This window comes from Gouania willdenowi, chromosome 17 (assembly GCF_900634775.1).
Source record: "Gouania willdenowi chromosome 17, fGouWil2.1, whole genome shotgun sequence".
In the NCBI taxonomy this organism is placed as follows: Eukaryota; Metazoa; Chordata; class Actinopteri; order Blenniiformes; family Gobiesocidae; genus Gouania; species Gouania willdenowi.
Genome location: NC_041060.1, coordinates 27,251,578 through 27,356,515, shown reverse-complemented (window position 1 = coordinate 27,356,515; position 104,938 = coordinate 27,251,578). Strand labels below are relative to the sequence as shown.

General features: G+C 38.7%; 2 protein-coding genes and 1 long non-coding RNA gene across 7 annotated transcripts; 1 reads left to right on the top strand and 2 right to left on the bottom strand.

Annotated features, from left to right (window-relative positions):
• Nucleotides 1-10,320: 10,320 nt before the first annotated feature.
• On the bottom strand, nucleotides 10,321-49,458 carry LOC114478903 (collagen alpha-5(IV) chain-like). Its single transcript, XM_028472250.1, has 54 exons — nucleotides 49,429-49,458; nucleotides 46,083-46,159; nucleotides 44,096-44,149; nucleotides 40,743-40,832; nucleotides 40,506-40,550; nucleotides 40,353-40,397; nucleotides 40,057-40,119; nucleotides 39,930-39,983; nucleotides 39,790-39,816; nucleotides 39,353-39,400; nucleotides 39,206-39,268; nucleotides 39,079-39,114; nucleotides 38,743-38,787; nucleotides 38,544-38,621; nucleotides 27,988-28,041; nucleotides 27,831-27,893; nucleotides 27,338-27,382; nucleotides 27,214-27,267; nucleotides 27,043-27,084; nucleotides 26,822-26,906; nucleotides 26,701-26,736; nucleotides 26,455-26,610; nucleotides 26,188-26,199; nucleotides 22,964-23,053; nucleotides 22,785-22,868; nucleotides 22,561-22,631; nucleotides 22,285-22,473; nucleotides 21,988-22,159; nucleotides 21,800-21,889; nucleotides 21,619-21,726; nucleotides 21,374-21,468; nucleotides 19,244-19,394; nucleotides 19,005-19,115; nucleotides 18,663-18,827; nucleotides 18,448-18,534; nucleotides 18,124-18,261; nucleotides 17,825-17,923; nucleotides 17,315-17,413; nucleotides 17,067-17,206; nucleotides 16,821-16,947; nucleotides 16,648-16,728; nucleotides 16,446-16,544; nucleotides 16,232-16,279; nucleotides 15,771-15,950; nucleotides 15,467-15,597; nucleotides 15,179-15,251; nucleotides 14,833-14,907; nucleotides 14,603-14,728; nucleotides 13,888-13,983; nucleotides 13,133-13,342; nucleotides 12,436-12,613; nucleotides 12,220-12,334; nucleotides 11,958-12,130; nucleotides 10,321-10,540 (listed from the first exon to the last, which is right to left on the bottom strand). Exons 2-54 carry the CDS (start codon nucleotides 46,149-46,151, stop codon nucleotides 10,426-10,428), a joined length of 4,980 nt encoding a protein of 1,659 aa, XP_028328051.1. The 5' UTR covers nucleotides 46,152-46,159; nucleotides 49,429-49,458; the 3' UTR covers nucleotides 10,321-10,425.
• LOC114478901 (collagen alpha-4(IV) chain-like) lies at nucleotides 46,330-79,049 on the top strand. Of its 3 annotated transcripts, none has more exons than XM_028472248.1 (47): nucleotides 46,330-46,558; nucleotides 46,716-46,808; nucleotides 47,346-47,388; nucleotides 54,211-54,282; nucleotides 57,087-57,221; nucleotides 57,476-57,520; nucleotides 58,110-58,226; nucleotides 58,656-58,718; nucleotides 61,011-61,073; nucleotides 61,151-61,186; nucleotides 61,493-61,534; nucleotides 61,654-61,737; nucleotides 61,878-61,922; nucleotides 61,988-62,068; nucleotides 62,141-62,185; nucleotides 62,370-62,423; nucleotides 62,618-62,681; nucleotides 63,445-63,543; nucleotides 63,756-63,911; nucleotides 64,075-64,083; nucleotides 64,172-64,261; nucleotides 64,978-65,129; nucleotides 65,212-65,278; nucleotides 65,403-65,509; nucleotides 65,602-65,785; nucleotides 65,870-65,941; nucleotides 66,090-66,194; nucleotides 66,466-66,693; nucleotides 66,868-67,032; nucleotides 67,397-67,564; nucleotides 67,722-67,865; nucleotides 67,969-68,079; nucleotides 68,179-68,357; nucleotides 68,637-68,700; nucleotides 68,814-68,888; nucleotides 68,971-69,078; nucleotides 69,312-69,419; nucleotides 69,545-69,616; nucleotides 69,732-69,860; nucleotides 70,015-70,122; nucleotides 70,219-70,374; nucleotides 70,475-70,582; nucleotides 70,662-70,799; nucleotides 77,680-77,796; nucleotides 77,911-78,099; nucleotides 78,216-78,499; nucleotides 78,587-79,049. In XM_028472248.1, the coding sequence occupies exons 2-47, from the start codon at nucleotides 46,768-46,770 to the stop codon at nucleotides 78,845-78,847; spliced, it is 4,983 nt and encodes a 1,660-aa protein (XP_028328049.1). In that variant the 5' UTR covers nucleotides 46,330-46,558; nucleotides 46,716-46,767; the 3' UTR covers nucleotides 78,848-79,049. The 3 variants fall into 3 exon arrangements, with proteins under 3 accessions (XP_028328049.1, XP_028328048.1, XP_028328050.1); XM_028472247.1 differs by having other exon boundaries at nucleotides 65,212-65,284; XM_028472249.1 differs by lacking the exons at nucleotides 46,330-46,558; nucleotides 46,716-46,808; nucleotides 47,346-47,388 and adding an exon at nucleotides 52,288-52,346 and having other exon boundaries at nucleotides 65,212-65,284.
• A 7,185-nt stretch (nucleotides 79,050-86,234) lies between these two features.
• Nucleotides 86,235-97,225, bottom strand: LOC114478948 (uncharacterized). Of its 3 annotated transcripts, none has more exons than XR_003675931.1 (3): nucleotides 97,179-97,225; nucleotides 86,863-86,945; nucleotides 86,235-86,755 (listed from the first exon to the last, which is right to left on the bottom strand). It is a non-coding gene; the product is annotated as an uncharacterized LOC114478948 (long non-coding RNA). The 3 variants fall into 3 exon arrangements; XR_003675930.1 differs by lacking the exon at nucleotides 97,179-97,225 and adding an exon at nucleotides 87,442-87,469; XR_003675932.1 differs by lacking the exon at nucleotides 97,179-97,225 and adding an exon at nucleotides 87,442-87,467 and having other exon boundaries at nucleotides 86,863-86,941.
• Between the last annotated feature and the right edge of the window lie 7,713 nt (nucleotides 97,226-104,938).

Sequence of the window (104,938 nt, the reverse complement as noted above, 5' to 3'; positions counted from 1 at the left end):
AAGCAGGATGCTGGTGGGAATGACTGAGAATTTAACCACATACAAATTTCTTATCAAGCACTTTAGTGAATCGGGATTAGTAGAAAATCTTCATTTACAGTATAGTGTATGTGTGTACCTTTGAGTACAGAATCAAGTGAATCATGATAAACAGTCAATATGTAGTTTAGGCAACCAGATATACTGCATGTGTGTTATCAGTTTGCGGTTTCATTTATGATAAAATAATCCATTGGTGGATTAACCCCGACATGTGTGGTGTGCAAACAGGTGAAGATTAGAATAATATTCAATAGTTTTCTACATTTCTGCCACATTGCAAGTGTAAATCAATTCTCAGGTATTTTTAGGTGGTGTTTGAATCTTTTGTGGGTGACTGCTGGACTTTTCCTTAGATCTTCAGTGTGCTCCTAAGTTCCAAAATAAATAAATAAATAAATAAATAAAAAACATTAAAAAAATTGGCAAAGCAGATTTAGTTCACTATTGCCTTGCAATGTGTTGGTCCTGTGACCAACATGTGCTGGGTTTCCCTTGCTTTGCGTGGTGAGCAAACAGAAAGAGACTGGAGACTCCTGTAATCCTTGATAAATGATCACAGAATGCGATATTGCAGTCCATTGACTAGAAAATTAACTTTACATTTTGGTTGCTTGTTAACATTGTGAAAAATAATACTACTCTTCATCATTTATATTTTCCCATTCGTTGTGTTATTAAATTGAGTATCGACTATCAATTATTTTGACGATTGATGTGATTTAAAATAAATAAATAAAAATTAGCAATGGGAATATTTCTTGTTAAGTGAGGGGAAGGCATCGCCGACTTGAGTGTCAAGACAATGACATTCTTGTATGTAAAGCACCTTTCCTACTGTTTCTACCTCTTTTTGTCTTGTTATTTCATGTGCCTGTGCCTCTGGGACTCCACTAGTAGTTCCCAAGCCTGGGAGGGATTGGGGAAGTCCTACTCAGAAGTGGGACATTCAGTTCTGCTCATTAAAAATAATTGGTCTGTGTTCAATATACTTATGTGATGGTCCTTTGATCTTGCTGGCTCTGTGTTTTTTATCTGACACAAGAGATGAAGAATAAGTCAACTTTAAGGAGTAAAAAACAAGTGCTCTGTTCAAGTTTTTGCTGCTGCTCCTTGTGTAAAGGCACACTGTCCTGGGATTATGCAACACATAAATCCCAGTAAACAACCACGCTTTCCTTTTCTCGCTCCTCTGTGATCAACTGCTTCCTGCCCATCTATTGTTTGTGAATACTGCAATAGATGGCTGAATTAAACATGCACGGACCATAAATGTTCAGGCAGCAGTACACGTTCACTCCCACACAATGCATAACCCACCCATTCACTCACCCACACACACTTTTTTTCTGTCTCTCACATTATTAAGGAAGCACTGCAGCATGAGCATTAGTTCTTATTCTGTTGGATCACAATAGCCTTGGGACAGAGGATACTAAGCCAAGCTTAGACTGCAGTTATTATTCAACGCTGTTACTATAATAATTTTTCTTTTTTATCTTTTTGCTCATTCACTTTTTTCTCAAAATCCAGTTTAACAATTTACTCAATCCGGGCTTTTTTTTTGTATTATTATTACTGCATTCACCTTTCTCTTTCACCTTTTGTTGCACATATAAACTTTGCCTCTATGATGATTAGCAACAATTTCACCAAAGTTGACTGCTTTTCATGCATTTGTTACTACTAAGGCACACAGGAGATTAATGCATTTTTCAACAGAAGTTGAAAAATTACACATTTATGCTGAGCTACACCCAAAGCATGATCTACACCATAATTATGATAGTCATTTATGCATACCAGCATACATTAAGCTGGATGAAAAGATCTGCTAATTATTTCCAAGCTTATGCAGAGGCATGACAGAACATCATAATTCATTATTTTGATGCAATTTTATGCAAACAGGAATTTTTCCCACTTTGAAAACAAGTTGTGATTATTTCGATACGCTGCAGCATCCCCAAAGAAGCGAAATGTTGAAAAACAATTAAGAATTGTAAAATGTAAAAACATTGTCACTTTGCAAAAAACAAACAAAACAAGTTCTTATGAACTACGGAGCGTCTCCGCGCCGAATAGCACATACCACGTTCCTGAGAATTCAGTGAAATGACTTGGTAAAACAAATGAAATTGTGCGACATAAAATGGTAATCTACATTGAATTGCCTTTAAAATGACTATGTTCGGAAAAGGGGGTGCCAGCTGCTGGGTGTCAATGATTCTGTATCACCAACATTTGACTCAGAAATGAATGACAAAATTACTTTAATTGAAATTGCCTTAAAAAGGGGGGTGGGCCCTAATCAAATTATGCGACGCATAATCATAATCTACGTTGAATTACCTTTGAAACGATATATCACACTACTATGTTCCCATAAATTTGGAAATGACCGGAATTGGGGGGTGGGCCCCATTTCAAAAAAAGGGCTTCGAGCATCTCATCAATTTCATTCATAGAGTATTCATACCAAACTGCATTCCAATCTAACAAGAACTAACGGAGGAGTAGTCATTTGAAAAATGGGGCCCCCGGGCGGCCCCGTGACACAGAGGAGTAGCAATTTTAACAAAACAAAACAAAACATGAATATTGACATTCTTTTAGCTTATATTTACTGAGACTATAACAGTAAACCATAAATGAATCAGACAGATGGCAGAAAAGCCTATACCTGAGAGAAAAGATCAGGTTTAATATTTTCTGTTTGAAAAAACAAAACAATAAAAAGCTTTAGAAAAATGGAACTTGGAGGTAGTACATGCTTAGAATACAATCTTATATTCTGCAGTTCACTTAGGCTGAAATATAGCTACTGTGTCCTGAAAGCAACATGAATATTAATGTGTTTTTTATCTGATGTGCTTTATGTGCTCACATAAAGATTACAAACACATAAATCTATAACCTGAGCACAGAGAGCCTTTGTACATCAACACGTTAATGTTTTAGGCGTATAAAAGAAATCATGCATGCATACTCAAGTATGTAAATGTTCATTAATACGTATTTTACCATCTAAAAAAATAAAATCATAAATGTACACACTTGTTTAATACATTTTATTAACAAAAACAAAAATGTCCTTTTAGTGACTACATTATATTGAAAAATGCGGGTGCAAAAAGTGTTTAATTCCTCTGCAGGTCTTATTTACCTATGCTATGAGTAGAGCAAACATTCTAGTCGCTTTGTAAGATACAGACATCAGGATTTTTCACACACTACTATGTTCAGTGGCACTTTTGCACTTTTTAAAGTAGTTTCTTTTAAAGCCTTTTCTGACTAATTAGCACCGAATGCTGTCATGCATGCAACGTCATTTGAAACACCTTGCACCAAATGCCATAGAAAAATGTTTTAACTATGCCAAGAGACTATGGAGGAAAGTTCTAAGCCCAAGGGAGGGAAACAAATATTGCTCTCCATGCAGCTTTAAAGTGGAGCAAAGAAAATCTCAGGATCAGGAGTGGGCGATGACGGAGAACCCAAATGCAAACATGGAGGAAGCAAGCTGGAGTGGCTTTTCATGGTTTATTTCTTAACTCAAAATCCCAACAAAGTAGAAAACAAACTCTAAAAAATTCTATAAAAGTTCAAATCAAGATTATCAAACAAAGGTAGTCCCAGAAAAATTAAGATAAAGATTCAAAGCTTGGCTGAATTTGGGAAACAAACTGCGGTACAAACATAGGAACACAATGCACCGACAAACACTCGAGTAGTGCAGTGATGGTAATCAGAAAGTGAGGCACGAGGGAGATGTCTACACACTATCCAATGCATAAGACATGTACTACAAAGCTGGATTAGTATATCCAGGATATCTCTTTGTTAACGGGCTTCATCTAACCAAACATTCTCCATCACAGAGCAGCGGTACTACAAAGAAGGTTATCAACACGTGCGCTCCGGTGAAAGGGGTGGAGAATGCAGCATCAAAATAATCACAATCACAAACACAGAGAAACCAAGCAGACTTAATTCACAATTGAGGAATATTTTTTTTTAAATATGAATAATTAAAATTCATAATTACAGACAAAAAACCATAGGCGGAGTTTGAGATTCTTGCCAGGGTGGCAGCAAAAAAAACAAATTAAGTATATAGAACGTCTCGAGTTTCCCATCACAAATAAGTAATGAAAACAAATGTACAAATCTAACTGTTTTCATTATTATCAATTCTCATTTAAGTATAATGAGCTGTATAATGGACCTGCCAAAATAAATCCAAAATGCAGCTTGAAATGTTCAGCACCTTCTGTAAATTAAAGTTGCTCAAATTAAGCAGTTTTATTATTTATGATGATCTACATGATATGAGTTTCTGTCAGTTGTAAATCACTAAATTAGACAACAGGTAACGTAGATTATGGCATTAAAAGTCTCTAACGTTACCTCACCTTCGTTGAATGCTGAATACATGCACACTCCCAGCGGCCAGTGGATGCTTATTTTGTCCGGGAGGAGGCAAGTAGATTAGAACAGCACCACTCAATCCACCGCTTTATATCCAGACAGGCGCGCACTGATCACGGTGTTTGATCGTTTTCTGTTCCAGTTGCTGTCCACACCCACCCCTCCCCCTCTAACTCCACGTATGCAAAAAACAACACTGTTGCTGCAGCAAAAGCAGGAAGGAAAGAACGTTGACAGAGAATTGATGACTGTTAATGCTTAAAGCTGTGAGATTGTACATTATTATGGCTCTGATGCCGCATTCATACAGCTCAGCCTACATCATAAGGTGGACAAGATTTGTACTTTTTACAGCCTGTATAATCTTAGACTGAGGCTCTCTGCGTCGCCACAATACATGAATGACTGAATGAATGAATGAATGTATTTTCAGAAAACGCACACAGGCTTTATCAGGTGACTAGCGTAGGTCAGTCCATAAGATAAAAATCCACATCTTTCCTATATTGTCACAGAGTAAATGAAAGGATTGCATTAATCCATGAATCATGTCCCTCTCCTGTTAGCTGTCATATCAGATTCACGCAGCAGCGTGTTCACAGAATGATGCACTTCTTTCTTTGGCATGTTGTTTTCTAAGAGGACTGATTGGTCAGGAGGCGGGCCTTTATACTGACTTGAATCTTATTGAGCACATAACCTACCAGGTTCGCTGTTCAGCCTAAATTGCCATAGAGATTTAACCCAGTAGAAGATATCCAGCGTCATAGTACAGGACACACTGAATAAATCCTGGAAGTTAGCGCCATAAGAGGAAAATACAGCTTCGTAGTACATACTGACAAGTTGGGGTGTGTTAAAACAGAAAGGCATCCATGACCTAGAGAGAGAGACATGAAATAAACTAAACACAATTAACAAATAATGACAAAATATAGTAAGACCCACATGAGACTAACTAAAGCAAATAAGTCCAGGTGAAAAAGACGCCACTTTGGCTTGAAACCATGGCCATCAAAAGACCAAAGGAATAAACAGACTCTCAACAGGGTTCACCAACAAACAACAAACTAACCCAACAAATCTAAATGCAACATTAAACAACAAAGCTCTGATCTTGACAGAGAGAGCAAAGTTGCAGCATCCCATGACAGATAGGTTTCAACTAACGGTTGTGACCAAAAACTTGGCTGCTGGCAATTGCCTTGTCAAAAAAGCAAGATGGGATCAGTTTTTGAGAAGAGGTTTTTGAGAGAAGTTGTCACAGCTTCTATAATGGATGCATTGATGACTATTCCCAGAAGAGGCTGTAAGAACAACGGGAAAGCAAATAGTATGTGACACAATAAAAAAAAAAAAAACTTTTTATTTCTCTACATTCGGATATAGGTTGACCTTAATTCATGGAATGAATGTTAAAGTAACATTTTATTTATTCATCCATCTTCTCTAACCCTTTAATCCAATGTAGTCTCTCTTTGGCTTTTGCCAAACCCAGCTGACCTTGACTTCAAGGTTACACCTTCCATCTATCGAGGCAGATCAATACAATCACACACTTGCATAAGATGATGCTTCAGACATTATCACAAAAAAAATGTTTTCCACTACTATGACAAGAAAACAATAAGAAAGCCACCAGGAACAACATTAGCCCGGAAGAAAGAAATATTTTTTAATAGTTTGGAAAATTTGACAATAAAGATTTAAGTTAACACGAAGCCCAGGATTTCCAGTAAAACACTCTGCAGCTGGTTTTAGGACGCTTTGTTGTGAAGCCACTTCCTAGAGCACGTCGAGCCTTTTGTTTTTCAGGGTTTACTGATCCTCGGTGCTGATCCCCATCATTTGATTTAAAGAGTTTGTTGAGAAGATCCAAATCACTGTTAAAAGTTTCCTGTTGATAACAAAAGAAAAAAAAGTATTATTTAAGGCAATAACTCTTGGAGTGAGACGTGAAAAAGACAACAGGTTATGCTTGTTTTGTGACTTGTGTGAAAGCAGGAAAATGTGAATGTGATTTAAAGGCTAATCTTTGATTTGTAATTCAATGGACATGCAGCACTGATGAAAGTAGCAGCATCCTGAAGGGTTGCAAATTCTTGCAGAGTAAGTGAAGCTGTGATTCAAGGCCTCGAAATCCTAAATCTTCTCACCACTCAAAGCTAAGATCATATTTTATTCTGCATTAAGCAGCGGGAGCACATAGAAGGAAAGATAATGAGTAAAGTACCTGTTTGTCTTGTAATCTGTCAAGCCATGTCCATGAATCTGGTTGAAGTTGCACATTTTTAGATCCTTGCTCAATGATGGCATTTTCCACCACAGACAGTACCAAACAAACATGTACCAGAATATAAAGGATGTAGGCCATCTTAAGGTTCTTTCTCTTAGAAAGTCGTCTGCTGTTGTGTGTCTTGCATGTCAAACACTGGATGATGTCTCTTTTATGGGTATTGTTTGAGCCCAAAAAAGAGGAGTGTGCAGATAATCTACGTCAAGACCATCCTCAGTTTGTGTTTACATGTGTGCGATGGAGCAAGGTCTGTGTAATTTACAGCAGTCATTAGTTTTGACAACCAAGCCCTAAATAAAGACATTTTGGCCAGCCTGACCTTATATAGGGTCATTTAAAACCTGACTTTACTTTTATCTGGTGTAAGCTGAACATTTGTGATATATGGTATAGTTTATTTGACAAATAATGTCTTAAATTCAATTTGACTGGGTTCAAATAATGCACACTGGTGTATAATAAACATTAATGACACTGGTTTGAAGAAAACATGGGTATGATTAACCTTGCAGGGCAATAAAGGTAAATCAGTGGCACGACGGAAACACTGACACATCCTGAGGTTGTAAAAGGTCAACTTAACATTTGTTCCAAGCTGATGACTTCATTCCCTGAATCTCTTTTATGAGATTTCTGCTTGGTTTGATCTTACACTTTTATAGCATCTGATGTTGAACAAATTATTATAGTTTCCATTACTGCATACGTTCCTGGACAACGATAAACAATAAGACATTAAATGTCCTTATTTAAATTGCATGTCTCTCAGGGTGGGCAGCACAGTGATGTAGTATCTAAAGCACATTTGCTTCACAGCAAGAAGTTCCTCGGTTCAAACCCTGGGGTGGACGTTTGGATCCTCTCTGTGTGGAGTTTGCATGTTTTCCCTGAGCTTGCTTGTCTTTTCTCCAGGTACTCGGAGAGTAGTACATAGAGGTCTGATTATGAAGGTATAGGCCCGGCCCTGGTGCAGTTTTAAAGAATGGTGTTGCTAAAAGACAAGTAACAGTGAAGATGCAGTTGTCCTTTTTAAATGAGAGACAACCTTGAAGTAAATCAATGTTTGAACATATCCTGATTCTAAGCAGATTATAGTGATGTAGAAGCCTTATATAGCAGCTTAAACAATTAGTAAGTGCACTGTTGGGAGCAGAGTGATCCGGTTAGGGATGTTACAGCAAGTCCGTTCACAGCGTGAGTGTTTCTGTCAGTGCTGACAGCTGTCTCCAACATTCTAGAATAATCTGCTCATGGCAAAATTTTCAGTTATCTTAGACCTAAAAAGTACATTTTATTCTAGTCTTTCCCAGCATTATTTTTCTTTCACTGTTACATGTGTTATCTGGGGTTCTTATGGAACCATGAGAAGCTGTTTGATATTTCTAATTTTGAAAATATCATAAAATATTTGCATGTCGAAAACAACAGCAGTTCAAACAGCATGCGATTTGAGGACATGACTTTGTATCAATATATATGAGGTCCCAGACATGACATGTCTCACCTGACTTACACACATTTTATGCATCAGGTGGTAAAATAAATGCAGTGGCGCACCGTGCATTCCACACGGGGTCCTTCGTTAGTTCCTACACCAGGGATCAGAGCTGTCAAACCTGTCACCCTGCTACCTTGTGTGACGCGTTAGAAACAGCTGATCAGGCCGCGACCGTGAGCACCACCATTAACAGGGACAAGGAAGGGGGCATACATGCTCCCACACACCTGGGACACCATTCTTCCCCGGCTGCATAGGAATGGAGAATGGAGAACTGACATGGCCTGGTTGGGAACTTTCATTTTAAAAATCAGTTGTTAGTAGGTTTTATACTGTTTCCAAAAGGGGTGCGTTCTGTCTCCAGCGGGCTCATTCAGACTCTACCGCCACAAGAGACAATTTCTGGCTCGGGAGGACCAGACCTATCCACTGATACCAGGCACGGCTCAATCCCAGCTCTGAATATGAACTCATTACGTGTCAGAAACAGGCAGCCTAAGTAGAGTCCATCCCATGACGTCACACTGCGGAAAAAGCCAAAACTGATTTCAAAGGCTAACAGTATTCACCAAAAAGACGTACATATACTGCGCCTGCTTGCTGGCTCCAGTGTTACACTGATTCACAGCAGGTCAGGCGTACAATAGCCAACTCGTAAACTGATTGGTTAAAGCCAGAGTTTCATTTCCATTCACTTTAATCTTCTGCCCATATTTATGATATTTCATTGAAATCTCTGATTTATTTTACCTCCCTCCATTGCGTTGCTTTTTTGCATACGTAGTAATTCTTGTTCTATTTTATACAATTTTATTGTGTTGTTTGCACATTGTGTTATTTGGTTTTAAGACTTTTGTTACTGACTAGTAACAAAAATCTCCTTGTACTGACACTTTTATATTTTATTTTAACTTTTGATTCACTGTTTCACATTGCTTTTGCATCATTGTTGTTGTTGTTGTTCCCTCAGAGCATTTGCTGTGTTATATTGTATAATAGTGTATTATTCACATATTTAAATTAGGTTGTATTTTTTTCAATGGTTAGTTTTAGCAGGGTTGTTTTTTGCAACATAATAATAGCCTGTTAAGGCTACCTCTTACTGTAATACATTTTTTCCCTGTGGTTCAGAGGTCAACCATAGATACTCGCCTGCCAGAATTTTTGATGGAATGCAAACTTGAAGATGCGTTCTAGAGACTTGAAGATGAAAATATTATTGTTTATTAGTATTTTGTGGGCACAATTTCTTTCTTTCTATTTCTTTGTTTGTAGATTGACAGACATAGGTGAGCAGGTTTAAATGACTGTTCTCATGGGTCGTAATGATGTGGTGAATAGAGTGGGGAAAACATAGGGTGTTGAAGTGCGAACATTTTAATGGGAAATATATAACCTATTATTGCTTGGAACACATGAACCACACATTGAATAATTAGGAAGTACATGATCAAAATAAAGGGGATTGTGCTTGAATGAAAACTCTCAGAGATGGAAAGCTTTCAAACTGTTGTCGTGACACTGTTGCCATAGAAGAACATGAATGAGTACCAGAGTATTTAAGGTAATGAAGCAGAGAGAACTGCAGGCTGTATGAGTCAGAAATAAAAACATTTCCATGCAGCATACCTCAAAGAAATTAGAAGAAAGGTCGAACAAACTCTGTATTTGATGGTGGCAACGTAGTTATTCTGCGGTACTCTCATCACATTAGCAAACAATCTTCATGTCATCGCAACATGAGCGTCATTTAATGTGAACTCATGCTTTTAAGTGGAACAGTGGAATTGACAGGATGAATTGAATTAATTTAATGTACTTAATTATTATTCAATCCAGGTAGTAGGATTTTTTTTGGAACTTTATAATATTTATACCATCAAAAAGCAAGAAGAAGAGCATGTATGTAGTAATAATGTTTATTTGAAAGCTTTGTAAAAAATAAAAAAAAACATACATGTTCATAAAAATACTCTACAAAACATGAATAATTACACACTTGTGCCATACATATAGACTTTCACTAATTACCAGTCATTACAGTGTTCGAGGCGATGTGGTTGAGACCCATATGCATCATGCTTTGTTGCTTAACACATGAAATTCAAAACAGAAGAAGCACAAAATGAACACATGAAATGATCTAAATGAAGAAAGGATATTAATGACTGTCACTTTTTCCTTCATCAGAAACATATGTTAGTTTTCTGCACACTCGACACCGGCTGATGATGCTCTGTTGATAAGGGCCCTTCACCGTCTGAGGAACTGGTTTACTGTAAGGGATAGAAGACCAAAAAATGTCATTAGAAGAAAGTAAAGCTTCATGCACAAAATTACACACACAAAAAAATGTTGATTGTTTTTTTTAAAAAAATTGTGAATACCCATTTATTACAGTGGTGCTCAAAAATTCAACAATACTTTCTACTTATGAGGGGATTAGCGAAGCCAAACATCACAGCCCAGGAGGACCTTTTCAGAGATTTAAAACAGAATTGACCAACTATTTGCTGATATTTTAAAGAAAATGTTATGATTGATAACTAAAACTGGGGTTGAAAATTATCTTATTCATCATTTGACCTCAGTTTAGTTTGAGCTATTAAAACTGTTAAGCCTTATTTCATAGAATCAGCCAATCAGGCCTTATACAAATACAGATTTCTTGTATTGAATATCACACATATCTTCACTGAAGAATTGTTCCTTGTCTTTGTGCAGACTAAAGCACAAGAGTATTTTCATTTGACTCACATTGGCCACGTTTACATAGGAACTTTAATTACCCTTTAATTCAGAATAAAAGGAAAATCCTCTTTAAACTGACCCTATAAACACGTAATTCCTAATGCAAGTGTAATTCCAAATTAAACCTAAATCCAAATTAGGTGGCTGGTTTATTCTGATTTTAATTCGGAATTATTTAATTTCTCAATCATGTAAACAGATAATTCCGCTTTAAGGTAATTCTGATCATTCTGCACATTCGCGACATGCTCCAATGACGCACTGGTGACGACATCATGTATTTAATAAGAGCCTTAAAGGACATGAATATAATGAAGAGTGGATGGACTGAAGCATCAACATGCAGACATTCACAGACTTATTACACACGCAGAAGTTGGCAAACAGAATAGACTTCATTGGGGCATTAAGCACCAGAGCTTCATTATAAAGTTCATGTTTCACTCATCATCCTGTATAGTGGAGGTAGAACAGCTGTTGCATTAATCGCTGGCTTTGATTGACGGTCTTCTGCCTCTGTTCTTCATTACTCTATCTCCCTTCTCCTGCTCAGCGGACCACAGTGAAACAGTATGTTATTGTCGAGCTGCTGCTTCAAAACTACAATCAAAATCAAAGTGAAAACAGTTCTTGTTATGTGGTCTTTTATGTTGTAGCCGGAAAAAAAAAAACGGTTTGTTGTGTGTTTTAACCCCATGGACGTGATACGTCATGTTCGGTCCCTGTCCAATCAGAACCTTTCCCAACCCCCAGACCTAAAACTGAATAGAGCCGAATAAACCTGTTTGTAAACTCCAATTCGGATTCACTATTTACGTGCAAACTAGAAGCAGAACACTTTAATTCCGAATAATTTAATTTGGAATAACATAAATATAACCATTGGGAAGTGGTTGAATGTCGATATTGAAGAATAAACTAAATAAACACAAACTTGCATACTCAAACATGTTATTAGGGTCAAGAGGGGCTAGCCAGTAGCTGTACGAGTCAGGGTAGTAGTTGCATGTCCCCTTGTCGTGACACTCGATAAAGGGTACTCTGCGGAATTTTTCCAGACATGAGCCGGGAGACACCAGAGGCTGGGAGGATCCTTGAGCTCCAACACCTGATTGCTAAAGCAAACATAAAAGAACGTACGTTTGTGGCTTGAGGCAGATGATATGCATATGGCAGTTGGGAGAACATATACTCGTCTGTTTACCATGACAAAGGAGAAACCAGTCCACAAAGATTCCCAGCTTCTTGGACAATCTGGTATTAGCGTTGTCTGGCTGTGGACAGCTATAACATTTGTTGTGGTTTCACACACTGAACACCTAAACCATAGTCCATAAAACATACATATAAGAGATTTTCTGGATCGTCTGGTGCACATTCAGGAATATTCTGAGGCTAAATATGTGAGCCCTTGTCCAACCTGCTGATGTAGGAGGCCAGGTGGTCTCCTTGGATCGCACTCATGTTAGAGGGCGCCGGCTTGTCAGTGGACAACCAGTATGAAAAGTCATTACGAGATGCAAAGCGGCAAGTGTTTTCTGTATCACAGAAAAGGAATGGGACGGTGGAGAAACGAGGAAGACAGCTCCCAGAGGTACCTGAAACACAGAGTATAGTCACACCAAGGAAGTGGGGAGGAACTCTTTCACTGACATCAGAAACCTTGGATTTAAAACATATAATGCACATGTGAGTGATGTTGGTGATGGAATGATGCTTCACTCAAAGAATCAAGATATTATACTTCTGCTTTCAAAAATCGATACTGTCGATTCGCCTGCTTCAAGCACATCATCTCTAAATACACTCAACAAAAATATAAATGCAACGCAATTGTTTTTTCTCCCATTTTTCACGAGCTGAACTCAAAGATCTAAAACATTTTCTATATACAAAAGACGTATTTCTCACAAATATTGTTCAAAAATGTATAATAGTGTATAATTGTAAATCTGAATCTTAAAAAGTCAGTGTCTCACTACCCATGGACTTCACTTTATTACACAATAATGTGATGTGAGCAAAACACATGTTAAGATGTTAGATTTCCTTTACATACAAGCATCTGCTGAACACCCATGCACAGCTGGTAAATGGCAGATATATCTTTTGCTTACCGAGGTCCTGACCATGAGCTTTTTTATTTCCATTAATGTAGAGAAATGAGTAACCAGAATAGATGAGGTTGGTGCCATGAGGGCAGCCAGGAGCACAGATGCTCTGACTGTGTCGGGCTATCAGGAAACTCTCCACAGAAGATGAAGAAACTCCACCGGGTAAGCCAAGTAGACCCTTGCGGCCTGGGTTTCCAGGGTTACCATCTAAACCTGAAAAGTAACCAGTAAATAAGAAAGAATTTACTTTTCATGAGTTTGATCCCAAAAGTTTTGTTTGTTTTAAATGTAAGAAAAACACACACACACAAAAGTGAGATGGTTATCAATCAAACCTTAATCAGGAAAAATAAGTGTTCAACTTAGGACAAGCCATTCTACCTGAGCTAAGACAAATTATATATATATATATATATATATATATATATATATATATATATATATTAAATAAATATCACAATTCAATTCAACCTCAAGGGATTATTAAACTTAATCAGTTAAGAACAAAAACAATAACAAGAACAAGCTACAGCTTTGACTTCTGAATACAAAACCCCTATATATGAAAAAGGCAGGAGGTGTGTTGTAGAAAAGGAAAACAATATTTTTAATTGCAAAGGATTTCTATTCGAACAAATAAAAACCCTGAGAAAATTCCTTTTGGGTTATCAACCCACTGAGCTAAAGTGTTCAAATCAAATCTGCAAAATAACAATGACATGAATCAATTAATATAAATGTTACATACACAAACTCACCTGGAATTCCTGCTCGTCCTTTCTCTCCTTTATACCCAGTAAAACCTGGAAGACCCAGTGGACTGAAGCCACGCAGTCCTTTGACACCTAGTGGACCTGAGAGGATAAAATGCTTAGAATCTCTTTGGTGCATCTCAGGGGAACAACTAAATAATTAAACAAAAAGAAATGGATTTCAGCCTCTAAAAAAGAAATCGGGGGGCAAAGCTCTCAATTTACCGATCGATCTACGTTCCTACTCTCACCTATTGTCATGAAATCTGGGTAATGACCGAAAGGACAAGATCGCGGATACAGGCGGCCAAAATGAGTTTCCTTCGCAGGGTGGCTGGGCGCACCCTTCGAGATGGGGTGAGAAGCTCAGTCACTCGGGAGGAGCTCGGAGTAGAGTCGCTGCTCCTTCACGTCGAAAGGAGCCAGCTGAGGTGGCTCGGGCATCTGTTTCGGATGCCTCCTGGTCGCCTCCCTCGGGAGGTGTTTCAGGCATGTCCTATTGGGAAGAGGTCTCATGGAAGGCCCAGGACACGCTGGAAGGACTATGTCTCTGAGCTGGCCTGGTGTCGCCTTGAGGTTCCCCCAGAACAGCTGGAGGAGGTGTGCGTGGATCGGGAGGTCTGGGCATCTCTGCTGAGACTGCTGCCTCCGAGACCCAGCCCCGGATAAAGCGGAAGAAAATGGATGGATGGATAAAAAAGAAGAAAGACAAAAATCACACCTTGGGGGCCCGGCTGTCCAGGCGGACCTGTACTTCCTTTAGGTCCTCGATTGCCAAAGGGACCAATTAAGCCGCGCAGTCCTGGTTCATAAATTACTCTCCCGATTCCTGGCTCCCCTGAACGGCCTATGGGTAAAGAACCATGAGTACATTGTTACTGCAGATAAATGTAGTTATGAATTCTTCATATTAAGTCTTTCTGGAAGAAAACATAACGATCTATGTCTCACCTGGTGGTCCTGGGAACCCCCTGTCACCTGGCGCTCCCAGTGGGCCGGGAATGTATCCAGGTTCTCCTGTCTCACCTAAAACACAAATAAATTAATTTATTTCTGAGCATTTTCTGTGTCCTCAACACATTTTTATGTAGATTTCAGGACTGCTGAAAGTACTTAAATAGATCTTGATACATCTGGTTTCTAAGACTCTTTTATTCCCTGTGCTCTTAGTATCTCATCTGTGTGGAGGAAGCATAAATCATCTATGGGCTATTGTTTTTTTCAGTGACAGATCACACTGCACAGAAATTTGAAAGGTCTACCAGATTAATAGACTGTCAATAAAATGCTAATTTACCAGGGGGCCCTTGGTTTCCAGTAGAACCAGGATCACCTCTTGGTCCTTGGCCTCCAGGTGCACTGTTGGGGCCCTGGAGAGATAAAAGAAAACAATAAAAAAATGATTTCATAGAATGAAACTATATGCAATATGGATAATTGCTGATATTGTAAATATGCTGGTTATTCTTTGTACAAGCTACACATTTACACATTTGCCTTTTACTGCAGCAGTGTTTCAATACACTGTCTGAAGAAGAACAAACATGGTTACTTACTAATGTAAGTAAAGAACTGCAGGACTTACAGGTGGTCCATGAGGGCCTTGATCCCCAGGCGGTCCAGGAGAACCTGGAATTCCTAAAACCCCGGGATCACCTCTGTCTCCCTTAAACCCAGCAACTGAAGGTCCAGGAGGCCCAGGTGGTCCAGGATATCCTACAGAGACATTCAACAGACTAAATTGATGTCAAAGATACAAATAACTTTTGACAGTGTTTGTCTTTTTTTTTTTTTTTAGCAAAACCAGCCTTGAAACAAGTATGTAAATACGTGTTTCAAATATTTGGGGCCTTTAAGCAATTGTGGCTCTTCCAGTATTGTATCCTCACCTGTGTTTCCAGAATTCCCAGGGTAACCACGGTCACCCTTAGCTCCAGGAATGCATTGCTCTACTCCTGTTGGTCCTTGTGACCCAGTGGGACCACGAGGACCAGGATGTCCTCTGTCTCCCGTTGGTCCAGGATTTGCTGAACCAATTAAACCAGAAGGACCAGGGTCTCCAGGAGGACCTTAATGTGCAAAAAGAAGTGTATGATTCTAAAGGACAGTATATACAACCATATTTATTCAATTCTACACTTTCCACCTTTTTCCATCGTTTTACTAATAGCTTTAAAAGTTGATGAACAGTTTTTTTTTTTTTTAAGACTATTGACTTTACAAGTATAAGGGACTTTAATAAACATTTATTTGATTATTTTAAGGCACTAAAATTCATAGTCAGAACATCTCCAAGTACGGTATTAGGAAACCTTCTCCTTTCTGCTCATATCTTCGGTATAGGACTCACCGGCTCTACCAGGGTCTCCACGCCTCCCTGGTGGCCCTGAAGTTACATCTGTAGAGTATGGAAGGGAAGATTAAGGCCTGTAATCCAAGGTATAAACGTAATTTTTTATATAGACCACAGGTGAACCATGCAATGAAAGCAAGTAATTAAATCTTCCACATGTTCAATATAATCATTGACTTGTCAAAGGCATTTAAAAAAGAATGTGTCCCACCAGTTTCTCCTTTCTGTCCTGGTGGACCAGGGATCCCATCCCGGCCCTGGTTGCCCTTAACACCTAGAGAACCACTCAAACCTGGCAAACCTGGGTTACCTGACGTCAAGCAATAAAAACATATTTGAATATTGAAAACAAAACATCCTGCAGGACTGATTCACCACAGTCACCCAATTAAGACATAAACCAAAAGACATGCCTGGAAAGCCATTAGGGCCAATGAAACCAATGCTTCCCAGAGCACCATCAGAGCCCTTTAGCCCTTCTACTCCAGGGAGACCTAGAACAACATGGTTTCATTAAAGGTTTAATGGGTACAATATAATATGCATAAACACATTATTTTCACAAATGTTTAACTGTTTTATTCACCATCTTCTCCAAAATGTCCTGTAACCCCTTTTGGTCCAAGGTTTCCATCTGGACCTACAGGACCTTCTATTCCACGTTCACCTTTCTGGCCTTTCATCATATAAGTATTGGTTATTCCTTGTTCCCCCTAAAAACAAATGGAGAATAACAAAAGGAAAACCATTTGTTATTTTTCCCTACATTTTGTTATTGTGCCAGCTATGACTCTTTTTTTTAAAAAAAAAGAATTCAATTACTAACTTTTACCTTTTGACCAACTGGTCCAGGTGGACCATATCCAGAGTAGTTTGGTTCTCCAGCTCCTCCTTTGCATCCAGTTAGACCTGGTGCACCATCTGGGCCTGGACTTCCAGCAATACCTAGATCTCCTTTTATTCCTTTGATCCCTGGAAAAAGCAAAAAAAAATTAAAGATAATTAAAAACAGATAGTGATTAGAACATATAAGAAATAGTTTGTAACTATGTAAGTTATATTTTATTTCTGGTAATACACCTGGAAGACCTCTAGGTCCCATGTCTCCTTGTGCTCCTGGGGCCCCTTGTATTCCATCCAAGTGGCTTGAGCCATTAATTCCAGGATCACCTGGGGGACCTGAGCAGGTAGGACATAATGAGCAGAAAGGCAACCATTGGTTACAATAAACGTACTGCAGGAACATGATTCATTCATGATTGTTAGTGTTTAGGGTTTGCTGGTACCAATCTCCAGCACTCAAAGGGCACTAGGCGGGGGTACACTCTGAACAGACAACCAACCACTCACACTCTCATTCACTCCTAAAGGCAATTTAGAAATTCCAATTAACCTAATATACACACTTTTGGATGGTGGGAAGAGACTAGAGTACCTGGAAGAAAACCAGAAAAGTACAAGGGGAACATGCAAATTCCATTGCAGGAAGGACCCAAACGTCCACCCCAGGGCTTGAACACAGGACCTTCTTGTTGTGAGGCAGATGTGCTGAAGGAACGTTAACTGGTAAAAACCAGACTATATTCAAACCTCTTGGTCCGGAATCTCCTGGTGCTCCTGCATTTCCTCTTTGCCCTTTCGGTCCAACATTCCCAGGCTCTCCACTGGGGCCACCAGGGCCAGGGTGACCTTTAAAATTTTTGAACATAATTGCTTTATAATACACAATCGGCCACAAAATCAGTAATAAGCAAAAATAAAGCATTAACTTCACAATAACTAAAGGTGTGCTATTATATAAGTACGGATTGTTTGATTCACACAAGCTAGCATCATCTCTGAGGCTACAATGGGTTGTGACCATTCATGGCCAATTTGAAGAGTGGTACCTGGAACACCAGGTTCCCCTGTGGGCCCAATAGTTTCCACTGGTGGTGCAGGAAGCCCAGGGGGCCCCCTGGGTCCAGGGTCACCACTCAAGCCTGGTGGACCGTCGCGTCCTCTGGCTCCATCAGCTCCAGGATCACCTATAAAGGGTGATTTGTTTTGTATGTAGTGTTTCAATATCAACAAAAATGCAGAAACATATACAGGGTTTCATATACGGTAGAAAGCTTAATGGCATGTTACAGTTTGTTTGGTAAATATAACAGTATTCAGGTGAATGTCAGTATGGAAAGACAACTGTGTGATAGCTTAGGTCACTGTCCAACCTATTATCCCTGGCAATCCAACAATTCCAGGCAAACCCTTTGGTCCAGTGCCTGATACCCCATCTGGTCCAGGTTCGCCTCTTGGTCCTGATAAAAACCCAAGGGGTGACATAATTTAAATGGGCATATAGTACACCTAAAACATACATTTTACAATGTGTACAATCAAATAAGATTAAAGGTGTTTTGCTATTTTCTGAGGAAGAGTGCCTCACCTTGTAGGCCGGGAAAGCCATTTTGTCCTTTGACTCCGTTTGGGCCTGGAGGCCCAGGAGAACCTTCAATTGATGGTCCTTGCAAACCTGGATTCCCAGGAATTCCGGGGGTTCCAAATCCAGGCAAACCTATATTTCCCACATCTCCAGGCCGACCATTATGACCTTAGAAAAAGAGGATATAATTAAAACAATTGTGGGAATCAAAAGAAGAAAGAAAGAAAGAAAAAAATGTAAAAAAGTTCACATTACTTTATTAAAATTTCAAAAATATAGGAAGGAGATTGGATCACATTTGTATTAATTTGTTCTGTGTATCAAAATAAATAATTCAACCCTAACCTGGATGCCCAGGATAGCCATCAATTCCTGGAGGACCAACTGGTCCTGGTATACCCTTACATGCATCTTTGTTGCCTGGAATTCCAGGTGGGCCTACAGAACCTTTGATCCCTGAAAAAAACAAAATATGCAAAGAAACCATAATCATTTATGATTATGTAATTTGATACCATGACACTATCTTATGATGTATCTCAATGAGAAAAGTACAGTTTTATATTGATCATTGTCATCATTACCTTTTTCTCCTGGAAAACCAGGACGGCCAGTTACTCCTGGAATTCCAGGTAGGCCAGGATTTCCAGGATCACCTAATGCTCCCAGGGCTCCGTTTTCACCTTGAGGTCCTGAAGGGCCAGGAGGGCCAGGATTTCCAGAACCTCCATCACCCTAACGCAGTGAGAATTCAAACTTAAACACATTATACACTTGGTGGTCATTCATATACATTAATGTATATAAGTCCCGCCTTCATCCTATATACAAATGCAAGAAATGCAAGAAAGCACCAACTTAGCCCAGCATCCACCATCACAAAAGCAACCAGGTATCACTGAACAGCATAGCGTCATGGAGGAGCACTCCAAACCTCCAGTTACCCATTCCACATTCCACTGCCAACGTATAAAGCTTATACTAAAAAAGAAAAGAAAAGTCCGGGTACAAAGCTTGTGGATAAACGTCTTTGTGAGGATCGATTTCGGATTCTGGACGGACCAGGATTTGGCAACATTTCTCATGGACAGGTAATACAAATGTTGTAATCAAAAGTTATGGCACTCTAACAATAAATGTGTAGTTTTTGTTATGTTTTGCAATGCGCGTGTACAAATCAAGAGGCGTGGCACTTCGAGATGATTATTGTTGTAATTTGCACTATATAAATAAAGTAAAATTTAATTTAATTGAACATAGAACATGGTTTGTCACTGATCAATAGAGTTGGGAACTGAAACCTAGTTCGAGTAAGTCACCAGTTCCAATGTAAACAGTAGTAACTGGACCAAATGAGAACAAAAATGTTGGTGTCTTATTTCTGTGTCTCACATAAGAGGTGCTGAATATGATGTAGGTTAGAACTTTAATCTGGCCAAAAAAAGAAGACTACAGAGTAGTAACCGGTATTGGAAAAAACCCAGCCAGTACTCAACACTACTCATCAAGATATTGAAGGGAGTTATTCCAAAGATGAGTCTAATATTCTGAATCTGGCTGCTTAAACAGCAGGTAGCTGAGCTCTGATCAAATGCTGCAGAAGTCTCAAACCATTGGGTGGGTGCTTACTGAACCAATGAACAGTTCTCATAGACCCACAGAAAAACAAGGGAAACATTAGAAGAAAAAAAGAAAGGCATAGTAAGTAAGTAAGAAATATTTATTTGTATAGCACCTTTCGTAGACAAAAAAGCCACAAAGTGCTTCACAACACAGCTTAAAATAAAACATACACTAAAATACACAGTTTAGAATCAAAACAGTGCACACATTATAAAAAGGCCTGGACAATATAAAATTATAGCAGCCCAAAAATAGCTAGTTAAAAGCTTGTATAAATAAATGAGTCTTAAGTTGGCTTTTGAAAGTGTCAACAGAGACAATCAAACGCAGAGAGAGCGGAATTTCGTTCTAAAGCCTGGGAACAACAGCCTAGACGTCTCCCCTGGTCCGGAAACGAGTGCGAGGAACCATCGGCAGATTGTGATCCATGGACCTCAGAGCCCGAGCAGGGGTGTAAGGCTGGATCAGATCACTGACATACTGTAAGAAGGAGCCTGTCCCTGCAAGGCTCTGAAATCTAGAACCATAATTTTAAAATGTATCCTAAAAGACAATGGCAGCCAATGGAGTTCTTTTAAAATAGGGGATATGTGAGTCCTCTCATTTGTATGGGTCAAGATTCTCACTGCAGAGTTTTGTACTAGTTGCACACGAGACAGCTCATTCTTATTCAGACATGTGAATAAGCTGTTACAATAGCCTAAACGAGAAGACACAAAGGCATGGATCATTTTGAGACATCATTTTCCTCAGTTTAGAGATGTTCCTTAGTTGTGCTGCACTATTTGATGCCTTTCATCCATGTGAAGACATCTTTCCCTCAACGCCAACTTGCAATTTAGACTGCTCTATAATGTTTCCAGTTCACAGGAGTTTTGTTGTGTTATGTGTGTATTACATAGCTGCAGTTTTTGTTCGTGCACCACCTAAAGTTTATAAAGGATGTTTAATGTTACATTTCCTAATCTATGTGAGACTTCTCACTGCAGAATAGTTCCTCAAATATTCACATTTAGGCACTACAAATATTGTGAAAATAATTACAAGTGAGTTAATCAGAAATATGTGTTTGCAGGTTGAAAGCTATTTACCTTTGGTCCAGGAGCACCTGGATATCCTTGTGGACCTCGCTGACCAGGAAAACCTACACCTGGAGTTCCAGGAAGACCTTGCTGCCCCTTATTGCCTGAATGAAACAAAGATGAAAATCTATTAGTTGTCCGTAATATTTGAAGTTCAAGCATTCATAGGCCATATAAATGAACCAAAAAAGACATTTAGGTATCCATACAATACAATACCCAATACAAGTAGTATAATTAATTTATTGGATCACCTTTATCTCCTGGAGGTCCTGGGATTTTGGGTGATGATACTTGGCCTCTCTCTCCTTTTTCTCCTTGATAACCTGGTCTTCCAAGGGTTCCTGGATGTCCTTGAAAACCTGAATTTTATAATCGTCATGAGGATAATTACTTTTCATTTTTCCAGTCTGTTGATCAGTTTGCTTGGTTTACCAGGGCTTCCCTTAGAACCAGGTTGACCTTTAAAGCCTGGAGGTCCAGGAGGTCCTACATTATAGAAGGAGTTTGGTTCTCCTTTTTGGCCTATGAGAAAGAAGCAGGAGAAGGGAATTGTATGTTATTAGGTGTTAAGTCAATAGTTTTGTGTAATTACTAGTTCTCAGAAGGCATGGCTTCCTCACCTGGAATTCCAGGCTGTCCTGGTAAACCAGGTACTCCCATATCTCCTTTTAGTCCTGGCAGCCCAGCAGGCCCATATCCAATAGGCCCAGGGAAGCCAGCAGGTCCTGTTCTGCCCAAAGGCCCTGGACGACCAAGAACACCTCGATCTCCTTCCCCACCAAGAAATGGATACTGGGGTTTAAAAAGATATCTTATTTTAGACTTACTTAAACCTCTTACTGAGGTACCTTTTACAGAAAATGTGATCAGTTGATTAAAAACTATTAGTTAGGTTCACATCAATAAAAACTTCTTGCCTCATCCCCTGGAAGACCTGGAAGACCTTTGCGACCTGGTAATCCAGGAGATCCAGGGACACCGTATGCACCAGGCCCACCAGGTGTTCCCGGGTCTCCTTGAAAGCCTTTTAGCCCTGAGAGGTTATAGGCATGGGATTCTCCCTTCTGTCCCAGGGGACCAGGAAATCCTGCCTTGCCAGTGGGACCCTTTTGAGAGAAAAAATGTAAAATGAATAAATCATAAAAAAAAATTCATAAACAAATTTACAAAAAACAGAAGACATAGTCTCTTACTTCTAATCCAGGTATACCTTTTGGTCCTGGAAGGCCTGAGTCACCCTTTATACCTGGTCCTTTATTGCGACCTGAATGTTAGAACGTCCAGTAAACCCATTTCTTTAATACTTAAATAGCAATTTACATTATCAAAAAAAAAAAAAAAAAGATAATAATCCCAGTATTATGACTGGCACAAAAATATCAGTGTGTTTTTATATATTGAGTTAAAAGAATGCTACCTGGAATGCCAGGTGAACCACGGGGCCCTGGTGCCCCTGGGTGTCCTAATCCAGCACACTCATAGCATGGTTCCCCCTTCTCCCCTGAGCAATGCAAATATATATATATATTATTTCATATTTTTTTAAAAGCATGTCTAAAAAGGGTAAATTTAATGTGAATTGTACCAAAATCATACCCTTTTTTCCAAACATTCCATCATATCCCATTGGTCCAGGCCAACCTTTTACTCCCTTCATTCCTGGTAGACCTTTAGTGATCCTTTTATCTGTCAGCAAGACACAACAAAGTCAGAAGTAAAGCTCTTTTCAAGTATTTTTGTCAACATTGTTAACTTGTTTATTGAAATAGAGTAGAATATAGTCAAGAATGGGTAATATAGACAGTGGTGGACAATAACAAAGTCAATTTAAAGTACTTAAGTAGCATTTTAAAATATCTTTACTTGAGAATTATTTTTGGGGAATACTTCTTACTTTCGCTCCACTACATTTAAAATACAAATATTGTACATTGTACAGCACTACATTTCTATGGATGCCCTGTTACTAATTACGTCATATTAGCTATTTTTTATTGCTTCAGTTCTAATACTGTTACCACTAATTCTAAAAAGGTGTCAGAAAGATTATAAAAAGGCAGGTCATGTGCATTGTTGTTGTTTGGCCAATCGCTTTGGCAGAGATTGACCCTGAGAAGGACAAAGATACTGTGCCTGAGCACCCATGGCTGTATTTTAGGCCCACTTTTATGGTTTTTGAAACCAAAAGCAGCAATTTAATGCTGACAATGCAATGATTGGTTTGCTAAACAAAAGACATTCTAAACATTGCATTTTTTTAATTATTTAGTATTTGTTAAATGCGCCTCAATACAAATGTTAATACAAGTAACGGAAATGTTGTTGATAATACAGTTGTTGGTTAGGTTTGTTTTTGTCAAATTAAACAGTTGCATTTATGCCCCTCAGCATTTGGTGCTTCTTCCCTTTTTAGTATTTGTGTAATTGTGTCACTGCCTTTTTTTTGTTTTCCATGAATATTAGGAACAGGCTGACACATGCACTGGAAGAGTCCAGTCCACTGAGAATAGTGTGTAAACTAGGATATATCTGTAAAGATGAACTATCACACCTCTAGGTGAAGACGCAGGTCCATGCCTTTACTTGAAGAGTTGAACCATTTCTGTGTATAAACGGTTCAGACAGTTCATGTCAATCCAGTGTTTCTTTAACTTTTTACTGCCGTCACTTTGTTTATGAACGCCATGAGTTGGTTAACTTAGCCTTATTTGTTAGATGTTGTTTTAATAAACGCAAACCTCAATGTAACAGTAGCTAATGAATGTTAACTTAAAAATATGAATGAACATTAATATCCAGTTGTGCTACACTGTATTATAAACACGTAACAGTGTTTTCTTAATTTCAATTATGAAGATAAAAATTATGTTGAAAATGATTAATTGCTTCCAATACTTAAGTTATTTGTTATGCAAATACTTACATACTGTACTTTCACTAAGTGATATTTTGACTGAGCTACTTTTACTTGGAATGCAGTAGTTTCTTTGACAAGGAGTGTCAACACTTTCACTCAAGTAATAAAGGTGAATATTTTTCCACATCTCGATATAAATAATAAAAATAAAACTTTGAACAATAATTGTCAAACAAACTCTGATCCTCAATCCTACTATGCCAACACTAACCATTTACTAACAGCTGAGAGGAAATACTCAATACCCTACATAGAATGGTTGCTGGTCTCCATCCAGGAGGCAGACACAGGGTCTGCATACTGTGAGGCAGACATGCTGAACATTACCCTAATGCGCTGTGATTAAACCAAATGATTTATATTAACTGTTACCCTACAAAGACATAAACAGTATATGATCAACATGTGGATACGCACATGGCCATTAACAAACATTTAATACATATCATGTTAAACAACTGTTCCAATATTCCTAATCGCGTGGGACAAAATTCTTAACCTATGATTTTTAAGATAGGATTCAAAGTCACAGAGAGAGTCAGAGTTTGAAATGTCAGAGGGCAGAGAATACCAGATAGTGGACTAGTGGGGTCGCCAACTGTAGTTAGAAAAAAATATAGGCGACTGTAATCAGAGGTCTGAAAGGGTGATATTGTGAAAGCCGTTATAATTAAAGTTAAATATTAAAGGCAGTGGCTCTCTTTGCCGTATCAATATACCGACATTCTATCCGTACGCAGCGCCCCTCATATGCCAGTATAGGTCACGTGATAAGGTCAGTCATTGGCCAGTTTATGTCATGTGACTGAGACTAAACCTTACCCAAAACCTAACCCTAACCCTTAAAATTGTTGCGATATAGGATTATAACCTAACCCTAAGACGCTACGTATGTGTACTTCGGTAAACGTACCAATTGCACCGGGGGTTGTCCGTACGGCAATCGTGCGAATAGACACTTTCAAAATTAAATGTGTTAAGTGGGTGGTGGCTCAGTGGTTAGCACATCCGCCTTCAAAAAACATGACAGTTAAGTTGATTGGAGTCTCTAAATTGCCCATGGAGTGAATGTGAGTATGAGTGGTTGTCTGTCTGTGTGTTGCCCTGTGATGGACTGGCGTCCTGTCCAGGGTGTACCCCTGCCTAACGTCCATTGAGAGCTGGAGAGAGGCACCAGCAGACCCCCATGACCCTGAAAAAAGGAGCAAGCGAGTCAAAAAATGGATGGTTTTAAGTGGGGAGCCTATGAAGCAGACGTATGTGGTGAGTTTTCTTAGGGATACCAGACTTATGGGAGTTGCAATTTTCAACCAAAAGGCAACAAGAACAGTGGAAAACATGGCAGCAGTGCAAAGTGTGACGAAAGGGTGAGTCCGATTGATGCTGTGAAGTAGGGATTGCGAAGTCCTGGTCACGCTATTACTATGAGATGATCAGGAGAGCATGCAGGCAAGGATGAAAAATATTAAACTGCTTGTTTAGGAAGTTTGTGTCTAAACCAGAAGGTATAGTCTGCAGTCCTGTTCAGAAACGCCTTATGTTATACTGAGTGAAATGATCCTTCCATCCTGAGAGTAGTCAATAAGTTATTGATTCAGAAAAAAGAACGAAAACAATCAGACCTTTGTAAAAGCTGGAATCCTGTAAAAATGTTGACCTATACCGGCCCTTTGATCCGAGTAAAGAACTAATCAGATGCCTTCCTACCCACAACCCCCTCTGTTCCTCCATTTCCCATGGCTGAAATGGATGAGTCAGCTCTCCTTTGCCCTGTCAGATGTGCGTTCAAGTTTGTGGGGGTGTGGCTTTGAACGGAGCACTGGTAGGAGGGAGAGGAGTGGGTGGAGCTTAGAGGAGGTGCAACTTTCAAATCTTGCTAACTCTCCATCATTGTAGAGTATACCTTTAATGGTGCCTGTTAGTAGGGGAAAAGTAGAAAGGAGAAGTCTGGTTTAGTGAGATTTAGAATTTAGTGGCATCTGAGCTGAAATGAGAGTAAATATGTTATTTATGGAAGATGTGACCAAGATGTAAATAATATAGAGAAGGTGTAGGACAGAACCTTGAGAGACAACTCAGCTGGGAAGGTGTGATTTAATGGTTTTAGTTAAATAAAGAACACACACACGTCAGAATGACAGACTTGAACTAAAGTAGAAGTTTTGCATACTTTTGTCTTCCGGTGGTCCGGGCAAACCTTGATCTCCAACATCTCCTGGATCACCAGGATCTCCATCTGGACCAAATAATCCTACATATACATTGCCAGGCTCTCCAGGGTCTCCTTTGGGGCCTGTAAATCCTTTGGGGCCAGGTATAAAATTTCCTTTGTAAGAAAGTAATGTTAAATTCATTATACATTTGTGTCGGTAACACACAAATATACATTGATTAGATTTGTTTCCTCTTAGCACACCTGGAGGTCCCTGAGGTCCTGGGAATCCAAGAGGTCCTGAGCACAGAAAGTAAATTGTGTAACTATTTTGAGGATATATTTACATCCACAGGTGTTACAAATTAATAATTTTATACCCAACCTTGAATTCCGGGATTTCCAGCTGGGCCTGGGGGACCTGGGTCTCCTTTGTAACCTTTAGGTGATTCAGTAGCAGGCCCAAAAATCTTGCATGAAAATTTCAAAACCATGAAGAAAGGGAAAAGAAAAATATCAGTTATTCTTAAAAATGTCCTTTGATTAAAAAACAAAAAAAAAAAACACATAGATCTTGTCCGAAAAGTATAAAAAACACAAACTCACATCTCCAGGTGGTCCAGGAGCACCTCTTGATCCCTTTTCTCCCTAAAGTTTGAATTTACAAACACAAAATCATACTAAACATCATCAGAAAAATAGAAAATTATTATTATTTTTTGTAATTGTACATTTCTAGACGGATTGAGAGCGCGCTTGTGTATATAAGTAACTGACCATTCCTCCTTGTGGACCTGCAAAACCTGGATCCCCCTTGAGGCCAGGTATTCCCTAGGTAGAAATATACTGTAATAATAGGCCACACACACACTCATGCACGCAGACAATGGTTATGTAATACCTCAAATCCACGTTTTCCAGGATCCCCATCTTTTCCTGGCTTTCCCTTGCAAGAAAAAATTTAGGTCACTTTAAGTGTCTTTGTAAATGAACATGAGTCAAAATGATTTAATCTTAAATAGCACCATTAGAAATTAAAGTGTAAAAACCAGTGGAGGACCATGTATTAGCCGTCAGTGGTGTCCAGGCTAAATCATTATTTGCAGTAAACTGTAAAGCACTAATAGCCTACCTTAATGCTCTGCAGAATGTTATTCAATTGGAGCATGTGTACAAAAATGGGTCCAAAACAGAGCCTTGAGAAATCATATAGGACATTATTAATCTAAGGTTTGGTAATATCAGCAGAGTTGAGTCGAGAAAAACTTTTAAAAGGCTAAGATATTTGATTACTGCACTCTGCTAATCAGAAAATTCACATTTGTAGCAGAAAATTATGTAATTTATATAAAAAAAATAATAATAAGAAACTCTAATAGTTATCATAAACCTACTTCTGGACCAGGTTGTCCTTTGTCTCCCTTTGAGCCTTTTGTGTAGCTATAACCAGGATCTCCCTGCCGGCAAGATAAAAAACCCATGAAACTCCCCTCAGATAATTAACTTTGAATTCTTTACATTATTAATGAAACTGTCACTGGAGTGACTTACTGTTGTACCCTTGCAGCCTTTTTCTCCAAAGTCTCCATTTTCTCCTTTTACACCCTGAAATAGATTAAACAAAACCCTTTCAGGATTACTACAGCGTAATAAAAGTGATACTAATGCATTTAAATTCCGTTTTGATTGATGAATATACAAAAACAAATCGTTTGCTAACGAAGTGCTGCCATGGAGCAAATGTATATTTAGGCACATTGTGTGGAGTTCTCCTATTTTTCACATGTTGGTGTATAATTTATTTGTTTTGATTTATCGCCAACCAAACACTCTGTATTATGTTATAGAATTATCGCATTTTTCTGTATTTTATTTGGGGCGGATTAATCTAAGAAAATATAGGGCGTGATGTGTGTTACCCGCGTATGTGTTTACCTGCCGGATTTCATTTGTACGGATGTCGCTGTTTTGACTGGTGAAGCTGAGCTGGTGAGTTAACGTGTTGATGTTAAACCTGTAACTACTTAAATGTTCATGTGTGCAGTTCATACAGTCGATAATATGTCCGTGTTGTTAATGTTGTGGGTGTGTATGTTTATGTCGTTACAGTTGATTACCTGGCTGGCAAACGACACGGTTACTGTGCTAGTAATAGTTAGCGGTGAATTGAAATAAAACTGTTAAAAGACAGCAATCCGATGTCCGAGCTTGAGTGACACACTTTTCACCAGTGAAACACACCCTTTACGGTGGGAGTTAGTGGATTAAAGTTAATTAGTCCATTAAAACCGTACAGTAATCAACACTAAGCCGGCCCCGCGACGGAGAAGCGGAGGTGGGACAGTGTGAACTACAGCGAGCCAGCGATTAGACGGAGCCCGGCCGCGGAGCGTTCCGGCCGATCGACAACGCTGCAGACTCGAATCAAGCCATCAACGAGGTCATCGTGTGGCCAGCTGCTGGGCTGTGAGTGACTTTGATTGTGACTGTTTAGTGCGACGGCATAGGATAAGCCGTTCGCCGCAGAGAGACAGTGTTAGCTTGCTAACTAGCCACCAAACAACCGGAAGTAGGTCGCCGCCATTTTGTTGGTGCGCACCGGAAGTGTACGTCAACAAAAAAGTCCGCAGGGAAGTGCGCTAAAAAAGACAGAATGGCAGACTGTGAACAATTAAAGAAAAAGCGATCTTCTGCACAAGGTGTTTTTAACAGGAAGGTCAATGCTATTGTGTTTAACATGGACCTTTTAACTGAATATGACCTCACATCTGAAATGAGGGCACTCAAGATCAGTTATGAAGAGATGTGTAATAGCAGTTTTGATTACATCGCTGTTATGGAAGAGGAGGATGCAAGTGGATTTACAGCTGAAATAGCTGGTGTGCAGAAAAAACTACACGATTGCCGCACAAAATATCAGGACACTGAACTGAAGTTGAAAGAAGCATCATGGTCCCGCTGTGCATCAGGTCAGTTTGAAAGCCTAACGGCTGACCTTCAGGACATTTTGGATCAAGCTAAAGCACTCCAGTCACGTCGCATAACCCATGAGCAGTATGATTCGGTGCTCATTGCATTGGGTGGCAGAGTCGAAGAGCTGGAGCAGTTCGTGCGGGACTGGAATCGCTACGTCCCGGAGAAGGAGGTGAATGTCATGCGGGCCTGCCTCAAAGACTTCAAGGAGAAGAGGAGAATGGCTTCTGTTGCACTAGAGAGTTCCATGCGTGAAAGCAGGAAGTCGGCGCATGGCGATCGCAGTAGCCGGGCTAGTAGTGAAGACGAGGGCGACAGTAAAGGCAGCGTGGAAGGAGGAGCAACAACCACCGCTGGTAAACCCTCCACCGATGGTGCACATACTGCAGACGCGGACCCAGCAACCAACCAAGTCGCTGCAGTGAGAAGCAGCGAGCTGAGTGGTAATGTGGACAGTCCTGGTGGAGCTCAAGATGCGGGTGCTCCTTTAGGATCTCCCCCAGCTCCAACAGAGAGACAACCATCACATAGGCTCATGAGCCCAACGTTTGATCCTAGTTTCTCCAGCACACCGCAGCAGCAGCGAGGAGAACACGCTGTGCTACGAGAAAGCATCGGAGCAGGTCGGAGCACATCTGTCATCTCTCAAGGGTCAGTCGGACCTAGGATTGCACTCGCACCCCTAAGTCTGCCTAAGTTCTCTGGGGACAGGAGGAGCTATTGGCGTTGGAAGAGTAATTGGGGGACACTTCAGACATTAGCAGAACCCACAGGCTCCCCAGAGTGCAGGCTCTTCCACCTGCTGAACAGCATCACAGACTCAGTGAAAAGTGAGCTCAGACTGTCTCATTGCCGTACTGCAGACGAAGTCTTCCGGGTTTTGGAGGACTGTTATGGGGACATGTCACAAATCGCCGATGACATTGTGTTGGAGCTTCAGGAATTACCAGGTGTGCGCAACAACCAACCAAGGGAGGCGCTGCAGTTGATCCAAGCAGTAGAAAGGGCACTATTGGACCTTATAGACCTGGGTTGTGAGGACGCCATAAAAAACCAGTTGGTGATCCGATCACTTGAGAGCAAGCTACCAGACAGTATGAAGGAAAGATGGCTTTTGTACCGGTGTGAAGCAGTCAATGACGTTAACCCCCGTAACCGGTTTGATAAACTATGGCAATTCCTGAGAGATCAGAAAACTGTTCTGGTGCAATTGGAGCAGTTACAGACCACCAGATGGTCAAACTCTGCCAGAGTAGGTGAATTGAGCCCCCGCAAGAGGCCAAAGGAGAGGACGGGGGATCGGAAGCCAGAGAGACGTTCGTTCACCAAGGCTACGGCGAGAGCAGAGTCTTCACAAAATACTTGCAGCATATGTGGCGAAGAGGGACATACTGGTCGCTTATATCGCTGTAAGACCTTCAAGAAGGCCAACCCATCAGAGAGAAGGACTTACGTGAAAAAGACCAAAGCATGCCCTAAATGCCTGGACCTTCATGGGAGTGGTGGTCCGTGCAATAATAACTTTCTGTGCCGTGGTGATGAATGCAAGAAGGGTGACACCCCCCCAGATCACCATTTCTTCCTGTGCCTTAAGCCCCAGCCAAGAGAGACACTTTCAGACAGGAGGTCAAGGGAGATAAGAGGAGAGAACCCCGTGGTCCAACCGAAGAACAAGAGGCTTTGTTCGCAGGTCTAGGCCTGACCCCGGAGCAGCTGGAGGCTGTTCGAAAGGCATGCACAAATAAAGTGTCATCAACGGTGTGTGCTGGCAAAGGTTTGGTGGGTGAGAATGGTCTGAAGGAGCACCCAGTCCTCATGATGTTGGTGGACGTCACGACTAAGAGGGGAGACTGGGTCGGAGCGCTAATCGACCTAGCCTCCGACACTAACTATATCACCCACCAAGCAGCAGAGAGACTGGGACTATCGGGTGAGCCAATCACACTGGTTGTGTATGGTGTGGGTGGTATGGAAGCAAAAGTAGACACAAAAAGGTACTTGGTGAACATAAAAGTTGCCACAAAGAAGGGGACTTGGCGACTCCATGAGATGGTCTGCTATGGTTTGGAGGAGATCGCAAAAATGGACAATGCAGTGGACTCTGGGTGCTTGGAAAAGTTCTTCCCGGGTTATGTGAAACCAGGGGAGCTGATTCGCCCAAAAAAGATCGAGCTACTTATCAGCACACGGGAGGGTCGACTGGCCCCCCAAAGGATGATGAGGTGTGGCGACCTAGTGTTGTGGGACGGCCCACTCGGAAAGACTGTTAGTGGCGTGCACCCGGACTTATTCGAGAACATTGAGGTGACTGTACGCCGCTCATCAACCCACTTTGCGTGTTCCATGAGGACAGAGTCCAGGAGGGTCAAGGTCCATAACCACTGCCCAAAGCTAGAGCGCAGTGGGAAAGCTGCGACCACGGCTACGTGCAATGCTGAGATTGTTAAGTGGCTGCAGTGGGACAGTATTGGCGCTGCCTGCGACCCTGTGTGTGGCGGGTGTCGTTGTGGAAAGTGCGCTCCTGGGGGAAAGGAGATGTCTCTCGCTGATGAGAGAGAGCTGGAGATCATCAGGGGTGGACTAACCTTCAAGCTGAGCGACGATCACAGTGACAAACCCCACTGGGACGCCAGATATCCATGGAAAGAAAACCCTGCTACCCTGCCTAATAATCGCAAGGCCGTTGAGGCAACGTTCCTGAAGTCAGAGAAACGCCTCGAGAGGGATCCGGTGTGGAAAGAAGCCTACGCCAGGCAGGTGCATGATATGGTTGCCAGGGGGGCTGCAGTCCAGCTTTCCAAGACTGTGATGGACAAGTGGAACGGAGCCGTGTGGTGGGTGAACCACCTGACAGCACCCAACCCGCACTCTGTCTCCACTCCAGTGAGGCTTGTCTGGGACAGTAGTCAGGAATTTAGGGGTGTCAGCCTGAATTCTATCCTGCTTAAGGGCCCAGACATCTTAAACCCCATCCGGGCAGTGCTGCTTCGTTTCCGTGAGGGAGAGCACGCAGCGATTGGAGACGTGTCCAAGATGTACAACTCGGTGTGGTTGGAGGATCAGGAGGTGCACGTACACCGCTTTCTGTGGAGGGACTCACCAGCAGACGACATCAAGGACTACGCTGTGGTACGGGTGAATATGGGCGATAAGCCGGCTGGTTGCATCGCACAGGTGGCCATGCGGGAAACTGCCAACCTCCCGCAGTTTGCTGACAAAGTAGAAGAGAGACATGTTATCTTAGACAATGCCTACGTAGATGACATACTGGTGTCCCACAATGACCCCCAAAGACTGAGCGAGATCCTTGTGGGAGTTGAGACCATCCTCGCAACTGGGGGTTTTTGCCTTAAACCTTGGGTGCGGTCTGGTCAAAGTGGGAGGCAAGGCGGTGTTCCCACCAAGCCAGAGACCATCGTATTGCCCAACCAGTTGAGGGATGAGGACAATAAAGCTCTTGGGGTTGGTTATCACGTAAGCGAAGATAAGCTCTTCCTTATGGTTGCTGTTAATTTCTCCACAAGAAAGAAAAAGATGCGCACTGGGCTTGATCTTACCGTGAAGGACATAGAGGAGAAGACGCCAGTTCCTCTTACCCGTCGTATGCTACTGAGCCAGGTAGCTGGTCTTTATGATCCCCTTGGTCTGGTGACGCCCCTGAAACAGAAGGGTGTCATTCTAGTCAGGAGGGCCTTTCAGGAGGCTGGGTCATTGACCAAGGACACATGGGACAAACCATTGTCTAAGGAGCTACGCGGGAAGGCAATTGAGCTTTTCAAAGAGTATGCCCGGTTGAATACCATCACTTTCCCGAGAAGTATTACACCTTCTGGCTGGATGGGTAAACCCTGGGGGGTCTCGTTCTCCGACGGGAGCTGTGACTCTTATGGGGCGGTCCTCTACCTGCGTTGGGAGACGACAGAGGGTGTTGTGATCCGGCTCGTGGAATCAAAGGCTAAATTGACTCCACTCGACCAGAAGGGCGACGCCGTCAAAGCAGAGATCTGCGGAGCTGTCTTTGCTGCGCGCCTGAAGGGATATGTACTGAAACATGGGCGGTTGAACGTGGACAGGTGGTACCACTTTGTCGACAGTCGGACTGTGTTGGGCGCCATCCAGCGGGAGAGCTATGGGTTCCAGACCTTCTTCGCCAATCGTGTGGGTGAGATACAGAAGGCCGGGCCTGTGACTGACTGGTGGTGGATCCCGGGGCAGTGCAACGTGGCCGATCTAGTCACAAGAGGGTGTTCCCCTGAACAGCTTGACAGTGATTCCCTATGGCAGAGAGGTCCGGAGTTTCTAACCAGGCCGGTAAAGGAGTGGCCTATGAAGTCTGCTGCAGAGGTGGCCTCCAGTACCAGGGAGGTCGTGAGTAAGCTCCAGAGAAAAGCTTTCTCCGCCGTCATGACGAGAGTCCAAGCAAAAAGGTTGTCTACTCTGGACAATTCTAGTGGGAATGCTACGGGATTGGCGTCGGTAGCATCTAACACCCACAGTACGAAGAGGTTTTGGGGTTCGGCGCTCATAAGTCAAATGGATCTGTCAAGGTTCGATACACTAACCAAACTCTGTGGGACTGTGGGATATGTTCGCAGAGCCGTACACTTCTGGTTGCTCAGCAGGGGTCGAACCAGCGAGCGAGGACAGTGGGAGGCAGTGCTCACAGTCCAGGAGCGTGCTGAAGCGTTCCAGGACTTATGCCTCGCTGCCCAGTCAGGCGTGACATTCCCCACAACGACCATCAACCGCCTGGTTGTGAACAAGGACAATGAGACAGGCCTCTTGTTGTGCTATGGCCGGGTTCAGTCTGTTAGTGAGGAGAGACCTGGGGTTCCGCTGATCCCCTACAAAGAGCGGATCAGTACCCTCCTTGCCGAAGAAGGCCACCGTGCTAACCATGAAGGTGTTGCTGGCACCCTCCTTCGAATGAGAAAAAGGGCCTGGGTAGTGCAAGGTCCTAGGGTTGCACGCAAAGTAATCGACTTATGTGTACATTGTCGGAAGTGCAGAGCTAAACTATGCACTCAAGTAATGAGTGATCTTCCCGCTGTACGCACGAAACCAGCAGCCCCTTTTGAGTATACAACGTTGGATTTGTTTGGTCCGTACACAGTCAGGGACTCAGTGAGGCGGCGAACAAAGAAGAAGGTTTGGGGCGTAGTCTTTAGTTGTATGGCCTCGAGAGCGGTTCATGCAGATGTAGTTGAAGACCTGTCAACTGAGGGTTTTCTCAAGACGTATCAGCGGTTGACCGCTCTGAGGGGCCACCCCAGGAAGCTCTGGTCCGACCAGGGGACCAATTTCGTGGGGGCCAGACCTGCGCTAGAGGATCTCTACAGTTTTCTGGCGTGTATCGACAAAGAAGGAGTCCAAAAGAGAGCGGCTGTGGCTGGGACTGACTGGTTGTGGGAGTTTAGCCCAGCGGACTCACCGCATCGAAATGGGGCAGCGGAGGCAGCTGTCCGTGTGCTAAAAAGGTCATTGAGCAGCGTTGGTGAAGAAGGAAACCTGACTACGCTGGAGTTCCAAACCCTCCTTTACCTGGCTGCTAACCTCTCGAATGAGAGGCCCATCAGTGCCAGAGCACAGGTTCAGGACGAGACTGTGGACATTGTGACACCGAACTCATTGCTGTTGGGTCGGGCGGGGCCCAGAGGTGACAATCACGGTTTTGACTTTCCTGCCTACCCCTTCAGTCGTCTGCGTGCAGTCCAAGTGGAAGTGGATAAGTTCTGGAAACGTTGGAGCCAGTTGGCAGGGCCTCACCTGTTTGTTCGACAAAAGTGGCACGCTCCTGCTAGAAATGTCTCAGTTGGAGACGTGGTCTGGGTGGCGGACCAAAACGCTCTCCGGGGTCGATTCAAACTGGGCCGTGTTGAGGAGGCGTATCCAGATGATAAGGGAGTTGTCCGGGACGTGAAAGTGAAGACTTGTCATAGTCGTCCCATCAATCTGTCCCAGGCAAGGATGGATAAGGAGTCATGTCCTACCACCATACTCCACAGGGATGTAAGGAGGCTGGTAGTGTTACTGCCAGTAGAGGAGCAAGGGAGCTTTCGTTTGCTCCCCTAAGTACCTGAGAGGTGCTTACGGACTGTGGTCATCTTCATGTGGGAATTCTGACCAAACTGTTTCAGTGTACAGTTAAATGCTGTCTCTTTAATTTTGTTGACTGAGGGGTTTTTGCATGTTCTGTGCATTAATTGTACTGTTAGTGGTTATTGTGGCCTACTCGGTCAATGACAAGTAGCCCAAGTGGGAGGTGTGTGGAGTTCTCCTATTTTTCACATGTTGGTGTATAATTTATTTGTTTTGATTTATCGCCAACCAAACACTCTGTATTATGTTATAGAATTATCGCATTTTTCTGTATTTTATTTGGGGCGGATTAATCTAAGAAAATATAGGGCGTGATGTGTGTTACCCGCGTATGTGTTTACCTGCCGGATTTCATTTGTACGGATGTCGCTGTTTTGACTGGTGAAGCTGAGCTGGTGAGTTAACGTGTTGATGTTAAACCTGTAACTACTTAAATGTTCATGTGTGCAGTTCATACAGTCGATAATATGTCCGTGTTGTTAATGTTGTGGGTGTGTATGTTTATGTCGTTACAGTTGATTACCTGGCTGGCAAACGACACGGTTACTGTGCTAGTAATAGTTAGCGGTGAATTGAAATAAAACTGTTAAAAGACAGCAATCCGATGTCCGAGCTTGAGTGACACACTTTTCACCAGTGAAACACACCCTTTACGGTGGGAGTTAGTGGATTAAAGTTAATTAGTCCATTAAAACCGTACACACATCATGAAACCAAAAACCTTAAAAGCAAATGAATGCAACTTCATTTGCAATTTCTTCTAACACTGTAGCCAGGCTCACATAAAGTCACAGCTCTGCAGAGCCATCATTCCTGTTGACCTGAGCAATTACAAGTCTACCACTTTATGAATGTCTTTTCAAATAAGATTTGAACAATTAGAGACAAAGCTGTTCTCCCAGTGATTTATGGTATTTTAAACACATCAACTCCAGAAAAATGTCAACCTGCAGCTTATATATAGTTTCATTGTTTTTGGTCCAACTGAGCTGACCAACAGTAAATTATTCTAAACCAACAACCAGGCTTTTAGACCCAATCCCAACTCCACTGTTTCAGGATGTTTTTCCCCTGATCAGCAGCGATATGTTGAATATAATCAATACATCTAGGTTTTGTGCCACAGGCTTTTAAGTAGGGGTGTCCCGATCTGATATCGATATCGGATATCGGTCCCATATTGGCCTGAAAACGAATATCGGATTCAAATTTCCAGGTTTTCTGATTTTTTTTTTCAATTCATTTTTTATTTATTTTAATTAATTGTAGAATGTTGTAGATATTGTTGAAGGTTAAAAATGTATGTAACCAATTGGTTAAAAAATAAATGGGTCAGTTTTTCTCATCCCTACTGTTGCTGACTATTGTTCTCTGTTTGAGTAACATCACTTGATCAAGCCTTTTCTAAGATTCCACACTACAAAATAAGTAATTATTATTATTATTATTATTATTATTAAAGAAAAGAGAGAAAAAAAAGCATGTATTATTCATGCTGATATCGGATCAATATCGGTATCGGAAGATACGCAAGGCTGCAATATCGATATCATATCGGAAATAAAATAGTTGCATTGAGACTCCCTATTTTTAAGAGCTGTAATCAAACCTCTTTTTTAAATAAAAAAAACCTACTCTTGATCAAAGGGATTTATGCAACTACAGACCAATACAAAATTTACCTTCTCAAAATTCCTGAAATTTTAAATGCCTTGAGATGACATATACATAAAGCTGCCATATACATAAAGTTGATTAGAATCAATTGTTTTTGTATTTTTTTGTTTTCCTATTCAGTTGTTATTTTTCCTACTGCATTTTTTGTCTTTTTTCTTTTCAAAAATATTGTATTGTGTTGTTATAATGTGCTCATTATTGTCTACCATATCATCCAACCTTTAATAAATACTAAGAATATGACAAGATATTGCAATATTAAATCGCCACAAGATATATTGTCGTGGTATCGCAATATTTTTAAAATATTGCGATACCCTTTCTATAATGAGCGTGTCTTTCCAACTGCAGGGAACGTCAATGTATAAGGTTTCAATTGCTGCCTGAAAATGTAGACATGCTAATGTTGCAAAAGAACATGTTCACGTAGTAAATCTGGGCTGTATAGACTGTTCTAGGTTGATGTTTAAAAAAAACGTATCATGCAAAGTTCATGCACAGATTGAAATATATTTTTAAAGAATGTCATGATGACATGATTCGGTTTTTTATTTAGACTGACAGGAATTGTCGGTCTGTGTTAATGTGTTCTATTTGTAGAGTGGCACTTTTTGCACTTTAAAAAGGAATAATTGGTCTTGTTATCCTTTGGGTATGACATTTTCAAAATAAAACAGAGTATATGCAAGTTTGCGCAGAGTTAGTCAAAAAGAAATGTGGTTATTTTTTCCAAATGCAATATTTCTGGGTCTTTTTTCCTCTTTACAAAAATATCATCTATTGTGATCCCAGTATCGTATAACGTCCCATCCCAAGAACTGTAGATATCGTCCCAAACCCTACCGATACCGATTGGCTTCACAATATGTAGATCACAATGTTAAAAAAGATTAAAGTCAAAAAGCTTGTACGTTAATACAAACTTCGTTATTACAAATTTTAACCATTTATCCTCAACATGCTCCTCACATATTCCAGATTGTGGACAATTTAGGTGAATACGCACTACTGCAGGCAATTTAGTTTAGTTTATTTTTTTTCTATTTTGTCTCCCAGTACAGAACAATGTAATAATGTTATCTATTTCCATTCTCAACAGCCCCACACATTTAACATCTGCCAAACTCAAGGACTTTTGGGAATTCTTGTTTTATACAATTGTAGATTAGTTGATCTTGGTCAGTGAGTAGGTGTAGTCCCTTTTTCAATCTAAAAAAACCCCCGTTTTTTTTGTAAATTGCATGGTTTATTAAAATCATGCTGTCCACATCAATGAATCCATGTTAATTGACAGTTAGATTTGTACATTGGTTGGCTGAATAGTTTCTAGGTATTATCCAAACACTCAATAACTGTACCTTTACCAGGAGACTCTCCAGAACAAACTCACTGATACGACCTGGTGGACCGGGTTGCCCTGTTGGTCCTGGTCTTCCCTATGTTAAAGATAAAACCATCCTCATCATAAGAATTACATACATTTGATATTGTAAAACAAGTTTTCACTTGAAAGTTAATTTATTATTATGTTTTACAGCTGACTACAAAATAAATCACCTTTGGTCCACGTAGTGTTGGGGTACCACTAATCCCCTCCTGACCCTGCAGGAAACAAGCAGAAGTTAGGTTTATCCTACTCCAGGTGGGTTGATTTTACATTTTCTTGACAATAGACGCAAGCTAAAATAAAATCATGTAGACACTATAATCATAGACAAAGATAATGGCACCAGCCAATTCTATAGTAAGAATGTAAAGAAAAGACTTTAGCAAAGTGATATTGAAACTTAAAAGCAGAAAATCACACCCTGCTGAAGTTTGACAGCAACGTCACTGTTTTAGTGGCTATTCAAAAAGGATTATACATTTCCAAATACAAATGATATGTCTTACTTTAGATCCTGGAGGCCCTGGAACTCCAGGAATTCCCTGTTATAATAATTCCACATAGAGAAAATTATTTAACATCCCACATTAGTTTTTTTTTTCCAGAATGTTGTAGTCAAAAACCTTGACTTACGACCGACCCCCTTGGTCCAGGGTCTCCTGGTTGTCCAGGAACTCCCATGAAACATTTTTGGCCCTGGACTCAAAATTTAAATTAATTAATACCATTTTTATACGCTCATAATTCTAACATTTATAATGATGAAGAGTAAAACGTTACCGGCCGGCCATCACATTCCCTTTGTCCATGTAGCCCTGGAGAATCCCCCTGTTTAACACAATAAACAAGAATTATGAAACACTGGATAGATGCAGACTTTAGTTTCTTACCCAGCTTTTCATAATTTCTAGTTATGAATGCTTGAGCAACAGCACGTGTTGAACATAGAAAGACTTTTTTTTCATTCTATTTTTTAAATTTGCATTAAAGCCCCCCAGGTCTGTTTATGTTGTTTTCTGATGATTTGGAGTCTGCTGGATTCTCATTGTGTTGGTTCATTTGTAATGTGAGGAAAAACAGAAGTGAAATGATAATTACAGTCCTATTTAAAAAATAAGATTAAAAAATAATAATACAACAGGGCATTGTTATGAGTCTTATTAAAATAACAATTTTAGAATGACTGGCAGTCCAGTAATATATTTTATTGTTTTCACCTTCGGTCCAGGCAGGCCAGGTGGACCCTGTAAGGAAAAAAAAAAAATCATTATTTTAAGTACAGTAAAACAAATTCAAAAAGGAATGTCAAAGTAAAGCAGGAAATAACTTCAATGCCCAAATTATGTTGAGCGTTTACCGGATGCCCATTAATGCCATTGATTCCTGGAACACCAGATGGTCCATCATCTCCCTATGGGATTAAAAAGCATCATTTCTTAGTTTGATTCCAAATCCGTTTATTTTTTATTGAAGACGTTTCTTACATCTGTTCCATTGCAGCCGGGGAATCCTGGAGGCCCAGCGGGACCCGATAGGCCTGGGATACCCTGTAGGACAGTATCCATTAATAATAATAATAATAATAACCATAGATTACCAAATAATTTGGTCATCCGTTTTTCAACCGGATGTGTTCCTTTCAGAATCATTTCTTTGGTACCTTGATACAAACTTGACCTTTTTGTTACAACCTTTTCAAGTCACGTCAATGTCTATTGCATTTATGACAAATGCAATAGACATTGGTAGATTGGTATTCCACATGAGAAGTAGAACTTACTGGTAAACCATGAGTCCCTGCAAGCCCCTCTTTACCTTGAGGCCCCTGCAAATTATTTCAAACACAATATTTAGGTGCAACAAGATGTAAAAGACTGAAAATCCAACAATACACTTTGTGAAGCTCAGGCAGTATTAGAGAAAGAAGTGTTACCACATCTCCCTTTGGTCCCTCAGGTCCATCAGCCCCAGTCCGACCCTGTCAGGAAACGCAGGCTATGATTAATTTTGGTGATCTAAAGAAACGTGTGAAAGCAAACACGCCAAAATTCTAAAGGCACAGAAGATCACATAATTTATCATTGTTATAACAGCATTTAATATCAGGGGAGTGAGATTACCAATAGAGGTACAGAGAGAAACAAAAGAGAAGTGAGGCTGTATTTGATACCTTTGGTCCCTTTGGTCCAAAGGAGCCATGAGGTCCTGGATGCCCCTGAAGCCCAGGGGAACCTGAAGGTCCTGGGACACCTTTGTCACCCTGCGTGCGTATGTGTGTGTAATACGTGAAAAATGTGACAAAACAGTAAAAAAAATTTTAACAAATCACAAAGTAAGTAATCTAAGTATAAAAAGAAGAAATGTCCCTTTTTATTTGCAAACATTGTGACTATGGTAGGATGAACGGCAGCGTAGTGGACAGCAGAATTCAGTTTAAAATTTTATTTATTTTTCTTCTTTGGCTGGTGTAACATATTTACAGTGAACTGGGCATTGGGATGCCAGGCTACATTTAACAATTCCTGAACATCTACTTTACCCTCCCTCAGTTTGTTTCACTGTCAGTTTTATCAGTTCCACTCAGGGCTCCTCCCACCAACTGAGGCTGGGCTTCAATTTATAGTCTGTACCTGTAACTCCTCCCACAGGCAAACCAAACCCCAATCTAAAATCAATTAACTCAATAACAAAATCAATTCTCATAAACAACAAAACATAAATTAACCAAGCATCCATAATAAATTAATGTTAATTCATTCACCTCCAATGTTTTTAAAAATCCCTAACAAACAAAAATGACACAAACACCCCTGTACAAATGGTTTGTCCCAACACCAGCCCAGCAAACACCCCTATTTACATGACTTGGTTTAGTTTGTCTGGTTTCCTGCCAACCTGGAAATTCTGCTGTCAAAATGGTGGTGAGTTAGCTGCTAACAAACAAACAAACAAACACAAATGATGGTAGGCCTTTCCCTGCACAGTGGACGTTGTTTGACCTGTAACACGGTTATTGAAGAGGGTGCACAAGCATAATGAAACCAGTAACAAGAACAATGTTAACAGACAGATAAATGGAATGATGATGGCAGTAGCAACAAGTCAACAGATGTTAAGCTGCTGGTGTAGTGAAAAATAGACCTACGCGTGAAAGCTTCCTACATGTGCACTATTAGTAAATATTGACACGTATACATACAATATTTTGCCCTCTGAATTTTTCCTACTATGATAAACCCTAATTCTAACCTGAACCCTAACCCTAAAAATTAAAGGAAAGATTACTTTTTTTTCAAAATGATGGATGCGCATGTGCAGTTCGCCAGGTGCGCATGCCCACTGTCTACCGTAGGAAACTTTCACGGTAGATTTATTCTACACTACACCGGCATTAGCTGACCGTGCTCACTACCTATAGAGTGAGCGTCATGGCTCACTTCGTGACATTGAATTGTAAAGTTCTTCTTCTTCTGTTGCGTACTTTTACGGCGGTTGGCAACCAAGGCAAGGAGCATTACCGAATTTACCTCCCAGACTGTTAAAGGTGAAATTGAGTATGACTTATATTGAGAATGCCTTTTTTTTTAGAAAGTGGAATGTTCAGAACGTAGACTGAGATTCTAAAGGTTGGATTTTTTTTTTTTTTTTTAATGAAATTGTTCGTGTGTTTATTTATTTATTTAAGTATTTATTTAATAGCCTGAACACAGAACATTCTGCATTGGTCTCACCCAGCTCCAATGTATTCATGCTGGAAGACGCCACAAAAGCACGTCCTGTAATACATTAATGTTTCCACTAAATGACACTGCAAGAGGGGATTTGAAAGTCTGCAAATGTTCACCCATTATGAATGTACTGTAAATCGTCACAGAAAAGACGGATTGTTTTCCCTCATATTAAATTACCCATCACATATTTGAACAAGTCATTTTAATTTGGGCCTCTTTCATCATTAGAGGTGAGTCATGTGTAGACGTCGAAAGGAAAAGATTTGTGCTATATGGCCTTTTAATGACAAAAGCACACCATGTTCTACGGTTGCAGTTCATTTCATGCCATTCTCAGATTGGTAGAAGTTCTTTGTGTTTTTGGGTCAAAGTAATAACTATTTGTGCAAATCAATAATAAACTATAATGTTAAACAATGATAGATGCTCACACGTGACAAGAACAGAAAAATAAAGAAATTCAAGTCAACTAAAATTTTAGGTAGGTACATAGGTAAAGGCCATAATTACACAATAATGATTTTATACAAATTTGTTTCAAAGAGAAGTCAGTAACTGGCACATTGTATCCTTAATGTGCTACTTACCTCCACCTTTTGAAGTGGAGAAGTGATCTTTTTTATCTATAATGTAAGAAAGGTCTTCGTGCGTGCGTGCGTGCGTTTGGAGTGAATTTTCTCCCCAACGCTGTGTTCGTTCGACCAGCCTGTGGTGATCAAACAGTAAAATGCATCACTGTAACCTCACAGCTTGATTGTTGTAAATATCTGTATCATATTTGTATAATTTTTTTGTAAATATCTGTATATATTTGTAAATAATTTGTATATTTGTATTATTATTATTAGTATTCTCTATCCTACTTTATTTTTTACGACTGTAATGTGTGTGTATCTGACTTTTACTTCATTATACACTTTATGAACAGCTTGCACATAGCCCGAGTGTGTGCAGTCGTCATTTTGGACTTATTTGGTGATTTCAAAACATTTATTTTCATGTTTGTTTGACTGTTCGCTGTTTAGACCGGATGGACGGGACCCGGAAGTTATGACCGAACCAAAAATGCACCAAAATATACAAAAAGGCTCCAAAAACACAGAAAATGGCTCCAAAAAACTAACATTACAAAGAAATACACCAAACAACAAAAATATAAAAATCACTAAAAATACACAAACTAAATATTTCTACAAAAAATGCACAAAATGAAAACAGAAATGCACAAAACTACACTAAAAAAGATATAAAAAATACACAAAACGACTTCAGAATCACACTATAAAGGCAACAAAAAAACAATGCACAAAGAGACAACAGAAAGATACACATAATGACTCCAAAAAACATACATTACAGAAAAATACACCAAACAAAAACACATTTATCATGCGCATGTCCCATATAATTAAACCAGGGAAATCGCACACGCTATTTTACTTTGCACCCAGAAATAAACCCCTTTATAACACGACAGAGTACAGAGTATGTACACCTCTTTGTACATCCAACCTTCAAACACAAACTCATGCGGCCATAATTGACAACTCTACGTAAGCTCCCACTATATGAATACGTATGTCCGACGGGCACTGTACATCTTTGCTTCAACTATAGAACCCTGGGACAGTTTTATGTGGCACAAAATGAGGGTCTCCTAGTGCACAAATTTGGACTTCAGTAAAAATATACAGTAAAGTTTAGAATTTTTTACATTTCTTTAGCAAAACACATTGTTTTTCCAAGATGCTATTCCTCAATATTATATACAAACAAACAAATGTCAACTTACCCTGCTGCCTTTCACTCCATCACAGTTACATTTAGATTTCCTTGAGCACACACACTGAGGAAATATACATAAAAGTATCATTTTTAAAGAGAAAAAACAATCCATGGATTTGTCAGTTTTCGCACTCGCCTTTTTCATTCTTAACATTTATTTAAAAAAAAATCTATATGCAGTAGCCTTCTATCATTATCAAATACAACGAATTAAACGTTGTAGCTTCCAATGAGCCCCAGCTTCTCAATCATCAATAATACTTTGTTCGTAACAGAGCCAAGATTATTATCTTCAGGGTAAGCAAGTAAAGAATTATCCAAGCAAATGAAGCATAACTTGTTCCTGTGTCCAATACAGCAACTTTTATTATGAAAGTTTTTAGAGTTGCTGCAGAGAGGAAACATATTAGTATAGCATGTATTAAATTGTGTTTTTTAACAGATTTTTTGCACAAATAATAATAATGCTCAAACTAACATATATTTCAAATATACCTGACGTAACTATATGCCAAGGGGTAATCCTATACACCTACACCTAAAAAAGAAAAAAAAAGAACATAATCTGCACCATGATTTGGCTGGAGGGTAAATATAATTTCCACTTTAGGTAAAACCCTGTTATTTCATAATTACAGTATTTCATATGCAATCATTTCTATCTATATTAGAATGGTGGGGCGATGTGGTAAATGGGGAACACTGGGTCATTTACCTCATTACCGCCTCATTTACGACAGTGGCTTTTTAACCCTAACAAATTTAATTCCTTGTGCTGGGATTAATAATTAGGCATAACATGCATTGAGCATGGTAATATATGTGATTGCTTTCACTGTAAAAGCAGCTAAGATACAGTGCATGCAGAGATATTTTGATACATATACATAAACAGTGTTTGATAGATAGCGTAACAAGCTTTTTCTCTTTGATTTTTACATCAAGGAATAGAATGTAAACATGCATTATTATGAATTAGACCACAAAAAAGTGTACCTTTAAACGTGAATGAAAAATACTTACATTATCCAGTGAATGTACAAACAGTAATGAAATGGGTGATTTTTTTTTTTTTTTTTTCCTTTGGTTACATTCCTTCACCCTTGTGCACTTCATTTACATACACTTGTACACTTCCTGTACACAAACAGTCTGTCTCATAAAAGGGCAAAAGAAATGTACTACATTATTATTATTATTTTTACTTTTCTTTTTTTTACTTTCACTGCATCAGATAATTTATACTACTTCAGACCTATCAATAGATTAGATTATAATTTTCAAAACCCTTTTTTGTTTGTATGGACTTTTTATCATGAGAACCTCTATTTTTATTTTTCAGCAGGAACAACATAATAACATAATGCAGTATTTCCAAAAATTAGTGCCAAAGTGAAACATTTTTGATGAAAATATTACAGGCTCAACCGTGTCATTACTTGATAGCAGAAATGAATTCAAGGCATGATTATTTTTGGCACATGGATATAAAGTTTTAAAGAAAAAAAATTACACTTGCATATTTTACAAGATAAAAAATCCAGGCCTTCATTGAAATTTTCCTAAAACTTTATGCAATGGTCTCTGGTTGGTAGGGGGTCATTGCATCTAAAACTTATTTGACATTCATTTTGAAGGTAGAGGCTTTGATCTATTGGGTATGAATTGAAAAAACATTATGATGTGTCATGACTACAGTGTATGCAAAACATGTGGTTACAATAGGAGTCAATTGGGCAAATTTGGTCACAAGGTTTGTAAGTGTTAGAATGATGCATAGCTCATTTTCTATACACTTCCAATACACAGGACTTTGGAATTAAGCAAAATAAATAAATAAATAAATCAAATTTAAAAACAAAAGTGGCAAAATTTCACACGACTTGCCTTAAAAATGATCGGTATATTGAGAGCTGAACAGAAAAAAACAATCAAAATGTCACTTTTGGTCACAAAGATGCTCCGAGGGTTAAGAAAACAATGAGACCTCTTACTTTTGTCTCCACATTCACCAGTATCCCAGTCAGCAGCAGCAGACAGACCACATATCCCAGCTTTTCCATGGCTCTCCCTGCAGCATTTACACCAGGAATAAAAAAAAGTTATTAAATGGATAATTCTCCTTCTAACCACTCTTCTTACCCACTTATCTTCACATCCTACTCGTCTCAATGCTGTGCTTTGGGTTGATGTCAGGTCACAACTCTAGTAAAAATCTGAGGTTTTTTCTTTCCCGTAAGTTGAAAACAGAAACAACTCAGAGAGAATGTTTAATTTGACCTTGAGGAGAGAGGCGGGCAGTGATGTGATAGTGGTAAGCCTAAACAATTTACTACTCAACATCTCAATGTCTGAGCTCTAAAAGAGAGACAAGTTTTAATGCACGACATGAAAGGAGGAGGAAGAAGGTTACTTTAAATTCCTGTCCGAGATTTGCTGATGAAAACACCTCTGATCTGCTGATTCTGGGGTGAGTATTTGTATATATATATATATATATTGTAAATATACTTGTTAAAAACTATAACGTAAATTAATTCCCAGAGGATGCTTTTGTTTCTCTTGACGTGAGGCTAGCATAGGGTAATGCTAAAAGGTGTCTTTTTGCTTTCTTTTTTCAACCACAGGTGGCAGCACTGAGGCAAACGCTCATTGTTTTACTTCTGCGTAAAATGAACGATGAAGGCCTCCGTTACAAAGGCGACTCTGTGCTCTCTAGGGTGAGTAAACACAATGCAATATATTCAAATGCATCTAATAACATGTAAGTGTAATATGAATATTATAAATGCAATGTTCATGTATTCCACTTCCAATAAAAAAGAAATCACCTTACTCTGTCATCATGCTTCATTGAAAGGAAGATAAACATTTAGTTACAATGTAGCTATTTGTCACATTTTGTGCGAGAATTTACATTCCTTCTTTGTATAGTTGTATTTACCACAACCCGTCTGTGTTTATTCAGGCATACAACACATCTGCATGCTTGCGCACCAAATAAACTGACCTATAAATTCCTTTAACCATTGCAGAGATGATTACTGCACTATACGGTGTTCTACTAAGACCAATACATTATTATGGATTTACAGCAATCCCTCTGGAGATTTTCACACAATCCATTTACATCAGGAGTTGCTTTGCATTGCTCTGTGTTTATTGATTTTATTCCACCCTCCTATAGAAACACAGGAGCTAAGTTATTGCTATGATTGAATACAACTGTTGATTTAATATCATTGTTGCGTTGACAGGTGGATCCCTTTTCTGGTCATCTTTGTGCAGCAGCTGAGTGCAGTAAGACTTTGCCATTTATTTATGAAGTTGTTTTTCTAATATTTTGCTCCACCTACTGTAAAATACAGTCATGTGACAAACATACATTTAACTAAAAGCCAAGAACTACTTATTGTGACATGTTAATACAAAAGATTAGTGGTATTCTAGTTGCAGTCTATCATAAGGCTAACACAAACACTATAGAGAAAGTTATCTACACACATTTAACCCTGCAGACACATTTGTATGAGAATTAACAGGAAGTAAACCAACATATGATCATAAGGACATGCAAACTCCCAAAAAAGTTACCTTTGCACTTGGATATCATCATTATTATTATTATTATTATTATTATTATGACTAGTACAATGCCCGTCGGAAGTATGTATTCATATAGTGAGAGGAGCTTAAGTAGAGTTGTCAATTATGGTCAAATTAGTATGTGTTTGAAGGTTGAATGTACAAAGAGGTGAACATACTCTGTACTCTGTAGTGTTATAAATGGGTTTATTTGTGGGTGCAAAGTAAAATAGCGTGTAATTTTCCTGGTTTATTTGTATGGGACATGCGCATGACATATAGATAAAGGTTGCACCAATGTTTGCTGGACTTAGGTAAATAAATAATAAATGTACCAGAGCATCCCCTGACTTTAGACCCTACCTCGGCAAGGAAAAACACAAAATGAATTACAGGTAAACACGTCATGTACGTCCAACACACGACCATAAATAAGAGACACAGAAAAGTGGTGGGTTTTACACTAAAGGTGCCCCTCTCCATTTATCCTAGGCTTGGGACTGGCATACAGGAACTCACTGAGTGAGTTCTTTTGCAGCTGGATTCCCACCACCACACCATGTTAGCGGTTAGTTTATCAGTGGGTTATTTCTTAGTCGTAATAGTACGTAGTATCAGTGTGCATGCTGCTCAGACTTTCCTCCCTCTCATGTCTCGTTGGTCCAATTTATGTTGATTTCAAAATCAAAATAAACGTTTTGAAACGTAATTTCTAAAGAAGTTCAAAATAAGAATCTAGTAACTATAATATGATAAAAAAAAACTATTATTAATAAACAATATTAAATAGTGATAAAGTAATATAACGATAATATAGCAATACTAATAATACAATGAGAATACCATTAACGAAAATATAAAATCATAAAAAAGAATATGAGAATATAGTGATAATTATAGCAATAACATACAGTAATACAGTAGTAGTACAATTAAACAATAATAATGATAATATTAGCAATAACAAAACATAATGACAATCCAGTAACTATAATACAATAATAAACAACGTATTTTTGTGCATTTTTTGTATAATTATAGTTTTTTGTTGCCATTGTAGTGTGATTCTGGAGTCATTTTGTGTATTTTTGTGTCTTTTTTAGTGTAGTTTTGTGCATTTCTGTTGTCTTTTTTGTATAAATATTTAGTTTAGTGTATTTTGAGTCAGCTTCATATTTTTGTTGTCGTTTAGTGTATTTTTCTGTAATAAATGTCATTTTGTGTGTTTTTGGAGCCTTTTTGTATATTTTTATGCATTTCTGTGATCGTTTTGTGTACTTCCTGTATAAATATTGTTTAGTTTTTTTGTTTTACGTCATTTGTGAATTTTTTGTATAATTATTGTTTTTTGTTGCATTTCTAGTGTGATTCTGGAGTCATTTTGTATCTTTTTTTTTTGTGTAGTTTTTTGCATTTCTGTTGTCTTTTGTGTCTTTTTTGTGTAAAAATTTAGTTTTGTGTATTTTGACTCATTTTAATATTTTTGTTGTCGTGTTTGTTGTTTGTTGTGTGTGTGTGTGTGTGTGTGTGTGTGGGGGGGGGGGGTCCATTCTATGTAGCACCGTCTATGTAACATGTCACTACCACCCAACGGACAGATGTCGTGACAAAGACTGTAACCGGACTAAATGGTGGTCTGTTATACACTCAACACTCACATACCTGCACGCATGTCACGTAGACAGTGATCAATAGTGAAGCGCACCTGATCGTGTGTGTGTGTGCGTGTGTGTGAGTGTGTGTGAGACTCTGTACCTGGGACTCTAATCTCCTCCGTTGGTTCTCTTTCACACACGCGCTGCAGAGAAATGTGCAGCTTTCAACACAGCAGCCATTGCCGTCAATCACTTCCGGGTGAGGTCCGTCCGTCCGGTCTAAATAGTGAACGGTCAAACGGGAATAATATTAAATAACCATGAAATATTAACTTAAATGACTTTTAGCGGTACAAAAACGTTTTTAATATTGACTGCGACACGGTGACGTCATGAACCCGGAACCGGAAGTGGCGCGCTCAATACCGCGCTCTTACCTAGGGATCCGTAACTATAAAATTAACGTTTTGACCGTTTTGCTTCACCAAATTACTCCAAAATAACAGATGCACACACTTGGGGTATTTTGAACCCGTTGACTAAGTTTCAGGTCGAACTCATACCGCGTCGGGGAGATATTTGCTACACACACACACATGCGCACAGACATTCCTTGCTTTTATAGGTAGATTATTATTATTTATTCATTTATTTTATTTTTTATTTATTTTTTAACAATAGTAGACAGTAATTTAAATTCATAACAGAAGTGTTTGTTCAAAGTATTATGTCATTCGTATTAGCTTCATTTTTGGTCAAACTGCTTCTCCTAAGACAGTGGTTCCCAAACTGGGGTACGTGTACCCTAGAGGTACAGTACATGAGCACATTGCAGGGGGTACTTGGACCAATTTAACAAATGATTTAAAAAAAAACTGTTGGAAAATGTTGCTATTTCTCTTTTAGGCTTTTTTTTTTTTTTTTTCAATTTTTTATAGCAATATTGCTCAATAATTTACTATATTTTCTTGTAATTTATTTAAACAGAATTAATTCATGCTTTAGAGGCCATTTTATCACACTTCTGGCAATAGGAGACAATAATTAGCTACATTTTACAAAGGATACTGTATTTATTTATTATTGAAGAAATCACATATAAGTTGCATGATGTATTCATTTACACTTTGCGCACAGTGTTTTGAATTTGTAGATGAAGACTTAGGAAACCAATGTTTGAGACACATTTAGGGGTTCATGAGAGCCCACTGTTCCACATGTAAAAAAGCATATGAAATTATGGAGACGGTACTTATGATATGAAGAGGGGGTACACATGATTTGACGAAAATGCAAAGGGGGTACATGGGACAAAAAAGATTGGGAACCACTGTCCTAAGAGATTTAACATTACCTAAATGTTACCAACATGCTGCATTTTTTTTTTAAACCTAAGTGTACATTTTAATGTTAACATTTCAGTAACACTTTACTTGAAGTTGTATGGTTGACATAACGCGCTGTCATTATGTGATTAGCATGAATAAGGTGTCATAAAGGCTGTTAATAGGTGTCGTTGTTACCCTAACTCCTAACCCCTAACCCCACCAAAGGTGTCCTAACAAACAACACTTAATGACAGCATTCGTGACACCTTACTCATGCCAATGACAGATACTGTAATGAGAGCGTAATGTCAGCCTTATATATAAAACTTCAAGTAAAGTGTTATCAACATTTCTACATCATATCTTGAAACATTACATGCTGTGATTATGTCTCCATTGTTTGAATACCTGCATTAATAAAGGGCATAGATTTAATGTTAATATATATTGCAATGTTATGACTAAAGTTCAGTCAAAATAATATTTAATGACAAATTTCTCCTGAAATGAAAAAGCGCAGTATTTGTACTGCACACTGCAGAATGGGTCTTTATGCACACAAAACAACAATGACGACAACCTAATGCAGATCACATTAAACAGAGTGATGTAGTCTATTTTCCTGGTTTTATTAAGGACAATAAAAGCATCTTCCTCGATTAGAAGATTCGATTAACCAATAATTAGTTGCTTATTAACATGCAAATTAGCAACATATTGACTCTTATTTAGTCATTATTAAGTACTTATTCTGCATGGCCTTATTATACAACCAGTAAGCCATTAACTAAGAGTTTTCCCTCAATAACCTCAGAATGATTACTTATTAGTAGTAAATAAGGAAGAATTACGATCTCAACATGCTTGGGTTAGGATTAGAATTAGGGTTAACATTATTCCTAATCCTAACCCTCACCCTGTTTGCCATTAAGTGTATAATAAGGCATTAATAAGTACCTAATGATGCCAATATGTTACTAAGCAATAAATTAATGGTATTAGGTGTTCCCGAAACTAAAGTGTTACCAGGGTGGTTTTTGGGCAGGTGTGACAATATTGTTACAGTAATCCAGTTTTTCCCAACCTTGACTTATTTAGTACCAACTTGTTTGATTAACATGTTGTGTACATGTTTATGTGCCTCTGAATTCTCTTCTGAAAGTGTGCATTTATACATATTATGAACCCAGGAACATATTTGTTGAAGTATTTGCTAGTTTATTGACCTAAAACACACAAAGGATTTTGTAGAGTAATAAGGGCACACAATTGATATTGCTATTGAAATGATATTTTTTACATTTAATGCCATTTAAAGGAGACATATGATGCCTTTAAATCATTCCTTTTTATATAGAAATTATACAGTTGTGGTGCAACTGCAATGCTTGGGTCTGAATTCCTCATTATTATAGCTCCACAGGCCCCTTTTCTACCCATTTTCTAATGTGCTTCTGAGAGCAACTCGTTTTGGTGCGGTCTCTTTAAATGCAAATGAGACACTCCATACCCCGCCCCCTCTTCAGGTTGCAGAGGTGACACTCGGTTCAACTCCACCCTGTTCGGCCATTTTTGTAGTTTGATAGAAGAGATACGGCTATGTAGCGGCGCATAAACTTTTTATTCAGAGGTTATTTACAAAATGTCAACAACGGAAGACTTGTCCATCCAGCCTTACATGTTCGAGCCAGAGTCGGACCCGGCGGAGCGAGATGAAAATGAAGATGATGAACCTGCAGAACCCTAACAAGTGAGCTAACACAAGCACCGAGCTAATGCTAGCACCAAGCTAACGTCACGAAATGCATTTTAATACAGTCTTTTCGGAGACAAAAACGGAAAAATGAAATGACTAATGAAAACTTTAAACTTAAATTAATTCACGTAGGCCATATCATCAAGGATCTAAAACGAGCACACAGCACTAACATATGAAGTCTGAAGACGGTGCAACTGCTAATGCTAACAAAACAATGACAGGGACGTCTTTGGGTTAGGGTTATTGACATCATTGTTCAAAAAAACGTAATAGAGAATCGAAAAATCAAAACAGATTGAAAAATATGACCAAAACAGAATATAAAGATATCAACGGAGCACCTGAAGAGACTAATTTGAACTTTTCTGTACTTCTAAACACTCTAAATATACATCAAAACGCATTTAAGGGCTAAAAAAGTGGATTTAGCATGATATGTCCCCTTTAACAATAATCAATCCATCAGTCAATCAAACTTTATTTATATAGCAAATTTCTTGTAAATTCAATTGGAGTGCAAAAGTGATTGACAAAAGTAAAAAGTAAAATAATAAAAGAAGCTGATGCACACATTAATTTAAATATTTAAAACAATCACAAAAAAGATAGACAGAGAGAGAAAAAACAAAGCAGAGAAGGAAATAATTTATAAAATATAAAACATTAAAATTAGCATAAAAACTGTAAAAGTTAAAAACAATAATAAAAGATTTAACATATCAAATAAGTCACAGAATATTTCAATATCAGTCGGGGAAAACTTTCTTGTGGACACATATCGTGTCTGAATTGAGGTGTGAGTAACCCCAAAACTAAACTGAGTTTGACACTAACATATAGGATGACGAGTGGGATTTTTTTCTGAAAATTTACAATGAAAACAAATGTCTCCATCCACCGTTCTGTGATTGATAAAACCAGATATATATATATATATATATATATATATATATATATATATATATATATATATAAACATGACAAAAATTGAAACGGAAAGGAATAAATAAATAAAAGGGGATACCAGTCAGTTTGTACATAAATGGCTCAGCGATTACTTTCCAAGGTTGCATACACAATCCATTTTTAGCAATTAACATAAAATGTACCCATCTTCTGGTTCAATGCAAAAGTAATTCTCTTCATATTGTCAATATTAGCCATAATATTTTCCCAGTAATTTTTGCTGGTAAACATTAACATCTCAGCCATGAGTTACATTAGAAATGCAGTTAAACCTTTATTAAAGAAAAAACAAACATCCTATACATACTGCCACGTTTCCCTGTGTTACCATATATGTATATATATATATATATATATATATATATGTATACGATAGTCTCTCAATAGTTCCAATGTGCAAAGCTGACTGTGAGAACTCAGATGCACCTGTATAAACACCAAGTATTTATCAGGCCTTGAGTAATGTTAAAAACATTGCCAAATGAGGTCTGAGGACTCCCAAAACACACACACACACACACACACACACACACACACACACACACACACACACACACTCACACACACACACACACACACACACACACACACACACACACACACACACAGAGATGAGAACATTTAAGATCAGCAGGTGTAGACTCAGATTCTTGGTGTTCAGACAGAGTACACGGTCAAGGTCGGAGCTCTTGTTGCTGACGTGTGTTAATCATTGTTTATTATCGGATGGTAATGTCACAGTTCTCAGCACTCATTCCCATAACTGTTATTACTTCAGGGTTAGAAAACCAACTCAAACAGAAACTTTCAGAGACCAAACTGGAGATAATGTTGCAGAGCTCACAGCCTCCTGCCCTCCTGCCCTTTGTTTTATGTTTTTATGTTTCAGGGAGGAATGGAGAGTCCATGTCAAGGTAGAAACTGCTCTGTATGTCGCTGTCTCCCTGCTAAAGGTGCTCGGGTATGCCTGCTTTTTACTTATTCACCAGATATCAGCACATGTACCTGTTAAAGTAGCACTTCTGCTGCTTAATATACCAAAAGTGTTCAAATTCACAGTCCCTGAAAAAGGTTCCATGATTCTTCAGAAATCAATGTAAATGTGCCAAATTAGACGAAAATATTCCAAGACCTGATTACGAAACATTTCTTGTTAAATACGTTTTGTTTTTCTTTTCTTCTGTACATTCTTACATCGACTACAGCGGTGAAAGATCTACTGTAACTTTTAATATAACTCACATCAAACACAACCCAGAGTACACGCCAGGATAATCTGGGGTCAATTAGATGTTTCAGTTACAATTACGTTTTCAATTACAATTCAATTACGATTACAGTGACCAGCATTTTTTCCAATTACAATTAAAGTCCTATTTTTTTTTTTTATTTTGAGAAAGTCAATTGCAGTTACATTCTCAAATACTAAAGTTCAATCACAATTACTGAGCCTAAAATAAATAACCTAAAAAAAATAACCTTCTCCTGTGTTAGCTTTCTGTTAGAATCTCTTATGATAATGGCTCCTCAGTCAGCTGTAAAATACACTAAAAACAAATATCTAACATCTAATTTCTACTCTATCTATGAGTTTCCTCATTAGGCTTCCTAATCAACCAAAATATAAGTTTTAATATTTTTGGTGTGGACATCTGAGGCTTTTTTGTGTCAGTATACCTCTGGATTTAAATATTTTTTTAATTGTAAAATGTGAGAAAACTTCATACGAAACATATTCTAATAATTAACTACATGTTCTGTACTTGTTCCCCAGTGTAACATTACATTTTAATTGACCATTTCTGTAGAGTTTTCATGGCAATTACAATGACAAAGTCAATTATCTAAACTCAATTACAATTTAATTATGATTACAACAGCAACTTTTTTAAAAAAAAATAACAATTACAATTATAATTTTGCCATAATTGTAATTAAATAAAAATTACACGATTACAATTATAATTGACTTTATAATAGATTTTATAGCAAAGAGACCAGACACCAAATTCACACTTATGGTCACATAAATTTTTTGGACATTAGGAGGAAAACCTGATTACACGAAGGAAACCCACGGAGAAACAGACTCAAATCTGCCTAAATTAACGTATTATTTCAGACAGTTTCCTGAAATTGACCAGTTGATTAGTTCATTTCTGATCAGATCAATTTCAGTTGTTCTGAAGAGAACCCATGGGTTTAATTCTTAGGGTGTGCATGTCAGGACTCGAGTGTACAATGCATACCTTTTGTGAATCTAATAACTTGTTATTAAGTTATTGTCAGCAACAAAGAAAACAACTTTTTTTTACGGAAATATTTCCAAATTATTTTTCTTTTGACAGCCGAAAGAAACTAAATCAAATTTCCTGCTGCAATGTAAAAGCTCTGCATATACTGTAGTATATTAAGAGAGACAAGACCAACCATCACTTATTTGAGGTGTTGTTGCGTTCATTAGACTGACATTGGCAACGTTTACATTCGAGCTTTAATTCCCCTTTGATTCAGAACAAAAATGAAATCCTCTTAATTCCTAACACGAGTGTAATTCCGAATTAAACTTAAATCTGAATTGGGGGCTGATTTATATATAATATATATATTCTCTCCTAACACCTTTCCATAACCCCGTGGATTAAGGAAAGGTGTTAGGAGAGGAGTTAAAAAAAAGGTGATCAGGTTTTTTTTTTTGTTTTTCTACAGAAATATATTCAATGTACAAACAATATTTACAAATTAAATACACATGGAAATGAGTCTGATTGTCATCACGTTTGTTTTGACAATCAGACGCACTTCAACTAGGTGACGTAATAATCCGACGGCCGCGTCTTTTTTCCTCAGCTTAAAGAAAATTTGAACGCTCTTTTATCATGGCCACCACTTAAACACTTACATGGATTATAGAACAGTGGATAGGAAAGGAGATAGGAGGGACTATTCGAATGCAGCCTATTTATCAGAGTTGGGGTCAAGTATAATTGTAATCATGTTACAATTATGGTGTAATTATAATTGTAATTGTTATTTAAAAGGTCTGTTGCTGCCGTAATCGTAATTGAATTGTAATTGAGTTTAAATAATTGACTTTGTATTTGTATTTGCCATTAAAATTCTATAAAAATTGTCAAATATGATTTAACGCAAACCTGGGGAACCATGTTACAGTTTTACACATATGTAGTTAACAGTTATTGAAATATGTTTGATATCAAGCTTTCCCACATTTTACCATTTAAAAAAACTAAAACCGAGGCGTATACTGACACAAAAAAGGCTCCGATGTCCACACCAAAAATATTAAAATCTATATTTTCATTGATTAGGAAGCCTAACAATGTAGCCATAGACAGGATAGAAATTAGATGACATTTGTTTATAGTGTGTTTTACAGCTGATTTAGGGCCTGTTATCATAAGAGATGCTAACAGAAAGCTAACACAAGAGGAAGGTTAACTTTTTTAGGTTATCTATTTTAGGCTTAGTAATTGTGATTAATTGTAATTGAACTTTAGTAATTGAGAATGTAATTGTAAATGACTTTTTCAGAATAAAACAATATAGTAATTTAATTGTAATTGGAAAAAATGCTGGTCACTGTAATCCTAACTGAATTCTAAATGACCATGGATAATTGAAAATGGAATTGTAACTGAAAAATGTAATTGACCCCAACCCTAGATAGCCTACTTGCATTATTTTGACTTGCCTATCGACTGACAGTTTTTCCTACGAAGTATTTTCCGTTTTTCATTGCAGGGGATTCCAGGAGACATTGGCCTTCAAGGGCCTCAGGGGTCAACGGGACCTGTTGGATGGGAAGGATTTCCTGGAGATAAAGGCAGCAGGGGGGCAGCTGGCTCATCTGGGCCCCAGGGCCCCAAAGGAGACCTTGTTAGTGCTCAAACTTGTGTTCATGTTGTGTCTACAAAAAGACCATGAAGAAATGTTGACCCCAGCGAAGTCAAAATATAACAAATCACTGTTATTTTTTATTAGCATTAAAGCTTAGACAAAATAATGAGCTGCCAAGGTGAATTTAGAAAAACTTAACTATTGTCAATTTAATGTAATGGCAGGGAAAATGTCTTAAGGCAACAGACTTCTCTGAGCTTTTTTGAATCTTTTTGGTATTTTTTTTATTTTAGGGCACTTGTGGTGTTCCTGGTTTTCCTGGAAATGATGGCACCCCAGTAAGTGTTGCACTTTCTGTCAATTCATCAACATATCACCTGATTAACAGAAGGAGACGAAACACCCTCTGATGGATTTAATATATAATGTACTGAATACATCATGTACACATGTACTAAAATACCTGTTCTGTCCTCATGGAATATGGACTATGACGTAAAGCTCACACTGTTCATTTTATTAAAAAAATGTTTTGTTATAGATTTTGTCGACTACATTTTCTTAAGTGACAATAACTAGTTTATGACTAAATAATAAAAAAGGAGCAAAAACCAAATAAAAATGGATTGAAATGTTTGTTGACGAAGAAAAACTAAACTATTATTTTGTCACATGGGACAAAATCCAATCAGAAGTTGACTAAAACTAGACAATAGATAGATAATATGAAGTAGTCCTGATGACTAAATTTTGACTCAAACTAAATCAAAATTGGTTTCAAGCACATGATGTCTCTGCCCTCTAGTGGACAAATATTCCTGCGCATCATACACTGGATATCATTGCTGAATGTATCAATTGAGAACTGATGCTAAAGATGAATTCATAACTTTATGAGATATTCAACTGTACCATCGACTTTTCTAGGGTCACCCCGGTGCTGGTGGTGAACCTGGTATAGCAGGAGCAGATGGTTGTAATGGGACACGAGGACGCCCAGGACTGCCTGGCCTTCCTGGCTTGGATGGCCTTCAGGGACCACAGGTTAGTAGAAGCTAGGTTCAGTTTTGATAGAATTGTTCATTTTAGCTTGGGAAGTTGTAACTAATAGGAGTTTTAAATATAAAAATGAAAAAAAATAATTCATGGCAGTTTTCTCAAATTGTTTAACACACACAAAAGCCTGTTAAACTGTAGAGCTGTAGAAATCCGCCCACAATCAGCATCATCATTTCCATTCCCAGGCTGTCTACAATCCATCCAAATGGCTTCAACATGTTACAGTTGTCTCTTTCACATAATTATTTGTTTCATTGCAACAAATGGGAGGTTTCCTGTTTGTTAAAAGAGCAAATATAGGCCCGGCCTCACCTTGATCAACTCTTCACTCTCACATTTTTGCCATCGGTGTAATGTTACACTGTTGTTTGTGATACAGATCTTTATGCAATCTTTACTTGGACCTTTTGTTAGGGATCACCTGGACCGAAAGGAGCTAAAGGAGAGCCGGTGTATGGGGTCCTTCCAGGACTTCCAGTAAGTTCTCTTCCACAAAAAAAGCTTAGAATGATAGACAGAATATAAATAACAAAGGCCAACATTGCTTACTATTTAGTCAATTCTTTCAACTCCGGTTGCACTTTTATTGTCTCCATGTTACCAGGGGGATCTAGGGAGCAGAGGTGGCAAGTAACAAAGTACAAATACTTTGTTACTTACTTAAGTAGAATTTTCAGGTACTTTGTACTTTTAGAAGTATTTATTTCTCTGCTGTCGACTTTTACTCCGTTACATTTTCAACATTATCGGAACTTTCTACTCCTTACATTTCCCAAAAAGGCTCGTTACTTTATATATATAGCCTATATTTTTAATTTTTTGGTGCCGCAACACCAATGCGCTGAAAGTAAGGGGAGGGGGAGGTTCTTACACGGACATACAAGTAATGATGATTGGCTAAAGGTAGAGTGAAATTCCATGGTAAGCTAATCAGCGTTGCTACCAAGGTTGTGCTGACAGTGATAGGACAAGAAGCAACAATGTGAAGCCTGGAGCAGTCTGTTGATTTAAAACTGGTGTTTACAGCATGGAAGTGCAATCATTACTTCAACCTGCGTGCTGTAAAAAGAAACAAATACATGTCGAGTGTCCTCTTCATACGTAAATTAATCTAATCTAATGAAACATATCTTTTAGCGGTGCACACTGCTACCAAGCTAGTGGCCAGGTGATGTCAGAGAAGGACATGAAGCGTTCATGAGCAGTGTTGGGAACGTTACTTTAAAAATGTAATTAGTTTTAGTTACTCACTACTCATTCCAAAAAGTAACTGCGTTAGTAACTGAATTACTCTATAATAAAAGTAACTAATTACCAAGGAAAGTAACTATTTGCGTTACTGTTAAAAAAAGAAAAAGTTGCTATATGTCAAATAATTCAGATTTTCGTTGTGAGGTGCTTCATAAAACGGATGTCAACAAAGTCTTCACTCCTGGATATAATGTACACTTCACATGCACTTTCTTGCCTTTAACCACAATTAATTTAAAGTCACCTTAAAAATGACAACTTTTCAACAGACTGCTCCACACTCACCATCTCTGCTGCTTCATCCAATCTGCAGTGTGTGTGTGCGTGTGTGTGTGTGTGTGTCGCATGTGCTGGCACAGTGTAAAAACACTGGCTCTGATTGGCTACCATGAAACATGACGCCGCCTTAGCCAATCATCACCTTGTTTTTAACCCACCTCCTCACTACAGCTGAGTAATAAGCCAGGGATGCTTTCAGATCACAGTTTATTCAATCAATGCATGTAATGCACCGCATTTAACGTTCAGTAACGATAACGGCGTTGTAACGGTGTAAAAAGTAGTTAGATTACCCCGTTACTGAAAAACAAACGCCGTTACATAACACCGTTATTTTAAACGCCGTTATGCCAAACACTGCTCATGAGTGCTGAAAAAATTAAAATGAGCACCACATCTAAGTGTGTTAGTGCTCATTTGAGTACTACTGTTAAGATTATCAAAAAAGGTAACCAATACTGTTAACAGCAGTAATATTATAGTGAAACTTGTGGGGTTTTTTTTTCTTTTTCATTTTGTGAAGTTAGATGTTATCTGTAGGTTTTATTCAACTACCAATTTTGTATTTGATCTTATTTTATCAGAAAAAATGTCTGACCCATGACTCAGACATTAAAAAAATGAGCGTCACCAAGAAACAACCTCTGGTGCTCCTTGAGAACCAGATCAAAATTGTTGTGTGCACCCCTGGTTATGACATATGGCTCTTATGTCATAACCAGGGGTGCACACAACAATATTAATGTTCAGAAGTGTGACTTGTTAACCTTAAGTGTACAATACAAATGCCTACATGACTATATAGTGAAGTACATTAGGATACTAGACAGGTAGTGTTTGTTCAAACAATAACATTGGTAATGCAGATTCCATATAAATTATCCTGTTTAATAGCTTTGCAACCAGTGAATTGTGCAACAGAAATACTTTTTACTTTTAAAAGTACTTTTGAGTACATTTTAGAGCCTGTACTTTTACTTGAGTAGATATTTGGATCAGTACGTTTTACTTTTGCTTGAGTCGTTTCTTTACATAGGTATTTTACTTCTACACAAGTAAGGAATCTGGGTGCTCTAGCCATCCTGCTAGAGAGTGACAGATGATATGGTCAGCTTGTAAGATTTTCTTTTTTAGACTGACAATGATCCATCATCTTGGTACTTCTTTGACTCTATTTTGTTCACAAGTTTGTCCTTTATATGCCTACTAATTCATTTTCCACACTGATGTCATAACCAGGGACAACCAAGAGAGATTGGGTCAAAGGGCCTCATTGGGTTTCGAGGACTCTTAGGTCCTGAGGTAAATGTTTAATTGTAAAATGCCTATTTCTAATATCTGTTAACACAATTTACTTGAGTACTTTTAATCTCTTTCAGGGCATAAAAGGAGCCAAAGGTTCAAAAGGTGCACCGGTGAGTCCCCATAATGAGGGTTGGGGGGCACAAGAACAGAATTTTGAGCATGAAAAGCAGCAAAATGTTTTTTTTTTTGCACTCAAAGGAGTTTATTTATACTGTATGATTGTACATGTTATGTTATTGCAATGGGTTTTGAAGATATATAGTCAGAATTTATACTTTTTAAGAAAAGGTTAAATGTTTTACACATTTTGTCAAAATTTGGTTGCAATGAGGACCCTTAAAATTTTTCATTTTTCAAAGGGGGGTGCAACAGAAAAATTGTGGGAACCACTGATTAAAGTTGTGGTTATTTTTCAGGGTGATGCTGGAAGATCACTGCCAGGTGATAAAGGCGACAATGTAAGAGATCTTTTAATCTCTAAATAATTCAACATTAAGGTGTGAAGTGTGCTAGGACTGTACATATGTGGAAAAATAAAGTCTTTAAAAAATGATGATAATTCTAATTTCTGATTCAGGGCGAACAGGGCCCACCTGGTCCTCAGGGACCAGCAGAAGTTGTAGAATTCCCTCCTGACTTTCTGCCACCCAAAGGTTACAAGGTGAAAAAGTTTTCCTCACCTCCTTCCATATATACTCATGAACATGACTTAATTAAAAAAGTTCCTTTTTAATTATTTATTTTAAATGACTCTATAGAGGGATAAAAATGTTTATTATTATTTTCTTTAATATATTTCAGGGAGACAAAGGACTTCCTGGACCATGTGGTCCAAAGGGCAAAAGTGTAAGTTTTATTTCACCTCGTAATCTTTTTTTGAGATAAATAATTAAAGTAAAATCTTTTCTCAGGGTGGTAGGGGAGACCACTGGTGGGCTACTAGTGATGTTACCAAAGGCGAGCAAGGAATTGTTGGATTGCCTGGTCCAAGGGTAGGAAACCTAAATTTAAGTTGACAAAGCATGTGGAAATATGCTGACATCTTACATCTCTCCCATGTCTAGGGTTTCCCTGGACTTCCTGGTGTGGATGGACCTAAAGGACCACAGGTAGCTCAGTCTCAAAACCTGTTATGTTATGCTTTAATAACTTCACAGTTTTATTCCCTGTTCCATGGTAAAAATTGTGAAATATTCATAGCTATAGTAAAACTATTTATGTGGTTGGTTTGTTATTTTTTATTTAAAAAAAAGTGTATCCATCCATCCATCCATTCATTCATACATTTTTCAGGGAACCCAAGGATTCGAAGGACTTCCTGGTCCAACTGGAAGAACGGGACTAAAGGTTAGTTTTTAATACCAAGAGAAAACTTACAAAACATGGTTCTTAGTTTAACTGGAAATGATTGGTAATTCTTTATTCATGTATTTATTTATTCATTTATTGATATATATAAAAAAAAAAAAAAAAGGTAAAAATGCTTTCTTGATTCAGTGCCATTTCTTTTTTTGAATTGTCCGCTTTTATGCATTTAACAGGGTTACACAGGGGAGCCAGGTCTGCCTGGTCCTGTGTACTTTTCTAATGGAAGTGATGCAAGAGGTGAGACTACTGTACATCGCAACCACGCTTGTCATGTGTTCTGTCATTCTTGTGATTGCTGTGTCTTTACCATAACTAAATTTATAAACACATTAACGCTTCATCAATCAAAACTCTGATTTTGCCAAACTTTACTGCATCTTTTTAAATAAGCCAAATCAGCATTATCAGTACGCATGCGCGATTCCCGGGTCAATATATCCGGGTCAGAGTTCCCGACTGCCCAGCGTGTCAACAAAGCCCCTGTCTAGCGGAACAACCGGCTACTTATACGGACTTTTAGGCCCAGCAGGTTTCGGGAACTCGTTCTCCCAACCTTCTCTCAGCTGCAAGGGATCTGGAATTGTCATCTGACAACTGTCAACATCGATCTCGAGCAGAGATTTATAATCAAGGTTGACAGCCTCTCGTTCCTGCTGTTTTGTCAAAACTATAGGCGCTTTTTGAAATGACAATGCCCAAGCGAGGGCCACCAGTTCTTTCTTCCTCTTCCCAGTAACAACGTGTCCACATCTCTTACAATATTCTTTTAAAACATTCACTTTACAACGCTCAAAATATTCAGTATCTTAGTCAGACTCGGCCATGTTTACGTTTTATGATGCGAGCTAGGCGGGAGCTGGGTAGTCCTGACCTTTGACCCGGACCAGCATGCTTTGCGCGCAGCGAGATGCCGAATCCGCTTATTGACTTCACATTTTTTTATGTTATGAATGTAAACAACCACAGATGATAAGAATGACAAACATCACTGTTTTTGCAGGTGCCAAAGGTGACCTTGGGTACCCAGGAGCACAGGGAGTCCCAGGGGACCCTGGGCTTATGGGCAAGCCTGGACCTGCTGGTCCTCCAGGCTTTACAGGTCTGCATCCAGCCCTTATTCACACCTTCCAGTCAACCAAATATAGATCACTTTTTTAGTGAAGACAGCAGTCTAACAGTTATTCAGGCAGGGAGCTAATATCATGCTTTAAATCCAGTTCTTAATTATTTGATCTTCTCAGTAGTATTTTTTGGACAGCTATATAATGCAACAATATATAATGAATCACACCAACTCACACTTTCAAAAAGGGAACTTGGCAGGTACACAGGGTTCTACTGGTCCAAAAGGCTTTAAAGGAGAACCCGGTATATATAATGGCTATGAAGTCAATCCGCTGCCTGGACCTCAAGGAATTAAAGGAGTCCCAGGACCCAAAGGTGTGAGAGGACCCCCAGGTCGTCCAGGTACATCTCTACTCGTTGTGTACAAAATCCACACTATTATTTGTGAATATCATTATGTCTATTACTGTTTTACGTAATGGCTGGTTTGTCTTGACTTCTTAAACATGCTGATTGGAATGGGAACCAACCTTCTTTTTGGTTTCCTATGTTGGGACTGGATTAGGGTGTGGAGGTAAATTACTTACTATAAATTTCTACAATATGTGATTGCTTGTAGACTTTTGTTTTTCAGCCACTATTCTGCCTGGTTAATCTTACAGATTATCACTGTGAGCCAGGGTATCCAGGGGATCCTGGAGATGATGGACACTTTGGAGCTCCAGGAAACAAAGGCCTCAAAGGATATAAAGGTGTTATGTGATTATGTGTTTCGCAACCTTTGATATAACTGTATAGATGTGTGTCAAAATGGTTTATGGGTCATGAATTGCCATGATATTTTAAAACAACCATATTATACACTTTATAACACATTAACAACAAACTGGACTGGTCGAGCAACACAAGACCATCTTCAAAGGGACATAGCATGCAGTTTTTAATGAGGATGCTGTAGTGTGCTGTGTGCAAACTCAATAAACTGCTGGCTGTGTGGTTGGACTAGACCTGGACTCCCTGAAGACAGTTACTGAGAGAATGATGAGGGATAAAATCCTTGCGATTTTGGACAATTCCTCTCACCCTTTCTATTAAAAGATGTGGTCCATGGCCAGCTTGTTCAGTTATCGCATCATACCACCATGATGCAGGACGGAGTGCTTCAGGCAATCCTTTGTTCCCATTGCCATCGGACTATTTAAATCCACAGTATAACACAATAACTGTCACCACACTGACACACACCAGTCCCCAACCCAATTCCTCAGTTGTCTTTGGCACATTGTTCTTTTCTTTCTGCTGTTGTTTTTCTTATTTATGTATGTCCTACATTTTGCACTATTATCCTATGATTGTATTTATTTTTGTTCTTACTCTGCTCTTATATTGTGTTGCTGCAAATGTGAATCCCACCCCCCCCGGGGATCAATAAATGTGTGTTCTATTTCATTCTATATACACATAACAGGTTGTCCTGGCGAATGTGAATGTACCTCTGGTATGGGGACCCCAGGGCCCCCAGGACCATTAGGTTTTCCAGGCCCTCCAGGAATACCTGGTGACCAAGGTATTCACGGGGACCCTGGACAAAAAGGAGATGAGGGTGCAACAGGACCACAAGTAAGGACAGCTGGATGCCACACAATGTGTAATGTTTTCAAAATCATGCCTGAAAGACATTTTTTTTTTTTTTAAATCAAAGGGTTTCCAAGGGATTCCTGGTTTGAAAGGACACAAGGGTGAAAAGGGTGAATCTTCTGCAGTTGGAGGTAAAGGTAAGTTCTTAAAATGACATTTTCAGAGTGAGTAGTTGTGTTTCAAGGTCTCAATTACTTGGAAATGAATTATAAAGCTTTACAATTTTGCCTTCTAATTGTCATTTGTAACTGGAAGGAGCCAAGGGTGACCAAGGAGTCCCTGGACTTTTGGGTCCTCCTGGAGGAAAAGGAAAACCAGGGCAGGATGGCTTTATTGGGCCTGTAGGAGACCCTGGACCCCCTGTGAGTGTATTGATGTATTTTGATTGGTGAATCAACTATAACCAGGTTTAAGTAACATTTTCTTGCTGTGACATCCTGTAATGTTGGTGCAGGGTACTGGGTTTGCAGGACTGCAAGGCCCCAAGGGTTACCCAGGTGTTAGTGGACCTAAAGGATTTTCTGGGCCACAAGGTCCACCTGGTCCTGGTTTACCAGGTCCTAAGGGATCACCTGGTTCTGAAGGGAATCAAGGACTTCCTGGTGTACCAGGAAATCCTGGGAGACCAGGCCCTCTGGGTGAGGAACTGCTAGTAATTTGCACGTCTTTATAAAGTGAAGTCACAGGAAATCACAAATTATGCTGTGTTTGGATGTAACCAGGTGAAATTGAGGAATGCTGCATTAAAGGAAAAATTGGTCCACCTGGTCCAAAGGGTGAGCCGGGTTCAACTGGTAAGCTTTTTCAGTTTACAAAGGATGCTGAATATCTTTTGTTCTGAGAATTGATCAGAAATGTAACTGGGTACAGCAAACCCCTCATTAAGGATAAAACTGTAGTACTGCCATTCAAATTGTTATCATTTTGGAAAATTGCTTATAGGTCAGCCGGGAGAGCCTGGTAGGCTTGGGTTCATAGGCATGCAAGGGTTCCCTGGACCTAAAGGCATCAAAGGAGATGATGGTGGTGATTTTATTGGGGTTCCAGGTAAATGCTTCATAGTTTTTTGCCAAACTTTACATTTATAATAACCAACGGGCAAGAATCTGAACCTAAAATGGCTCTTACGAGATCGAGAGCTTTTTGCATGGTACCTCCATTGTTATTGGTGTGTTAATGCAAATACATTTGAAACTATTCAGTGTTAAAAAAGTACTACCTAAGGGAAGTTAATTCTGTATTTGAGTATAGTTATACAATTAAATGAGTATTTGAAAGTGTTGTTTTATTTGAACATCTTGTTCTTTGTTTATTAAAGGTATTCAAGGCATGGCTGGTGATCCAGGGGATCCTGGGCCACATGGAATTAGTCTGGATGGCCCTCAAGGTCCCCCAGGTTTTCCAGGAAACACAGGCAGGAAGGGTGAGCCAGGGGACACATTTTCTTCCAGCCCAGGTGCCATTGGCCCACCTGGTCCACCTGGAATTCCCGGGTTCCCAGGAGAGCAAGGACTTTATGGAATCCCTGGAAACCATGGACCGCCTGGTAAGATTACTTCACATCAACTACAAAAATATTTATCTTAACCTGATTTGGCCAGTATCACAGAATAGCATGCAATAATATCATCCTCCTAAAATTGGGTTGTACTTTGTGTTGTACTTGTACAAGTTGGATCTGATCTAATCCATTCCAAACATTATTGTCTGGGACTTTCAGGCATACCAGGCCTGCCTGGAACTCAAGGACAGAAAGGAGAGCCTGGATTTACTGGTGATACTGGGGTTACTGGTTCTCCAGGCCTTCCATGCTCCCCCTGTGAACTAGTAGGTCCTCCTGGATCTCCAGGACGTGCAGGAAACCCTGGTCGAAGAGGGGTATCAGGTGAAGTTGACTGTTTGAAATTGTTACACCCGATCAAAATGTGGCAATCTGTGACATTTCATCACAATATATATCATCTTGTAAGAACATGATAAATAAATAAGTATTACACTTTATTTATAGAGCACTTTTCAAAACGCTTGTTACTAAGTGCTTTACAAAGGCAGCTACTTTATACATTAGAAAATAAAATATATAGAGTCTTGGCCAGATTTGAAAACAGCTTAAGAAACAGAAATATAAAAACAAGTTAGAAGTTACCGAAAATCAGGGAAGGTTCTCCAATAAAAGTATGTTTTAAGAAGTGATTTGAATATTGTCACATGATGATTACTGTGTCCTTATGTTACAAAATGCCACATAGGCTCCTTTGGTCCGAAGGGCTTAAGGGGACCTGCAGGGCCACCTGGACATGGACTGAAGGGTCCACATGGATATCCTGGTCCTCCAGGTGTACCTGGACCAGCAGGAGCAAGAGGCATCCATGGTCCCCAAGGAGACCCCGGAAAAGATGGTTTGCCAGGAGCAAAAGGTGGCTTGTTTCATTCAAAAAATGTTGTTGTTCTCTAAGTCTTTTCAGTATGATGTAAGAATGAACTAAATTTACACATTTCAGATATGTATCAGAATGAAGCTAATTTTTGTCTTTTACACAGACAAACTCTTCATTTTTTTGTAATTCAATACAGGTGAAAAGGGATATACTGGTCGTGCTGGGGTCAGAAGTTTACCAGGTCCTCCCGGACCTCCAGGCCTAAGAGGTAAACCAGGAGAGAGAGGTTTTAATGGTAGTCCAGGTGAACCAGCAGCCCCAGGAAGGGCGGGTATCAAAGGTTAGTCTGGCAAACAGAATCACCATTTAGCTAGTAAATGGTGGAAATGGAATAAAGGGAATGTTCTATTAAACTTTATCTACCTATACTTATCTGATTTTAGGGTTGCAGGGCCCCCCAGGATTACCAGGAATACCAAGTAATGTAAATGTGACAAAAGGACCATCGGGATTTCCAGGCCTAAGGGGGCTGTATGGACCCTCAGGATCACCGGGTAAAACATCAATTTTAAATTGTGTTTGTCACAGAAAAACATATTATTATTTTACCATGCTTGTGCAACCTCATTTCTAAATTGTTTTTCCCCCTAAAGGTCTAAAGGGCAATAGGGGATTCCCAGGTGTTTCAGGGCCTAAAGGATTTAATGGTTGGCCAGGACTAAAAGGTTTCCCTGGAGCTCCAGGCATCGGAGGAATATCAGGACCTCCTGGATACCCTGGAATAAAAGGATTTCTTGGTCCAAGAGGATATTATGGCCCTGTTGGAGATCCGGTATACATACAAATCTTTCTACATTGTCAATATTGCACAGAAGAAGCTGCCAGCATTCAATTTGTTATTGTCTTTTATCCAGATCAGAAAATTCAGCTGCAGTGTTTATTCAATCTACTGTGTTTAGCCTCATATGGTAATTAAAGTGAACAATAACTAAACAGTGTAGAACATATAATGGCATAGTGTCTTCTGTCTTCACAAGTGTCCCAACTTTTTAGTTTTGATTACAGTTTTAACTTAATATCTGAAAGGTTCTTGTTGATATTTATCAAATAGGGGGATGAGGGGCTTCATGGACAAGTGGGTATACCAGGGCTACAAGGATCTCCTGGCACCAAAGGTAAGTCAAAAAATGAAGTAATTTCTTTATTTTGCATGACATCACCTACTTACATTTTGGTCAGGTATAACAACTGGAAAATGCATTATTTAATTTTGCAAACCTATTTCCAGGTGATCAAGGAGCATCATATGGACAACCTGGAGTACCTGGACCCAAAGGCTTGCCAGGGGATTATGGTCCCAATGGTGGGGGATGACTAAAATAAATATTTCTTATTACATTTATATTGCATTACAAGTGCACAATTCATTAAGTGTTTCTTTGCAGCTGAAAGAGGAAGTCCAGGAGATCCGGGTGACCCAGGACCAAGAGGAAGGCCAGGGCTATCAGGATACCGAGGTCGTCCTGGAGAACTTGGAAGAACAGGAGGACCAGGTAATTTCCCAAGAAAAGAATGAAGACAATGTACCACACCAGTCTGTAATAATAATTAGGTGCAGTGGATAAAACAGGATGCTATCTTCAAATGACACCAGGCTGTATTTATTTACCATTATTTTTATTAATTGACTTTTTTGTCTTCCAGGTAAATTCAATAATCTGTTCAAACTAATACTACTGGTAAATGCATCTGGGCCTGTGTTCTTTTTTGCACATCATGTTAATAGGTTGGCCTGGGCCTCGTGGAAAACCAGGTCTTCAAGGGGCTCCAGGTCCAACAGGTGTTATCGGATTTGTGGGACCACCAGGTCCACCCGGTCCTCATGGACCCCCAGGTACTAATAAGTACATTAAAAATAGATTGTTATCAAAGTCTAAGAATCAATTAAGGTAATTATATAGATACCATCACCAATAATAAATGATAATGAATTGTCCATGTTTTATGGTTATGTAACAGGATTTCCTGGACCACCAGGTCTAGATGGACTTAATGGGCTAAGAGGTCCAAAGGGTCAAAAAGGAGCCAGTGGTAGGATGAATGAAACTTCATGATGCCAGATCTATTTAAATTTTTCCGATTGTCTGTATGACTTATGTAAAATTACTATATACATCTGTTAATACAACTAAATGCTGTTTTAAAGGTAAAGATATTCTTGGACCTCGAGGACCAAATGGTTTTCCTGGGCTCAAAGGTGTTAGGGGGCAAAACGGACCTCAAGCTATCACTTGTCCTGGACCCAAAGGCTTAAGAGGTCCACCTGGCACCATAGGTCTCTGACTTTACATGACAGCATGTAATAAATGTATACAAATACAATTTAAATGACTGATTAAATCTGAGCTTATCAAATGTAGATTTTTGCTTTACCTAGTTTTCTTTTGAATATTTGAATATTTTTAAAGAATTTTCTTTTTTTTTTCAAGGGCCTGCTGGTTACCCCGGAAAACCTGGTTACCCTGGTAGAAACTGCACATTACCTCTACCAGGGGCATTTGGTGAAAGAGGGGAAGAAGGACCTCAAGGGCCCCCAGGTCTCCTTAAGCTTGTTAAATATCATATTTATTTTTTATCACTGTCTCCCAATAATTTCAAAAGATCTTGATTCCTGGTCTTCAAAAATTTCTTAGGTCCTCCTGGACCACCTGGTGCACCAGGTGTTAGCATTTCATTTTTGGGAGACCAAGGTCCCGTTGGATTCCCTGGGTTACCTGGCCATAAGGGAATTAAGGGCCAGCAGGGACCTCCTGGACCTAAGAGCCACCAGTGCCATACTGGACCAAAGGGTGTGTAACTATGATGGATTTTGTAGGACCAGACCGGCATCATGTTGCCATCTTCATTAAAATAGTTTTTGCCACTATAAGTGCTGTTTTTCTTTCACAGGAGAACAAGGCCATTATGGGTTAATGGGTCCTCTGGGACCCAAAGGTCAGAGAGGTGCTTCTGGGCCCCCAGGTCGTAAGGGTGAAATTGGCCCCGCTGGGTTTAAGGGTGAATGACAGCGCAACCTAGAACAAAACTTTTAATATTTAATAGCCAGGTTGCTTACTTTACATTGCGTTGGATACAGGTGCCAAAGGTGTCCGTGGTGGTTCTATCGCTGTTGGCTCAATCCTTGCTCCTCCTGGCCCCCAAGGACCCCCTGGTATCCCAGGACCTGTGGGTTTTACAGGTGATCAGGGCCAACCTGGAACACCAGGGCATAAAGGTGGGACAAATCAATACATATTACATATCAAAGTTGGTTGGTTCAGTATTGTGTACATGCACTGGTGTCGCACCAATGATTGATGCTCTCACAGCCAGGCAATTTCATCCTTTGTGTTCTCTGACAAGTGGCTCCAGAAAAAATGTTTTTACATTTTAGTTTTTTGGTCCTTAGCTGTGAGAAACTCAATAATAATTTTTGTAGTGAGGTTCAGGATCCAACAAATATATTTATTAACAATAGGCTGTAAAAAGACTAAAAACAGAAATATATGTCAATTAAATTGGACAATTAAGATGGACAGTGGCTTGCATGGACCAACAGCAGAAGAATATTGTGTAAAACATAAAAAATTATGAATAGAAGTGAGCACCTTTGTCTTTTCTCGATTGACCTAATTGCTACCTGTCTCTGTGCTGGGGTGGATGGTTTGGGGCGCATGGTCCCTTCAGTCGGTCTTAAGGGCTCTAGGGTAGGATTCTTTTTTTTATTGATTTGATTTGATTTGTTTATTTTTATTTTTACTGTAATGTGTGCACTTGTTAATTTAATGAACAGGTTTTTTTTTTTACTTAATTATGTACTGCATGTTTTCTTTCTTTCTTTCTTTGTTTAGTGTCCTTACAGAGGATAACCACTTACTACAATATAATTCTGTTACTAGGCAAATTTAGGTAAATGTCGAGTACTTTACAAGTATGCCAAGGATGGGCCAAGGTCACCCTAGCTAACTTATCTCTTCTCTTCTTTAATGTTTACTGTTTCAAATTTTCCATCCTGACACAATGTTGTAGCATTGCTCTCCCTGGCTCTTAATAAAGGTAATCATAGGGTGTACTCATACTGCCAGCTCGGGCGGTTCCAAGCTCACAGCAGGAATCCCCCCTCCCCCGACTCTGGATTTGTTGTTGACAGTGCATGCTGTTAATTTCATATCTTCTATTGCGTAGGGTAACTATACGTCAAGATTTACCCAGACACGTGCTCTTTTCATGGCTGGAAGGGACTGGGTTTCCCAGGGCCCCTGAATGCAACATGTTCATTTAAATGACCTAAACTTGCTCATACTGTATTTGCCCTATCGGAGAAATTCTACCAGTTTATGAAAGACAAGAAGTTGCTCTTTACAGCCAGTGTCGGTAAATTGCGGTAATTTGACGCACACGTTACGGAAACATTAAAGATGCTGCTTTGTTTTGACGAAATGGACATGAGGAACCGAAAGAGAACCAAGTGCGTGAGAAAGAAAGAGAGAGATTAAAACAGACCAAATAGCAGTGGATTTATTGAAAATGAATGATTCTCTTGATAAAAACCACAATGAATGGAGGTTCAAAGGGATTTGAAAACAAAGGAGGAAACTGAGCCTATAAAGGTAAGATCAGTTTGATTTCTGGATCAATAAATGTCGTTCTGCTTTTGTGGAGCTAGTCTTTGTGTACATTAATGTAAGTGTAAATAGATGCCTTTAATGTATGAGAGAGCATATTTATCTCCATCACTTTCAGTTTTCCTTTTGATGAACATGACAATATTTAACTATTCTTTTATTTCTTCTTCTTCTTTAGGTCCATGCAGAGTGGACACGCCCCTCCCTGGACATTAAAACCATGAGCTGACCCTAGTTTCCATCATCAAAGGGGTATTCCATAAAGCGGGTTATGTTCAAACTCTGAGTATGTTGGGGCTCAAATGAGAGTATGCCATTCCTAAACACGAGGTATATTCTTCTCTGATTATGTCACCATGGCAACATTGTCCGTGAACTAAACCTGGTCGCTGGCAGGTTTTATCAAAGAATCCCTGGGTTTCTACCTGGCTCCGCCCAACTGAACACCGCTTCTGAACACTTTAATGTACCTTGACACTCTTCTCTGAAACACATTAGTAACATCACAAACCACAGACGTGCTCACATCATTATTAATGTTGTGTTGCTTTACGTTTATAGCCAGTGTAATGGGAGGGCTCTCTATGCAGCCATTCTATGCTGCTGCCACATCTTCTCAGACACATTTTATTCACAATATTCCTCGCTCGTCATGTCACTGAAGCAATAAATTGATGAAACGACCAAAAAGCGCGACTAATCACAGGTGATTTAAGCCACTATAGTCACTGAAGTGGCGTTCAAGTGTGAATGCACCTTTTGAACAGGCTCATATTCCAAACGCCGGCTTATTTCACCCATCAGGGTGATTGCCATGGCAGCTCGAGTAATCTCTGATCCATTGATGATGGCTTTTTATCGTGCCAGTGCATGAAATTAACCCAAGGTTTACATACTCAGGGTTGATTGACCCACTTCACACCAGCTGTAATGGAATCCAATACCCAGAGTTTCCCATCGCGGGGTATGTTGACCCAGAGTTTATGGATAGACTCAGAGTTTGTTAACCCTCCTTTATGGAATAGCCATCTGGTCTAGACCCCATCACTTCCACAGACAACAGACAGAATAAAGCTCAGAGTCAATATGGGACCATGGGATGCACATATTTATTGAAATGTATATTCAATTATTATTTAATGTTCTGTCATTTTATTTTACAGAAGATGTTTTTCATTATTTCAATAATTTAGAGACTTAAGGAAGGTTTATATAATATGTTTCCAGGACAGATTGTTATAATGCATAATAACGGTGATTTACTTGATTTTTAGTTTTTAAGTCTTTGTATAAAGACTGGAGGAGCCATACAGGGTTTGGTTGTTCCTCACCCGTTTATAAATGAGATTCATGTGTGTGAATGGGTATCGTGCACGCACTCAGAGTACTCACCCTTCTGCACCACGGTGATTGGGTGTGGCATTGTGGGAGTAGTTTATATTAGAATGTGTGCTCGCCTGGAGGTTTTTAGTTTTGGCTTGAATCATGCTGGTGGGGTGAGCTTGGGAGAGCAACTTTCTGTTGACCGCATCATCCTGTGATCCATCGACAATCTGCACTGTCATGGGGTATCTGTAAGGCAACCAATGCATGTGACTAAAGTAAGTGCCGATGTCCGGCAATGCGATCTGGAACAATAAACCTCACAACTCTGTGGAATTGTTTGGCGTGCATGTCATCACTGTTATATCCCTCCTTGCTTAGCCTACCGTGGTGTGGAAAACCTAGCTATTAGTCCATATGCCACAACAAAGACAACAATGATGTGCAGGGCTGCAGTAATGTTGGCTTCATACAATAATAATAAATACAACATCAACCACTGCACACTCCACCAGAGAAGCTTCCAGTGAATAATTTACAAATAAAAAAATTGTTACTGATGGTGACTGTCATGGGCCTAACCCAATACTAGGGTAATGTATGCTGCACCCAGCTTCTTCTCACAGCTTCAGACATTATTTCTATTATTTTTAACATCATGCCGGCAGAAAGAATGGTGTTCTTTTTACTGAGTTCAGTCTGTGTTGCCATACTTGTTTTTTGAACGGTTTCTTCTCTGTGAATGAGTGTAAAGTGACACTTAGCATTAGCAACATAGCTGCTAACAAGTTAAACCAGCAGGTGTTTTAATTACAGTACATGGGTGCACAGAGCTCATGTGATAAACTCTACTACACTTAGAAACAACTGACATTGTGTAGTTATGAGAGTTTTATTGGGACAGTGATAATTTATCTGTGCACTTCACCTCTCTGTGTTACCTGTTGTGTGTAGCTGCTGCTGACCAAACCTGAGTGGGAGGGTTCCATTACTCAAGTAGAGATGGGGACATTGGATCGTACCATTGATAAACTGGAACCAGGGGTATTGTGGGTTAAATGTTTATGTTTAGTGGAAGCCTTAAATAAATTAACAGTTTTAATCCATAAATGCCTTCAGGGGTTATATGTATAAATATAGTTGATATTAACATATTTTCAAAATAAGATAATTATTAAAACTGTTAGTTATTTTGGTTACAGACTAACATTTGGTTTGTCTTGTAGGAGGAGCTTCCAGTATATAAAGAGTGGCTGAAGCTCCTCTGGCAGTGCCTGGAGTGAGCATTTTAGCAGAGGCCTGTAAAATGCCTCATTTTTGTTATTCAACTTTATCTAAGTTTGGGTTATTTTTTGATAGTTTGTCCAATTCTACATTAGTTTTGGCTTATTTTTGTATTTTGCGTATATCTTTGATTTTTTTTCTGCATCTACCAGCACTTTGTGGTTCATTGGAAAATAAAAGAGTTAAATTAGAAGACTGAGTCTGCTTCCTGCCTTCACCACAAGCCTCCAAATCTTACAGTGACATTGAGATCTCAATGTCACCATCAGTGAACTTTTTTTTATTTATTTGTAAATTATTCACTGGAAGCTTAGATATTGTGTGACAAAGATATCAAATGTTATGTGTTCACAGCTAATTTTGCTGATTATTGTTACGCATCGTCCTGCATATGCATTATATACAGTATAAATGTGTAGATTTAACCAACTGTTAGGGAAACTGTTTTATTAAATACAAAGCAAACGACATGCAAACAGAAAAACAAAAGTAGAAATAGTGTATTTAAATTGTGAAATTAGTGAGTTGTTGAAAAGTGCTGAGGTGCAGCGGAGGGCCTCCTTCTACAGAGACATGATGATGAGGGGTTCGAGTAAAACTCAGAATTCCAAGGTACTTTTGAGGGTATCAGAATCAGTTTTATTGACCAGGTACAGTTTAGAACAATACGAGGAATTTGACTAGGTAGTTGCAGTGAGAGGAGACACATCAACACACCGGAGCAGCCATTTGCGGCGCCCACATATTTAGGTGAAAAAAGGGATCAATAACAGGAGGAGAGGAGGGGTGAGGGGAAAAAAACTGCCAGTTTGAAACTGATTTCCCTAAACAGAGAAAGCAGTGTGAAACCAGGAAAAAAACCGCCTCTGCAAACATAAATGTAAGCATGACACAGTCAAACAACTCGAGACAAGGCGTGTAGGAAGGGTTGGGTGGGAGGTTGGCTGGGGGAGGGGGTCAGGTGGGAAGAACAACAGGAGTCCAGCCGTTTGGGGACATGGGCGTGCTGCCAGTCGGCGCTGCAACCACGCCTCCATGCAGCTGCGGTTGGGGGATGGGGAAAGATGGCCGACGAGGCATTTGAAGTTGAAGACCTGTAGCTGCGTTACTGACAACCAGATGACGTGTGGAAAAGTTCAGCATCAACAGTTCCAGGAGGAATGTAGGGAAGGAGCGGGGGGAGGGAGTGGGGGGTAAGAGCCGCCGTCTGCAGAAACTTCCTGGTGATAAGAGTTGAGACAACCTTGGCTGGCTGGGGAGCCGAAAGGGAGATAAGCAATGTGATTTGATACAGGCTATGTTAATTTCCAATAGCCTTCTGTCCTGGGTCTCTCTGCTGTAATCCAATGAGTGGCCTAGTTTCCACTTCCAAGTCAGGTCTCCAACTTCTCCCAGTTGTTATCCATAACGCGTAGACGATCCAAAAGCAGCTCTTGCTTGCTTTTGATATCGATCAACACATGAGTCTGAGTGTTCAGAGCCCTGCTACATCCTTCAGAAATCACTGGCAGCTTTTCCATAAACATGCATATAAACACATTACTGGTATATTAACCCATATAAACCAAAAAATATGAAAATGGGACATTTTACTGCTGCAAATGTATAACATATTACTGGTATTTTGAGAAAAGGACACATGTAGATTTACGAGCAATTCATTATAGTTGTGCAGAACTCCCAGGAACTCCACATACTCAAAATTGGTATTGCCACAAGTGCACTAACATGACACAACCTAAAGAGAACTAAAATCAGATTTTAAAAATATAAATAGTTGCAACATTTTGCAGTCTTGTTCCAGGTTCTGCTGTCATAATATTCCCATTCTTGTACTCCCAATGTTTAAATGTTTTGTTATTAAGGTTCATGTTAAGTTTTGCAAATGGTTGCACTTTATTTCTGGCTTATTGATTTTTGTTTGGAAAATTATCACCCTTTCTTTCAGACATTTAATTTATTTGGGCTTGTATTTGTGATGTTCTGTTTTTGGTTACATTTGGATAAACAAAATACACTACACTTTGTTTGTTGTGATTCTACAGAGTTTGTGAGTATGTGTCCCAGAGCACTATAACACCATATAGATATACCTACTGTATATATATATATATATATATATATATACACATTATTTATACATTAGCAGCAGTACAATGTCCAGTTTGCATATTTTTCTGGGTTATCTAATAGCCAACCACATGTGTCCTGTCCACAAAATACCAGTAATATGTTATACATTTGCAGCAGTAAAATGTTCCATTTCCATATTTTTTTATTTATATGGGTTAATATACCATTATTATGCGTTTATATGTATATTTATACCCTCGGAAATACCCGGACCCGATGATGAGCTGCTACACTCCATTACTGTCCCGCTGTCGGCTGAGCAAAGAGAACCAGTCTGGCACGGTGTTTGGCCCACCTCTTCCAGCGGGACCATCGGGCCGTCCCCCCCCGGCTGTGCAGTTCACACCTAAGGAAGCCACACAATAATGGTCCCCCATGGTTTCACACATGCACAGAGCTGGTTAGGTACGGCCCTGGTTGCCAGTGTGAGTACACCCTTAAAATAAAATTAATAACAGGAACTAAATGGGTTAACAGGGAGAGAAATTAAAGGCCACCTGCAAGCACAAGAACACACAACAAACTGTTTCTACGCTTGATTAAAAGTGCATGTACTACCCTAGAATTTTTACTCTATACATGGGGAAAAATGATGGGAGAAAAAAAAAAAGGTCAAACCCTGGGATACTGTGTGTTTGTATCAGTGACATGCAAATAAAAACAATAGTGTCAGCTTTCTATAAAATAACACATTCTAAATAAGAAATACAAATGATGCCTGCACAATGTTTGATTTTCTGTATGCTTCAGGACTCAAAGGTCCCACAGGCTCCCCTGGCCTACCTGGTGAACCAGGTCCTAAAGGTAAATCTGGTCAAGTTGGACACCCAGGAGACGTTGGTGAGGCAGGATTCATTGGACCTCAAGGTGAAATCAACAAACACTTGTTGGATCAAGTTGTTTTAAGGATCAGAATTCTGAAAAATCCTGAAATATTTCATTCTCCTCCCTTGTCTTTTATTTGCTGCTTTTTTGGTCTAGGTAGCCCAGGCCCTCCTGGAGATCCAGGTGATCCAGGTCACAGAAGGTCACTGTGGTCTGGCTTCCTTCTGGTTATCCATAGCCAGTCAGTTCAGGTACCAACATGTCCTGGAGGCAGCAGTCAGCTTTGGGTGGGTTACAGTTTAGTTTACCTGGAGGGACAAGAGAAGGCTCACATTCAAGATCTAGGTAAGTACCTGAAGTGATCTGATACCTGAATAGGTTAAAATGATAATAATAATAATAATATATATAGCATATTATAATTAGTGGATTATGGACATGAATGGTCTTCCTCTCTGCAGGACAGCCTGGCTCATGCATTCCTGTTTTCTCCACCATGCCCTTTTCCTACTGTAACACTGCGGCCTGTCACTATTCAAGTCGCAATGACAAATCCTGCTGGCTTTCCACCACTGCACCAATACCCATGATGCCTCTCTTGGGCTCGGAGATCAATTTTCACATTAGCCGTTGTGTAGTGTGTGAGATGAATTCCCCTGTGACAGCTTTTCACAGCCAGGATTACACAATCCCAGCATGCCCACCTGGTTGGAGGAGTTTGTGGACAGGGTACTCCTTCCTCCTGGTGAGTGAAATTATCATCTCTATTGCATTTACAATACTGAGATCATGTCATTGCTTCATTGTTGTACTAAGACTTTCCTGTCTTTAGCAAACAGGAGCAGGTAACCACGGTGGTGGTCAGTCACTGACTTCTTCTGGAAGCTGCCTTAAGGATTTTCGAACCCATCCGTTCATTGAATGCCAGGGAGCAAGGGGTTCTTGTCATTACTTTTCCAATCTTCACAGTTATTGGTTGACGACTATTAGTGAGAAAGATCAGTTTATCGCCAAAAGGCCTCACACCATTAAAGCAGCTGAGCAACAGCGACGCAAGACCAGCCAGTGCAACGTTTGTCTCAGAGACTTTTGAGCTCACTTTGAGTTTTAAAATCTGTTTAAAAAGCAAACTTAAAAATACAACACATATTACACTCGAGACAATATTGATGTGTCTTTGATAATGTTTTACAACGAAGCCATTACTGTGTAAATGTTGAGCTATTAAATAAGTTGTGCAATACAATTAGGAATAAATGATGTTGGGCATTTTTATTCATATATATATATAAACTTGCTGGTGAAGATTGCCCAGTAGATTTTCCTATTGTCAATATATCAAACCATGTTTAAAAGCTTTAATTTCTCTATCACGAGTCTGCATATGAATGATTTGTGTCAACTTCTTATATTGTTGCATGCTGTTTTATATACCTGCATTACCTCAACTGGTGCAATACTTAAATGCACCAGTTGATCAAACCTATTAGATTTATGTTAAAAGTGAAATATGTAGAAATATTGTGAAATTTCAACTTTTAAATCTGAAATACCTAAACTAAATATTTGAGTGTTAAGAAACATGTCCTTAGCTGTCATGCCATATGTGTAACATAGTTATATATACATTAATTATTATTGCCGGCCCGGCCAACCTGTAGTACCTGTTTTCCACCGGTTGGGTGAGTATAAGCCTATTTACAGCAGAGCAGTCCCTGCACTAGGCCATCTCTGCTAACAAACATCCATCAAACAGATAAACCATGAGGTTTACAACTAACAACTGCTTAAACATCTTCACTAATGAACGCATCACACATGTAAAGCTGACGATATACATTGGCCCGCATGGGTTCACCGAAAACATTTGAAAAGTAAACCAGACCTTATCCAAAGGAAACAAAGGTTACACCTGCGTGATGGGGGTCCTGGTATATACAAGGGAAAAGGAGTTTGGGTGGACAACAAAAAGAAAAAGAGCGAAGCAATTTTTGGTTTGCATCGTTGGTATAACGTGATGCTAATATTGTTTAGAGGAGTTAAAACTGCTGTGCCAGGAGAGAGTATTAGGGTGCTTTCACACCGAAGAATCCTAGAGCAGTTAAAACGCTCTAGTTTTCATTTACTCAGATAGTCCACCTCATTAGGCCAGCGCGGATCAAACAGACAAATTCTAGAGTGATTGTTTTGGTCAGTGTCACTGTATTTCTTTTTTTTTCTCTTCACTTTGTCTGCACATGCTGTCAAAGGTCAACACTACAAGAAGTGTCTTTGCATTTCTAATCAAAGCCTACAGAGTCTCAGCTGTGTCGTAAACACAAATATAAATATACTTGGCTCGAACCAAAAACAGGAAATATCAGAAAAGAGAGCATGCACAGCATTGTGGGTGGGAAGGATAACAGACCGCTGTGCAAAACCAAACATTACAACCACCAAAATCACACACTACACACATGAACAAGTGCATTTATTTATATAAACCATTACATGTGTGCAGATGTCCACGTCACACCTACTGGGAAAGCACTGGGAACCATTAGATTGTAAATGATCAATAAATCAACACGAACCGTGACAAAAACCTGGTGTAAAATAATAAAAGTATTAGTCAATAATAATAATACATTAGCAATTTATTGATAGAAATTGGCTCAAGTTAAGCTAAAAAATACTTGACATTTGGGTTGGGATGTATGCATCATACTGTTGAGAAAAGGAAAAGTCTAAATGTCATATTCCATAAATCATCTTCTCCATGTGTGAGCTGTGTCAGTCTGTACGAATCATCCTCCTCCATCAGTGGCCTGTCATAAAGAAACAAAAAATAAAATCCTTACCATTTAAAAAAGTCCCGGTACCAGTCGTTGCCTGGGACATCAGTCGTCCCGCAAGACGCAAAGGCCAACTTACCTGAAACAACTATTTACAAAAGAGCCAAGGTATAAGACGCACTGGACAAACACACATGGACACTCAAATGGCCAGCCTTGGTTTGTGTCAATGTAACCAAAGGCTGAACTAATCCCACCAGATGCAAGGACGAGCTATGGAAGCCGGGTACAAACGGGGAACTTTGCTCATAGATGGAGAGGAGCAGGAAAAGGAAAAGCACAGATGACTCTAAGATGAGTCAGAGCTGTCGTCCCGTCTCGACCTCTTCGTCCCAGGCTCACAGTAACTGTCATCTTCAGAGTCACTGGAGGCTGAGGAAGCAGACTCCTCAGTGGTCTCCCAGACAGGGGTCACCTCATAGAAGTAAAACACAGTCCACTCAGGAAGGTCCTCCTCAGGGGCTTCTGTGTCTTCTGGTTCTTCAAGGTCTTCTGCTGCTTCTGAAGTTACGTACCAGCCTGGGACAAAACACGGCGTTCCAGCCCTGTCAGTGAAAAAACTTTAAAAAAAATTGTCTAAAAAACAATTCGGCTTTGGTAATAAATTATAAAGTAAAAAGATTATTTAAATTAAAGTTCAAATGGTCAGACTGACCATGTGTGGTCCAGAGCTAATGTTAGCTTATTTTAGCAGGAGTTTCAATTTTTTTTTTTATTTTATTTATTTTTTATTTTATTTATTCAGTTTATTTCCGACATGGTTACATTCACTTTTTTTTTTTTTTTTTTTATACATTTTTTGTACATGCCGAAAAAGGAGACGAGAGAAGCAGTTTGCTTATCCGGGTCCCGTCCCCTGTTTTACCATCGCAGATTTACATGGGTTTACATGTCTCTCTGGTCAAAACATTCTTGATTTCTTCTGAACGTCCATCTGTAGTCAGTGTTGTCCTCTCTATCTTTGTTTGTGTTGACCTTGTTCCCTGCCAGACGTTGTTAGCATTCCTCCAGTTCAAGAATAGTTCCTCTTTCAAAGGTGTTTGGAAGGTTTTTCCCTTTTCATCCACAATGTCACCTTGTTTTGTCTCTACATCAAGGGTAATCCAGCTGTTGTTAGTTCCATTGGCAGTGTTGTATTTTCCACTGTCTGATGATGGGATCAGATCCAACTTGTATAAACACATCACTACATCCCAGTTCACAAGCAAAGTAGTATTTTAATGTAATATATCTTAGTTCATAAGCGTGTTTCTAACTGCTGTTGTTAGTTTTATTGGCAGTGTTGTATTTTCCACTGTTAGATTTAACTTGTATAAACACATTATTATATCTTAGTTCATAAGCAATGCAGTAATTTCATTGTATATAAAAAAATCGTGTTTCTAACTGCACATATGACAATAAACACTTTGAATTTAAATTTAATGTAATCCTTACTCACCCCACCACCTAGCAATTGAAATGAATAAATGACAGACCTTTTTTACTCTTGGTTTCACATTTAAATCGGTCTCCGTAAAATAATCACAGTCTGAGTTTTGTTTCCAGTGTTTATATAGATCTGGGTCCATATCCATGATTACCATCAGTAGTGTTGTTGTTTAGGTGGATCCTTCGTATTTTCCCAAGTTGTCCATCGTTTTGATAAGAACTGGTTTTCCGTCCTCTTCTTCCAGGATGTAAATCCTGCAGTTTTTTGACCACGTCTTCAAAATCTTTCCTTCTTTTTTTATTTGGCGTGCTTTCCATGCAATGCTTGCATTTTGTTTCGTCAGGTTTTCATTGATGTACACCTTCGTTCCCTTGAGTTTATTTCTTTGCTTGAGTATTTCTCCTTTGAATTTTATATTCGTGAAGGTTATTTTTACAGCTCTGTTATCATTTTTCTTTGGCAGGAGATGGCAGGAGTTGATGTTGTCAGGGTTCAGGACAATGTCCTTCGACTTCAGGTAGTCAATGACCTGTTGTTCAATCGATTTTGTTTCTTCGTCACTCCTGGGTTTTATCTTTAGGCCTGTGATGATGACATCTTTCTCTCTTTCCTTTTGTTCCAGCTGTTCAACCCTGGCGTTCAACAATTTTATCTCTTCAGCATTTCTTTCATTCTTTTCTTTCAGTACCTTTGTTTCGCTTTGTAGTCTTTCCAGTGAGTTTTCCAGCGTCTTTTCCAACGACTTTATCTCGGCAGATAGGTTTTGTAGACCCTCGCGTATCATCTCCTTGACCTCTTCCAAACCCGAATTGGGTTCTGAAGGGCCTCCCTGTGGTTTTTTCACCATTTTCCTTCAGTCTTGGGCCCAGTTTTTCAGGCTGTTCAGGCTGTTCAGCTGTAGCCAAGGTCGTGTTATCGGAGCAAACGAAAACACGTCTGCTGTCTCCAAAGACCAGAGACTACTGGAGTCTGGCACGACACAAACACGCAAAATGCATAAAAAAATACAACATGGATTGACTCACTGATGAGTATGGAGATGGTGGGGTTATAGAAGAACATATCCTTCCAGTTCTTTTTGATGGATGGTTTGTTTAACCGATTATTTTTAATAAAAAAAAGTCAACCATGCCGAAACCACAGCGAGAACAGCCATAGCAGCAGCAGCTGAGCAATCAAGAGTGAGGGAGAGGGGCAAAGGATCTTAAAGGCAGAGCGGGCTCATCACAATAAAACTATGACAGGAAGTGGGCTTCTAGTTCACATGGGTTAGATAAGTCACCAACAAACACACACAGAATGACAGAAAAACACACAAAATCGCTATGAAAATGTTTTGTCCTTTCCTGTATTAATGCTCAAATTGGTCATTTTTTTAAATGCTGACATGAATGTTGATCATGTGGCCCTCCGCTCAAACAAACACATTTTTATGGCCCCGCTGTGATAAAAGTTGCCTTCCTCTGGTCTAATGAAGTCATGAAGTAATAAGATAAACAGTAAGGTCTTTTACCTGCTTTCTGTGAAGTGTGTTGCGATAACACGTGTTGTGAATTGGCGCTATACGAATAAAGATCGATTGATTAGTGAAGTTATTTTGAGACATAATGACCTCTTTCAATGGCAAAATAAAGAAAATAAAAAACAAGAATCAACAGAAGAAAGTTCAGTTGTAGTTCGAAGCAGGTTCTCCTGCAGTGTCCATTACAATTACATGGAAATGGACAATTAATCAAAATAGGCAATGACGTCATTTCCCCTGTGCTGAAGTCCTAAAAACCTGCCACTAACACTTACATTAAACAACAATACCCATAAACGCGCACACACACACACACACGATAAGCACCCCTGCAGTAAGAAATGTTAAATGATAAATAAATAGTTTTATTTGTATAAATTGATGTCTTTTATCAGATTTGACCCTAACCACCGCTGCAGCCAAAGTCTCACTCTGAACTGAGTTCAAAACTTGAGAGCCCTGATGATGAGTATGAAGTTAAAGAAACTATGCAGACAGGGACAGACTGAACAAAGGCAGCAAATACGAGAATCAGGGATAAAATGAGGGCAGTTTAATGGAAGATGAAGAGTGAAAATGGGCGCAATTCAGAATAGAGAAGGGCAACTGTTCTCACAGTCAGAGCCACAACAATGTGATCCTCTGATCCAAGGGCCACATCATCAACATTCATGTCAGCATTTAGAATAATGACCAAACTGAGCATTAATATTGAGAAAAACAACAGATTTTGTGTGTTTTTGTTGTTGTTTTATGTATTTTTCTGTTTTTTGGATTCATTTTGTTTTTTATGTCATTTTGTGTGTTCATCGAGTCATTCTGTAGCGTTTGCTGTTATTGTCATTTTTTTGTTGACATTTTGTGGATATTTATGTTTTTGTAGTCATTTTGTGTGCTTTGACCTTTGCTCAAGGTCATATTTAAGGTCAAGGTCAGTCTTCTGTTTTTCCTACATTATATAACTTGTCAACAAATCCAGATACAGGTTGTTATTTTTGCCAATTGTTAATTGCCAAATACATATTCGCCTTGCAAATACAGGTCTTGTCTAGTTTAAACTTATTTTTGTAGTCATTTTGTGTTTTTCTGTTTTGTTTTTTTTGTGATTTCGTATGTCTTTGTAGTGGGTTGATTGGCTGATTTTTATTGTCATTTTGTGAATTTTTATTGTCCTTTTTTAAAGTTTTAGAGTCATTTTGTGTAATTTTGTGTTGCTGTGGTTTATGTTATTTTGTAGAGTTACTTTGGGTCTGCACAAAATTATACTGAAGGCCACATGTGGCCCCTGAGCCACAAGTTGCCCTTGTCAGTGTTAGAAGCACTGTGGACCTTTTTTGTTTGACACTTTGAAACACTTTCTATTAAGAAACGTATATATAGTATCTCTCTTGTTGATGAGGTTCCTGTGTTTTTAGAATGAGACCCAAACATTTTTTATTTATTTATTTTTTTTTACAGAATCATTGCAAACCTTTGAGGATATAATGAGATCTGCTGTCACCTAGTGCATTTCATGAGAAATTACAGTATTTATAACAACAACAAAACCTACCAACAGGACTTTTGTGTTCTATTACTTGAAGGTGAAAAAAGATGTAGGTAAATTTGTGTGTCATCTTTCTTAATGTACATATCAAAGCAGGATGAATGAAACTTGAAATAAACATATTCCTGTGAAAATATATTTTTGGCTAAAAAAAAAGGGAACATTTACAACTTTTTTTTTTTAAACACAGAAAAAATGTGTTACTGCGTATGAAATAAATCCTGAAACAGAAGAAATCCAACACAAAGTCAAATATGATAAATCAATAACTTTTTGGGCTCATTTAAAGTAAAAAGAAGCAAAACGGCACAAGTTTAAATTCTTAGTTTAAACTACATTAAACCATGTAAAGTTATTAAAAAATAAAATACCAAGACTAAAAGAAAATGATTTTTTTAACAATCTAAACAGAACAAGAAACAAGCCTTTAATGCCATATTTTAAACCAACTAAATTATTTTAAACAAGCTAACAACAACTAACATCCTGAAGGGCTAAAGTGTCTTGATTATTTGAATATGATATTTAAAAAAATACAGTAAAAAAAATAATATTTACTCCTAATAGATGTTTCTGCTTTTGGTATTCATTTATTTACTAGTTTTTTTTTCTGTAAGAGCCCTTGAAACAACAAATATATAAGCCAGAACATAAAACATCCTATAGTAGACTGAATATGAACATATACTGTATATATAAATATAAAACATAATCAGGGTTCCCACCAGGAATTGTTCACAGCATGGGGTAACATTTTGAAATGTACAACTATTTGAGGGACAAATTTAGTGAAGTAAAGCTTTGTTACTGCCTCACTTTAAAGCCTAAAGTTATTTGTTAGTATAAGGGTTAGAATCATATAAGTTTCTATCTCCTCCTACTCCTTTTTGAACATGTACAGGCTTCACATGCAGGATTTTAATCATTTATTCTCACTTTGCTTTGTTTGATTGTTTTCTAAATTACTATTAGCATTTTCATTGTAGTAAATACACTGTTGTTTTATGTTCAAAATTAAATTAAATCAAATGAATTGGTGAGGGTTCATGGATGAATGTAGTTAGAGTTTAGCCTGGTATACGTACTCCACTAATAAATACTCACAGACACTGTATAGACAAGGAATAACATTTTATTATACTGTACAATATATATATGTATGTAGTTATGCTTAGCACACATAACTACACACATGAACGAGTGCATTCATTTATAAACCATTACATGTGTGCAGATGTCCATGTCACACCTACTGGGAGAGAACTGGGAACCATTAGATTGTAAAGGATCAATAAATAATCATGAACCATGACAAAAACCTGGTGTAAAATAAATATTAATAGTCAATAACAATAATACATTAGCAATTTATTGATAGAAATTGGCTCAAGTTACGCCAAAAAAATGCATGAAATTTGGGTTGGGATGTATGCATCATACTGTTGAGAAAAGGAAAAATCTAAATGTCATATTCCATAAATCATCTTCTCCATGTGTGAGCTGTGTCAGTCTGTATGAAGAACTGATGAAGAAACATCTCAGTGATGAAGATGAGCTGAAAATTCAACAGTTTTTTGTAGAAAGTTGAAACCAAAGCAGTCTGTGTAAACACTGCAGTGCTGGTGACGAACATCTGGAACTGTCTGATTCTCCTCTGAAGCAAAACTCTGCAATCAAACAAAAGACAATTGACAGTCATTAGTATAAAAATCATCTTTATTTTTACATTAAACACGTTCAGATTCTTTCTGTGTAAATGAGAGGCTTTACTTACATTGATTGTTTTGGTGAATAGAAGTCTTTCTGTCCTCTGGTGATGTTTCATCCTCAGGATGCTGTGGATGCTGGTGCTCCTGTCTGACATTTTACAGGTATTAGTATAGCGTAACATCTACCTATTTTTTTTTTTTTATTAAACGTGTAGTATTTTTGCTTACATTGTTTTGGTTAATAGAAGTCTCTGTCCTCTGTTGGTGTTTCCTCAGGATGCTGTGGATACTGGTGCTCCTGTCCTCCATCTTCATCATCCTCCTCCATCAGTGGATGCCGTTGTTCCAGTCCAACATTTTACAGGCATTAGTATAAAGTCACCTCTATTTTTACATTAAACATTACTTCAGTGTCTTTCTGTGCCAATGAGAGGCTTTACTTACATTAATTGTTTTGATTGTTTTGCTTTCTGTTGATGTTTCCTCCTCAGGCAGCTGTGGATGCTGGTGCTAATGTCCTCCATCTTCTTCATCCTCCTCCTCCATCAGTGGATGCTGGCACTCCTGCCTGACATTTTACAGGCATTAGTATAGCGTAATGTCTACATATTATTTTTTATTAAACGTGTAGTATTTTTACTTACATTGTTTTGGTGAATAGAAGTCTTTCTGTCCCCTGTTGATGTTTCCTCAGGATGCTGTGGATGCTGGTGCTCCTATCCTCCATCTTCATCATCCTCCATCAGTGGATGCCGTTGTTCCAGTCCAACATTTTACAGGCATTAGTATAAAATCACCTCTATTTTTACATTAAACATTACTTCAGTGTCTTTCTGTGCTAATGAGAGACTTTACTTACATTAATTGTTTTGCTTTCTGCTGATGTTTCTCCTCAGGCAGCTGTGGATGCTGGTGCTCCTGTTTAACATTTTACAAGCATTATTATAAAGTCAAGTTTATTTTTACAGTAAAGGTGTGTTCAGTATTTTTACTTACATTGTTGTGGTTGATAAAGAAGTCTTCTTTAGTCTCTGTCCTCTGTTGATGTCTCCTCCTGTCCTCACTTGCTGGGATTAAAAAGGTTATCTCTAATTTTTAACTCTAACCTAACTCAACCTAATATATTATGCATGTTTTCATAACAGTGACAGGACAACCACTCTGATTGTGGCCTGTCATAAAGAAACAAAAAATAAAATCCTTACCATTTAAAAAAGTCCCGGTACCAGTCGTTGCCTGGGACATCAGTCGTCCCGTACGACGCAAAGGCCAACTTACCTGAAACAAGGAAGCCGGGTACAAACGGGGAACTCTGCTCATAGATGGAGAGGAGCAGGAAAAGGAAAAGTACAGATGACTCTAAGATGAGTCAGAGCTGTCGTCCCGTCTCGGCCTCTTCGTCCCAGGCTCACAGTGACTGTCAGAGTCAGACGATGCAGGTTCCTCAGAACCGTCTACGTACCTCTTCCTGGAGACACTGCGTCCAAGTGGTGACTCCTGAGAATACTCACCTTCAGAGTCACTGGAGGCTGAGGAAGCAGACTCCTCAGGGGTCTCCCAGCCAGGGGTCACCTCGTCGAAGTAGAACGCAGTCCACTCAGGAAGCTCCTCCTCAGGGGCGTCTGTGTCTTCTGGTTCTTCAAGGTCTTCTGCTGCTTCTGGTGTCAAGTACCAGGTCGGGAGCAAACCCAGAAGTTCGGCCCAGCCTGGGACCAAACCCGGAGGTTCTGCCCAGTCTGGGACCGAACCCGGAGGTTCAGGCAAACCTGGGACCAAACCCGGAGGTCCTGCCCAGCTCTGGACCCAGCCTTGCGTTCCAGCGCTGTCAGGGAAAAAACCTATAACTAAAAAGTAATTTAATGAATAAAGAAATAGGTTAGTATACAGTGATTTAAAAATATATATAATTTCATCACATTACAAATATCAAATCTTTAGATTAAACATTACCAACATTATTAAAATGAATCACAGAAAAATTCAAACAAACAATGCAAACTACATTTCACCCAGTCTAACTGAACATCACTGGCTGCTAAAAATAAACAAAAACACAAAAAAAACAATCAATTTTCTAATATTTATAAAGTATGAAATAAAATACACATTTCTAATCAAATCTACCTCAGATCAGGACTTAAATATTTTTTTACTTTTTCACTAAATACACCTCTGCAGCCCAAACGCTCACTTCAGAGTAAAATTATGACTAAATCTATCAGCATTTCTTAATTTTCATTGAGTTAACACAGTTTTCTGAACGCCTATACATGTTTATTTTTAATTATTCGACCGTTTTTAAACCTAAACCTGTGTAAAGTTTAAACCAAACGTCTCAGGCCACAAACCTAATTTAAAGACACAAACCTGACGATTAAATGATACAATGTTTAGGCTCCATCATGTTTAATGCTAATGATTAAAGTAGGTTTATCAGATGAGAATAATTCAACATAACTTACACTCTGGACACTCTGCCATGCGTGGCCCCATGGTCTCCTCCTGGTCTGAACTTCTTCTCTGGTTTGAAGTCTTTCTCTGTCTGGTACTGGTCTGAAGTCCTGGTCTGGTTCTGGTTGTGTAGAAGTCTCTAAAGAGACTTTTCTGTGTGTCTGGTAAACGTTTTCTTTGCTCAAATCTCTCAGAACGTCTCTCTCCGTCTCTCGCTGCTCGCAGAGTAACTGAAGGTCAGCAGGTGATTTTAAATAACGCCTCTTCCTTGTCACGTTCACGTACACACGTACAAAATGTATCAATACACACGAATATATATTTTTTTATGTGTATGCATTGATATGGGCTCTCTAAACGTTTTATATGACTGATAAAATAATATATTTACGTAGCATGACCATATTTTTACTTTCACGTCAGGTTTTGCGCGTAAAGTTAATTAGGATGCGCAGGTTTCCTACGGACTTTGAACGTCTCACTGTGATTACTTTAATTTACTGTAACTCCGCCAATACTTGCTCTATCGGGACAATTCGAACAATTTTTGAACGCAAAAAAGTTGCCATTTGGAGTTTTTAGTTACTTGTTATTATCTTAATGCTGAACCCAAATATTACACTGTTGAGGCCACTTTAAAGGGAAATTACTATGTGAGTTATTTAGGTTTTAGATTGAGGTAAGATCACGAGCAGTTAGCATAAAGGCTGTCAAAAATTCAATTCCTAGTGTATTACGACAAAAAAAACACAAACACACAAACACATGTTGCAGCTAGACAGCATGAAGACGTAGGTAATTTAATTTTTACAATCATTTATTGGCTCCTCAAGTGACAATGCTTTTGCTAAGCTATTGGTATTCAGCCCCGTCAGGGGGTCAATTAGAGGGGCAATGCCCACCCTGCCGTACCTCCTTGCCCCCCCCATTGGCTGTCAGAGTGGTAGGCCTAATGATTTTTTTTTTTCCTGCTGATTTTTTATTTATTTTTTTCTAAAACGAGTCATAATTTGTTTTGTTTGTCACATTGTATCAATTCATATTCAGCTAACTGAAATCAATAAAATGTAAAATTCAAAAGAAATATTTTAAGATACTCTCGGCTTGTGTCGTGTGACGCAAGTGACGTGTTAAGTTGACACGTCACTTGCGGCAGCACGCACGCGTACTAATACTTAAATGAACAAATTAGACAAGTATGCACTTCTTGGTGTGGCAAAATTAAATGAAAAGGAAAATGATCGTGAAACAAAGAAAAATAAATAAATAACTAAATAAATAATTAACTAAATAGATTTAGAAAACAAAAAACAAAAACGAGGGGGGTTGAGTATACAGTTTGATTAAATTAGATAAAATTCAAAATATGGGGGTGCCAAGCTAGTGGTAATGATAATAACATCAATAATAGCAATAATAGTGGCGGTGCTAAAAATAACAAAGATTATAATAACAGTTATAATGGTGATAATAATTATCATGATGAAACTACCAATAATTATAATAACACTAATAATGATAGTAATAATAAACAATGATAATAATAATAATGATAATAACATCAATAATAGTAATAACAATAATAGTAACCATAATAATCCTCATCATCAGCATTCCCATCATGCTGTACCCAACCTGTGTTTTAATTTTTTTCTCTCCTAGGAATCCTAGGACAAAGGGAAGGGAAAAAGGGGAGAGAAAAAAATCCTAGGCTTGGATAGTGAGATGCGATTAAAAGTGGGCCCAGTAGCTAATTTGCGTCCCATTCCGGGTAGGTAACCAAGCAGACGCACTGTCCTGTACACCCATCCAGCCCGAGACATCTGGCGCCCTGGGCCCTCCCTGTTCTTAATTTTCCTTTTCTTTTTTTTCTTTTTTTTTTGTAAATAAAAAAAAAAAAAAAGTTTGTATGAGTGATTGGTGTTTTACAACTGGTTTTCATGTGCATATGAATTGAAATGTGTGCTTGTCCCGGTTATAATAGAGACCATAGTACAATACCTAAGTACTGTATGCATATGTAGGTGCAGATCTGTGGGAAAATCATCAGCCCCCCCCCCCCCCCCCCCGTGGTCATCACATGCCCCCCTCACAACATGGTTCTGGAGCCGGGGGCTGTTGGTATTGCAAGACTAATGCTAATGATAGTCAATGTTCATGCAAGGCTAATCCTATTATTATTGTTATTATTAATAATAATAATAATAATAATAATAATAATAATAATAATACATTTTATTTATATAGCGCTTTTTCTGTGCTCAAAGACGTTTTACAGGGATAAAAAACACAGTGCGTAAACAATAGGTAAAAATACTGAGGCATAGAAGTAATTAAAAAGACAATGTAATAAACAATAGATAAACTACAAGATAAAATGGCTACACAATAAAAGCAGTCCAGAATAAGTGTGTTTAGAGGTGTTTTCTGAAGGTGAAAAGGTCCATGTAGTCTCCAAGGTTTTGAGAGAGTGAGGTCCAGAGGGTGGGGGCGGCAATAGATAAAGCTTGGTCTCTCCAGTTTGGGCGCCTGGTCCTGGAGGGAGGGGACAGGAGGTCGGCGACGGAGGAGCGGACGGAGCGAGATGAGGTATGGCGATGAAGCAGGTCAGTGAGGTAGAAGGGGGCCAGGTTATGGAGGGCTTTGAAAGTCATAAGTAAGACCTTGAATTGGATGCGCTGAGGGATAGGAAGCCAATGTAGATTTTGAAGAACAGGGGTGAAATGTTCAACAGCGACTCTCTGTACTTCCGGAGGATTAAAACCTTGTTGAGAGAGGAAAACTCTTGGTGAGACGCCAGTCCCCGTGGGTCCAGTTGGATGACTTTGTCGAGGTCTTGCCCCCAGTTGAGAGGGTAGTTGACAGGGCTGAGGTACAGCTACATCTGTGTTTCAGACACGAGCTGTATTGTTTTAATGTCCAACTTTGCTTCTTCCTCTTCATCGTTATCATCATCATTTCCAAAATCATTTCTATTATTTGCTCCACTTAATAACAAATGTTGAATCTGACCCATCAATGTTTTGAGTATGTCCTCAATTTAATTTCTTTTGTAATCGGGGTGGGTGGGCTGCGTCCAGCTGTGGCGGCGTACTCAGTAGCAAGAGCAGTGACACAGTTCATGCGGTCAGCAGCTGAACTGAAAGTGTATTTATAAGGTAGAAACTGTTTTATCAGAAAATGAACTCTTCTCCTAACTCAGCGATCAGGATTTCATTAAAAGTGCTTGTTGGATCATCAACGGGCAAAAAAATTTGAGGGTACCGTAAACTCGCAACCAATCTAGAACTTCATCAGCACTAGTGTTGGAAACACCGGTGATAAGGACTGCGTGTGAAATACTAATCCCAGATTTTGCAACAAAATCCATAATTAACTTTTTTCAAAATCGGACCAAAAAAAAATAAATGATTCACACAGCAAGGCTCCTGGCCAGCTAGCCAAATGTAACGCACTAGGGGCTCAGGAACTGACTTCAAACAGGGTAAACAGAAAAAGGTCCGGCTGTTGAGCCAAGGTGTGTAAATAATTGCCACAGACAAAATAATTTCATTTTAGTATATATATTATATATTTTTGGAGTTAGTATATGATGTGTATACATGTTATTTAGTTGCTATTAATAATTAGAGATAATCAATAAACAAACAAAAAATACAATTACAAAACACAGACAATATTTTCTTATTTGAGAACTCAGTAGTCAAAGTTCAGTTCATAGTTTGTTTCCTTTGGTGTGTCTCAGTTCAGTTAGTTTGATTTTGCAGAGTTGGAATGCGAAGAGTTTCGCAAAGTTCTTTCGCATTGGGGAAAGAAATACAAAACAAAAAAAAATCCCCCAGATCCGAGTGTCAGAGGAAACAAAAAGATCTGATATTCCTACCCCTACTGGTTGGGTGGTGGGTCGCCATCTAGTGGTTGAGAGTGGTAGGTGATCCAGAACTAACAAAAACCTGACCTATAAAATGAGGCCAACAGCAATTAGTCAAAAAGCTAATAAAATTAGCTTAAGTACCTTTTAAAGTAGAAAATAAATAAACCTTAGCATCCTTAAACAATTGGTCATTGTTAAATTAATAAACATTTATAAATACATGCTATAAATCACAGCAGAAAAATCCATATCAAGGTAATCAATTTGAAGCTTCATTATATACATTCACAGTTAAAAAAAAATAAAGTGCACTTTTAAATAAAAATCATTAGCTGTAAAGCTAAGCCATATCATAAACATGCACGTCTTCAACATATTCTTTAAATAATTAATTGTTGTTGCACAACTATATCTAGTTCATTCAATAGTCTGAAGCCTATTCAAAACCACATAGCCACTTTGGCATTTATTTCAAAAAGTAACAGAAATTGTCAAAACTACAAAAAGCTTAGTATTATCTTAATGTAGTCCTGTCTAATAAACAATTCGGCTTTGGTAATAAATTACAAAGTAAAAAGATTATTTAAATAAAAGTGCAAATGATCAAACTAGCCATGTGTGTTCCAAGGCTCATGTTAGCTTATTTTAGCAGGAGTATCAATGGAGTCTGGCACGACACAACTACGCAAAATGCATAAAAATTACAACGTGGATCGACTCACCGATGAGTGGGGAGATGTCGGGGTTATAGAAGAACATATCCGTCCGGTTATCTTTGATGGATGGTTTATTTAACTGATTATTTTTAATCAAAAAGTCAACCATGTCAAAACCACAGCAAAAGCAGCCATAGCAGCAGCAGCTGAGCAATCAAGAGTGAGAGGGAGGGGCAAAGGATCTTAAAGGCAGAGCGGGCTCATCACAATAAAACTATGACAGGAAGTGGGCTTCTAGTTCACATGGGTTAGATAAGTCACCAACAAACACACACAGAATGACAGAAAAACACACAAAATCGCTATGAAAATGTTTTGTCCTTTCCTGTATTAATGCTCAAATTGGTCATTTTTTTAAATGCTGACATGAATGTTGATCATGTGGCCCTCCGCTCAAACAAACACATTTTTATGGCCCCGCTGTGATAAAAGTTGCCTTCCTCTGGTCTAATGAAGTCATGACGTAATAAGATAAACAGTAAGGTCTTTTACCTGCTTTCTGTGAAGTGTGTTGCGATAACACGTGTTGTGAATTGGCGCTATACGAATAAAGATCGATTGATTAGTGAAGTTATTTTGAGACGTAATGACCTCTTTCAATGGCAAAATAAAGAAAATAAAAAACAAGAATCAACAGAAGAAAGTTCATTTGTAGTTCTAAGCAGGTTCTCCTGCAGTGTCCATTACAATTACATGGAAATGGACAATTAATCAAACTAGGCAATGACGTCATTTCCCCTGTGCTGAAGTCCTAAAAACCTGCCACTAACACTTACATTAAACAACAATACCCATAAAAGCACACACACACACACGATAAGCACCCCTGCAGTAAGAAATGTTCAATGCTAAATAAATAGTTTTATTTGTATAAATTGATGTCTTTTATCAGATTTGACCCTAACCACCGCTGCAGCCAAAGTCTCACTCTGAACTGAGTTCAAAACTTGAGAGCCCTGATGATGAGTATGAGGTTAAAGAAACTATGCGGACAGGGACAGACTGAACAAAGGCGGCAAATACGAGAATCAGGGATAAAATGAGGGCAGTTTAATGGAAGATGAAGAGTGAAAATGGGCGCAATTCAGAATAGAGAAGGGCAACTGTTCTCACAGTCAGAGCCACAACAATGTGATCCTCTGATCCGAGGGCCACATCATCAACATTCATGTCAGCATTTAGAATAATGACCAAACTGAGCATTAATATTGAGAAAAACAACAGATTTTGTGTGTTTTTGTTGTTGTTTTATGTATTTTTCTGTTTTTTGGATTCATTTTGTTTTTTATGTCATTTTGTGTGTTCATCGAGCCATTCTGTAGCGTTTGCTGTTGTTGTCATTTTTTTGTTGACATTTTGTGGATATTTATGTTTTTGTAGTCATTTTGTGTGCTTTGACCATTGCTCAAGGTCATATTTAAGGTCAAGGTCAGTCTTCTGTTTTTCCTGCATCATATAACTTGTCAACAAATCCAGATACAGGTTGTTATTTTTGCCAATTGTTAATTGCCAAATACGTATTCGCCTTGCAAATACAGGTCTTGTCTAGTTTAAACTTATTTTTGTAGTCATTTTGTGTTTTTCTGTTTTGTTTTTTTTGTGATTTCGTATGTCTTTGTAGTGGGTTGATTGGCTGATTTTTATTGTCATTTTGTGAATTTTTATTGTCCTTTTTTAAAGTTTTAGAGTCATTTTGTGTCATTTTGTGTTGCTGTGGTTTAAACTACATTAAACCATGTAAAGTTATTAAAAAATAAAATACCAAGACTAAAAGAAAATGATTTTTTTAACAATCTAAACAGAACAAGAAACAAGCCTTTAATGCCATATTTTAAACCAACTAAATTATTTTAAACAAGCTAACAACAACTAACATCCTGAAGGGCTAAAGTGTCTTGATTATTTGAAAATGATATTTAAAAAAATACAGTAAAAAAATAATATTTACTCCTAATAGATGTTTCTACTTTTGGTATTCATTTATTTAGTAGTTTTTTTTCTGTAAGAGCCCTTGAAACAACAAATATATAAGACAGAACATAAAACATCCTATAGTAGACTGAATATGAACATATACTGTATATATAAATATTAAACATAATCAGGGTTCCCACCAGGAATTGTTCACAGCATGGGGTAACATTTTGAAATGTACAACTCTTTGAGGGCCAAATTTAGTGAAGTAAAGCTTTGTTACTGCCTCACTTTAAAGCCTAAAGTTATTTGTTAGTATAAGGGTTAGAATCATATAAGTTTCTATCTCCTCCTACTCCTTTTTGAACATGTACAGGCTTCACATGCAGGATTTTAATCATTTATTCTCACTTTGCTTTGTTTGATTGTTTTCTAAATTACTATTATTAGCATTTTCATTGTAGTAAATACACTGTTGTTTTGTTTATGTTCAAAATTAAATTAAATCAAATGAATTGGTGAGGGTTCATGGATGAATGTAGAGTTAAGCCTGGTATACGTACTCCACTAATAAATACTCACAGACACTGTATAGACAAGAAATAACATTTTATTATACTGTACAATATATATGTATGTAGTTATGCTTAGCACACATAACTACACACATGAACGAGTGCATTCATTTATAAACCATTACATGTGTGCAGATGTCCACGTCACACCTACTGGGAGAGCACTGGGAACCATTAGATTGTAAAGGATCAATAAATAATCATGAACCATGACAAAAACCTGGTGTAAAATAATATTAATAGTCAATAATAATACATTAGCAATTTATTGATAGAAATTGTCTCAAGTTAAGCCAAAAAAATGCATTAAATTTGGGTTGGGATGTATGCATCATACTGTTGAGAAAAGGAAAAGTCTAAATGTCATATTCCATAAATCATCTTCTCCATGTGTGAACTGTGTCAGTCTGTATGAAGAACTGATGAAGAAACATCCCAGTGATGAAGATGAGCTTGGATTCTGATGGAAAGTGAGTTGAAAATTCAAAAGTTTTTTGTAGAAAGTTGAAACCAAAGCAGTCTGTGTAAACACTGCAGTGCTGGTGACGAACATCTGGAACTGTCTGATTCTCCTCTGAAGCAAAACTCTGCAATCAAACAAGACAATTCACAGTCATTAGTATAAAAGTCATCTTTATTTTTACATTAAACATGTTCAGATTCTTTCTGTGTAAACGAGAGGCTTTACTTACATTGATTGTTTTGGTGAATAGAAGTCTTTCTGTCCTCTGGTGATGTTTCATCCTCCTCCATCAGTGGATGCTGGCGCTCCTGCCTGACATTTTACAGGCATTAGTATAGCGTAATGTCTACATATTATTTTTTATTAAACGTGTAGTATTTTTACTTACATTGTTTTGGTGAATAGAAGTCTCTGTCCTCTGTTGATGTTTCCTCCTCAGGATGCTGTGGATGCTGGTGCTCCTATCCTCCATCTTCATCCTCCTCCTCCATCAGTAGATGCCGTTGTTCCAGTCCAACATTTTACAGGCATTAGTATAAAGTCACCTCTATTTTTACATTAAACATTAGTTCAGTGTCTTTCTGTGCCAATGAGAGGCTTTACTTACATTAATTGTTTTGCTTTCTGTTGATGTTTCCTCCTCAGGCAGCTGTGGATGCTGGTGCTAATGTCCTCCATCTTCTTCATCCTCCTCCTCCATCAGTGGATGCTGGCACTCCTGTCTGACATTTTACAGGCATTAGTATAGCGTAATGTCTACATATTATTTTTTATTAAACGTGTAGTATTTTTGCTTACATTGTTTTGGTGAATAGAAGTCTTTCTGTCCCCTGTTGATGTTTCCTCAGGATGCTGTGGATGCTGGTGCTCCTGTCCTCCATCTTCATCATCCTCCTCCTCCATCAGTGGATGCCGTTGTTCCAGTCCAACATTTTACAGGCATTAGTATAAAATCACCTCTATTTTTACATTAAACATTACTTCAGTGTCTTTCTGTGCTAATGAGAGACTTTACTTACATTAATTGTTTTTCTTTCTGCTGATGTTTCTCCTCAGGCAGCTGTGGATGCTGGTGCTCCTGTTTAACATTTTACAAGCATTATTATAAAGTCAAGTTTATTTTTACAGTAAAGGTGTGTTCAGTATTTTTACTTACATTGTTGTGGTTGATAAAGAAGCCTTCTTTAGCCTCTGTCCTCTGTTGATGTCTCCTCTTGTCCTCACTTGCTGGGATTAAAAAGGTTATCTCTAATTTTTAACTCTAACCTAACTCAACCTAATATATTATGCATGTTTTCATAACAGTGACAGGACAACCACTCCAACTGTGGCCTGTCATAAAGAAACAAAAAATAAAATCCTTACCATTAAAAAAGTCCCGGTACCAGTCGTTGCCTGGGACATCAGTCGTCTCGCAAGACGCAAAGGCCAACTTACCTGAAACAAGGAAGCCGGGTACAAACGGGGAACTCTGCTCATAGATGGAGAGGAGCAGGAAAAGGAAAAGTACAGATGACTCTAAGATGAGTCAGAGCTGTCGTCCCGTCTCGGCCTCTTCGTCCCAGGCTCACAGTGACTGTCAGAGTCGGACGATGCAGGTTCCTCAGAACCGTCTACGTACCTCTTCCTGGAGACACTGCGTCCAAGTGGTGACTCCTGGGAATACTCACCTTCAGAGTCACTGGAGGCTGAGGAAGCAGACGCCTCAGGGGTCTCCCAGCCAGGGGTCACCTCGTCGAAGTAGAACGCAGTCCACTCAGGAAGCTCCTCCTCAGGGGCGTCTGTGTCTTCTGGTTCTTCAAGGTCTTCTGCTGCTTCTGGAGTCAAGTACCAGGTCGGGAGCAAACCCAGAAGTTCGGCCCAGCCTGGGACCAAACCCGGAGGTTCTGCCCAGTCTGGGACCGAACCCGGAGGTTCTGCCCAGTCTGGGACCGAACCCGGAGGTTCAGGCAAACCTGGGACCAAACCCGGAGGTCCTGCCCAGCTCTGGACCCAGCCTTGCGTTCCAGCGCTGTCAGGGAAAAAACCTATAACTAAAAAGTAATTTAATGAATAAAGAAATAGGTTAGTATACAGTGATTTCAAAAAATATATAATTTCATCACATTACAAATATCAAATCTTTAGATTAAACATTACCAACATTATTAAAATGAATCACAGAAAAATTCAAACAAACAATGCAAACTACATTTCACCCAGTCTAACTGAACATCACTGGCTGCTAAAAATTAACAAAAACACAAAAAAAAACATTCAATTTTCTAATATTTATAAAGTATGAAATAAAATACACATTTCTAATCAAATCTACCTCAGATCAGGACTTAAATATTTTTTTACTTTTTCACTAAATACACCTCTGCAGCACAAACGCTCACTTCAGAGTAAAATTATGACTAAATCTATCAGCATTTCTTAATTTTCATTGAGTTAACACAGTTTTCTGAACGCATATACATGTTTATTTTTAATTATTCGACCGTTTTTAAACCTAAACCTGTGTAAAGTTTAAACCAAACGTCTCAGGCCACAAACCTAATTTAAAGACACAAACCTCACGATTAAATGATACAATGTTTAGGCTCCATCATGTTTAATGCTAATGATTAAAGTAGGTTTATCAGATGAGAATAATTCAACATAACTTACACTCTGCACACTCTGCCATGCGTGGCCCCATGGTCTCCTCCTGGTCTGAACTTCTTCTCTGGTTTGAAGTCTTTCTCTGTCTGGTACTGGTCTGAAGTCCTGGTCTGGTTCTGGTTGTGTAGAAGTCTCTAAAGAGACTTTTCTGTGTGTCTGGTAAACGTTTTCTCTGCTCAAAGCTCTCAGCACGTCTGTCTCCGTCTCTCGCTGCTCGCAGAGTAACTGAAGGTCAGCAGGTGGTTTTAAATAACGCCTCTTCCTTGTTACGTTCACGTACACACGTACAAAATGTAACAAGATACACGAATATATATTTTTTTATGTGTCTGCATTGATATGGGCTCTCAAAACGTTTTATATGACTGATAAAATAATATATTTACGTAGCATGACCATATGTTTACTTTCACGTCAGGTTTTGCGCTAAAGTTAATTAGGATGCGCAGGTTTCCTACGGACTTTGAACGTCTCACTGTGATTACTTTAATTTACTGTAACTCCGCCAATACTTGCTCTATCGGGACAATTCGAACAGTTTTTGAACGCAAAAAAGTTGCTATTTGGAGTTTTTAGTTACTTGTTATTATCTTAATGCTGAACCCAAATATTACACTGTTGAGGCCACTTTAAAGGGAAACTACTATGTGAGTTATTTAGGTTTTAGATTGTTTGAAGTAAGATCACGAGCAGTTAGCATAAAGGCTGTCAAAAATTCAATTACTAGTGTATTACGACAAAAAAAACAACAACACAAACACACAAACACATGTTGCAGCTAGACAGCATGAAGACGTAGGTAATTTAATTTTTACAATCATTTATTGGCTCCTCAAGTGACAATGCTTTTGCTAAGCTATTGGTATTCAGCCCCGTCAGGGGGTCAATTAGAGGGGCAATGCCCCCCCTGCCGTACCTCCTTGCCCCCCCATTGGCTGTCAGAGTGGTAGGCCTAATGATTTTTTTTTTCCTGCTGATTTTTTATTTATTTTTTTCTAAAACGAGTCATAATTTTTGTTTGTCACATTGTATCAATTCATATTCAGCTAACTGAAATCAATAAAATGTAAAATTCAAAAGAAATATTTTAAGATACTCTCGGCTTGTGTCGTGTGACGTATGTGACGTGTCAAGTTGACACGTCACTTGCGGCAGCACGCACGCGTACTAATACTTAAACGAACAAATTAGACAAGTATGCACTTCTTGGTGTGGCAAAATTAAATGAAAAGGAAAATGATCGTGAAACAAAGAAAAATAAATAAATAACTAAATAAATAATTAACTAAATAGATTTAGAAAACAAAAAACAAAAACGAGGGGGGTTGAGTATACAGTTTGATTAAATTAGATAAAATTCAAAATATGGGGGTGCCAAGCTAGTGGTAATGATAATAACATCAATAATAGCAATAATAGTAGCAATAATAGTGGCGGTGCTAACAATTTTCTCTCCTAGGAATCCTAGGACAAAGGGAAGGGAAAAAGGGGAGAGAAAAAAATCCTAGGCTAGGATAGTGAGATGCGAATAAAAGTGGGCCCAGTAGCTAATTTGCGTCCCATTCCGGGTAGGTAACCAAGCAGACGCACTGTCCTGTACACCCATCCAGCCCGAGACATCTGGCGCCCTGGGCCCTCCCTGTTCTTAATTTTCCTTTTCTTTTTTTTCTTTTTTTTTGTAAATAAAAAAAAAAAAAAAAAGTTTGTATGAGTGATTGGTGTTTTACAACTGGTTTTCATGTGCATATGAATTGAAATGTGTGCTTGTCCCGGTAATAATAGAGACCATAGTACAATACCTAAGTACTGTATGCATATGTAGGTGCAGATCTGTGGGAAAATCATCAGCCCCCCCCCGTGGTCATCACATGCCCCCCTCACAATATGGTTCTGGAGCTGGGCTGTTGGTATTGCAAGACTAATGCTAATGATAGTCAATGTTCATGCAAGGCTAATCCTATTATTATTGTTATTATTAATAATAATAATAATAATAATAATACATTTTATTTATATAGCGCTTTTTCTGTGCTCAAAGACGTTTTACAGGGATAAAAAAACACAGTGCGTAAACAATAGGTAAAAATACTGAGGCATAGAAGCAAAAGTAAAAAGACAATGTAATAAACAATAGATAAACTACAAGATAAAATGGCTACACAATAAAAGCAGTCCAGAATAAGTGTGTTTAGAGGTGTTTTCTGAAGGTGAAGGTAAAAAGGTCCATGTAGTCTCCAAGGTTTTGAGAGAGTGAGGTCCAGAGGGTGGGGGCGGCAATAGATAAAGCTTGGTCTCCCCAGGTTGGGCGCCTGGTCCTGGAGGGAGGGGACAGGAGGTCGGTGACGGAGGAGCGGAGAGAGCGAGATGAGGTATGGCGATGAAGCAGGTCAGTGAGGTAGAAGGGGGCCAGGTTATGGAGGGCTTTGAAAGTAATAAGTAAGACCTTGAATTGGATGCGCTGAGGGATAGGAAGCCAATGTAGATTTTGAAGAACAGGGGTGAAGTGTTCAACAACGACTCTCTGTACTTCCGGAGGATTAAAACCTTGTTGAGAGAGGAAAACTCTTGGTGAGACGCCAGTCCCCGTGGGTCCAGTTGGATGACTTTGTCGAGGTCTTGCCCCCAGTTGAGAGGGTAGTTGACAGGGCTGAGGTACAGCTACATCTGTGTTTCAGACACGAGCTGTATTGTTTTAATGTCCAACTTTGCTTCTTCCTCTTCATCGTTACCATCATTTCCAAAATCATTTCTATTATTTGCTCCACTTAATAACAAATGTTGAATCTGACCCATCAGTGTTTTGAGTATGTCCTCAATTTAATTCATTTTGTAATCGGGGTGGGTGGGCTGCGTCCAGCTGTGGCGGCGTACTCAGTAGCAAGAGCAGTGACACAGTTCATGCGGTCAGCAGCTGAACTGAAAGTGTATTTATAAGGTAGAAACTGTTTTATCAGAAAATGAACTCTTCTCCTAACTCAGCGATCAGGATTTCATTAAAAGTGCTTGTTGGATCATCAACGGGCAAAAAAATTTGAGGGTACCGTAAGTTAGTATATATTGTGTATATATGTTATTTAGTTGCTATTAATAATTAGAGATAATCAATAAACAAACAAAAAATACAATTACAAAACACAGACAATATTTTCTTATTTGAGAACTCAGCAGTCAAAGTTCAGTTCATAGTTTGTTTCCTTTGGTGTGTCTCAGTTCAGTTAGTTTGATTTTGCAGAGTTGGAATGCGAAGAGTTTCGCAAAGTTCTTTCGCATTGGGGAAAGAAATACAAAACAAAAAAAAATCCCCCAGATCCGAGTGTCAGAGGAAACAAAAAGATCTGATATTCCTACCCCTACTGGTTGGGTGGTGGGTCGCCATCTAGTGGTTGAGAGTGGTAGGTGATCCAGAACTAACAAAAACCTGACCTATAAAATGAGGCCAACAGCAATTAGTCAAAAAGCTAATAAAATTAGCTTAAGTACCTTTTAAAGTAGAAAATAAATAAACCTTAGCATCCTTAAACAATTGGTCATTGTTAAATTAATAAACATTTATAAATACATGCTATAAATCACAGCAGAAAAATCCATATCAAGGTAATCAATTTGAGGCTTCATTATATACATTCACAGTTAAAAAAACATAAAGTGCACTTTTAAATAAAAATCATTAGCTGTAAAGCTAAGCCATATCATAAACATGCACGTCTTCAACATATTCTTTCAATAATTAATTGTTGTTGCACAACTATATCTAGTTCATTCAATAGTCTGAAGCCTATTCAAAACCACATAGCCACTTCGGCATTTATTTCAAAAAGTAACAGAAATTGTCAAAACTACAAAAAGCTTAGTATTATCTTAATGTAGTCCTGTCTAATAAACAATTCGGCTTTGGTAATAAATTACAAAGTAAAAAGATTATTTAAATAAAAGTGCAAATGATCAAACTAGCCATGTGTGTTCCAAGGCTAATGTTAGCTTATTTTAGCAGGAGTATCAATGGAGTCTGGCACGACACAACTACGCAAAATGCATAAAAATTACAACGTGGATCGACTCACCGATGAGTGGGGAGATGTCGGGGTTATAGAAGAACATATCCGTCCGGTTATCTTTGATGGATGGTTTATTTAACTGATTATTTTTAATCAAAAAGTCAACCATGTCAAAACCACAGCAAAAGCAGCCATAGCAGCAGCAGCTGAGCAATCAAGAGTGAGAGGGAGGGGCAAAGGATCTTAAAGGCAGAGCGGGCTCATCACAATAAAACTATGACAGGAAGTGGGCTTCTAGTTCACATGGGTTAGATAAGTCACCAACAAACACACACAGAATGACAGAAAAACACACAAAATCGCTATGAAAATGTTTTGTCCTTTCCTGTATTAATGCTCAAATTGGTCATTTTTTTAAATGCTGACATGAATGTTGATCATGTGGCCCTCCGCTCAAACAAACACATTTTTATGGCCCTGCTGTGATAAAAGTTGCCTTCCTCTGGTCTAATGAAGTCATGACGTAATAAGATAAACAGTAAGGTCTTTTACCTGCTTTCTGTGAAGTGTGTTGCGATAACACGTGTTGTGAATTGGCGCTATACGAATAAAGATCGATTGATTAGTGAAGTTATTTTGAGACGTAATGACCTCTTTCAATGGCAAAATAAAGAAAATAAAAAACAAGAATCAACAGAAGAAAGTTCATTTGTAGTTCTAAGCAGGTTCTCCTGCAGTGTCCATTACAATTACATGGAAATGGACAATTAATCAAACTAGGCAATGACGTCATTTCCCCTGTGCTGAAGTCCTAAAAACCTGCCACTAACACTTACATTAAACAACAATACCCATAAAAGCACACACACACACACGATAAGCACCCCTGCAGTAAGAAATGTTAAATGATAAATAAATAGTTTTATTTGTATGAATTGATGTCTTTTATCAGATTTGACCCTAACCACCGCTGCAGCCAAAGTCTCACTCTGAAATGAGTTCAAAACTTGAGAGCCCTGATGATGAGTATGAAGTTAAAGAAACTATGCGGACAGGGACAGACTGAACAAAGGTAGCAAATACGTGATGAGAATCAGGGATAAAATGAGGGCAGTTTAAAGGACGATGAAGAGTGAAAATGGGCGCAATTCAGAATAGAGAAGGGCAACTGTTCTCACAGTCAGAGCCACAACAATGTGATCCTCTGATCCGAGGGCCACATCATCAACATTCATGTCAGCATTTAGAATAATGACCAAACTGAGCATTAATATTGAGAAAAACAACAGATTTTGTGTGTTTTTGTTGTTGTTTTACACTGTAAATGCTAACATTCAAATTAATTAAATATGATAAGTGAACCAAACTCAGTTTTCATCAACTTGTTATGAACACTAGTTTTAAATAAGTAAGCAGTAATTTGGAGTTGAAGAACTTGCTTAACTTAATGTATCCTAGTTAAGTCAAATTAGAAAAAATAATTAATAGTACCCAGTGTCCTTTGCGG

Bases quoted from the DNA above. Each gene is read 5' to 3' on its own strand.
- LOC114478901 (XM_028472247.1), top strand. From the start codon at position 46,768: ATGAAGGCCTCCGTTACAAAGGCGACTCTGTGCTCTCTAGG. The intron at 62,069-62,140 runs GTAGGAAACCTA...TCCCATGTCTAG, and splicing joins TTGGATTGCCTGGTCCAAGG to GGTTTCCCTGGACTTCCTGG. The intron at 77,797-77,910 runs GTGAAATCAACA...TTTTTGGTCTAG, and splicing joins AGGATTCATTGGACCTCAAG to GTAGCCCAGGCCCTCCTGGA.
- LOC114478903 (XM_028472250.1), bottom strand. From the start codon at position 46,151: ATGGAAAAGCTGGGATATGTGGTCTGTCTGCTGCTGCTGACTGGGATA. The intron at 14,908-15,178 runs GTAAATTAGCAT...TTTGTGTTTTAG, and splicing joins TGGAAACCAAGGGCCCCCTG to GTGAGACAGGAGAACCTGGA. The intron at 12,335-12,435 runs GTTGGACAAGGG...ACTATGGTTTAG, and splicing joins CTGGCCTCCTACATCAGCAG to GTGTTCAGTGTGTGAAACCA.